This window comes from Eptesicus fuscus, chromosome 14 (assembly GCF_027574615.1).
Source record: "Eptesicus fuscus isolate TK198812 chromosome 14, DD_ASM_mEF_20220401, whole genome shotgun sequence".
NCBI lineage: Eukaryota > Metazoa > Chordata > Mammalia > Chiroptera > Vespertilionidae > Eptesicus > Eptesicus fuscus.
Window position 1 is genome coordinate 51,193,823 of NC_072486.1, and position 144,179 is coordinate 51,338,001.

The 144,179-nt window shown below is 42.7% G+C and overlaps 3 protein-coding genes across 5 annotated transcripts; all 3 read left to right on the forward strand.

Annotated features, from left to right (window-relative positions):
- The first annotated feature begins 21,694 nt into the window (after positions 1-21,694).
- Positions 21,695-68,806, forward strand: TCAF1 (TRPM8 channel associated factor 1). 2 transcript variants are annotated; one of them, XM_028128983.2, is made up of 9 exons: positions 21,695-21,802; positions 42,576-43,207; positions 57,025-58,019; positions 58,290-58,387; positions 59,400-59,613; positions 59,921-60,160; positions 60,875-61,212; positions 63,453-63,703; positions 67,310-68,806. In XM_028128983.2, the coding sequence occupies exons 2-9, from the start codon at positions 42,588-42,590 to the stop codon at positions 67,317-67,319; spliced, it is 2,766 nt and encodes a 921-aa protein (XP_027984784.1). In that variant the 5' UTR covers positions 21,695-21,802; positions 42,576-42,587; the 3' UTR covers positions 67,320-68,806. The 2 variants fall into 2 exon arrangements, with proteins under 2 accessions (XP_027984784.1, XP_027984783.1); XM_028128982.2 differs by lacking the exon at positions 21,695-21,802 and adding an exon at positions 35,688-35,896.
- Positions 68,807-78,486: 9,680 nt separating this feature from the next.
- TCAF2 (TRPM8 channel associated factor 2) lies at positions 78,487-102,315 on the forward strand. 2 transcript variants are annotated; one of them, XM_008153946.3, is made up of 8 exons: positions 78,487-78,910; positions 81,464-82,099; positions 90,192-91,183; positions 91,450-91,547; positions 95,668-95,881; positions 96,219-96,458; positions 97,248-97,585; positions 99,756-102,315. In XM_008153946.3, the coding sequence occupies exons 2-8, from the start codon at positions 81,477-81,479 to the stop codon at positions 100,008-100,010; spliced, it is 2,760 nt and encodes a 919-aa protein (XP_008152168.2). In that variant the 5' UTR covers positions 78,487-78,910; positions 81,464-81,476; the 3' UTR covers positions 100,011-102,315. The 2 variants fall into 2 exon arrangements, with proteins under 2 accessions (XP_008152168.2, XP_027984786.2); XM_028128985.2 differs by lacking the exons at positions 91,450-91,547; positions 95,668-95,881.
- Positions 102,316-142,974: 40,659 nt separating this feature from the next.
- On the forward strand, positions 142,975-144,000 carry LOC103297302 (olfactory receptor 10AC1). Its single transcript, XM_008153990.3, has one exon. The coding sequence runs from the start codon at positions 142,975-142,977 to the stop codon at positions 143,998-144,000; it is 1,026 nt and encodes a 341-aa protein (XP_008152212.2).
- Positions 144,001-144,179: the final 179 nt, after the last annotated feature.

Here is a 144,179-nt window from a genome sequence, read left to right on the forward strand (position 1 = left end):
TATCATAACTGAGCAACATCAGTGTAGAATTGAAAAGTATATGGAGGAATTACATGGACATGCTCAATATAAGGAGAACAGTAACAGAAACAAAGACCACTTATGACGGACTCAACAGAGCTAAAAATTAGTGGGGGTAAAATAAGTCAATAAAAATTAGCAAAACTAAAGCATACAGAGAAAAAACAAACAACTAATGATAAAGAGAGAGAAAAGCCTCCCAGAGCTGTCAGACAATATTAAACCATCTAACATATATGAAATTGAAAAATCACAGAAATCAATGGAAACAAAAGGGGTTCAAGAAATATTTTGAGAGGTAATGGTTGAAAAAATAGTGAAATAAATTAAAGCAAAAATCAAATAAATTCAGCCAAATACAATAACATACCAAACCAAACAAACAAAAAACTAGGCACATCATATTCTAACAGTCTAAAAGCCAAAAATAACACAAAAATACTGAAGGCAACCTTAGATAAAAAGATATACCGCATATAGAAGAACAAAGATCTCAATCACAACAGAATTCTCAGAAACTGTACAAGCCAGGAGACAATGGAATGACATCTTTAAAGCCTTGAGAAGAGAGAAACTATCCACAAATAATTCTATATGAGGAACACCAATCAGAAAGAGTATATGCATCCCTATGTTCATAGTAGAGCAATTTACTATGTTAAGATTTGGAAACTGTCCAAGTGGCCATCAGCAGATGAAGGTAAAAAAGCTTTAGTACATTTACACAATGAAATACTATGCATCTGTAAAAAAGAAAGAACTTTTACCATTTGTGACAGTATGGATAGACCTGGAGAGTATTATGCTAAGCAAAATAAGCCAGCCAGAAAAAGATAAGTATCACATGATCTCACTCATATGTGGAATCTAATGAATAAAATAAACCGATGAACAAAATAGATCCAGAGACATAGAAGCACGGAACAAACGGTCAGTTGCAGAGGTTGGGGAGGGTGGGTGGGTGGGAAGAGATCAGTCAAAGAACTTGAATGCATATATGCATAATCCATGGTCACATAATCCATGGGTGGTGAAGGCCTGGGGTGGCGGGTGGGGGGGGGGAGAGACAGGCTAGAAGAGGTCAATGGGGGAGAGAATAGGACATATGTAATACTCTCAACAATAAGTTTCATTAAAAAAATAATTCTATATGTACAGAGAGTAGCTATGAGAATGAAAGATAGACATTTTCAGAAAAACAAAAACTAACTGAATACATTTATAGCAAACCCAGGTCATAAGAAATGTTAATGGAAGTTCTTTAGAGCTTTTTGGAAATGTGATTCTCCTTCTAAGGCAATAAATGTAAAAAATGGGACTACAATATTGTCTCATACCAGGAAGGTAGGAAGCTGCTGAAGATTACTAAGGGTCGTGTGGAAAAAACTAAGTGGACAATTTGAATAGGTTCTATGGTAAGCTAAATAATGACCCCCAAAAGATATCTATGCCTAGGTCCCAGAAACTTGGAATATGCTGCTTTGTATGGTAAAAGGAACTTGCAGATGTATTTAAATTAAGGGTGTTTTTTTTTTTTTAATGAATCTTTATTGTTCAGATTACAATTGTTTCTCCTTTTTCCCCACATATCTCCCCACCACCCAGTTCTCACCCCCCCTCTGCCCTTACCTCCCCCCCCTCCCCGCTGTCCTTATCCATAGGTGTATGATTTTTGTCCAGTCTCTTCCCATACTCCCCACACAGACACCCCTTTCCCCCTGAGAATTATCAATCCACTCCCATTCTATGCCTCTGATTCTAATAAGTTTACCAGTTTATTCTGTTCCTCAGATTTTTAATTCACTTGACTTTTAGATTCACTTGTTGATAGATATGTATTTGTTGTTCATAATTTTTATCTTTCTTCTTCTTTTTCCTCTTTTTAAAGAATACCTTTCAGCATTTCATATAATGCTGGTTTGGTGGTGATGAACTCCTTTAGCTTTTTCTTATCTGTGAAGGTCTTTATCTGCCCTTCAATTCTGAATGATAACTTTGCTGGGTAGAGTAGTCTTGGTTGTAGGTTCCTGCTATTCATCACTTTGAATATTTCTTGCCACTCCCGTCTGGCCTGCATGGTTTCTGTTGAGAAATTAGCTGATAATCGTATGGGAGCTCCCTTGTAGGTAACTAACTGTTTTTCTCTTGCTGCTTGTAAGATTCTCTCTTTGTCTTTTGCTCTTGGCATTTTAATTATGATGTGTCTTGGTGTAGTCCTCTTTGGATTCCTTTTGTTTGGGGTTCTGTGTGCTTCCTGGACTTGTAAGTCTATTTCTTTCATCAGGTGGGGGAAGTTTTCGTTCATTATTTTTTCAAATAGGTTTTCAGCATCTTGCTCTCTCTCTTCTTCTGGTACCCCCATAATTCTGATGTTGGTTCGCTTGAAGTTGTCCCAGAGGCTTCTTACACTATCTTCAACTTTCTGAATTCTCTTCTCTTCATGCTTCTCTGGAGGAGTGTCCTTGGCCTCTTTGTATTCCAAATCTTTGAGTTGATTCTTGCAATCCTCTAGTCTGCTTTTGGGTCTCTGTATAATATTTTTTATCTCAGTCAGTGTATGTTTAATTTCTAGTTGGTCCTCATGGAATTTATCGGCCTTTTCCATGAAATTCTTGAAAAACCTTATAACCGTGGTTTTGAACTCTATGTCCAATCGCTTGTTTTCCTCCATTTCTTTGGTTTGTGATCTGTTTCCTTGCCTTCTCATATTCTCTGCTTCCCTGAGTTGGTAGGGTAATTTTGTGTACTAGGTGTCCTATTGGTTCAACGGGTCAGCCTCCCAGTTACTTGAGGTGGACACTCTTGGTGTACCCTTGTGTACTGTGTGTTCCCAAGCAGGAGCTACAGCAAGGGCTAGTTTTCTCCTCCTTTGCTTGGGCGGTTTTGGAGCAGTCTGACTGGAGCTGCAGTTGGTTAAGCTGCCACAGAACAGGCCATTTATATGTAAAAGCCGCTGTGTGGAGCCGGGGCGGGTTTGTCGAATGTGCGGGGCGGGGCCTCAGGGCTGGGTGGGGTCTCAGGGCGTCACTAGGCTGGGGCGTGGCCAACGGCGATGGCTGCCGTCAGCCGTCTCTGCCTTTCCCGTTTCCAAGTCCATGCGCCCCACGCTCCAGCGCAGTAAACAATGATTGCTGGGCGCACCTCCGCAAAAAAGTCACTCTCACTTTCCGACCCGATGGCCGAGAGTCCAGCTTCTCCCCGTAGGTGTCTGGGTCCCCTGAGTGTCCCCAGAAACTGGATTTCAGAGTGATCGGGAGCTTGTCTCCCTGCGGGTTGAAGAAAAGCCGCGCACCCAGCCGCCCGCCGCCGGCCCGATTCGCGTGCCTCCGTACCTCAGCTTTTCAGCGATTGTGCTCCTTTCTGTTCTTAGTTGTCAGTCTTCCACTCAGCCAGCTTTCCCGTGGTTCTGGGTGGTAGACGTTTTTGTCTTTTAGTTGTGTTTTTGAAATTGTTGTGTGAGGCAGCAGATTAGTTGTTTAACTATGCCGCCATCTTGGTTCCTCCTTTAAGGGTGTTTTTTTTTTAAAAGGGAAACTATCCTGGATAAACTTAGTGGTCCCAATGTAATCACAAGAATCCTTAATAGATCAATGTCATCAGAAAGAGATGTGAAATTGGTGGTGCAGGATCAGATTCAGAGAGAGACTCCCTGTGCTGCTGACCTCAAAGATGGAAGAAGGGCAATAAGCAGTGGAATGGAAGTTAGGTGAAGGCAAAGGGATTATGAAATGTGAAGTGGAGAAAAATCACAAACATTTTAACCAGTAGAACAGATGAAGATATAGCATCTACACATATTTTCTTCCTTGAAATACCATGTGTATATTTTTATATTTGTATTTTTGACCTATTTTCTTTTTTCATCACTTTCCTTTATATTTAATACTAGAGGCCCAGTGCATGAAATTTGTGCACTGGGGGGTGGGGGGTGGGAGCTCAGCCCGGATTGCGAGGGGGTGCAAGCCAGGCCAAGGGAACCCCACTGGTGCACAATTGGGGCCGGGGAGGGACACAGGAGGTTGGCCAGCCAGGGAGGGACTGTAGGAGGGCTCCCTGGCGTGTCCAGCCCATCTTGCTCAGTCCCGATCAGACAGACCCCAGCAGCAAGCTAACCTACAAGTTGGAGCGTCTGCCCCTGGTGGTCAATGTATGTCATAGCGACTGGTTGACCAGTCGACTGTCTGCCCCTTGGTTGTCAGTCACATCATAGCGAGTATTTGAGTGGCCTTAGCATATCATTAGCATATTACACTTTGATTTGTTGAATGGCCAACCAGACAACCGTACAGTTAGCATATTAGGCTTTTATTATGTAGGATAGGGTGTGTCCATGGTGGTAAGTTTCATGGTTTATTCCACAAGTTACAGAACATTCAGACAGAATTGTGAAATTTTAGAGGAGATATGGAATCTACAGAAGAATTCCATTCTCGGAGAAGATGAAGTATTCCTCTGAAATTTCTTTTAAATCACATGACTTCTGTTTCCCCATTGCCACTTCTTTAGTTCGAATTCTTCTGTCTCATGAGTAACCATTGACCAGTCTCCTAGCTGGTTTCATTGGCTCCAATTTTTCCTCCTCTGGCTTATTTGCCAGGGTGATAATTCAAAATGTGAATTTGGTCATGTCATACTCCAGCTTAAAAATGTTTACTGGCCTTCAGGTGCGATTAAAGGTAAGAGATATTTTGCATAAGGTGTGCTTCGTGATCTGATCATTCTTTAGCTGTCTGCTTCATCCCCACTACTTCCTTCATCTTCTCTGCATTGCAAGAGCAACTTTGGGGCATTATCGGACTGCCATACTCCTCCCAGTTTAGCACTTTTCAAAGGACAGCCTTTGCTTGAGTTGCTTATTAGGTAACTTGTTCTCACTTTCTTGGTCTCCACCTGGACCTCTCTGATCCTTGCATTCAGGAAGACTTCTACATTTACCCCTGTGAAACAACACTGCATTTTAATTGGGTTATTAAATTCCATTGTCTAATACAACTTGTTTTTCTCTCTTTATATTCGCAGAAATAGAGCCTGGCAAATAAAGCAGGGCCTCACCAGAGGAAATGCTGCCAGCTAAAAACACCGGATGTAATCGAGACCACAGGAGACACATACTTGGTTATACATGTCGGACTAAAAAGAGGTATTGGAAAGAAACAAAGCCTAACTTTTCATTGGATGGCTTCGTTGTTTTCGTGAAATCTTACTAGTTCATAGTTTATTCCTCATCCCACTGTGCAGTCCTATCATTATGAGAATTATATTATATTGACTATTGTCTCCTATACCATTTACCAAATTTACAACAAGGGAAATGTAGCCAAAGAAATCACTAGCATTGGCCTCTTTGGGATGCTTGCCTGTATTGAAACCTTTAGGCTTGGATTATTTTAAGGTAAAATTAAAATACCAAAATGGGCTCTAGATTAAATGAGCCTTCAATTTTGCTTAAACACTGAGTGACTGTGTTAATGTGTTCCCAAATGGAAGAACTGCATACCAACTGACTTAAGAGACGACGGGAAAAAAAGTGCTTTGAAACTTCTTCAAGGGAGAGAGGGAAGACAAAGATGAGCTACTGTCACTTTCTTTCTTATTTTTTCTCTTCCTAATCCTGTGTTCAGATATTTCTTCCCCCCCTTTTACCTTATCTAACTTAGACTTTTTTTTTTCAGAGATATGGTCCTCTCAAACTATTCCAGCTCAGTGCTGTGTGCAGAGGAGGGATGGGACATGAGAGGATGACGTGTGCACAGACAATTCCCAAATCCATTTTAAAGTTGTCTTATCTTTCATTGCATTTGGCTGAGGAATCTTTTCTTTCTCAGATAACTATGTATTTCATAATTTATGCATTATTTTTGTATTTTATGTGCTTATTTTTATACAGTATCAGAACAAGAGGTAATACATTTTTCAGCAAATGGACAGCTTTAAGATTTAAATAATACCACTTACATATGCAGTAAAATTCATCTCTAATGGTTTGTATATTCAATCAGTGCCTGAAATATAGCTTTCCCTTGAACAGTAATAGCCACATGTACAAACAACCTTTACTTAGATTCCTATCAGTGTAAACTAAGACCTTCAGTTGATGCTTCTCCACTGAGTTACCTCCAGCACTCAAACACATTATTTCCACATGAAGTAGGTCCAGCACAAAATCATTTAATCAGCCTTGATAGCAACACTCTCCTCAGAACAGTGACTCACGCAATTACTAGATCCATTAATATACTGTAGCATGTACACATTTTAAAAAGGGAAATGTGAAAGTGATGTGTTACCAATGAAAACATACAAACTGTAGATGAATATTAGTAAGAACCAGTGATCCAAATTGAGATCTATGAATAGGTCCATGACTATAAAAAATGTGACAAATCAAAACAGTAAATGTGTTCTTTTAATTACTCTCAGGTCATATGTATGAAGAATAAGTGTGGGAATTTCTGGTACAGGAGTGTTTGACTCCTCTGAACATGCTCCTGGAACATAACAATACCCCCACATCACATAACCCAACTTAAACACTCAGTCTTCTCTTTCACATCACCAATACATTTTCATCATCTCACTCCTTGCCGGGGCTGACCAGCAGACCCTGAGCAACTGATGAATGATTACTCTGACACATCTGAGGGACTATGGTTGTGGCATAAGAGACATCAACAAGGGAGAGGTTGGTGAGAAAGAAATACATGGGTGTGTGGAGTAGGCTGTCCAATCTGATCAGAAGAACAATGAGAAAGTTCTCCAGCACTGTCCCATGTATGTGATGGAGAACAGAACAAAGAAAGACCTGAGTGTCCCAGTCACTGGACAAGCCCAGAAGAATAAACTCTCTTACCCACATCTGGTTTTCTTTTTCCAGTAAAAAATGTGAGGATTATTAATCTTCAGAGAACATCAGGAATAACAGAAGTTTTTAAATTAAAGAACCATTGGAATAACTTCTTAAACAAATGCATATTTTATATGAACTGTTAGATATAACTATTTCAGATCATTTATGGGCCAAGATGATAGACTTTGTTCCAATATGTATTATATTTACTCTGCATAAGAGAGGCTATCCCTTTTAAAAAACATAATATGGTCTTAGTCAGTCAGTTAATTCCTAGAGATAATGCAATGGAGTCTGGGAAGCTCTGTATCTTACCTGTTTCCAGGGCAGGAGATGATGGTAGTCAACAATGGATGATAAAGTGATAAGCAATGAAGAAAAATATTTTTTTAAAGTTCAAGAACTACTATGCACATATGTGCTAGACCAAATTACAAAAAAGAAAAAAAATGTTTGGGAGAGACAGACTTATACTGTAAATAGGCTGGTATCTCATGGAAAGTTCTGGAAATAGAAAACCTAAATAGGATTCCTCCTTTTATGATTTACTGGATGTGTGATGGGATTAAATATTTAAATGTTTATTACAAAATGGAATTATGTTGCACAACTTTCAAGTATATTTAAGCTCAAATATAAACAACTTATGAGGAGAGTAATTTATGAACTGTTACTGCTAATAGTGCTTTAGTGTGGGTATCAGCTATAGCATTGAAAAGCTAGAGTAACATGTTTTCTTCTCATGTCCCCTCCATAATTTCAGACATAAACAAAAAGGAAGCAAAACCTTTCATAGATTTCAAGTCTAACAAGGTGGCTTAGATTATTTGAAGCTCCAGAGAAATATGGATCTTTTTGAGAATCTGGTGTCTTTCAGTCTAGAATAGGAGGGAGTAGAGTGATAATTTTATCTTGATTCTTTTTATTTTTCTGCAATTCTGTTTACTCGTTCTGACTTGCTCCTGTTATTTTTCTACAACTCTAGCCCTTGCATATGGTCTTAGTAAAAAATTCAGTATGAAAATGGCTGCTAAGGCTTTCCAGTACAGAAGGAGAAAAAGAAAACAAAACTGTTCACATTTATTTTTGGTGTTGCAGTCTTTTATTTGGCTAGAGGGTGGAATTAGGAAAACATAAAACCCCAGAAAATTGTGACACAGGTGATAGATTATCTGATTATGTTTGTTTGCCCTGTGTAAAATAGCACTTAAATCTTCACCTTTGAGGAAGTGAAGCAAGTCTACCTAAGCACCTTCCCACAGAACCTACTTTCCATGGAAAATGTATCAATTAAGCTAAACCCCTATGCATATTATATTTATATTCATTTTTAATGTCCTTGTAAGGACAGTGGAATTACAAATTAGTTTGCATATTAGAGGTTTTCTTGATTAAAAAATTACAGTTTAATTTGTGCAGCTAAAAAGCAAAAGGTGTCTCGACTCAACTTTATTGCATCAGAAGTAGACATTTCATTTTCAGTGAATTTGAAAAATATCTTTAGTGTCATCTTTGATAGATGCTGTGATTTCAAGGATGAATACTACACTTCTTTGTGCTCATAAAGTTGAAGTAAATGAAAAAGACACAGAACAGACTGTTGTTACATCATTTGTTGCACTGTGCAAGGTGCCTGGAGAACATGCCAGCCCTCGATTCACTCTGCAACTCTTACTCACCTGGCACATCTCTCTACTACAGCCTATGTCTCATTACAAATGAGTGACATTGTTCTTACACTCAGGACCTAACATTTCTTGCTCTGAATCTATTCTCTTCTGCTTCCTAAGATCTAGACCAAGCTACTTAGCCTCTCTGAGGTTTATACTCTTTAATATGTAACATACAGATAATACTGGCCAACTGAAAGGGTCATTGAAGAAATCAATATTCTTCTAGTGACTGAATTAGGGCAGGTGTACATCATTTAGTGATGATAATTTGTTGACCTTTCATTTCAAGCTCTTCATCACATTCAGAATGTTATTCCATCATTTATCCCCCTTCTACCATCCTGGCTCTGTCTTGACCCTAATGGATTCCTCTTCCTTCATCATAAAAAAATATACAAACCCAAACTGGGGAGATAAATATTTGTTATATAATTAGCATTCTAATTCTCACTTCCTTTTATAACGAGAATCTTATATAATAAGATTATATAAGATTTGCATATTATCTCTTAAGTAAAGAGATAATATGCAAATTGACCATCACTCCAACACACAAGATGGCCGCCCACATGTGGTCAAAGATGGCCGCCCCCATGTGGACACAAGATGGCTGCCAGAAGATGGCCAGCAGGGGAAGGACAGTTGGGGGGAACCACCTAGGCCTGCAGGAGAGGGCAGTTGGGGGGGACCAGGCCTGCAGGGGAGGCAGTTAGGGGTGACTGGGCCAGCAGAAGAGGGCAGTTGGGGGGGACCAGGCCTACAGAGGAGGGCAGTTGGGGGGATCCAGGCCTGCAGAAGAGGGCAGTTGGGGGCAACCAGGCCAGCAGGGGAGGGCAGTTAGGGGCGACCAGGCTGGCAAGGGAGGTCAGGTAGAGGTGACCGGGTCAGCAAGGGAGGGCAGTTGGGGGCAACCAGGCTGGCAGGTGAGGGCAGTTAGGGGCAACCAGGCTGGCAAGGGAGGGAAGTTAAGGGTGACCGGGTCAGCAGGGGAGGGCAGTTGGGGGCAACCAGGCATACAGGGGAGGACAGTTAGGGGTTACCAGGTCGGCAGGGGAGAGCAGTTAGGGGTGACCAGGCCAGCAGGGGAGGGCAGTTAGGGGCAATTGGGCTGGCAGGGGAGCAGTTAGGCGTCAATTAGGCTGGCAGGGGAGTGGTTAGGGGGTGATCAGTCTGGCAGGCAGAAGCGGTTAGGGGCAATCAGGAAGGCAGGCAGGCGAGCAGTTGGGAGACAGCTGTCTGGGATTGTTAGAGGGATGTCCCAGATTGGAGATGGTGCAGGCTGAGCTGAGGGACACACACACACACACACACACACACACCCGCATCCCCCTTCCCATGCACCAATTTCATGCACCGGGTCCCTAGTTCTCAAATAATTGATGTCCACTTGCTGAGTTTATTTCCACGGGAATCTGTTTTCTACTTTAACTCATCTATAGAAATTACACTCTTGAAGGTTGCTTGTGACTTTCTACTCATAAAATTCAGAGACTTTTATTCTACTTTAGTTCTTTAATTACTGATTAACCAATTTAGCTATTTGTTCATTCAAACTCTCAACTCTATGATACTCTTCTGTCTTTATTTTCTTTGTCCATACTCTTAGATAATTATTTTAAATTTAAAATTATTTTGCTCCATTACTGTGAACATTTTCCAAGGTTCTGCTCTCAGAACTTGTACTTTTCTTTCTACAGCTTTTCCTTCAAGGACATAGCTCTATTATAGGGATTACTAGTGGCCCAGTGCACAAAATTTGTGCACGGTGGGGGGAGGGGTCCCTCAGCCCGGCCTGCACCCTCTCCAATCTGGGACCCCTTGGGGATGTCTGACTGACGGCCAGTAAGTACAACACAGATGAGTAAGAGCCTATAATCTGATAAATAAAGTTATTGGGAGGTACTGTTTTGAGGTATTATTACACATTCCCACACATTCTCCTTTGTTTTCTCTTCTTCCTCTCTCCAAGATAAGTAGCTGGTTCTACCTTTATTGCTAATGGAGAAAGATTCAACAGAACATTCTGGATCTTTTCCTTCAAGGACATAGCTCTATTATAGGGATTATTATAAACTCTATATAGTTCACTCTCAATTCCACCTTTATCTCCTAGACTTCTCTCCGTAAGTCCAGATGCTATCTTCAACAGCTTAATGTTTCCTAAATACTTCACCATCAACTTAACTCATCTCTCCACAACTGAACTTTCTTCTGACTCCTTTATTTCTAACAAAAACTAAAATTCTGCCACTCTCCAGAGGCATCATGTTTAACCTTTTGCACTTGGATGTCGAGTATGACGGTTATTGAATGTATCAATAATTTGAAATATAAAAAAATCCAAATAAATAAGTTTGTATGAAAAGAAACTCCAGTTTTTTATTCTACTGCTGCGCTTTGTAAAATCTGGGGTATTTAAAAAATTAAATCCCGAGTAGAATACAGGAATCAAGAAAAAAGCAAGCGAGTGCAAAGGGTTAATTGTTCCCCTGTGTCAATATTCCACAGGATAAATCATCATCTTTCAGTGTTCTATTACAGATCTCTCACCTCTCCCTTAGTCTTTATTCACACTGTTAATATACTAACACATGCCTTATCTCATCTCCCATAATTTGCAGCAACTTCCTTTTGAATTTGAATAACTTCAAACCAGCCTATACTCTTCCACCAGACTAACCATTCTAGAATAAAAAATTAATCATACCTCTTATATACACAAACATCTCTTGTGATGTCTAACTGCTTACAGAATTAAGTACATCCTGGACAGGAGAGTGTCCAAAGACTCGTTAATTAAATCCTGCTTCTTGTCTTTTATTATATTAATTATAGCATTTATTGTCATGTGTGTGTCATAGAGCAAAGTATTCTATTATAATGTCCTGCAAATACTTAAATACTACTCAGCCATTAAAAAGAAGGAAATCTTACCCTTTGTGACAGCACGGATGGACCTGGAGAGAATTATGCTAAGTGAAATAAGCCAGCCAGAGAAAGACAAGCACCATATGATTTCATTCATATGTGGAATCTAATGAACAAAATAAACAAACAAACAAAATAGAAACAGACTCATAGAGAGCAGGCTGACAGCTGGAAGAGGGGAGTAATGGAGAGACAGATTGAGAAAAAAAAGAAAAAAGAGAGAAAAATCTCATGGACACAGACAACAGTATGGTGATTGTCAGGGGTGGTGGGAAGAGAGGTAAGGGGAAATATAAGGGGACTAAAAGGTGATGGATGGAGACTTGACTTGGGATGGTGAGCACACAATTCAATGTACAGAAGATGTGTTATCAAATTGTGCACCTGAAACCTGTATAACTTTATTATCCAATGTCACCACAATAAATTCAATGAAAAGGAAAAAATACTTAAATACCTTTCACTTATATGTTAGCTAATTATTTTAACTCATCAAAGAGTATATTTATAAAATTCACCACTCTGATTTTAAAATAATTTAAATTTATAGAATTTATATCTAAATATTTCTGCTTTGTACAATCACCAAGTCCCTTCTTGGACACCTGGTAGATTAAGAAAATAGAAATAGCATCTTCATTTATTCCTTTTATGCTAAGATAGTCCACTTTATGAATTTTTAGAGTAATTATTCTAAATGGGATTTTTAAAATATAAAATACCTGCCCTTATTTTGACCTTGGAAATAAAGCATGTAAGAGCAGAAAACTGAAACCCTTACAAATGGGGGAGGGATGAGGAATGACCTAGAAATTATAAGGAAAACAAGGTATGAAGTATGAATAGCAAAAACCAACTCTTACTTGTTAAAATATAACCTTTGGTGACTCTAGTTAAAAGCACCTCCATGTTCCTTCTCCCATTGTCCAGTTATTAATATTTACAGCAAGTAGAACCAAAATGACCTCTTTCCATGACAGAGAAATTGAAACAAAAAAAAAAATGTTTTCATCTTCTTAATATAACACATTTTATATAACTCTATACAACTAACTAGAAAGTTCAACTTTAGTCAGTTATAATTTTTGGTTTAAATAAAGAAAATCTGTCCATTTAGCCTTAAACTTATTTGACCTTCTGTATTGGGGTCTTAACAGTTTTGGCTGGGACAAGTGAAAGTTCTGAATACAGAGGCAGAACACAGCCTGCAAATGTTTCTATCATGCTGGTCAGAACAACTCAGAGCCATACCTTTTTTTTTTTCATTTTTAAATATGTTTTATTGTTGATAGTATTACAGATACCTCCCATTTTCCCGTCTTTCCCCCTTTCCCAGTCCCTACCACCACCCCCAGGTCTTCACTACCCTATTGCCCATGTCCATGGGCTAGGCATATAAGTATATAAGTTCTTTGGTTTATCTCTTCTCATCCCCCTAACCCCACATTGAGGTATGTCAGTCTGCCTTTATAACGCTGACCTGTCCATGGAAATGGCACTGTCATGTAGAGAGATATTTCTCTGACCTGTAGCTAAAGAGTGAGTTGATGTAGACACTGAGCGCATCCATCATGAGCATCATCCTAATGTATGGAAATAGAGAACCCAGGCCCTTTGGGTATATCAAAGATGGATTTGACATCCTAAAAGATTAATTACTTTTTTCTCTTTGGGCCCATGTTAACTTCTTCTAGCCTGATTTTGTTACCCGAATCTTCATTTCATTGAATCCAATTTTTTATACTCAGTTTCTCAAATTTGTGCAACCTGATAGTCACATATGGTGGCACATTTTATTATGTGAATTCTCACCTTCTTTATATTTCTTGAACCTTATAAGCTGAGACTATAATATTCTTTTGGAGTAAAATTTCTTCAGTCTGGCAAGTGTCCACAGTGCAATTCCTACAACCAGTTCTAGAGGAACTAACCCAGGAATGAGAGTTAGCCCTACCTTAGCACCAGTTCACTCTCTGAGTGTCGAAGGTCTTTGAATAAGCCATTAATTGCCTTACATATTAATTTATCTGCTATTAAAAAGAAAATCATAATATTGTGAGGACCAAACCCTTCAGAAGTAATCGAGACAGGATGTTTTAAAGCAATTGCTAACTTATTGTTTCTTGAGTGGAAATGTAATATACTAATATTCCTGCCACCTGCCAGTCAATATAATACCTAACTAAAGATTATTATACTTCTGAGGTAGTGTCTTATAAGAGTAGAAAACTATGTGTCAGTACTAAACATCAGAGAAGCTTGTTTTAAAAAAATTATATCCAAGCCTAAAACTTCTGCAAAGCAGAATTATTTTACTACATTTGCTACAATACCTAGGATGAGAATATTTCACAAATCATGTTCAGTATCCCTGATCCAAAGTCCCTAACAAGTCAAATCATTTCCATTTCTGTCCCTTCTAAAGCCACACTCTCACATACTGTTGATGCCTTTTAAATGCTAATCTGCTTCAGTCTATGGTTATGTTGTTACTCTAAAGGTGCTCCCCTCCAGCAAAGTGATGGACCATATAGAATACTTATCCCAAATTCCTTGGGCTCCAAGGCTCATAAGTCACCAGGGACTGATTGCAAATGTGAAGGACACTGCTGGGAGGAAGTTGACAAGAGCACCAAAAATAGCTCACACAGACCTAATAAACTCTGGCAGCAGTTGCATTGGCAATATAGGACTGATATTCTCCTAGGAGCCTCATGTGTTACAATACTGCAACCACAAAGGCAGAGCCACCATGCTGTCCTTATTCTCCCATTAGAAGGCTATTCTTCTCTGCCTCTAATATCTTCATTATAGCCTTAGGTCACCTGTAAAGTCAGAGAAGCCAGCTTTCTAAAGTTTTTGGATGTTCTCCGTTAGTCCAAACCAAACTTTAGCCTTCAATCACCCAATCTAGGGAGCTGTGACTGGGGCTGCTTCTAAATCTGGTCTAAAGACCATTCTGTCCTTTAGGCTCCACATGCTTTACTTCTCCTTGTAGCGATGAGAGAGACACACTTTGGTCCCCCAACATATGTGCAAAGATTGTAATGGGATTCTGTGAGAAGTGCAAGTATGATGGTACATTTCTCAGTGTATAGTTAAGCTCCAAAAATAACAACATCACATGCTTTTGCTGCATCACAGAGACAGATGCAGCAAAAGCATTTGATAAAATCCATCATCCATTTATGAAAAAATATATCAGCAAAGTGGAAATAGAGAGAACATACCTCAACATAAGATAGGCCATATATGATAAGCACACAACTAACAATATACTCAATGGGGAAAACTAAAAGCGTTTTCCTTAAAATCAGAAACAAAACCTTGGATATCCACTTTCACTCAACATAGTATTGGAAGTTCTAGCTACAACAATCAAACAAGAAAAAGAAATAACAGGCATCCAAATTGGAAAGGAACAAGAATTTTTTTTTAAGATGACATGATACTATATATAGAGAACTCTGAAGATTCCACCAAAAAACTACTAGAACTGGCAATTGAATTCAGTAAAGTTGCAGGATACAAAATAAATATTCAGAAATTAATTGTATTTTTACATGCCAATAATGAACTATCAGAAAAAATAAATTCAGAAAACAATCTCATTTATAATTGCATCAACAAAAACAACAAAATACCTAAGAATAAATTTAACCAAGGAAGTAAAAGATCTGAACTTGGGAAGTTATAAGGAAAGAAATTGAAGAAGATAAAAACAAATGGAAGTATATTCCATGCTAATAGATAGAAAGAATTAATACTGTTATAATGTCCATACTACCCAAAGCAATATTGATGAAATCCTTATCAAAATACCAATGGCATTTTTTTTCACAGAACTAGAACAAATAATCCAGCATTTACATAGTACTTCAAAAGACCCTGAATAGCCATAGCAATCTTAGGAAAGAAGAACAAAGTTGGAGGTTTTATTCTATCTGATATCAAACTATACTAAACGTTATACTAATGGTACTGGCATAAAAACAGGCACATAGATCAATGGAACAGAATAGAGAGTCCAAAAATAAACCCACACCTATATGGTCAATTAATCTATCCTATCTAATAAAGAGGGAATATGCTAATTGACCTTCACACCATCTCAAAGATGGCAGCGCCCACAGCCAATAAGGAGGGATATGCTAATTGACTGCCCCGTCCTCAAAGATGGTAGTGCCCACAGCCACAAGATGGTGCACCCAGTCCCCTCAGACCCGCCAGGGCAGCAGGCATGCGGCAAGGCCGGGCCCACCCCGCACGCCTGCCTCCGGAGTCCCCCAGTCCTCTCAGCCCCCCAGCTGCCCAGGGCCGGCCCGAGGCGCAGGCAAGCCTCGGATGGTGGCTGCCCAGCCGATGCCCAAGGCACAGGCAAGTCTCAGATGTCGGCTGCCCAGCCGCCCAGGGCCGCCCGAGGCTCAGGTAACCAGGGTCGCTGAGGCTTGCGCTGCCGGCAGTGGCAGCAGCAGAGGTATGATGGGGGCATCACCTTCCCCTAATCACTGGGTCACCTCCCACCCCTGAGGGCTCCCAGACTGTGAGAGGGGGCAGGCCGGGCTTAGGGACCCCCCCCTCCAGTGCATGAATTTTCATGCACTGGGCCTCTAGTCTACACTAATCTACACTAATATAAGAGTAAGATGCAAATTGACTGTACCTTTACAACACCCACCAGCCAATCCGGAGTGAGTATGCAAATTAACCCAACAAAGATGGTGGGTTAATTTGCATACACAGGCCCCAATTGGCTGGGGGCAGGGTGGGACGCTTCGTTCTGCACCGTCCCAGTCGCTCTGGGCCTCTGGGCAGCATGGGAAGGTGGAAAGGCGGAAAGGCAGCTCCGGCCAGAGCGAAGGCGGTACCGGCAGCCAGGGGAAGGAAGGCCCATTCTTGCACAAATCTTTGTTCATCAGGCCTCTAGTATATATATAAAAGCCTAAGTGACCAGATGACCGGCAGGTAGCTTTGACACACACTGACCACCACCAGGGAGCAGATGCTCATGCAGGAGCTGCCCTCTGGTGATCAGTGCACTCCCACAGCAGGAGCACCGCTCAGCTGACAGATGGGCACCAGACGCTGGGCTCATGGCTGGTGAGCGCAGCTGGGGTGGTATGAGCCTCTCCTGGGGACACTCCCCCTGGGCACCAGAGTGGTGGCAGTGGCAGGTGCAGCGGGGCTGGGATGAGTGGGAGCGGCGTGGACAGTGGGCTGGAGCCTGATGAGCTGGCGGGTAAGGCCAGGCTGCGGCAGTGAGGAAGTCCACTGATCCCTGTGGGCCAGGCCGAGGGACCCCACCAGTGCATGAATCCGTGCACCAGGCCTCTAGTATATGATAAAGGAGGAAAAATCATACAGTGGGGTAAAGACAGTCTATTCAATAAATAGTGTTAGGAAAATTAGACAAATAATGCAAAAAATGCAATTGGACTACCTTCTTACACCCTATACAAGAATTAACTTAAGATAGATTAAATACTTAAATTTAAGACTTTAAACCACACCCATGACTAGTTCTTTTCATTCCTAGAAGGCAGCTCCGCTTTTTAGATTGTACTTTTTAAGGCAGCTCCACTTTTTAGATTGTACTTTTTAACTTATTGTTAATGGGGAGGGGACATCCTACTTTTCCTTTATGCTTCTTTACCCAATAGCCCTTAGTGATCATTTTCAAGAACATAGAAACTGGTAACTTCCAGCTGTGCGAAATGTCTCTGATAGCACTTCAGTGAGAAATAAAGAAAAAGAAAAAAAAAGCACATTTTAACAAAACTAAAAAAAAAAAAAAAGTTAAAAGATTTTACAATTTCTTTTCACTCAACTCTATGAATTTCCCAAGCCTTTGAGCCCCACAAGCTATATCTTAAATCTCATTGAATCAGCCTCCACAGCAACTCCAGCCCCTCAGGCCCTCCAGTGAAGCCCAAAAGGAAGAAAGATTTCTATGGACAATAATTCTCCTTTTCACTCTCTTTTCCTACTTCTTAAACTTCCAAACTTTATCTCCTCATCACTTCTCTAAAGAGAAATCTACTAGGAATTCCTAGTATCACATGAGCTCACTCATCTAGGGGAAAAGATGAACAACATAGACTGAAGAACAAGAACAGCATCCATCAGACTGTCAGACCTCAGAGGGAAAGTAGGGGAGGGTGGGGACAAGGGAGATAGATCAACCAAAGGACTTGTGTGCTTGCATATGAGCCTAACCAATGATCACGGACAACAGGGGGAGGGGGGCTTGCGTGTGGGGGGGATTGGGAAGGGAACAGGGGGAGGGGGTTGAGGACAAACATGTGATACCTTAATCAATAAAGTAATTAAAAAAAAAAGAATAAAAAAAGAATAAAAAAAATAAATAAATAAAGAGAAATCTAAGCACATTCTGAGCTGAAACGGTAGCACAAACTAGGGAGTTTTACCTCTAAGACTTTCTGGAACATGGCATCAGGATGAGGGGGCAGATGGACAGACAGTTCCCGGGGTGGGGCAGGGAGTGAGGCAGTCATAAAGGTGCATGTGGTTGGAATGGCAGGTCTTTGTGTACGTGTGAAACATAGGTGGGTATATGAGTTAGAGATTGGTCCCAAAGGTGGCAAAACTTTTCTTGGTGATCATCTGTTTTTGTTTTACTCCATTAATGTTACTCTCGTGCCTTACTTCCCATCTCTGAATTTTACAATCCTGATATATTCCTTTTTATTTTTCTGGATATCCGCATGACACTAGGAATTAATGACAGAGCACAGGCAGAAGTCCCCAAGTTTTCTGATACACAAGCCAGGGAGCTGAGCACACTCACCCACTGGTTATACAAGCGGGGTGACAGGAGATGGGGACCTACCACCTAGCACTCATACACACGGCCCCAGACCTGGGTGCAGGCTCCACTCAAGATGGCAGGCGTGGGCACACTTTTCCTCTCCTGTCTACCTTTGTTATCCCACCTTCCCCTCACTCTCCCATCAAGTCCTGCTCCTCTTGAAAATTAAAATTTCATTTTATATTTAATTTCCCAACAATCTGACATATCAAATGAATAGTCCAATGAAAATTCCAAATGAATAACCCAGGGGGCTGTATTAGTCGAGGTTTTCCACAGAAAAGATCCAATAAGGTAGGTAGATAGATGGATAGACAGACAGACATTTATTATAACGAATTGGATCACCCAATTATGGAAGCTGGAAAGTCTCAAACCCTACAGGGTATGAAAATCAATAAAGAAAGCTTCATTTAACATGGGTTACGGAAGCTCTGAATGGGGAATTCTGGCATTACTGCTCACCCACCTCACAGACTCCTCTGACAGGAAGAAGCTTACTTTACTACTCCAGCAACAGGAAGGAAGGTTTTTCTCCTTGCCCAGCAACAGGCCCAGCCAATGAGAAACTGCCATGACTCAACCAATGGGAAGCCACTACACCTCTACCTCCTGTTTTCCTCCAATACATGTTTTATTAATAACAGATCCTGATAACGCTCCCTTTTTCTTAATAAAGTAACTTTCCAGTCCTCTGTTCTTCTGGACTTGCCTATGGTTTGCATAGCTTGCATGTCCTGAATTGCAATTCCTCTGTCATTCCCTAATAAACCCATTTTGCTGGTAAAATAACTAGCTGGGTTTTGTTTGTTTGTTTGTTTTTAGGGCTGAAAAGGTGAGTTAGCAAGCTGGATACTCAGGAGAGCTGATGGTGTAAACCCATTCTGAAGGCCAATAGGCTAAAGACTGAGGAAGAACTGAAGGCAATGTCCCAGTTCAATGTCCCAGTTCAAAGCTGATCCTTTGGGTCTCTTACTGACCCAGAGGATCAGCTTTTTTCTTCACAGGCACAACCACTGCTTTTCTCCCTTACCTCCTTTACTTTCAAAATCTGCAGTGGTTTGTCCTTCACTTACTTCCTTGCCAAAGTCTAATCTCCCTCAGAACCCACCTCCAAGGCCTGGCCTGAGATTGGAGGGCAGACATGGGGGTATATTTTTCAGAGATTGCTAGAATGAGCAACCCAGCCTCCCAGGCACAGAGGGGTAGTTTCTGACTGCAATTCATTTGAGGGTGAAAGGCAAAGCCAGTATCTGGGCATGTTTGTGCAGTTGCGTGGGGTATCTCAGGGAACCTGTGGAAGCACATGGGGGTTTAGGGATTGCAGATTGAGTGTTCCTAAAAAACTGGGGATCCTTGGCATTGAGCTTTTTCTCCTTCTCATTCTCTCTGCCAAGACAGCTGCATTTCTCTCCCTCTCTATCCCTCCTCCTCTCAGAAACTGACAGTGAGCAAGGACACATGCCTGCCTGCTCCCACTCTCTGCTAGACACACCCCCAGAGCCTACCATTTTTAGTTGGTGGTGTTTCTCTGTGTATTTGGTCACAGTTTAGAGCTAAAACATATCATCCAATCTCCTCATTTATTTAAAAAAGGTATCTTGAAATGCATGCAGCAGAAAGTGTTAGCACAGGTAGAGAGGAGCATGACCTTGACATTCAGAGGCCCACTTAAGGCTCCAGTGCTTTCAGTACAAAATCCATGAAGCCAAAATGCTGCTAGTCCTCTAGACTTTGCTCCGTGTGTGTGTGTGTGTGTGTGTGTGTGTGTGTGTGTGTGTGTGTGTGTGTGGGGGGCTGGAAGGAGACAGAGCCAATAAAGACTGCCACCTCATCCACCCTGCAAGCGCACACAGACTACAGACCCCAGCCAGCAAATCACTGCTGATGGGGCCAGGCTGTTTTGCTCAGTTCTTCTTCCCCAGATGCTGCCTCTCACCCTAGGCCCCTCACCCCTCCTCCTCTGATGTCATTGACAGGCTCTTTGTGGACTGGCTCTGGAACTAGCCAAGAAAGTTTAGCCTGGGTGAGGGCCTGGAGAGGAAAGAGGAGAGAGTGAAGCCCACGCAGACTGGGAACTTAGTGCTGACAGCCTCTGAGAGTTTAGAATGTCTTTTCTCGTATATTGGTTCATGTATTTCAACAACTCTGAAAAGCATCTGCAGTAAGAGGACAACACAAGTGTTCTGTTGATCAGGTGTTCCATTTGCTACACTTTCTAGCTGTAAAGAACTAAATTATCTGGGGGATGAAGATGAACAATGCAGAGGACAGAAGATGGAACAGAAAAACCTAATGGAAATGATAAAAGGGAAAGTGGAATTTAGAATAGAGGGAGGCCTATTGGATCCAGGACAGAAAGGTAACCAACAGGTCAAACTTGCCAGAAATAACTGAAAGAGGAGAAGCAGAGAAAGAGACATGACAACAGAAGCAGAGGGCCACGTGATGAGATTGCTGGCTTTGATGATTGATGAAATTGTTGGCCTGAAGCAAGGTCCCAAGACAAAGAATTTGGGCAGCCTCTAGAAGCTGGAAAAAGCAAGGAAATCTATTCTTCCCTACAACCTTCAGAATGAACATAGCCCTGCCTGCACCTTGATGTTAGCCAGTGAGATGCTGGCTGGACTTCTGACCTACAGAACTGTATGATAACAAAGATAATAAATGTGTTGTTTCAAGCCACTAAGTTTGTGGTCATTTGTTACAACAGTCATAAGAAACACATGCACTGCCCAGCTGGTAAGTAAAGGATGTCACAGTGGCTTCAAAGTCCAAGCTTTTACCAGCCATACCTTTTCTCTCCCTCTTGTCCAATCTGTCACCTATTTATTGGTTGGTATAAATTTAACCCCTTCCTGTTTTATTTAATCCATAAAATAATACATATGATATCTTTAAAACAATTCAGTGGTTATGAAGTATCAATAGTCAATTCTTCACTCTTAGCCTTGCCCTTATATAAGCAATGCATGATCTTTTTATTAAGATTGTAATCATACGCTTCATTTTAATACAATTTGATTCTTTTCATTAAAAATCTATCTGGAACCCACAGATTTTTAATTTGTCCTTGGCAATAATTGTGTATTATATAAATATAGTATTATTATTATTATTATTATTATTATTTAGCAACCGCTCACTGGTTCATAAATAGTCTCACGGATTTATTTGTCTTGCTGCACTTTCAGGGCAGGCGCCAGTGTCTCCATCCTGGATTTGGGGCCCCATCTTGGAGCTGAAATTGACACAAAGCCAGCCCTCTGCAGTCCGAAGGTATCCGGCCAGGCTCCGCCCCCGCCCTGGAGGCCACCAATCAGTTCCCAGAACGACCCCCCTCCTCGCCCTCTTTTCCCCCCGCCCAACATTCCACCTCCCAGGCCTTGTCCGCTGCTCAATCCTTTCTCTGCTGAGCTCTTTTCCTTGGGAACTGCCGCTGCCCTCTCTTAGCCAGACTTCTCTACCCACTACCCCGCGCTGCAGGGTTCAGCGGGACAAACGGTGAGTGGGGGTCAGAGATAAATTATGGACCAGGAGAGGCCTGGAGGTGTCTGTTACAGGCCACCCCGAGCGCAGGTGGTCGGCGGGAGAAGAGAGATGTGAACGCCCTGGGAGGCTATCTGTGTGCTTGTGGGGGTCAGGGGAGTTAGTGGGGCCTCTGCATGTCCCAGATGGGAGGGTGGCAGAGGTGTTCCACGCAGGATTCCTCGCTGTTATCTCTGGGATCCTTCTCTGGTGTCTCTCTGTAGCTCGGCCTCTATTTCCTTCTGGCCACATCGTTATTCACCCTTGCTCATCTGGAGGCGTTGACCCACTATTTTCTTGTGCTCCACAGGAGCCTTGTGATTTGAGCTAAAAAGAACCATGGATTGAGGCGATGTCACCTCCTGTGGCTTGTTCTTGAATTATTAGAGTATAGCCTGCCTCTTCATAATCCCCCTTCCCCCAAGGTTAAAGTCCTCACCTAGCCAAGGACTGTATGTGGGGCCCCAGAGTGTTGTGGTGGGGGAGGGAAGTGCAAGGTAAGGAGGGCTGGTGGTGAGAGTGGGTGCAGGGAATCTTGTTGAATATTTAGTCTGGAATGCATTTGGCCTTCAGGTAAGTGCTGAATTATACAGTTACCAGATAAACAGCCCTTGAGCTGGCCTCTGAGTTGACTCAACCTGCAATGGAGGGAGAAGTCCTTAAAGGAGGGAGAAAATGATTTACCAATGGGACAGTCATGGAAACTATTGGAAGAAATGCAGATTTAACTAGACACAAAGGACAGAATATCTGTCTAGCTGACCATCCATCCTTTTATACTCCAAACTATTTACTTGTCAATTGATTTCATTTCAATACAGTAGTCCCTATCTTCCATTCTGTGGTTTCGATTACCTGTGGTCAAACCAGGATCTGAACAGAAAACCACGATCTATTAAATAGAAAATTCCAGAAATAAACAATTTTAAATTGCATACTGTTCTGAGTATCATGATGAAATTTGGCACTATCTCTAGCCTTCTCAACCGAGATGCCTTGATCAAAACATCACTGTCAGGTATCATGGTACTTGTATTCAAGTCACCCTTATTTTACACATCAATTCTTTGCAATATGGGTCTCTGTATAAGAACTTGCTTTCTCCTCTTCACCCCCCACCCCCGAGTAAAGGCAGAGAGAGAACATGAAAGCCTGATTCTTTTGTAACCTAATCTCAAAAGTGACATCCCATCAGTTTGCTATCTGTTCATTATAAGTGAATCACTAGTTTCAGTTCACACTCAAGGGGTGAGGGTTATACAGGAGCATGAATACTCAGAGCAGGGGGCCATATTAAAGGCTGCCTACTACAGGGCATATTAACAAGTAATGTCTTCTAACATTCTCTTACATGACTTCTGGTTCACATGGACAGGAGTTTCCCTGGAGTCTACACCAAGGCATTGAATTACTGAGTTATAAGATATGTGTATGTTCAACATTACTAGGTTATTTCCAAGCTGTTTTCAAATGTTGAGCCGGTCTGCATCCCTTTCAGCAATAGATGAGAGTCCCTGTTGTTCTACATACTTGTCATAACTTGGTATTATGAAATTTCATTTTTAGCCAGTCTGGCAGGAGTGAAATAGCATTCCCTTGTGATTTCCATTAGCATATCTCTGATAAGTAATGAAGTTGACCATCTTTCCATACATATGTTGATAAGCTGTGGTGTTTTCTCTCTGTGATAATTCTGGGCTTTGTGTATGTTTTCTCATTTTCATATTGGGTTGTTTGTCTTCTTCTTGAGTCATTGGAATATTTTTTTTTAGTATATGTGCTGCCCAAGCAAGCATTGGAATGCTTTCATTATATAAACTGAATGCTAATTAATCCTTTGTAAGCAATATATGCTGGAAATATCTGCTTTAAATTTGGTGCTTAGCTTTTCTTTCTCTGTAAGTCTGTTTCTCTCAATGAACTAAGTTTTGCATTTTTATTTTAAGTGTCCAGTACTTTCTTTTATAATTTTTCTTGAGAAAAATAATTCTCAAGATAGTAAATTAATTTTACTATATTTTCCTCTAAAAGATTTTATAATTTTGCATTTGGCAATTAGTCTTATTCCACCTGGAAATTGTTATATTTTCTATTCCATATGGGTAATTAATTGTCCCATCACCAGTGAGTGATCAGCATGAATCAAGTTTTTCATATATGCATGAATTTGTTTTAAGCTCCTTACTCTCTTTCATTATCTATTTGTTTAACTGCACCAACACTAAAATTAGTTTTAACAACTATAGTTTTGTAATTCTTGAAAGATTCTCCCTCCTCATCCTGACTTTTTAACAATTCTTGGATCTTTGATCCTCCATATAATTATTTAAATAAGAAAACAAGAAACAAGCAAACAGACAAACCTGCTAGAATTAATTCTATATATCAATTTGAGGAGAAATGGCCTCTTTAAGATGTTGAATCTTTCCACCTATGAACTTAGTATATACTGCTATTTATTTATCTCGCCTTTAATGTATCTTAAGGCTTTGTAATATTTTTCATTGCTTTTTCTCATTTTTGTTAAACTTATTTATACAAACATTATTTTTATTGCTATTGTAAATTATTTATTTTATAAAATTATATTTTGTACCTTATTATTGCTGGTGTGTAGAAATCTAATTGCTTTTTATATATTGACTAGTGTCCTGGTGCACGGATTTGTGAACATTGAAAGGAAATTAATTAGAAGAAATATTTTAATATTGCTATTCACCCTTTCGCTATAATAGAAGTATCAACCAAATTCACAATCGACAATGACAGATCAAAACACACGTGTACGATTGGCGCCAACAAGAGCTTTATATGTATCGCACATGTTCAAGTCAACTTAACCTTTTGTATATAAAGAATAAACTTGCTTAATTAGACCTGCTTTCTGATGTGCTAAACTTTTTCCAGCCCAGTGAAGCACCCTAACTTCTCTTTCAGGTAATTGTCAGCAACAAAGCAATAAATATCAACACAAAGCAGATTATTATTGTAGATCACGCAGGGAGAACAAAGGGTAAAATATTTAACTGTAGCAGTGTTTGACTATATTCTGTGCAGTGAGAAAACCTGAAGTCATTTTCAAGTTCCACCATTTCTTACTTCTTTTCAGTTGGGTCAAGTTTCTAAACTTTTTAAATCTTCATTTTCTGGCTAATGAAAAGAAAAAGGATTCTACAGAGTCTCCTATCTACCTACTCCAGGACTTCTGTGAGGATCAAATGAGATGAGGCATGTGTAAACACTTCACAGACATTTGGTTAAACTGTAAAATGTTTGCACCTGGCTATAAAGCAAGTCGGGTTCTTGGGCTGAAGAAACTCCAAGGAGGCTAGTTGCTAGGGAGAGGAAGCCGGGCATTGCTACATGACATCATTACCCGGCACCCACAGCGACTGTTTCCAGGTTGGGCTGGGCTGTGTTGGCTGTGATTTGGTGGCGTGTCACTTCGGGGTGGTGATGGGGCCTGTGTCCCACTTGGGGGAAGCCGAGTGTTGGTTTGTTGGCGCCAGGTCCATGGTGCCATTTATTTTTAAATGGCCAGTGTGCATCATCGCAGCTCCTGTGTTGAGCATCTGCCCCCTGGTGGTCAGTGCACATCATAGCTACCGGTTGGACAGATGGACAGTTAGCCTTTTATATGTATACATTATATGTCAAACTTGATAAACTCCATTAATAATTCTAAAATTACCTATAGAGTCTTTCAGATTTGCTACACAAGTGGTCATATAATCTAAAAGTAATGATAGTTTATTTCTTCCTTTTCAATCTTTATAACTTTACTAGTAGCCCGTTTGCACGAAGATTCGTGCAATAGACCTTCATTCACCTGGCTGCCAGCACCGGGGACCCAGGCCTTGGCTGTGGCCACCGCCTTCTGCCTTCTTTCAGGGTCGAGGCTTGGCCCCGGGCGGTGGCCTTGGGCTCGGCCGCACCCAACATCCCTGCTAAGGATCGCAGGAGCCGACCCCCAGTGGTTTCCTGCGATCTGTGCAGGCTCCCTGATGGAGGCTTTCCCGGCCTTGGGCTCCGCCACACCCCAACGTCCCTGCAACGGTTTCCTGGTGGGCGTGGTTGGTGGGCATGGCTTGGTTGGTGGGCGTGGTTTGGGCGTAGCAAAGGTGCGGTCAATTTGCATATTTGTCTATTATAAGGTAAGATTTTTTTTTCTTTTATTGTCTTAGTGCATTGGCTAGTACATCCAATATAATGTTGAACAAAATAGGGACAGGCATCTTGTTTTATGCATAATAAAGATTTCACCATATCAACTTTAAATATTGCATTCAATATGGTTATTTTGTAACTGGATCATGTCCAGAAATTTTATTGCCTAGACCAATGTCAAGAAATTTTTCCCTATATTTTCTTCTAGTAGGTTTACAGTTTCAGGTCAAATGTTTAAGTCTTTAATGAATTTGAGTTAATTTTCATATGGTGAAGTAAGAGTCCAATTTCATTTTTCTTCATGTGGGTATTTAGTTATTCCAACACCATTTATTGAAGAAACTATCCTTTCCCCAATGTGTGCTCTTTGCACCTTTGTTAAAGATCAGCTGAATATGAATGTGTGGGTTTAGTTAGGGGCTCTATTCTGTTCCACTTGTCTATAAAACTGGTTTTTATGCAAGTACCATACTCTTTTGATTACTATAGCTTTGTAGTATTGAAATCAGGCACTGTGATGCCTCAATTATTCTTACTTAAGTTTTCCTAGGCTATTTGAGCTCTTGTGTGGTTCCATATGAATTTTAGGATTTAAAAAAAAATACATTTTATTGATTTTTTACAGAGAGGATGGGAGAGGGATAGAGAGTTAGAAACATCTATCAGCTGCCTCCTGCACACTCCCCACTGGGGATGTGCCCGCAACCAAGGTACATACCCCTGACTGGAATCGAATCTGGGACCCTTCAGTCCACAGGCGGATGCTCTATCCACTGAGCCAAACCGGTTAGGGCACGATTTTTTTTTTTTAATTTATGGGGACAATGCCATTGGAGTTTTGATAGGGTTTGCATTGATCTGCAGATAGTTTTGGCTAGTATAGACATTTTAACATTATTAATTCAAAAAAATCTATGAACATAGAATATTCTTTATTTATTTGTGTCTTCAGTTTCTTTCATCATTGTTTTATAGTTTTCAGTGTAAATCTTTTACCTCCTTGGTTAAATTGGTTTCTAACTATTCCATTATAAATAGGATTATTTTCTTAATTTTCCTTTTAAATATTTTGTCTTTGATGTATGGAAATCCAACTGATTTTTTATATTAATTTTGTATTCTGCAACCATATTGAATTTGCTCATTAGTTCTTACAGGTTTTTTGGTAGAGTCTTTAGGGTTTTCAATATACATGATCATGTCATCTGCAAACACATGATTTAACTTCTTCCTTTCCATATGGATGCTTTTTATTTATTTTTCTTACCCAATTGCTCAGGGTAAAACTTCCATTACAATGTTGAAAAGTAGTAGTAAGAGTGGGACTTCTTGTTTTGTCCCTGATCTTTAAGGAAAAGCTTTCAGATTTTCACCTTTGAGTATGATGTTAACTGTGGGCTTGTAATATATGGCCTTTATTATATTGAGGTACATTTCTTGTATGTCCAATTTATTGAGAGTTTTTGTCATAAACAAATGTATTTTGTCAAATTCTTTTTCTGTATCTACTGAAATGATTACTATACGATTTTATCCTTCATTCTGTTGATGTAGTATGCACATTTGTTGATTTGCAGATGTTGAACCTTCCTTGCATTTCTGGAATAAATCCCACTTGATTGTGATCTATGGTTCTTTTAGTGTACTGTTGAATTCAGTTTGGTAATATTTGTGGACGATTTTTACTTCTATGTTCATCAGGGATGTTGGCCTATAATTTTTTTCTTGTAATGTCCTTTGTTTGTCTTTGGTATCAGGGTAAAGGTAAGGCTCAAACAATGCAATAACTTTAAAAATAGTTTATCTTTATTAACCCTCATCTTGCAGCTGTGCTGTTATATATTTATTTTATTTTTGTATGATTTTATATCTCACAAGCTATTATATTTATTTAAACAGTTAATTTTAACACATTTGCCCATGTATTTACTCTTTCCAGTATTCTCTATTCTTTCATATAGTTTTTGGCTCCTATCTGGGATAACTTTCCTAAATCCCAAGGAACTCCTTTTTGTAGGTCTTATACTATATTGCCAACAAATTCTTTCAGCTTCTGTTTATCTAAATTGTCTTTATTGTGCCTTTATTTTTGCTGTGCATAGAATTTTAGGTTGTTGGATTTTATCTTTTTTTTTTTTAAATTCCATTGTGTTTTAGTTCCATCATTTCTTTTGAAAAGCCAACTCTATTATTGTTCATTTGAAAGGAAAGTATCCTTTATGTCTGGCTGGTTTTCAATCTCCTCTCTCAATTTGGTTTTTAGCAGTTTGACTCTGACGTAGCTATAATTTTTGTTGTGTTTATTCTACTTAGAGAATGTGGAGTTGTTTCCATTTGAGTTTTGGTGGGTTTTTTTTTTATCCCTTCTGGGACTCTAATTACACATAATTCATAACTTTTTACCATATCTCATATTTCTATTATGCCCTTTCTATATCATTCCATCTCTTTGTGCATCGTCCTTTCTTCCTGTGTTATTTTTGGATAAATTTTATTAAACTTGGTTACTGTTCACCAATTCTCTGGTCATTTGTATCTAATATGCTATTAAAGCCAACTATAGAATTCCTGATTTCAATTATTATTTTTTTTATTTTTAAAGTTTCCATTTTCCATTTTACTCTTTTCTGAGTTTTAAATCTATACTGAAGTTCTCCAGCCTTTTTTCTGTTATATGTGAACATATTATTCACAGTAATAGAAAGTTAGTTCCTGTCTAAGAACCACCTGTGAGTCTGTTTCTAGTATCTGTTATTTTCCTGAGTTCTTGGCAATTGATCCTAATTTTTAGTCTCCCTCTAAATTTTCAGTTGGATGCAGTATGTCATGAATAAAAATTATAAAGTTACTAGAGGCCCGGTGCACGAATTTCGTGCATGGAGGGAGGTTATACCTCAGCCCAGCCTGTACCCTCTCCAATATGGGACCCCTTGAGGGATGTCTGACTGCCCGTTTAGGCCCGATCTAAATGGGCAGTCGGACATCCAAGGTGGGATCGGGCCTAAACGGGCAGTCGGACATCCCTCTCACAATCCAGGACTGCTGGCTCCCAACTGCTTGCCTGCCTGCCTTCCTGATTGCCCCTAACCGCTTCTGCCTGCCAGCCTGAACACCCCCTAACCACTCTGCTGCCAGCCTGTTTGCTCCCAACTTCCCTCCTCTGCCGGCCTGGTCACCCCTAACTGCCCTCTCCTGCAGGGTTGATCACCTCCAACTGCCCTTCCTTGCAGGCCTGGTCCTTCTCAACTGCCCTCCCTTGCAGGCCTGGTCCTTCTCAACTGCCCTCCCTTGCAGGCCGGGTACCTCCCAACTGCCCTCTCCTGCTGGCCATCTTGTGGTGGCCATCTTGTGTCCACATGGGGGCAGGATCTTTGACCACATGGGGGCAGCTATATTGTGTGTTGCAGTGATGATCAATCTGCATATTACTCTTTTATTAGATAGGATAGAGGCCAGGTGCACGGGTGGGGACCAGCTGGTTTGCCCTGAAGGGCATCCCAGATCAAGTGGGGGTTCCCTTGGGGTGTGGGACGGCCTGAGCGAGGGGCCAGTGGTGGTTTGCAGGCCGGCCATGCCCCCTGGCAACCCAAGCAGAGGCCCTGGTATCTGGAATTTATTTTTCTTCTATAATTGAAACTTTGTAGCCTGGAGCGGAGCCAAGCCTGGGGCTCCCACCGAGGCCGGCAGCCATTTGTGTTGGGGTTATAATTGAAACTTTGTTGCCTTAAGCGGGTGGGCCCGGCCAGGGTGTGTAAAAAGCTTTGCTTCCCCTGTTGCCGGCGGCAACCCTGGCCTGCTCTTTCAAGCTCCATTCTGCCGCCATTTGTTTGAATTTGTTTACCTTCTATAATTGAAACTTTGTAGCTTGAGTGGAGGCTTAGGCCTGGCAAGGGCAGGCGGAAAGCTTGGCTTCCTCTGTTACCTAGGAAACCTTGCTCTCTGTGGCTGTAGCCATCTTGGTTTGGGTTAATTTGCATGCTCGCTCTGATTGGATGGTGGGCGTGGCCTGTGGGTGTGTTGGAGGTATGGTCAATTTGCATATTTGTCTATTATTAGATAGGATGGTTGATATTATTTTTCAAACAGAATTTTTTCAGGGGTAGGGACAAGATAAAGTACCAGTAGATTAATTTCACACTATCAAGGGCTAGTTTTACACTTTCTTAGAACTGGTCCACTTTAGTTTTTTCCTTTATCCAAGAGCATAGTCCTTATTCCTAAGGTGTCATTCTTATTCATATGCTGTGGAATTTCTCATATCTCAACTGAAAGCAGAGTGTGTTGATAAGAATCATTTACTTCGGTGGAAGTTGACCTTCACTGCTTTATTCCCAGAACAGTGCAACTACTGAAATGACTGTTCAATTGTTTTAGCATTTTACCCACTCTTTTCTGCAATTGGGGCAGAGGGTAGGGAGTAAGAGGTTGAGGGGAGGGCCTCCCTGTGCATGCCTAGCTTTGGAGTCAGCCAGTGATTTAAGAGGAATGTATAGATTTTTAGATTCACTTCTCTGAGATTTCTTCTTCTGTAAAGTTTTGTGCTTTGAGTTCCAGTGGTTTGGTAATCTGAAGGCAGGCAGACTGACACTTTCCACTTGGCCTCAGTTACCCTGCAGTGTGAACTGGAAAATGCCCAAAAGGAAAAAGCCATAGTGAATGTGGAGCTCATGTCCTATTTTCCTTCCCTCAAGATCAGAACTTTTCAAATCCTATTTGTTTTGTTGGTCTTCAGAATCTTCCATTGTTTCCTATATTTTGTTAAATTTTTATTGCTATTTTCAGCAGGGGTTTTTTTCCAAACAAGGTATTATTCTCTCAGTGTCAGCATTGGAGGTCTCTCACTGTTTTGTCTCACATCTCAGATTATCAAAGATTATTTTATTTCTTCTTGAGCTATATCCTTTAGAATTTCTTCAAAACAGACCTTTCATACTAACACTTCAGTATTTGTTGGCCTGAAAATAAAATCTTAAGAATCTTGCAATAGAAGACAGTGCCAGGGTGCCCTATCAGTGAGAAAGCAGGAAGGGTAGCACTTGGTTTTAGACTATATGGCTGGTGCTGCTTTGAACACTGTAGTACATGTCTTTTGGTGGCATGTGTGTGTATTTCTATTGGGTATATAAATAAGAGTGGATACCATGTTTGTTTGTTTTTCAAACTGATTTTTGTAACATTTTAAAAATATGAAATGTATAAAGAAAAAAATTACTGGTCTACCATCCCCACTTCCTGAGGTCACTAAATATGTTCTTATTTTTCCTGTTAGGTAGACATAAACATAAAAACCACAATCAGCCCTGGCCTGTGTGGCTCAGTTGGATGGGCATTGTCCTGTGCATCAAAAGGTTTCCAGTTTGATTCCCCACCAGGGCATGTGCCGGGGGTAGCAGACTCGATCCCCAGGAGGGGGAGTGGATTGATGTTTCACTCTCACATCCATTTTTCTCTCTCCCTCTCCCTCTCCCCCTTTCTCTCTCTCTCTCAAAAAAAAAAAAATCAATTAAACAAATAAAATCATAGTTTTTCACTGAAAATATAGATTGAAAGCATTCCACAAGCTCATCCTTTTTAAGAACCACATAATATTTTGTAGTGTGATTTTTTTTAAAATATATTTTATTGATTTTTTTACAGAGAGGAAGAGAGAGGGATAGAGAGTTAGAAACATCGATGAGAGAGAAACATCAATCAGCCGCCTCCTGCACACTCCCTACTGGGGATGTGCCCGCAACCAAGGTACATGCCCTTGACCGGAATCGAACCCGGGACCCTTGAGTCCACAGGCCGACGCTCTATCCACTGAGCCAAACCGGTTTCGGCTGTAGTGTGATTTTTAATAAAGTGTTCATTTATTCCTATGTTGCTGAGTATTTATACAAATTAATATTTTAAAAGTTATTTCAATACTTTAAAGATTTCATGGTAGTCTCTATTACTCAGGACAGAAACTGGAAAGGAAAACAGAAACTCTAGAAGAATTATAAATAGGGAATGATATAGGATTTAAAATTGAGTTATTAATGTTAAGTTTGAAACAGAGAAAGAGAGGAAAGAACCCACTGAAATTTGGAGAGATATAGAAAGAAAAGGTTTAAGGGAGGAAATTAAAGGAGCACAAAGAAGAGGAGGAAACTTTCAATATAGGAAATCTGTAATTTAATAAGTTTTCTGCATCAAGTTGCTGTTTGGTTTTTTCTTTTTTAAAATATATATTTATTGATTTCAGAGAAGAAGGGAGAGGGAGAGAGAAAAATAGAAACATCAATGATAAGAGAGAATCATTGATCAGCTACCTCCTGCACGTCCCCTCCTGAGGATCGAACCTGCATCCTGGGCATGTGCCCTAACTGGGACTAGAACTGTGACCTCCTGGTTCATAGGTCAACGTTCAACCACTGAGCTACACCGTCTAGGCTGTTTGGTTGGGGTTTTTTGTTTGTTTGTTTTTAGGAATGATCCTAGGATTGCCTTCCTCAGCACATCCATCTGTTTAGTCCATCAATCCATCAAGTGGACATTACAAAGCACCTGTTCATGGCTACATGAAGTGGAAAATCAAAAGAAAGAAAAAACACAGTTCTTGGCTTGTGCTTACTCTAGTTTGAGGATTGTAATGAAATCCTGAAGTAATTCAGGATGTGGTACTCTATCCCCTTTACCACTAAATCCACATTCCCGTGCAAGGTCCAGCCTAGACACTGTTTTGTGGTTGGGAGAAAGTTTTTTAATGATTTCTTCATAGGGTCAGTTAGGAACTCTGAGAACAGAGGCCAGAGAGATGATTGGTGAGGGGTGAAGAAACAAGAATGTCCAGCGACCACACAAATCTTTCAGGGCTTTGGGACCAACCATAAAAAGGGACAAATGGTTTTCCCCCAGGATCTAAACTCGAGCTCACAAAGCTAGATGAGGAGACACTGGTTCAAGGTAGGACCTGGTCAGGCATAAAGCCTGGTCCTGGCTCAAACGACAAGTGCTTGGTTCAACTCCTACTTGATTAAAATGAGTCAGGACAAGGAACAAAGTTCAAGAAACCCACACAGAGGGAGAAATCATATTTATAGAGTGGACACTACCAGCTGTTTGAGCAAGGATATTTTACCTATTTTTAATTGATTAAATTTATGTTTTTCTCACAAAATAATACATACTAATACTAAAACTTTAGTGAGGTGTACAAAGAAAAATACTTATAAGTAAGCTACTCTTTCCTGTCTGAAGTACTGATTCTAATAGTTTGATGTAGGTTTTTCATATAATTTCTATGTTTATGTAAGTATATAAAATATTTTTAAAGTTTTTTGTACAAAAATGCAAACTCTTCATTTTATTAACACGTTAGATGTTTATTTAAAATGAGTATAAATATAGCCCAACATCTGGGAAATATATAGATATATAACTCATCCTTGCAAATAGCTGTGTGTTGTTTTATATAAAGATTTATCATAATTTATCACCCACTCCCTTGTTAGTAAATAATCTCACAGGTTTATTTTTTCAACGAATTACCTTCCCACACTCCCGGTGCAGGCGCCAGTGTCTCCATCCTAGATTTGGGGCTGCATTTTGATGCAGAAACTTACACAAAGCGGGGCCACTGCAGTCAGGAGAGGTGTGGGCGACCAGGCTCCGCCCCCACCGCCAGAGCTGCCAATCAGTTCCCAGGAAGGCCCCCTCCTCGCCCCACTCTGCACCACAGACCACCTCCCCTCACAAGGCTCCCAGCGCCGCCACCACCAATATTCTAATCCGCAGGCTGTCTGTCCCCTCCCTCGTCATATCTCTGCAGAGGAGTCCCTTCCCCCTCCTAAGTAGCCCGGTGTGGAAATTTCTGGACAACCGGTGAGTCTTGTTCAGTAATCGTTTCTGGAACCGGAGCAGGCCCGGACGCACCGACCGAGTCCAGTGGTCCAGGGTGGAAGAGGGAGGGTCGGGCCGGGAACTGGGGAGCATTTGGAAGGGGGTACCTGACGGGCCCGCGGAGGTGGTCGGGCTTGGGGCCTGAGACCGCTTGGACCAAAGGAAGCAGATGTTTTCAAAGATTACCTGCGTTTTCCCCTTGTCAGTTTCTGCGTTTTTCTACCGCGCTGGTTCTTAATTATTGAGTGCTGTATTCTCCTCCAGGAATCTAACTATCAGGAATCTGATATATCCTTGTATCAGAGGCTGACATTTTATCACCTTTGCTTCAGCTGTGGTGTGTGTGTGTGTGTGTGTGTGTGTGTGTGTGTGTGTGTTCCTTTCTAAGAAACAAAATCTGACAAGATCTTTTCCTCACCAAATCTCATGTCCCCTTCAGAGGTAAGTCAGGTGCTATCCTTCCCATGTATATACGCGGTTTTTTTGGTGTGTGTTTTTTCTAAAACTCAGTATTTTGGGGTTCTACCTTTTGGTGCTATTAGTCCTAGCATTTCAGACCTGAAAGGGACTTAGCAAGCAAGTGGCCAGTCCGCCTTGTTTATCTGAGAACGCTTGGCCCTGGAGAATATCAAGGACCTGCTCACTGTCAATCAGATGGTCCTGGACAGATCAGGATCCTGAATTCGGGGTCTCTTGATTTCTCTTTCTGGTGTTTTTCTCTGTGTAAACCCTGCCACTGAGCTCACCTACCCACATTCCCTGTTGATTATTGTTTATATGAATCAATTTGGGGAAAAGAGGTTGAAGGGAGATGAGGAAAGGAAATATGACTTTGATTGGAACCAAAATCCTCGTCAGGATTAAAAAGATATGCATTTTCCTGAAACATGAAATATTGATTGTTAGGATGACCTGAAGATTTGTTTTACTTAACAATCATACAGTCTTACTATCTGCCAGAAAGTGATTGAAGAAATTTATAAATCCACTCACCTAATTTAAACTTTACAATAAATCTGTAATATAGGTACTCATTTCATCCTCCCCATTTTATAGGTAATAACACTGAGGCATAAAGGAATTAAGTAAATTGCTCAAAGTCACTCAGCCCATAAAATGCAGCCCTGGGGTCTGAATCCTGGCCATCTGGTGACAGTCTGGGCTTCTAACCACTATACTACCCTGACTTCACAGGCTAGAAGTAGCACCTGAACCAGGTGAAGTCACCACACTAAGTAGGATCTTGCAGTTTATAGAAGGGAGGAGCATCTGTCAACGGATCATTACAGAGGACTTAGGGGAAAGAAATAGGGTTTGAAATGTACACTGAAGAATAAATTTTAGCTACCTGTTGTATGAAATATATTATTTTTTATTTACAAAAGTAACATATAACAATGCAAACAATGTAGTGCTATATAAAAGTTGCCCTTCCCTGTTCCTATGGTAAAACAGTATTATCACATACAGATGTATCCTTCCCTTCTCCCACCATAATACAAATATGCACAGGGCTGATTTTATTATAAAAATGAAAGCATACCAAATAATTTCTAGTTTGTATTTTTCCCTTGGCAATACTTCAAGTACATTCCTCCAACTGAATGGAGATCTGAGCTCTTCATAAGAATTTAATAATATCCCATAGAATGTGTCCTATAGTTTGTTCAGCTTTTCCCTATCAGTGGCCAGAGAAGTTTATGTCTTGAATAAAACGGCCGGCCCCACTGCCACCCGCATGGGGGCCGCCACCGCAGTGTCCAGCTGACAAGACCGGGACACAAAGAAGAGCAGTCCCCTGCCAAGCACCGCCCTTCGGGCTCGATCCCGCCCTGGAGGAAGTGGGGAGGAGGAGACTGCTTGGGAACCCCTCCTCTGCTCCCGCTCCATCTCCTCCGCGCTCTGCGCTCCTTGCCTCGGCGTTACTTGCACAGAAGACCCTTCCCCGCCACACCGCGCGTGCCCTCTGCACCCAGCGCTGCCCTTCCCCCCGCCCTCCCCCCGCAGCCGCCCGGTTGTAAGTTGCAGGGCGACCAGGTGAGTGGCCTTCTTCGAATGCCCACAGGCCCTAAGAGGGCCGGTAGCGGCGGATCGGCCTGGGTCTGGGGGAGGACGGTGCGGGAGGCCGAGGAGGCTGCGGCGGACCTGCGTGAGCCCAAACCGGGGACAGATGTCTCGCTGTTTGTGTCGCAGTCCTGTTCGCGATTGTTCTCTGCTCACGGGCTCTGCGTCGCGCTTGCCGCAGTGCTCCTCGGGGCCCTGATGTATGATGTTTGTTTACCTGCTTTGTGTCTCTGAGTTATGCACAAGCCTGACCTAGAGGAACAGCATCTAATTCGAAGCTTTAGGGAATGAGAATACCGTGGCCCAGGGAGAAGGATGGGCTGGCTCAGTCACACAGGTGGCTGGTGACAGAGCATCACTTCTGCCCTACTGCCCTTTGATCTTTACCAACACCTTGCCTGAGACCAAGATCCCTCACCCACTAGCACAGATCCCCTGGAATGTGTGGTAGAGGGGCTACTGGTCCCTCCCAAACCTCAGCGCCAGCGGGCCTGCAGAATTCACTGCCAGCCCAGCTTTTCCTCTCTGCGCCACTCCTCCCCTACCTACGGCCCCCTCCTCTCCTCTGACGTCACCGACTTGCTCTTTGTGGACTGGCTCTGGGCCTGGGAAGGAAAATCTCGCCTGGGTGAGGGCCTGCAGAGGAAGTGAGGGAGAGGGATCACACACCAGAGCTTAGTAGTGACAGCCCCTGGGACTGTAGACCGCCCCTGTCCAGCACTGTGCATTTGGTAGAATACCCTCTGAGACAGTCTGATCGACAGCTAATAAGAGTCAGCACCAGAATTTTTAAAAATACAAAACAGGCCTTCTCTGCCTGGGCTAGTGGTCCTCCATTTTGCTGTTCGGCTGGGAGTCTGGCAGTGAGATAAGTAAGCAAATATGAGTGAGAAAGAGCCCCAGGCGAACTCGGGAATCCAGAAGGGAGTGTAGTAAGATCAAAACAAGGGAACAGAAAAAGCAAAGTTTTGAATGGTGCTTTTATGGGAACGGGGGAGGGAATGATTCCAGCGAGCTACAGGCAGACCTTCAGAGATAATAGGAATGGTCTGGTTTTTTTAAGCTACGTAGTGGTATATGAGAGTCTGTTTAAGTTTTAAAATTATTTTATTATTATTTTACCGTCAATATCCTTCCACATGTATTACATATTTTTTTAAATATATGAATTAAACCATTTTTTGAGTGAAAATCATTTAAATAAGATTGAGCTGGGAATATCTCAGACAGAATACAAAAGAGGTTGGACCCACCCTACTTCTGGCTTAAGAAAAATTCATGGACATTTTAAAACATATAAGGAAAAAGAAAAAGGTTTCATGGAAGAAAACGGCATGAAGAAGAGATGATCTATCAAATTGGATGTTTCTGACATGCATCATTTTTCAAGGCCAGGGTAGCTGTTTGCTAAAGAAGTCATCCTAGGTTGACCCTTATACCCACACCTTATATCCATCATTCATTCAATCCCATCTACAGAGTATCTATTCATTATCCTAGGAAATCCAAAGAATCTGACCTCAGACACTTGCCCTACTGTTAGGATTTGAAATGAAATTATAATGTAGGATATGGTACAATAAGCAAGACAGGCCCACTACCCTCCTTCCTATCTTTATTTATGTACTTCCTTAAGGGAAACCCTATTTAGGTACCATGGGATCACTTTGTGGCAGGGGTAGGGTATCTGTGAAGCTCTCTCCCTGAGTTATAAGTTGTGCCTGGGGTACATTCTGTTTTAGAGGTGCCTTGAGTTGCAGAAAGTTGGTGGGCCTGAAAGAGAGAAGGCAGGATCCATGGAAGTAGAAGCAACGATGAAGAACTTCAGGGGAGAAGTAAAAGGGGTTTCTCCAGGCTGTGTCCATCTGAGCTCACCTTGCTTGGAGGGCAAACAGTGACACAGGCATGGAGAGGAGGCATTTGGTTCAAAAGTCAAGTGTCGGAGTTACCCATAGCTGGTTAAAGTGGGAACAGAACCAGCTGCAAAGCTCAAGGAACCCCCACAAAGAAAAATCAAATTTATTGGTGGACAAATGCACAACTTATTGGGAAGTGAAGAAGACATTTTGGGACAAGTAAGATAGGATCAGTTGGTCAATCTAATTTATATAGTAAATCAGTGTGTATTTACTTGGTTCATTGAATTTATATTACCTGTGCTATTTTTAATTGTAACAGTAATACAGAAAACAATCGAAAGGATGCAGACATGTATAAAGGGAAAGAATACTGTTTGCCTCTTCCCTTCCTAATATTAGTATGTTGAAATGTAGCTTCATAGATTTTCTAAGAAACAGGGACTTAACAGGCTTATCTTTTGCTGGTACATAAAAATGTGAACTCCAGAACTAGATTTCCTGTGTTTGAAGGCTGGTTCCACCACCACCTGTGTTACTTAAGCAAGTAACAGATTCTCTGGAGGGCAGGTTTTTTATTTTCTTTGTGGTTTTGCCCATATATAAATAGGGAAAGTGACAATACATACCTCATCAGGATTAAATAATTTATGTAAAGCACTTATAAGAATGCTGGGAGCCTGGTTAGCACTATCTTGTCATTACTACTACAAAAATTATTAGTTCTACTACTATTATTATTTACATCCATACCAAAATGGGTTTGTGTCCTCTATATTATGATGATTTGAAAATTTCACTTAAAATATACCTAGGACATTCTTCTAGGTAGGTACAAAATAGATGTAACTTATTCTTTGTAATAGCTATACGATACTCTAACATGCATATTATCATGCTTGACTCAAGCATTCTCCCTCTCAAACGTCTTGCCATGTACACAGCATTGGTGTCAGACTAGGGCTGACCCTCAGCCTCACTCACGGGGAAACTGGCAAAAAGAAAGGGAGCCCAGGCATACCCCACTCACCTTGGGTCAGCAGTCCAGCCCAGAATGGTAGAAGGAGGAGCCGGTCAGGAAAAACCCTCCTCTTTTCCCTAGTACCCTACTTTTCAGATCTCCAAGCCACCTGCCTATCCCTTCTCACTTCATAGATATTTCTTCTGGGAACTAGCCCAGAGGATAATCAGAGAGACAAAAATGTGAGTTCCCTGTTCTGGATGTTTGCTGAATAGCAACACCAGAAGCAACATAGTCCCAGAGAGAAAAGGTCTAAGAGTTGCTTTTCATGGGGAGTGTATGGGTGGCTGGTGGGGGCTATGCCCCAGGGTCGTATGTTGCAGCACAGTGGGCTATGGGGGGCAGGATATGTGAGTAATAAGTGTGGTTTTGGGTTAGAGATCCTGTCTATACCCACAGGAGTCAAAACTAGTTCCAAGAAACATTCCTTGTCATTTATCTATCTCCATTTTTAGGTCAGTTTTTGTGAAGACGAGCATCCTTGTGTATGTACTTTAACAGAGCTACTCTTAAAAGAAAGGTTAGTAGAAGAGGGGTCGCTGGTCTAAGGATAGGTACACCCTTGAAACTGATTGCCACTGTTAGATGGTTGTCAGTTTTTCAGCCCTTTCAGCAGATGTGTCGTCCCCAAAGCCTTTTGGACATTAGACATTATTAGCTGCCTTTTCACTTTCTTCTCCGTCTTCACCACCTCCTTTTTTGACAGTTTGGGCAACATACATTATATTTTCCTTTGCCTGACCAATGACATTGAGTATATTTGCATAGACTAACTGGCCGTATAAATTTCCTCTTCCATGAATATTTCTCTTAGGAGGATAGGCTTTCGGGTAGAAAGGCACGGGAGAGGGAGCAGGATGAGACAGAATGGGAAGAGAACTAAAGTGAAAGCAGGGCATGTCTAGGGATGCCCTGTGTTCTGGAAGCTGTGGAGAGACTGTGGCAGGAGATACAGCTGGAAAATTAAGGAGCAGCCAGCCCTGGAAGCCTCACACCCCAGTACTGCTCAGATTTCCCCCTGTGGGCCAAGATGAGGTCTAAGGGTTCTCTTCTGAGAAATAATGGTGGCTTTAGAAGAGTAGAGGTGACAACAGGTAACTGGTGACAGAGAAACTGGATCAGTTTAGTGAAGGAGTGAGTTACTGAGGACCTGAACTAGGTTAGTGGCAGTGTGCTTGGGAATTGTGAATGAGGACATTGACAGGATATGGAGCAGGGGCAGGAGGGACACAACTGTGACTCTGTGGCTTGCTGTCCTGGTTATTTGTGAACACCAGGAGAAGCAGGGAAGGGACAAGCTCTTATTAACGAAATGTTTGCTGATTGTATCTTCTAAGTAGTTCTCTGGCGTAGAGGTTATCTAACTCTTTAACAACTAGGGACATCAAGCTTGGATAATTACCTAAGAGAAGCTTAGTTTGGAGGGAAAAGAATAAATGTTTAAGACTTCTTTCATTTTAGAGACTGATGCCAATGAGAGAGTGGCCCTTGCACAGGGGCCTTGAGTTGGTTTATCTGTTCTTCACCAGTTACATCAGGACCAGGGCCTTTCCATTGTGGCTGGGGAAGGCATGGTACCTGTGCCAAGGGCTTTTTCAAAGGCTCATAGCAATACTTGAGAACTCAATAGAGTACTAATTAGTATTAGTATTGGCCCAAAAATTATGAAAACTAAAAAATCAGAATCAACAAATGCTTAATTCAGTGTTTGTAAAATCTAACATTAGGTTAGGTTTTTTTGTATACTTTATAAGAATTTTCTATTATGCACATATTCAGTTTACATTTAACCAAATAATTATAAGAAAGTATACATAGATATGTGTATTTCTACATTTGCATGTACATATATAATAAATAATTGAATATTCATAAATAGCCTATATAATAAAAGGCTAATATGCAAATTGATCAATTGCTATGATGCACACTGACCACCAGGGGGCAGGCACTCAACACAGGAGCTGCCCCCTGGTGGTCAATGCACTCCCACAGGGGGAACGCTGCTCAGCCAGAAGCCCTGAGCCAGCTCATGGCTGGCTAGCACAGCGACTGTGGTGGGAGCCTTTCCTGCCTCCCCGGCAGCGCTAAGAATGTCCAACTGACAGCTTAGGCCCGCTCCCCGGGCCTAAGCCATCAGTCAGACATCCCCTGAGGGCTCCCAGACTGCGAGAGGGTGCAGGTCGGGCTGAGGGACCCTCCAAGTGCACGAATCTCGTGCACTGGGCCTCTAGTAATAAATAATTGAAAGACACTTAACCTATGCAATTTCCTTTAATCCTTATGTGACAGATCCTATTATCCCTACTTAATGAGTGAGGAAACTAAGTCTGAGATGAGTTGCCTGATTTCACAGTTAGTAACAGCAAAGCTGAGATTCAGACCCAGACAGCCTAACTCCAGAGCTGAACTTGTAATACCTTGAGAATGAGCCTGTTCTCTGACAAAGGAAATAGAAAAATGGTAAGTGCCAAAGATAAAATCATAAGGAATACCTACATTTTCAGAAGAGGTAAGAGAAGGAAAGGAAGTAAATGGTTCAAGAGGTGGCAGATAATGTGGGCTTGGCTGATAAGGTTAGAGGTGGTGAGAGCCTCAGGAACCAAGAGAGCAGTACTGCCCAGGGCCATTGAGTAGAGTGATCAGTGAGGATGACAAGCCTTGGGTGTTCACTGTATGGAAACACATCTGTCCTTGGGAACTGTTTCAATAAAGTGGATACAGTGGAGATAAGACTGTAGAGTGTCCTTAGTGGGGTGCTCATGTGTAGAAGCCGAGGATTTTTGTGAGTACACACCCACAGACATACACACCTTCCTCCACCTGGACAGGTGCCAGTAAGCATCTGCCATAATTTCATAACTTGTTGCCTTCTGCTTATCTGGGACCTGGACGCCAGCCACCGAGGACTTCTGCTTTCCTCTTAGCCTGGCTGTGACTGTGACCAAAGCACTGTCTCTGAGGACCCAGACTTTTCAGACTGAAATTCTGGGTTCCCCAAGCTGGGATTAATAAGATCAGTGTGGGTGCCGAGTGGGGGCAGAGGAGAAGCATGCTGCTTCACTGTATTAGTTTCTGGGGGCTGCTGGAACAAATTACCAAAAATTAGGTGGCTTAAACAACAGAACAATATTCTCTCACAGTTCTGGAGGCTTATGAGTTTTCAGTCTAGGTGTTGGCAAAGTTGTTCTTTCTGGAAGTTCTGAAGAACAATCTGTTCCATGCCTCTTTCTAGTTCCTGGTGTTTGCCAGCAATCTTTGGCATCCCTTGGCTAGTAGATGTTTCATTCCAGTCCCTGTGTCCTCTTCTCATAGCATTCTCCCCTGTCTATTTGTGTCTCTGTCCAATTTTCCTAGTCTTATGGGGACACCAGTCATTAAATTAGAGGCCCCTCAAATCCAGCATGACCTCATCTTAACTTGCTCATATCTGCAAAGACCCTATTTCCAAATAAGGTCACATTCACAGGTTTTGGGGCTCAAAAACATACTGTATCTCTTTGGGGACACAGTCTTCACTTCTGTTTGTTTCCTTTGGTGACGAAAAAGCATTGAGCCCTTTTAGTTTTACCCCAAGAGTTTAAGAGGACAGAGTGCTATGGGGGTCTTCTAGGTTGGAGACACTGCCACCCCTGGTGAGTGCCTGAGTCATTTCATGATGTCAGTCTTATCGGGGTGAAGGAAGAAATGCCCTGGCTAGTGAAGGAATGACCTGATTTTTTTTTGTTTGTTTATCTGTTCTTCACCAAGCTGAATCTTTGCTTTCTCTCTGCAGAAGCCCATAGCCATGGCGACCCCCTCAGCTGCCTTTGAGGCCCTTATGAATGGAGTGACAAGCTGGGATGTCCCTGAAGATGCTGTCCCGTGTGAACTGCTTCTTATTGGAGAGGCTTCCTTCCCAGTGATGCTGAATGACATGGGCCAGGTCCTCATTGCTGCATCCTCCTATGGCCGAGGCCGCCTGGTGGTGGTATCCCACGAGGACTACTTGGTGGAAGCCCAGCTCACTCCCTTTCTCCTCAATGCAGTGGGGTGGCTCTGTTCTTCCCCTGGGGCCCCCGTAGGTGTACACCCATCCCTGGCACCTCTGGCCAAAATCCTCGAGGGCTCTGGAGTGGAGGCGAAGCTTGAGCCGGAAGTGAAAGACTCCCTGGGGGTTTACTGTATCGACGCCTACAATGAAACCATGACTGAAAAATTGGTCAAGTTTATGAAACATGGAGGAGGTTTGCTCATTGGAGGCCAAGCCTGGGATTGGGCCAACCAAGGCGATGATGAAAGGGTTCTGTTCACATTCCCTGGGAACCTCGTGACCAGTGTGGCAGGCATATACTTCACTGACAACAAAGGAGACACAAGTTTCTGTAAAGTGTCTAAGAAGATGCCCAAGATTCCAGTCTTAGTTAGGTGAGTACATTACCTCAGTGGGGATTGGTCCCAGGTTAAAAAACAGACACTGTATTTGTGTTCAGGTTATTTCTAAACTATCAGAAGAGAATTTGGCGGATTCACCATAAGTCAACCAGATTTTTAAAATATCCTTAGTAACAAGAATGGCAGGGTCTCCATTGCAGCTGCCACCTCAGACCAGACCACTTATCTCTTTGAGGGGAGAAATTTCCTAGTGACCATTATGTCCCTCAGCGTCTAGCTTAATAAAATATACTGCTGAATCCTAGAACTGGCATGACAGATATGGAAAGTTTCATAGAAGAAGGTTGCTTGCAACTGAAATGTGAAGAAAAGAAAATGGACAAGAGGGACCCCATAAAACAGTCTAGAGCGCGGTCGCTAACGGGTGGTCCGGGAACACTGGTGGTCCGTGAGGTCTGAAAGGTTGGCGACTGCCGGTCTAGAGAGCTGTGGCAAAGATTTTTAAATGTCTGCCCAGGTGGGATTAGGATGGCAGTGAGAAGCTGAGATAGCAGAAAAGATGGCACCAACAAATGTTGCTGGATTGCCCTAGCTCCGTGGTCAGCAAACTGTGGCTCGCGAGCCACATGGGGCTCTTTGGCCCATACAGTGATGTATGCTATATCTAGGAGTTAGGAGAGGATTTTATCTCTGGGGACAAAAGATCTGATGATGGAAAATGAAGGAGGTACGTGATGGGTACAGAGACAGCTACACTGAAAGTCTTTGAGAGCACTGCCCAGCCTGTTCTGTTCGCATTGTGCTCCCACCCCTCTGACAGTGCTGAACAGAGTAGGTTGGTTGGTGGTCGGTAAACTTGTATTGGACGGATGATTGAAAGAGATTAGAAGCTGGAAGTCCCAGGAGTAGAAAAGGTGTACCAGGCCACACCCTATATTGTACATGAAAACTCTCAGCAGAGGTATTTCTGACCGATAGGAACAGAGTAAGATGGGATTGGGTGAGGAGGGCACACCAGGGTTAGTAGAGAGACAGGGAATGAGTGTCCTGGAATAGAACTCCTAGAACACCCCCCAGCTCGGTTCTCACATGTGCAATGAGGAGAGACACAGTTATTCAGAGGCATAGTGACTGATCAAATTGATCAAACTTCAGCTTACCAATGATCTTGATCCGAAGGAATGGGAAGGTAAGACTTGACCATAATTCTATTTCTTACCAGCTTAATCTCCCTTAGTTGCCTTAAAAGATGTATTTCTCTACCAAAACCACGCCTCTTTTTTCTTTAGCTGTGCCTAAATCATCTCTCATCATCAGTGATTCTAATTTGGGGCTGGTTGGGTTGTCTGTCTGTGTATGTGTGTGTATATGCACATGTGTGTTTGCGCATGGGTGAAATCAACTTGAAGACTAACTCTTGAGAAAAAATCTGACTTAATTAGGGAAGTATATAGAATCTATTGTGGAAATTATGGGTTATTATATTGATTATTTATTAGGTAAGATTACATCACACCTTTGGCTCTGGTTATACAGGTAGGTATATCATAGCATGACTCATATGGTAGATGGATAATTTTTTGATTTGTGTATGAATTGAGAATGACAATAGTGATTTTCCTGAGTGAACTGGCTGAAATGAAGTAAGCAGAAGAAAATAAAAGGTACAATGGGTGTGTGTGTGTGAGAGAGAGAGAGGGGGGGAAGGGGGGGAGGAGAGAGAGAGAGAGAGAGAGAGAGAGAGAGAGAGGTATGAAATAATGATTAAATGCATAGTTGATATTAGTAGGGAAAATGAGAAAATCCTCTCTCCTTTTCCCCACAGTTTTCTTAATATTAGCTCTCAAGTGCCCAATGCTGAAATATAAGCATTGAGCTATCTTTCTCCCACCTGGTATTGTGGGGAAAAAACTATGCATTTTTCAAAATTCATTAATTGTACACCTAAGTTGAGATAATTTTAACTTATGTAAATTAAACTGCAATAAACCTTTAAAAATAGGTTCTTTTAATAGGACTTTGAAAAATAAACAATCAGGATGTAATCAGAGTCCTGTATAAGGATATGCAATTCAGCATTATTTGTAATAGGGAAGAGTGGAATGGCTAAATAAATTACAAAATTATTAACCAACCACCAAAAATACATGTTTCTAAGAATAGTTAAGGACCTGGGGAAAATCTTTTGGGGAACACTACTAAATGAAATACAGTAGGATACTAAACTGTTGTTCAGTATGTTCCTAATTTTGCTCAAAAAATATAGCTATGTTTAGAAAATATTACATAAGAAAAAGGCCAAAATATCACTAGTGGGTAGATCTTTCAAATCTCTCTATATAAAAGCCTAAGCGACCGTTCCACCATTAACTATGAGGTGCACTGACCACCAGGGGGAAGACGCTCAATGCACAGGCATGGAAACATGGAACAGACTGATGAATCTCAGAGGGAAGTGGGAGGGCGGAAAGAGATTAACCAAAGATCTTATATGCATACTAGAGGCCTGGTGCACGAATTCATGCATGGGTGGGGTCCCTCAGCCTGGCCGGCGATCAAGGCCAATTTGGGGGGGGGGGGGGAGGGCTGGCCTACCAGGGGAATGGGCAGTGGGAGATAGGCCAGCCAGCAATTAGGGGGGCTGGCCAGCGGGGGGCAGCGTGGGGGGGGGAACCACGGGAGGTTGGCCCCAGCAACAAGCTAACCAACAGCCAATTCCACGAGAAATCAGGCTCCCTCCTCCCTCCTGTCTGGGTCTGGGGTGCGGGTGAACCAGATTCAGGGCTGTCAGGGCCCCAGCAGCAAGCTAAGGCACAGCCGTTTCTACAAGGAATCGGGCTCCCTCCTCCCTCCTGTCTGGGTCTGGAGTGTGGGTGAACCACATTCAGGGATGTCAGGGCCCCAGCAGCAAGGTCTGGATCAGTGTGCATCATAGCTACCGGCTGGTCATCCTGTCATTCGGTTGTAGTGGTCGCTTAGGCTTTTATATATAGAGAGATGATATATATATTTGTGTGTGTATGGCATTATATATAATATATGTTGTATGTGTATGATACTTGTATGTGATGTGTATATATATATATGATATTACCAATATTTTTTGAATCATGATTCTTCTTCATGGGATACTCTTTTAAACTACTTTTTACTAGTAAATGTTGCTGGATTGCCCTAGCTCCGTGGTCGGCAAACTGTGGCTCGCGAGCCACATGGGGCTCTTTGGCCCCTTGAGTATGCCTCTTCCACAAAATACCACGGCCTGGGCGAGTCTATTTTGAAGAAGTGGCATTAGAAGAAGTTTAAGTTTTAAAAAATTTGGCTCTCAAAAGAAATTTCAATTGTTGTACTGTTGATATTTGGCTCTGTTGACTAATGAGTTTGCCGACCACTGCCCTAGCTGGTTTGGCTCAGTGGATAGAGTGTCAGCCTGAAGACTGAAGGGTCCCAGGTTTGATTCCGGTCAAGGACACATGCCCAGTTTGAGGGCTCGATCCTCAGTAGAGGGCGTGAAGGAGGCAGCCAATCAATGATACTCTCTCATCATTGATGTTTCTATTTATTTCTCCCTCTCCTGCTCTAAAATAAGTAAAGATATATATTTTTTAAAGTATTACATTTTAAACACACAATACAACTCTTTTCATCTTTACATATTATTTTCCCCTTTCATTCATAATTATACATTGTTGTCATCTTTGTATGCATGCTATTTTGAATTCTGCTCATAAGTATTTTTCATTCTATATAATCTTTAGAGTTGTATATGTGCCCTATTTAATCATTGCCTACGGTTGAGCACTTGGATCTTCCTCCACTCATGTTGTGATAGGTAATACTATATAAAATATCTTCAAAGCATTTTAGAAATATTAGATAAGACAGCAAGATGCTTCTCTCAGAATTCAAGAAGAAAGATTATTTCCATCACAAGCTGAGTGAGGTTACGATTAAAAGCCCCTGTGGATTTCGTTACTCTGCCAAAGTATCCTGTTATTTATTTTTAAACCCTCATTTGAACATATGAGTGCACATTAACCTTTAACCTTTAATCTCATTACTTTTACATTTCTTAGTTAAATTCTAAACAAGAACTTTGGATTCTCTCAACCTTCTAAAATTAGAGTCCACAGGTCTTATTAAGATGAATCAATTTTTAACAGAAGAAGCTCCTACTTTTACGATCAGAAAAAATAAACTATCCTATCTAATAAAGAAGGAATATATGCTAATTGGCCCTCAACCATCACAAAGATGATGGCACCCACAGCCAATAAGGAGGGAATATGCTAATTGCTGCCCTGCCCTCAAAGATGGTGGTGCCCACAGCCAATAAGGAGGGGATATGTTAATTGACTGCCACACCCTTAAAGACAGCGGCACCCACAGCCACAAGATGGTGGCGCCCAGTCCCCTCAGTTCCCCAGCCTCCTGGTGCCGGCCCAAGGTGCAGGCAAGCCTCAGATAGCAGCTGCCCAGCTGCCCAAGGGCTGCCCGAGGCTCAGGTAACCAGGGCCAGCCGAGGCTTGCGCTGCCGGCAGTGGCAGCAGCAGAGGTGTAATGGGGCGTCACCTTCCTCTGATTGCCGGGTCACGTCCCGCCCCTGAGGGCTCCTGTACTGTGAGAGGGGGCATGCCGGGCTGAGGTATCCCCCCTTCCAGTGCATGAATGTTCATGCACTGGGCCTCTAGTAAGTAATAAAACCATGTGGTCTACTTTTAGCCTAGTGAGAATAGCACAGATGCCAGGACATAAGCCTTGTAGTCACTGCCCTATATTCCTGCCTAGAAAGCATCATGATCTGCAATTAGAATACTAGCCTCCACGTCCAAAGTTCCTCTAGTTGGTTCCCTGAACACTTTCTCTGGGTACAGAACTAGTCCCACTTTCTTTCTATTAAGTATTCATGTGCACAAACAGCAGGTCCTTGTCATAATCTAGTCACAGCCCCATTCTAGGGCTCAGGATTCTAGTACTTTTACTTCTAAAATGCTTTGAAGATATTTCATATATCCTGGAACAAGCACAGACTTTAGAGAAGGCAGACTTTAGTCTGTCTGGGGCTTTTCCTAAAACCTTGGGCCTGAGCTAACCTCTCTAAGCCTCATCTGTCAAGTGGGATGACTATGACTACCTTTCAGGGTGGTTGTGAGAATTGAATGAATTAAGAAATATGCTTAGAGTACCTAAAGCATTTTAATTATTTTGACCATCCCATCTCCATGCTATGGTATGTAAGCATATGATGTCATGAATATCACTAATATCACTTTCAACCATTGAAAATTACCAGCATCCATCATTATGCTCTTTTGTCCCAAATCATATGTGTTGTCCCAGTTGTATTAGGTATTGAGATTTTAATTGATACTTTTACCTACTTCCTCCACCAAACTGAGACAGCACCATCATGAATGATTGCCACATTTTACCCCCTTTACACATTTAACAAAACAGGTACTAGACACCGTTAAAACATTTAATGCAGCTAAATATATCATTAGATAACCAATCTTGGGAAGATTTCAGGAAAATCAACCAAAATATTTAGTCTACTCTGTCTTTTGGATAAAAAAAGCCCTTGTCTCATTTTAACCCAAATCTCAGTCTTTTATTAAAGAGTTCTAACTCTGTTTGTTCAATTGTACATTTATTTAACCAGCATTTATTGAATATATTCTATATCCCAGGCATTATTTCTTCTTCAAGAAAATTATTTCCAACAATCTCAGACTTAGGAGCCAGAAACATCTTCAATAACCTGAGTCATAAGAAATGGCAAAAACCAAGTAAATGCTGTAGGAATAAGTCTGTGATATCATGTGTCAGTAGAACATAGAACCGGGGTCTACTGACAGTCACTGCACAATGTGACCTTGGCCATCTTCCAACTCTCTTTTCCCTTTAAGTGGAAAGTAGAGCAGGGATGGGAACGTCCAACCCAAGGGCCATATGAGGTCCACAAAATCATTTGGTCTGACCCTGCCAAGGTCTTAGGGTGAGTTAATTAAATGTTTGATCAAATATAGCAGGCTAATTTTTAACCTTTTGCACTCGGATGTCAAGTGTGACTCGACACGGTTAGCATTAGAATTAAGGAATCGAGAAAAAAGCAAGCGAGTGCAAAGGGTTAAGTTTATAATTTTGTATGGCCCGAGAATGATGTTATAAATATCCAAATGGCCCTTGGCAGAAAAAAGGTTTCCCACCTCTGAAGTAGAGGATTTTGTCCCCATTTTAGCTTTTACTACATTGAGACTGGTTTCAGTCTTCAGTGATGTCTCTGTATTCAAAGTTGATCAGAAATGCAGAGAAAAGACTGGTGTACAAACATTCATGCTCTAAACTGTCCAAATGCTCCAAGTACTTTAGCTTGTAAAGACCCCTGTTAAACCTAATTGACAAACATTACTAGGGGCCCAGTGCACGAATTCGTGCACCTTGAAAGGAGCTGTGGGCCACGAGGCTGCAGTGGGCACAGGGACAGGTCTCCGACCATCCTCCATGCCCCTGCCCGGCCCTTCCCACTGCGGCCCCCGGCCCCTTTCTGCTGGCAGCCCCGCACCCGCCGCCACTGTTCCAACACACTGACAGCACCAGCCCCGCTCGCACCCACTGAAGGCACAGAGCGATTGGGGCCGGCACCAGCAGCAGGTGCAAGCGGAGCCTGCTGCCCCAATCACCCTTCAGGAGCAGGGGGAGGTGGAGAAGCCCTCAGGGGCGATCGAGGCCAGCGCCAGCTGCAGGTGCAAGAGGTGGCTGCTGACCCCAACCACTCCTCAGGAGCAGAGGGAGGTAGAGAAGCCCTGAGAGGTGATCGGGGCCGGCAATGGGTGGGTGCGGGGCTGGTGTGGGCACCAGGTGCAAGCACCCGGCAGGACCGTGGCGCTAGGGAGCAAAGAACTTTCAGTAACCACCAGAGACTTGCCCCATGACAGTGACCAGCGCCCCGCCTTGGTCTGGCAACCCCACTCACCTGCTCCACCATCCCACTATGGCCGACACCCTCCATGTTCCACGTGATTGGGGCCAGGGATTAAACCTGCAACCCAGGTACATTCCCCTGACCTGGAATCGAACCCATGACCCTTCGGTGCACAGGCTAACACTCTAACCACTGTGCACAAAGGCCAGGGCAAGACTAATTTTTAAATAACCATAATATTGTTAGCACATTTTTAAATAGCATTTTTCTGACCTAACAAAATATCAATAACAGTGTCGTTTTCTGAATGCATTCTGTAAATATCTCAGTGTATTTTGCATATATCTCAGTACTTAGCCCTTGGATCATTTGGATTATTCATATTTTTGTGCTTGCTTTGACAGCACATATACTAATAGGATTGTTTGTATTTGATCTAAGTGAGTTCTAAAACAATTACTTCATACCCCCACTGTGATTTTGGAACAGAATTTGACATTTAGTTTATATATTTCAAAGCTATATTTTGGGTTCTAAGAACATGAATTTTTTTATGGTTTGCACGTTTTTGTCAGTATAAAATGTTCTTTTTTCTTGCAACTAATATTTTTCAAATTGAACTCTATTTTGTTTAACATTATATTTACTATTCCTATCTTTTTTTGTTGTTGATCCTTTTAAAAATATTTCTTTTTTTAGTATCAGTTTGATTGTGTAATACAATCAGAGCCTTTGTCACTTACAAGGGGAAAATCCATTTATATAATTGAGAAAATTGATGTTTGTTCTAGTTCCTATCATCTTGCTCAGTGTTTTCTGTTATACTTTGTTGTTTATAATTTTTTCTCTATTGATTGAATTTCTTTTTCTCTTTTCACTATTGGGAAATTACAGTTTTTCTGTTCTTTCCAAGTCATCTTTAATTTTCCCCCCAGCTTTTTATTTAAAATTTTTCACACTTATGGGAAAGTTGAAATAATAATATAATGATAACCTTACTTATCACCTAGGTTCACCAGTGGTTAGATTTTGTCACATCTATATTATAAAGAGGTAATATGCAAATTAGGCCAGGACTTCATAACGAGTCACGACCAGACAGGAGGAGGTTGCCCGCGCAGGTGAGGCCCAGAGCAGAGATGGAGACAGAGGAGCGGACACAGGCAAGGGGGCCAGGGGACGCTGCGAGTCAGGCACGGATCCCTGTCCCCTGCGGCGCCAGTCTGCCCCCCCATGGCGCTGTCTGGCCTGACTCCTGCCGCAGACAGCGCTGCGCGAGTCAGGTGCGGGTCCCAGCCTCCTGTGGGGTGCCTCCTCGCACGATTTCAATAGCGCGCTGGGCCTCTAGTATTCTATATAAACACACAGGGACAGATTATTTTGCCTAACCACTTGAGAGTAACCTCTGGACATCCTGACATTTCATACCTAAACACTTCAGCATATATCTTCTAAAGACAAGGGCATTGTCCCACATAAGCAAAACACAGCTGTCTCACTCAAAAGTCACGTTGATACAACATTGTTACCTAATGTCCATATTTAAATTACTCCAATTGTCCTAAAAATGTATTTTTTTAAAAATTAAGGATCCAACCAAAATTGTTCCAAGCTTTTCTTATCTTTCAGGATATGAGCATTTTTGAGGCATCTAGCCTGGTTGTTGCATGGAATTACCCCTTGGCTTGGATTTGTCTAATTGCTTTCTCATGAGTACACTCAGTTCAACATTTTTGACAAGAATACTACATAGGTGACATTGTGTTTATCACAATATATCAAAGTGGGAAGAACTGTGGTCAATTTGTTATTGGCGATGTTTAAATTGGCCATTTAGTTAAACTAGAGTTTGCCAGATTTTCCTATTGTAATAGTGCCTTTCGTGTCTTTCCCCCATTTAAATAATTTAAATAATGACAATTTGAGACTATTCATATCCTGTTCAACAGTCTTTCACCCTGTGGTTTTATCAACCATTGATGATCTGCGCCTTAGTTGATATTTATAAAAGTGTTTGCTTCTACCATTTGGGAACTCCTGTGTTCCTTAATGATTCATATGAAGTATCACCTCCTCCAGACACTGCCCCTCCTCTCCTATTCTAGTATACTAGTAGATGCCTCTCTTCCGGGAACCCATAGCAACATGAGGCTCTAGGACTTACCACAGCTGAGTGTAGGTTTACTTGTAGGTTTCTCCCAGAATTGATTGTATGCTTCTTTCCAGAGGAACTTTCCCTCCCCACCCTCACAACATTGTGTTGTTGGTTCTGTGGTTGTTTTTAAATTCTGTTTGCCTTAGTATCTCTCTGTACTCATGGACCGCACCCCTCCCTTTTTTTTTTTAAAGAAAGCAAAAGTATTTTAAATAATTTATATTTGGTATTCTTTGAAGGTCCAATTGTCCCAAATTTGGCAAGTAAAAGCCCCACTAAGATGAGTCCTGAGTCCTCTGACACACCCCATCAGTTTTTAATACTTAATTATTGATACGACAAGATGTTGCACGTTTACCTGGTCCTCTTCCTGTCCAAAACCTAGATTCAGCCATTGCTTCAAGGAATCCTGATCTTTTTAGTGGTGAATAGTATTTAGAAACCAAGCTCATCTATGTGTGCTCATTGCCATTGTGCTGTCATCATTTCTGGACCCCTAAAAAAACAGAGCCAAGAAATATATAGATTTTAATCCTGAATCTATACCAATACCCCCAATTTTAATCCAAAACCACAGAATTCTCCTCCTCCACCCACTCCATGTTTGTATCTTCCTCTATCATAGTGAGAACACTGGTTTCCAGCATCGTCATTATGTACTCATTTGCTCAGTCCTGTACTGCACACAAAATAACTTACTATTCCCCTACTATTACCAGCAGCAAACTCACTAAGTTAAGTTCAGGATTTTTTTGTAGTTAGTTGTTGTCCTAAGAATATTCTACATAGAGCATAGGAAATACTCTGTTGAAAAATTACTTGAATTGTTTTTTCATTTGGTCCTATTTTTGTTTAAAGTGAGTTTTCCACCATATTTGTTGATTCAATTTTCATTTTTGAATATGTAAACTGTGAACAAGGTTACAACAACAGAATGTATATTCTTTTTAAGTGCATGTGAAATATTCAGGGAGCAAGACCATATGTTATGCCATAAAAATGTCTCAACAAGATTAAAAGGATTTAAATCATGCATAGTATGTCCTGATCACAATGGTATTAAGTTAGAAATCAATAGCATAAACATATATGTAATACCTAAATATTTATAAGTTAAAAAGCACAAATACTCTGTAAGTCAAAGAAGAAATTACAAAGGGTATTAGAGATATTTTTAACTGAATAAAAATGAAAACACAGCATGCCAGAATTTATGGAATTCAGTTAAAGCAGTGCTTAGAGAGAAATGTAAATGCTTTTATTAGAAAAGTGAAAAATTTAAATTCAGTGGCCTAAGTTTCCACACCAAAAAGCTAAAAATAAAAAAAAAGGAAAATCAAATTAAACCCAAAATATGTGGACGGAATAAGATAATCAAAATAAGAGCAAAAATCAATGAAATAGGAAATAGAAATACAATAGAGGAAACAATAAAACCAAAAGCTGATTGGTAGGGGGGAAAAGCATGATCAATTTCTAGGTATACTGGTTAGGACAATAACAGAGATAACACAAATTATAAATTCTAGGGATGGAATAAAGGACATTAATACAGATATTAAAAGGATAATAAGGAAATATAACAACTTTATGCCAATAAATTTGACAACATGGATGAAATGGGCAAATTTCCTAATAGACAAAAACTATTAAAATTGACAAAAGAGTTGAACTGTAATTAAAAACATTTCAATACTAAATGCAATGTGGTAGCCTGAATTGGATCCTAGAAAACATTAGTGGCAAAACTGGTAAAATTTGTCTAAAGTCTAGACTTTCGGTAACAGTATTTTACCAGCGTTAACTTCCTTGTTTTGATAAATGTACTATCTATACTAATAAAAGCATAATATGCCAATTAGACAGGACGACCTTCCAGACAAAGCCGTGGGGTCGGGGCCGAGACAGAGGCTGCTACCTTGTGGCAGAGGGAAGGGGGGGAGCAGGCAGCCACCACTGCGGAGGGGGCTGAGCCCCTTGCACGAATTTGGTACAGCAGGCCTCTAATGATTATATAACATGTTAACATTAGGGAAACTGGGTGAAGGGTATATAGGAACTCTACTATATTGTCAACTTTTATAGTTATTGTTTCAAAATAAAAGTTTTACTTAAAATCAACAACAATGCAAAAAAAAACAACAACCATTTAAAAAAACACACCTCCAGACCCAGATAGTGTCACTGATGAATTGTATTAAACATTCAAAGAACAAATAATACTAATCCTACATGAACTCTTCCAGAAAACAAGAGAGAAGGAAAATTTTTGGAACTTGATTTATTAAACCAGCATTTCTCTGGGACCAAAACCAAGAAAAGAACACTACAGAACAATATCCTTCATGAACAAGATGCAAAAATTCTTTTAAAAAATATTGTAAATAGAATATAACAATATAGAAAAAGGATAATACAGCATGATTAAGGAGGGCTTATCTTAGGAATGTGTGGCTAGTTTTACATTCAAACATCAAATTAATTCACCATATTAACAGAACGAATAAGAAAACCATATAATTCAGGACATGCACACACACACACACAATACACACACACACACACACACACACACACACACACACACAGCACTTGACAAACTTTAATACCCAATCATGATAAAATGTCAGCAAACTCAAAATAAAAAGGGACCCTAATGTGCAGGAGTCATCTCTGAAAATCCAAACCTAAGAATGTACTGAATGGTAATAAAATACCCTAAGATTGAGAACAAGGCAAGGAAGAATATCTGCTCCCACTGGTTTTAGTCAACATTGTACAAAAAGTCCTAGCCAATGCAATAAGGCAAGTAGAAGAAGGCATAGAGATTAAAAATTAAGAAGTAAACCCATGTTTATTTGCAGAAAGCATGATCATCTATATAAAAAAAAGTTCTATCTACAAAAAAAGCTACTGTAATAATTGAACAAAGTTGCAAGATACACGTTCAACATATAAAAATTAATTATATTTTATATACTAGCAGCCCAAAATGGTTATTGAAATAAAAAAATACAGTATCAATGATGTTTCTCTCTCATCGATGTTTCTAACTCTCTATTCCTCTCCCTTCTTCTCTGTAAAAAAAAATCAATAAAATATATTTTAAAAATACAGTATCAATTAAAACAGGACCCAAAATCATGAAATGCTAATGAATAAATTTAACAAAATATGTTACTGGACCTGTATGTTGAAAACTACTAAACATTATTGAGACAAATTTAATAAAACCTAAAGAAATGGAAAAATTAACACCATGTTAATGTATCGGAACACTCAATATTTTAAACTATGGTGGTTTTGGCATAAGGATAGACATACAGATGAATGAAACAGACTAGATAGTTAAAAAATAGACCCACAGTTTTATGCTCAATTATTTTTTGGCAAGGTGCTAAGAATCTTTTCAACAGATGGTTCTGAAACCCTTATGAGGGAAAAAATAAATCTTGAAATGTATCCCACTCCATACATAATAAATAATTAAAAATGTATCTACATTTAAATGCAGAAGCTAAAATTCACTGTTTTTCAGTGTTTCCTTGCAGCTTCCTTCTGACCATACAGTTGTCACAGCCTTACCTATCACAAGTGATATCACCAGCTCTGGGATCTCAGTTTATAGAGGTCACTATGCCCCCATATTCTTTAATAATTCCACAGGCTCCATCTCCATTTTGGGCAGGAACAGATGGTGCTCTGAAAAAACATATAGCATGGATATGCAGCAGTCCTGTGGGCTGGCAATGAATGGGTGAAGAGCTGGAATAGACAGTCAGTCTTCTTGGGTTCAGGTAACAGAAGGGTCTCACTAGAATTGAGGCCAGTCAGCTCCCCTGGGCCACATCTATATACTGTATATAAAAGGCTAATATGCAAAATGTCCCCTCGGGAGTTCGACCAGGAGACCGGGAGTTCAATCCCTCACTATGACATGTGCTGATGACCAGGGAGTGGTGCGGAATGAAGGAAGGCTCCAGCCGGCAGCCATAAGGAAGGCCCAGATTGGCCGTGATCACCAGCCAGGCCTAGGGACCCTACCTGTGCACGAATTTCGTGCAATGGGCCTCTAGTTTTGAGATAATAGTGATTCTAACAGCACCATGAACTCAGCTGTCCATTGAGGTTTTTTTTTGCAGAAAATTAATAGCATGAAATTTATAAACAAGATTCCTTATAAGGATGAAAAGATGATTTTCCATTCAGTTCTTTTTTTTTGTTTAATATATTTTTATTGACTTCAGAAAGGAAGGGAAAGGGAGAGAGAGATAGAAACATCAATAATGAGAGAGAATTATTGATCGGCTACCTCCTGCACATCACCCACCAGGGATGGAACCTGAAACACGGACATGTGCCCTGACCAGGAATGGAACCCTGACCTCCTGGTTCATAGGTTGACACTCAACCATTGAGCCACACCAGCCAGGCCAATTCTTTATGTAATGCTTAAAGGGTACTTTTAACACTTAAATCCAGAATATTTCACATATAGTGTTGGGTAAACACAGCAAGGCTTTCTTCAAGATTTCCTTTGGAGAATTTGTACACAGAGATTAAGCAGAGCAGAATTATTGCTGAGTCCCTCTGTCTTCCCTCAAAGGAGTCTCCATACCCAGTGAGGTCAGATCTGCCCACTAGGTTCTCCCACTCTCCTGGAAGAGCTAAGAATGATATTAGTAAAGCTGACTCTTGCTATATGCCAGGCGCTGTTCTAGAGCTATCTGCAGAGCCTCTCCTTTAAGAGAACACCTGTCTCTTTTGCAGTTGTGAAGACGATCTCTCCGAGGACAGAGAGGAGCTTCTGCACGGAATTTCTGAGCTGGACATCAGCAACTCGGATTGTTTCCCATCCCAGCTGCTAGTGCATGGAGCTTTAGCCTTTCCCCTGGGGTTAGATTCCTACCACGGCTGTGTTATAGCGGCTGCCCGTTATGGCCGGGGCCGGGTGGTAGTGATGGGCCACAAGGTATTATTCACTGTGGGTAAACTGGGCCCCTTTCTGCTCAATGCTGTGCGCTGGCTGGATGCAGGCCGCCGAGGCAAGATCGTGGTGCAGACGGAACTAAGGACAATGAGCGGCCTGCTTGCAGTGGGGGGCATAGACACCAGCATCGAGCCCAATCTGACCAGTGATGCGAGTGTCTATTGCTTTGAGCCCACGAGTGATGTGGGAGTCAAGGAGCTGCAGGAATTTGTAGCTGAGGGCGGGGGCCTGTTTGTTGCAGCCCAAGCCTGGTGGTGGGCCTTCAAGAACCCCGGAGTGTCCCCTCTGGCTCGGTTCCCAGGGAACCTCCTGCTCAACGCCCTTGGCATCAGTATCACAAGCCAAAGCCTCAATCCAGGGCCCTTTCGTACTCCGAAAGCGGGGATAAGGACCTATCACTTCCGCTCCACTCTGGCTGAGTTCCAGGTTATCATGGGCAGGAAGAGAGGGAATGTGGAAAAGGGATGGTTGGCAAAGCTGGGGCCGGATGGCGCAGCTTTCCTGCAGATCCCCGCAGAAGAGATCCCTGCCTATATGTCTGTACATCGGCTCCTCAGGAAGCTGCTGAGTCGATACCGGCTCCCAGTGGCGACCCGAGAGAACCCAGTCATCAATGACTGCTGCAGGGGTGCTATGCTCTCCCTGGCCACTGGTCTGGCCCACTCTGGGAGTGACCTCTCTCTGTTAGTCCCAGAAATTGAAGACATGTACAGCAGCTCCTATCTGCGCCCCTCTGACTCTCCTATCACCGTTCAGGTCAACTGCAACAATCCAGGTATGGAATTAGGGGTGGGAGCCAGGGTTGGGGGACTGAGACATGATGACTTAGCTCACTTCAGGGACTGATCACCTCTAGAAGGCCACCTCTAACCTTTGCCATGTACTTTTAAGGAGATAGGGATTGGGGCATTAGGTAATATTTGCAAGAGTTGAGTCAGGGCAGCGTGGATAGGAAAGATGTACAGAGCTCATGAAGGGCCTGTGGAGATGCTGGGTGGAGATGGGATTATGGAGGGGGAGTAAAGTCCTTCCATGCTTTTGACAGGCACCCGATATTGCTGGATGAGCACTGGGCTGTACATACCTGGAAGGCAAATTATAGAGGTCTCACTGCCTGAAGCTGCTGCCTCTGCTGACCTGAAGGTAAGGCCACATCCCACCTCCACAGGAAACATGGAGCCCAAATGTTCTTGCTTTCACAGTTGGCATCTTGATCCTCATAAAAACTCTATTGGTAATATGGGGCATGTACTTTTACCCCCATTTTAAGGAAGAGGCAACTAACATGCCGAACAGTTAAGTGATTGATTGAAATGTATAGATCTGATATATTTCAGAGCTAGGATTCAAACCTAATCACTTCCTCACCCTGAAGTTTTGTGCATTTCACTGATATCATAGAGTAGGGAATAGGAAAGGTGCCATGTGGAAGGAGCCCTAGCACATAGTGGTATTCAGTAAACCTTAGTTCACTTCCGTCTCATATGCATCTCCCACTGTAGCACGAGGCCTTTCTGACTCCAGCTTCTTCCTGGGATCCCAAAGACTGTTCCTTGCTATCCCTGGGCCCCCTCAGCTCTGTCACTTGCACATACACATACCCTAGTCACATATTAAGTTTCGTAACTGCTCTTTCTCCCTTGAGGGTCTCTGTGACAGGACTTATTCTATACCTGCATTTATCCTAGAGTTTGATTAGCATAAACCCAAGAATTCTAGGACTCCACCAAGGACAAGGGTCACTCCATTGGCTCAGGAAAGGGGGTCTTATAGATTGGAACTGAGTCAATCCTCTACCACATCAGCCTGTCACACTAGCTGCCACGGGGCCTCCTCTGGAGTCAGAAAAAGGCTGTATCCCTTTCATCCCATTGCCAATACTAGAGTCCCCATTGTGGAACACCTGGTGCCCCTCACATCAACATCTCAACATCACCTTAGTAGAGCTGTTTGACTCCCCTAGGAGGATATTTTCACACCATTCAGTCCATACCACCTAAAGAATGATGCAATTCCATAGGTTTAGCACACACGGTTCATAGACATGGGGTCATATAGCCTGGTGCCCTTCCTGTCCCACCTCATGGGCATTATCCTCTTCCACCGCATGCACCTGAGGTGACTCTGGGGGGCGGGGGGAATATCTCTGCTCCAGGTACAGATTGGCTGCCACACAGATGACCTGACCAGGGCCAGCAAGCTGTTCCGAGGCCCACTGGTAATCAACCGGTGCTGCTTGGACAAGCCCACAAAATCAATCACCTGCCTCTGGGGCGGCCTCCTCTACATCATCGTGCCTCAGAGCAGCAAGCTGGGTTCTGTGCCCATCACTGTGAAGGGGGCTGTGCATGCTCCATTCTACAAGTTAGGTGAGTGTGGGCTATGGAGTGAACCCTGGGGACAGGAGAGTTGGGGGTGAGGAGGACATTGGGACTGTTTGGTGCAGGAAGAGAAAGGTTCAGACTGGAGGAAAGAAGGAAGGTAAGCCTCCTTAGATTCAGCTTTGGGGCCAAGGAGATAGACCAACCCACATCCATGGGGATGCCACAGAAGAAGGATGGAGATGGGGACATGGTTGTTCATGGCCTTGGTGTTCTCCTCCTGGGGTTCAAGTTAGGTGTTTTAACCTAAGGGATTTGGAAAAGGGCATTTCAACCCCATGGCCTCTCTTCTCAGGGGAGACATCCCTGGAGGAGTGGAAGAGGTGTCTCCAGGAGAATATTGGTCCCTGGGGAGAGCTGGCTACAGACAACATCATCCTGACAGTGCCAACTGCCAACCTTCGCACACTGGATAATCCTGAGCCGGTGCTTCGCCTCTGGGATGAGGTGATGCAGGCTGTGGCACGGCTGGGGGCCGAGCCCTTCCCCTTGCGTCTGCCTCAGAGGATTGTTGCCGATGTGCAGATTTCAGTAGGTGGGTGCCCTGTTCCAAGTAGCCCTGTGGGACTTCTTTCTCCCAAAGGCCATGCATTGGGCAGCCAGCAGGGTAAACACGCTTTTCTAGCAAGACAAATAAGATGTAATCCTTGCTATTTAAATGAAAAGGAAAAATGTGTATTTTTTAAAAAAATAGACTCAGTGACTTTCACAAAATTTGGAAACTACCTAAATGTACAACAATTATGGAATGGATAATTAATATATTGTGTGTACCCTCCATAGACATTGAGGAAGACATTTAAAGTGATATTTTGATGGTGTTTTACCAGTGGGCCAGGAGGCCTAAAAAATCTGGGGTGGGAGGGGATCTATAGAAATTAAATAAACATGCTGCTCTAGACTCTATGTTTTTTGGCTTACAATTACTATACAGTAATATTAATGTGGGCAACTCCACATCTAAATAACAAGAAGGGAACACCCTCAATGAATTCTTAATTTTGAGAAAAGAGTACAATGACACAGGTTCCCATAGACAGGGCACTCTCATAAACATAGAAATCTTGAGTAGTAACATGAACAGTGATTTGGGACCTGCATCATCTCTCATAAGCACATGCTCTCAGGTCAGAGTGAGGATGAGGGATTATTACAAAATGAGAGGATAAGGAGGAAAGCCCAGGGAGGATCTGGATTTGGATTGATTTTCTGAGTGCTCTAACCCTCCACCTCCCTCCTCTATTTTCAGGCTGGATGCATGCGGGGTACCCCATCATGTGCCACCTGGAGTCAGTGCAGGAGCTCATCAATGAGAAACTCATCAGAACCAAGGGGCTATGGGGCCCTGTCCATGAGCTCGGCCGCAACCAGCAGCGGCAGGAGTGGGAATTCCCACCACACACCACCGAGGCCACCTGCAACCTGTGGTGTGTTTATGTGCATGAAACGGTCTTGGGCATTCCTCGAGGCCGTGCCAATATTGCCCTGTGGCCCCCAGTACGGGAGAAAAGAGTCAGAATCTACCTGAGCAAGGGTCCCAATCTGAAAAACTGGAATGCGTGGACAGCACTGGAAACATATTTACAGGTATACTAGGCAAAAAGGAAGAGTGATGGGAACCCCTTATTCTGGGGATACCAGAGCATCATTGTTAGGTGATGTTCATGTAACCCAGAAGACCTCCCACTACACCTGTCTCCCACGTTAGGCCTCAGGAGACCCTGACAAAGCCCAATTGTGACAGTCCTATTAAATGATGCCTCTCAGTATATCATTTTGCATGATCCTAACTAAGTAGAGTTAACCGCCTTAGCCCCACCCTCACCCTATGAACTTGAAGAGATGCATGAGAATAGACAGGAAGCACTGAGAGAGGTGAAAACATGTAGCATGTGTATTGCTATAAATACAGTTACTATCACAGGCTTTAGACCCAGACATAACTGAGATTGACACCAAACTGCGATTTAATAGCTATCTAAAACCAAACAGCCTCCCCACACACAAAAAAAATATGGGATAGGACCTATTTTTTTCCCCTCAGATGAGTATACCATCTTCTCAATATGACTTGACTGTGCCTGTTTCCACCTTATAGGCAATCCAAGAATTCTCCCTGGCCTGGACATGGAGGTTGCCTTTGCCTTGAATTATCATTCAAACACCCCAGTTCTGCCCCTGAGTCCCTGGATTAGTTCCCAGTTCATTGTGGAGAGTTTCATCACCTTGGATTCTGGAACTTAATCCCAGACCAGTCACACTGTAGTCTGGTTTGTCCACCTGCTCCAATTCCTCTGTGTTTATTCCGATGGCCTTGAGAATGACAGTGAAACTGTCTTGGGGACTCTACTTAAACTTGTTATTAGGGCCACTTCACCCCAGGGACAGAAGTTCCTCATCTGTGAAATAAAGTTGAGATTGTTCTAGGGAACTGCTAATGTCTCTTTTCATGCTAAAGCTCTATAACCCAGCCTAACATGGGCTGTTTCCAATGGCCTCAGGATGGGTGCCTTTCTGAAATGATACTCTTATCTCTAGCTACCTAGAATATATATAGTATTCTGCTTCTACCGGACTCACTTTTCAACCCCCAAAGGCCATTTTAGTTGCCTTGTAAATTGACAAAGACCTATGATTAATTAGGATTATGTCAGGACTAGAGGCCCGGTGCACAAAATTCATGCACTGGAGGGGGTTGTCCCTCAGCCCAGCCTGCACCCTCTCCAATCTGGGACATCACTCTCACAATCTGGGACTGCTGGCTCCCAACCGCTCGCCTGCCTGACTGCCAGATTTCCCCTAACTGCTTCTGCCTGCCAGCCTGATCACCCCCTAACCACTCCCCTGCCAGCCTGGTCCCCCCAACTGCCCTCCCCTGCTGGCCCGGTCACTCCCAACTGCCCTCCTCTGCCAGCCCTATCACCCCCAACTGCCCTCCCCTGCCAGTCTAGTTGCCCCCAACTGTCCTTCCCTGCAGGCTTGGTCGCCCCCAACTGTCCTCCCCTGCAGGTCTGGTCACCCCTAATTGCCCTCCCCTGCTGGCCTGGTTGCCCCTAACTGCCCTCCCCTGCTGGCCTGGTTGCCCCTAACTGCCCTCCTCTGCTGGCCTGATCACCCACAATTGTCCTCCTCTGCCGGCCATCTTGTGACCACATGGGGGTGGCCATCTTGTGTGAGGGCATGATGGTCAATTTGCATATTACCTCTTTATTATATAGGATAGGAGTTCCCCAAATATTGGGTTTAACTTTGCAACTATGAACGATACAAGGATTTTTTTTTCCATGCCAGCCCATTTTAAAGCTTTGTGTGATATCCTAGTGAGATATTACATAATCTAGTGAGATATATGACTAATGATAGATTTAACTGCCTCAGCCCCACAAACACACCACAATTTATTGAGTATGTACTTTGCACTGAGCACTGTGCTAGCTGAGAGGCCCCTTTTTTAAAAATTTATTTCAGTCAGAGAGAGAGAGAGAGAGAAAGAAACATGGATTATTTGCTTCCTGCACACCCCCTACTGGGGATCAAGCCCACAACCAGGGCATATGCCCTGATCAGGCATTGAACCAACCACCTTCTGGTGCTTGTGTCGACACTCAATCACTGAGCCACACTGGCCAGGCGAGAGGCCCTTCTTAAGATTCTAATATGAGAGAGTAGGGCACAAGGCCATCAGGTAAAACAGGAAAGAGGGTCCGTCATAGCCATGCAATTAGTGTTGAAGGGGTTCAATGCAGTAAATTCATTTATCAGAGTGTTTGTTAGGTCTTCTTGTTGTAGACTACCTGACTCAACCTGCCTCATCCTTCTCTTTTCAGCTCCAGGAAGCTTTTGGTTGGGAGCCCTTCATCCGTCTCTTCACTGAGTATCGTAACCAGACCAACTTGCCCACCGACAATGTTGACAAGATGAATCTGTGGGTGAAGATGTTCTCCCACCAAGTGCAGAAGAATCTGGCTCCCTTCTTTGAGGCCTGGGCCTGGCCAATCCAGAAGGAAGTGGCTACCAGCCTGGCCTATCTGCCTGAATGGAAGGAAAATATTATGAAATTGTACCTCCTCACACAGATGTAAGGAGTGCCCAGCAAGGTGGCAGATAGAGAGGTGTGGGGAGGTAGACAGAGACAAGGATTCACTCCTCAACCTCTGTCTCTTAGGGCTCTAGCCTTGTCCTCTGGGCTCACTGCCCTGGTTCTGTCTCTAGAAAGTGGGTTAAGAACACAGTAAGAAAGTGGAATCAGAATTTCTCAGGGGCAAGGCCTTCTGTTTATGAGTCTTGTTCCATAGCTCTCTGCTATCAGATTCACTCCTGACCCTAATTGGGCCAGTTCTGAGAGCTTTGGTCCCTATGTCTATGCTAGCCCTTGGTTTACCATCACGGCCCATAGCCCATAGAGAGTAGTTCTGACCCTGGCATCCTGAGGACTCACTGGATTTTATTTTTAATGAGTTATTCCAAAAACCCTGACCATAGAACCCAAATGAAATACAAATTTCATGATTTTCATAGGTCCCTGAGGACTCATATATTTGGTGTATTGGGTAGTTTTCAAAGAGCGTGAAAATTAATTTGGTGAAATAGAACCCATAGCTAGGGTTAGCTCTTAGGAAAGTTGTTTTATTTTGGTATTCTTATTTATTTGTATATATGATGAGGATAAAAATTCCTACCCCATGAGTTGTCATAGAGACTCAGTAATTCTGAAGAGGTTTGTGAATACAGTGCATGCTGTCCAAGGGATTGCTTGATTTTAGGCTGGTTCACAGAGTAGTGAGCTGACTACTTCCCATAGCCTAGAGGTTAAGATCATCATCTCTCACAGTTGACTCCCTGCCTCCAAAATCCTGGTTCTTCCACCTGTTAGTTGTATGACTCTGGGCAAATTCCTTAATTTCTCTGTCACTCAATTTCCTCATCTCTAAAATGGGATTGATTTCATAGGATTATTGTGAGGATTAAATTTTAGTGCTCTAAAAGTGATAAGAACAGTTAGCTGGCCCTTAGTAGGTACAGAGAAAATGTCAACTGCCATTATTATCTAACTAGAGGCCCAGTGAATGAAATTCATGCACTGGGTGGGTGGAGGGGGAGGGTGTCCCTCTCACAATCTGGAATTTCTGGCTCCTAACCACTTGCCTGCCTGCCTGCCCCTAACTGCTTCTGCCTGCCAGCCTGATCACCCCTAACCACTCCCCTGACAGCTTGATCGATGCCTAACTGCTCCCCTGCCAGCCCAATCGCCCCCAACTGCCCTCCCCTGTCAGCCTGGTCACCCCCAACTGCCCTTCCCTGCCAGCCTGGTCACCCGTAAATGCCCTCCCCTGCAGGCCTGGTCCCCCCCAACTGCCTTCCCCTGCCGGCCTGGTCACCCCTAACTGCCCTCCCCTGCTGGCCTGATCGCCCACAATTGCCCTCCCCTGCTGGCCATCTTGTGATGGCAATCTTGTGCCCACATGGGGGCAGCCATCTTGTGTGAGGGTGTGATTGTCAATTTGCATATTACTTCTATTATATAGGATTAACTCACTATCTTTGGAGAGCTGGACTTCACTTATAAACGGCTTTTGCAAATGCAGTGTAATTAATCCTATGCCCTCCTACATTTCCTATACCAACCTCTGAAAGGAGTCTGGTAGGTTGCTTTATGATCTAAGGAAGGGCTCTAAATTTACAGGGCTTTACAAGCTACTTAGGGTTTTGGTCTTCTTACTCAGTTCCATTGTTTAGGTAGAATTCCATCTTTGATTAAATAAAGAGTGGAAGTTACTTGAAAACTCAGGAAAATTCCAGGAGGATGCTTGTCTTTAGCAAACAATGGGCAACTGGCTCAGTGTTGGTGTTTATTTTTCCAAAGTGACACAGATTTCTATCATTGTCAAGAGTTACTTACTAGTTGGGCAGATAAAGTTCACATAATATAGAAATATTTACTTTGGAACAAGAGAACTAGATGTAACCAACTCGAATTTCACTTGGTTATAACACATTAAAAGATTTTCTTAAATGTTCTTCTAATCATATTCATAAACTTCCATTTCTTTGTAGTTTCAACTAGAGTTGAGGATATAGGATTAATGTTGTGTACATCCAGCCAGTTTTCTTTTAGCTCACTTCTTTTTATTTAGTTATTTTAATACACCATTTTATTTGCTTTATTGAAAACTGGGTGGATGCATAAATAATAAGATTTGACCTAGATGTTTTTCTTTGGATTTTTTACAATATATTTTTATTGATTTCAGAGGGGAAGGGAGAGGGAGAGAGAGAAACATCAATGATGAGAATCATTGATCAGCTGCCTCCTGCACACCCCCTACTGGGGATCGAGCGGCAACCCAGGCATGTGCCCTTCAGTCTGCAGGCCAATGCTCTATCCACTTAGCCAAACCAGCTAGGGCTGGATTTTTTATTATGTCATTTCTCAATCATAGAAGTATTTTCCCTTATTTCATGAACATCTTTCATCTAGGTGCTTTAAACATAGATGTTGAATGTCCATTCAACCTTTAAAATAATTGCTATCAACCCCTGGCCAGTTTTGTTCAGTAGTTAGAGCATTGGCTTGCAGACCAATGGGTCAAATATTCAATTCCTGGTCAAGGGCACGTACCTCAGTTGCAGGCTCGATTCCTGGCCCTGTTCTGGGCACGCACAGGAGACAATCAATCGATATGTCTCTCTCACATCAATGTTCCTCTCACTCTTTCTCTCTCTCCCTCTCTGTGTCTCCCCCCTCTTCCTTCCCCTCCACAATCTCTCTCTCTCTCTCTAAAAAAAAAAAAAAAAAAAAAAAAAAAATCAATGGAAGAAATATCCTCAGGTGAGGATTACCAAAAACAAATAATAATAATTGCTATTGATTAGTGGGGTGTTGAGTACATGCCAGTTGTTGGCCTGGTTCCTTTATATATGTATAGTTTCATTAAATCCTCACAGTAATCTTATAAGATGGAAATTTACCACTCCTTTTTTAGGAGTGAGCAAACTGAATTTTTGGAGGGCAAGTGAAGTACATAAGGCTACACTGCCAACAAGTGATAGAGCTGGGATTTGAACCTGGGCATTCTTATTACAGTGGGTGTTAGTAACTACAGTGCTTTGAATAACAAAATAAATGTTTAAATGAAGAAACCAACCAGCAAATAGAGAGATCTTTATGTCCCTACTTGCCAGAACTTTGGCTGCTTATACTTGCTCCTCATCTAATTTTATAAGAACAAAAAATACCTTTGTTTATCCCAGATTCCAGTTCAAAGGAAGGATTTGAGGTAGGCTCCTGGAGTGCTTCCCAATAGACAGGGCTAGGATGATCCCTTTGGTGTCATCCAACTCTTTTTAGGTTTCAGGTTATTCAGGTTTCAATCCTTCCCTCTAGGGCACCATGAAAGCATCTACTACCTTATTGGATTTTGAATAATGGGTTATTTAATAAAGTGCCTGACTCCCCAAAGTCCCAGACATTGCATGTTCTCAGAAAGGAAATTAGATCCTCAGTTATTTAGAATAATATTTATATCTATTCTTGCCCTCTTTAATCCATTTTCATCAGTACAGCCCCGGGATGTCTTAAAAATGTAGAACTATCCATACCACCTCCTTATTTAAAAGCTTCCAGTGCTACTTTGAATTTAAGATGATGAAGTGAACATACAAGTTTACCTCTCCTCCTCTACAGGCCCCACTGAAATTGAAGTGAAAAAAAACTGGAAGGCATTTGGTTATGAATGAAGAAGACCTCAACACATTTCTGGAAGAGAAAAAGTGGATGAAACATGAAAAAAGAATGAAAGAGTGAAGGTACCTTTCAGACAGAATATAAGCTGATCTGAATAACATAACCTCAGAGTGGCTTGGGCACCTGAAACGTCTATTTCATAAAGAATTATACCAGTTGTAAAATTGAACCCCATCACATTCTACCCTATCCCTTGTGCATAGAATACAGGCAGTCAACTATTGGTACCAGTGAGAACTCTGTTGTTGCTATTATTGTTGTTGTTGTTGTTGTTTATATAAAGAAATTGAATAAATTGCCCAAGAGAGGTAGGAGTTGGTGCTTCAGAATGAAATTTTTCTTTTTGTGGAAATAAGTGATCCCTTAGCCTATCAGCTAATTCTTTACTGATAGTTGAAACCCCCCTACTCAAGTAACCAAGTGTTTCCAGTCATAGAAGAAGCTTACTGGAAAAACAGACCAAACCATACAATGGCAGAGGAAACCCATATCAACTCCTATAAAAGTCAACAGTTATATTGATGCTTAAATGCAAATGGTCAGCTAGGAATTCCCAGACATTGAGCATTGTGGGTGGTGGTGGGATGGGGAGTGGGAGGGAGGGCCAAGGGAGACGAGACGTATGTAAGAAAAAACTACCAATTAGAATTAGGAGATTGGAAAACTGCACCCAATTCTGGAGGAAACAAAGTCAAAATTAAAAAAGTAACTTTAAAATCTAGTTATATCTTCAGAGAGATCTGAAGTATATTTGTAAGATGAAAACAGGATGCTACAAAGAAAGAAAAAACTCTGAGAATAAGGAGAGCCCTTTAAAAGTGAAATATTGTCAAAAATACCCCGTAGACAAGCTAGAAATAAAGTTGATGGAATCTCCCTAGGTATAGAGCAAAAATAAATAGCAGAAACTATGAAGAAAGGAAAGATCTAACCATTAGTGTGTTTTTTTAAAGAGAAAACAGAAAATATAGGCAAAGAAAAAAAAATTGAAGAACAGAAAGAACTAACTCTCCAGATTCAGGGGGATCCAATAAAACCTACATCGAGACACAATTATGTGAAATTTTGGAATATTAAGGATAGAGAGAAGACATTAAAACTGCACAGAGAGAAAATAAAACTGGGTCATCATAATTAGCTTAGCCAAAAAGGAATGAGAAATAGACTAGGCAGCAGATTTTTCATCAGCAACACTAAAAGCTAGAAGCCGCCTTAACCAGTTTGACTCAGTGGATAGAGCGTCGGCCTGCGAACTGAAGGATCCCAGGTTCGATTCCAGTCAAGGGCATGTACCTTGGTTGCGGGCACATCCCCAGTAGGGAGTGTGCAAGAGGCAGCTGATCAATGATTCTCTCTCATTGATGTTTCTAGCTCTCTATCCCTCTCCCTTCCTCTCTGTAAAAATCAATAAAATATATTAAAAAAAAAAAAAAAAAGCTAGAAGCCAATGGAACAATGTCTTCACATACCTTATGAAAAATTTTGTACCCAGAATTCCATAGCAAGCCAAGCTGTTGAGTCAAGTCAAAACAAAGATATTTTCTGACATGCAAGTTTTCAGAAAGTCTACCTTCTCTGCACCCTTACTGAAGAAATACCTTGAGGAAGTTCTCCAGCAAAATGAGGATGAGAACCAAGAAAGAAGAAACAGAATCTAGAAAATGATGGACCTCACCCAGGTAGGATGTGTCACTCTAGAGTGACAGTTATCCAACAGGATGTCTCACTCTAGAGTAGGGGTAGAGAACCATTTTTCTGCCAAGGGCCATTTGGATATTTCTAACATCATTCTTAGGCCATACAAAATGATTAACCTAATAATTAGCTTGCTATATTTGGTCAAACATTTAATTAATTCATCCCTAATGCCTTGGCAGGGCCAGACCAAATGATTTCTTGGGCCTTATGTGGCCCGAGGGCTGGATGTTCCCCACCCCTGTTCTAGAGTGACTGTTATCCAGCACACAGACCCAGTTCAGATGAGAGTACAGTCTCAGGCTCTCTGGGAAGAATATTCATTTTGTGCCAAGGATAGTATCACTGAGAAACTACAATGTTTGAGAGTATTGAGTACATACATTCTTTAGTCAACAAAAAAGAAAACAAAACAAAAATATGTCAAGAAATTTAAGTCCATTTCTGAAACAACAACAAAAATACTCATGGAATATCAGAAGAGACTCGATTTGACATTGGCGGTGAGTATATTTCCTTTCAAATGGCACAGGCATGATATTGGATGTGTATGGAAGAAAATGTCCTAGCTTCTATGTGGCTCTCAGTAAACAGTATTTATATAGCCAAAATAATATAGATGCTATTTATTGGTACTTAGTGTTCTGATCAGCCTATAGGCAAAACATGAAAGGCTTAATTTTTTATTCAGAAATGAAATTGAAATTAACCCTGACAAGCTAAAGAAAAAGAGATCAGAAAGAGGTTGAAAATTGGCTGTGGGAAAAGAGGTGGAAGGAAGAGTAGGGCTACTCATATATTTAAAGTGGGGATGGAAAAGAGTCTACAGTTAATGGAACAAGAACTGAAGGATTGGTGTGTTGTTCAAAACTATAAATTAAACCAATAAAAGCATTAAAATGATAACTATCAAAAATTTGGGGAAAGGTCAGCAAAGGAAAAGTGAGGATAGTGTAAGTTAAATCCTTATCTTTTGTAATGGTGTATTATTAAAGATTGTCTAAAGTTAATAAATCAAGAAATTATTGTTCAAACATTATTTAATGTTAGGAAGTTAGAAATCTAAAAATAGAAATTGTTAAATGCATTGCCTCTAGGGAATGGGACTAGGGTTAAAAAGGAGGGTGGGGTGGGGTACTGTGTTTTTCATTTCAAGTCCTCTGTACTATTTAATTTTTTATCTTGTGCATGTATTACTTTGAAAATTTGTTAATAAATTCAAATAAAAATCCTTAAGTGGCTTCATATCGACTAAGCTATAATCCAACCAAAACCCTTAACATGGCTTATAATGCCCTCAAGTGTGTTGATTCCTCCAGGTGTCCTGGCTCATCAAAGCGCTCCCCATTACTCTCTAGTTATAGCCACACTTAATATCCTTCAACTATTCTAACACACTTCCCCTTGTTTCTGCAGGTATTCCATGAAAACAAAACCTGCCCGTGATATCACCATGAGCCTGGTGATTAAGTTTACTGTCTAACAGGTTTTCAGTATTTGTCGAGTGAATGAATGCACAATAGGGTGTTGTGTGAAGATTGCCAACTGGTGTTCTTTCCCAAGAAGGCACATAGTATTTGTCCCTATTCCAATCCATGTGGAGCTGTAGGCTATCCTACACTCCAATTCATTGGACAGTTTTATTAAGTTTTAATCTTATATGAGATCAACTGATGTCAGAGGATTTCTATCCATCTGTCAGTCTCCTTGGTTTGTTCTTTGCCTGAACATAATCTATTTTCAGCTCTTTCTCCCCTGTATTTGGGAGAAACAGTCGACTATCTAGTGGATATCTTCAGGCTCCCAAGTTTCTTTTCTTTTTTTTTTTTTTTTTTTTTAATATATTTTATTGAATTTTTTTTACAGAGAGGAAGGGAGAGGGATAGAGAGCTAGAAACATCGATGAGAGAGAAACATCAATCAGCTGCCTCCTGCACACCCGCAATGGGGATGTACCCGAAACCAAGTCACATGCCCTTGACCAGAACCGAACCCGGGACCCTTGAGTCTACAGGCCGATGCTCTATCCACTGAGCCAAATCGGCTAAGGCACTCCCAAGTTTCTTGAGTCCTGCTATTCCTTGGCTGTTTCTTCTCCATTAGTTTAATGTCTTCTATTGTCTAACTCCAAAGGCCAACTAGAGCTCTCTAATGAGTATTAGCCTTACAGCCAATCTTTAACAATTGCATTTATTAGAATTCCTCATAAAAGTAATCTCTGATATATTTCATCTTTAAAGCAATGTCCCTACCAGTGGTCACTACCTCACCTAATATATGTATTTAGCAGGTCAATAGCTAACCAGATATGACTTTAGATGTTGACTATTTTTGTTGACATCCTTCTTTCAAGACTACTTCATGCCTATGTGCTTTACTCCTTTAAAGCTTTTGGACCCTATTTGACTTCCACCTTGAAACGGATTTCTTTCTTTGACCCACATCATTTGAGTCAGTCTTCCAAGTGTGATAGAGAAGGGGGAAGGTGAGTCTCAACTTTTCAGAAATCTAACTACATGTACACACAAACAATTCCATATCTAATTCAAGAGAGCTATAGAAATGCTACTTATGCACTTGGATTCTTGTGCATTTAAATGCTATAAAGAAGAAACATTTCTTTCATAGGAAAGCTTGAGCAGTTTAAGTTATTACCAATGTCCTAGTCTCATGTCAGGTGGTGGATTTCATAGGTGTTTATTATATGAGAAATAAATAGAATAAATGAATAAATTAAAATGAGCCATGCATTGACAAGTGATGACAGGAGCCACGCATTATGTTAATACAAATATGTACACCTGAGGGCCATTAAAAAGTTACTTTTGTTCATCTGTATTATATAGGAACTCATATAATTATTTTTAAAAATGTATACACGTAAGTACTAAAATTTCTACACATAAACTACCTAAATTTTGACATAAAACTCATTTTCACAGATTGCCAAAATTATGCTGAAAGGGTGGGAGTGGGGAAGGCAAAATGATCAAATGTTCAATATAAAAACAAGTCTAGAAGCCCCACAGATATTGAGAGAAGACTCTCCCCTTCAACACAACCTATAGTCCAAGACCTAAGTATATAAAGCAGCCTATACCTATGCCTATTCCTGTTTTCTGTGAAGTGTCTGTGCTTTGTACAGAGCTAAAGGCCTGGAAAAAGACCTTAAACTCCTTCCTCACCCTCCATCCAAATAAACAGAGATGGGAGAAGCAACTCCAGCTCTATTTTTTGTTTTGTTTTGTTTTTCACGTAGAGTTTCTCCTTTTGTTTTTGCTATCTGTGTGGTCACCTAAAAATTCATTCAACAAACATTTATTAAACACCAACAATAATGCCAGTTACTGTTATAGGGTCTTGGCATATGAGATAAACATAATAGAGCTCCTGCCCTCATAATTTGTGTTAGCCTGGTCCCTCATAGTGCTTATGTTCCAGTTTGAACATAAACATGAACAAATAAACGTATCAGGCATGGTAAGTACTTTAGGAATAGATAACTAAGTAAGGATAGGATAGGAGACTGCAAAATGGATATGTTTCCTGTTTTATGTAGTAAAGTCCAAGAAAACCTCTCCGATAATGTGTCATTTGAGCAGATTCTTGAAAGAAATGATGGAACAAGCCATGCAGACAAAGAAAGGTAAAATTATACTTGACATATAGCTACTTTCTCAGATGTAAGTCTTGATCTCAGATTTCTGACCTTAACATCATGATAGGAGCTGTTGACCTCAAAGAAACACAACTTTTGAGTATCTGTCCTCAAACTTACAAATCAAGTCACACTTCACAGTATATTCTGCAGCTTCTCTCTGAAATTTCTCTATGACTAAGGATAAAGAGGGGCTCATCTCAATGGTTGCTATGGCCTCTGCCAAAGATATTGAATGGAGACATGACTCTGTATTTTTATATACTAAGTTCTGAGCCCCTGTCAATGGCCTGATGGATTTAGTAACAAGTGGAATTTGGAACCAAATTCATATGGGGAAAATTGATCTGGAAACAATTGAATAAATTTGAATAGCAATGAAAGTTTTAGTCTTACATTTTGATGTGTAGAGTAGTGGGAAACTTAGACTCAGTTACTCTTGGCTTCTCATTTCATATTCTCCCTATTCTCCTCCTTCCCCAAGATGACTGATGTTCATGTGACTTCAGTTAAAATTTAAAAACTTTGGATCACAATTCTCGATGATAATGGAAAACCTTGAAAGGAAGACCTTAATGTCACAGGGCCTTTAGAATAAATGAATATGGAAAGAATTGTTTACATTTACAGGGAAAAAATAATGTTGGGGCCATAAAACTAGGAACTTTCACACATTCTTTCTCTGTAGGAATTTTGTCATAGAGATATTTGATCTTCCATTACTCACAATCCCCACACACTAACATTTTAGCATCTTGATATCTGCAACCCTTATCGGATTATATGTGAAGACATATAAACCACACTGGTTTGGGTGCAATTATAGGAAATTGGAGCTGTTGTGTGCCTACTCAGTGAGTCTGATATTTCAGAACCAGAGGAAAAACATCCACTCTCAGCCGTGGGTTAAGTCAGTTCCACTGGCTTTCAGACGACTAAAATTTTCAGTGCAAAACTAAACTTCATGTTTAACCTGGTGATGGGAGGAGTTTAGAAATACGAGACAACCCTCCCTTATTCCTTACTGGATGAAGAGAGTTTCAGCATGGCTATCTCTGGAGTGGTAGTGATAGGTTCTGGGACATCCTCTGTGATTGGAATATTATTGGCTCCTAGAATATATGTTTCACATTTTGATGACCCAAAAAGAAAATACAAGCCCAGGTTAATTTCACAAATACACCAAAGGAGAATGAAAATTTTTATAACTCTGAATTAGGGCTGCCCACCTGTCAAGAGAAGCAGCAAACTTCAGCTTCATTGGTTTAAATAGGCAGACAGGAGCTTGCCCTTAGAGATGGACCATGCTATAATTTGAATAAAGGTTATCATACACATATTAGAGAATGGAAATGTAGTGACTAAGTCTTTCATAAATATTCTCAAATTAATGTCTTTGCTCTTTATTCTTACTACAAGACTATTTTAATAAATACACGTGAGTGTTTTAATTTGGGAGATATAATTATAAAAGTACTTGTGTTAGCCTGGTCCTTTGGGAGTCAGAAGCCAAGGTGAGATCAAATATGCTGGGAGAGCCATCAGACTGTGATATGTGATATGGGAGAGAGCAAAGGAAGGAATTGCTTACACTGCAGTGCAGGACTCAGAAAGTTTGGTCAAGGCCAAGGGGGAGTCCTCGAGCCAAAGTTACCCATCAGAAGAGTCCTGTGTCTCCCTGGAATGGGCCTATCTTAGTACCCCCACCACATTAATCACTTGCTCTTAGAAATGGACCATGCTATAATTTGAATAAAGGTTATCATCCTTGGCCTTGGTGCCCAGGATTCCAGAGCCACCAGCTGGGGCTGTCTGTCAATCCCCGAAGTTGGAGACCTGAGCAGACCATTTTCATGGCCACCACAGTACTTATTCTTAAAACAGTTGTAGACACCTGTTCTGGATCATCTTAAATAGTGACTTAGTCAACCTCCCCAGTGACCCATGCCAGTAAATGCACACAGATGGACTCATCCATCTCTATTCTTAAATTAGAGTCTGGATAATCCTTTCCAGATTCTTGGGGGCCTTTGGGGAAAGAATATATGGGTCACATAACTTTAACGCATAACTAAAAATAATTGAAGAAGGCAGCCAGTAATTCTTCATGTTGGCCCATAATTGGAAAGCATATCTATGAAGTAATCCCTGCATTTGGCTTAGTGAGAATTCCTGAAGAGATTTTCTTCTAATTGACAAAAATGGACTGATTTACAACAACAATTGATTTGTGTATGCCTCTTGCATATGCTGGACAATTAAGTATCATATTGCTTATGTATATTTATTGATTTTAACCCAGAAAGAGCAGGCATTGCAGTGCAAAGGATATGCATTAGCATGCTTGGCTTAAGCCCATTCATATCTAGCCTTGGAACTGGAAATGGCTTCACTTTCCCTTGCATCCTGTAAGAAAGAGATGAGTTATCTGAACAGAGTTGGGGTTTAGTTAGAAAGGACAATAAGGGTGGAGTAGGGAACAGAGTTGAGGAGGTGGCCTCAGTGTTTCCTACATGGCATCTCTTAAGCACCTTTCTCCAGACAGTAGACCACAATCCAGATTCCTTCATACAACCTCAACACCTGGCCAGGGTCTCTTCAGAGCTAGCACTATGTGAGTCCTGTTAACAAGTGTCAGTCACCGTGAACAATTTGTCTTTCTCAAATCAAGCCTTTTGCTTTCACATCTCCACGCTGTGCCTGTGATGCAGTCTTATACTGCAATGCTCTCTCTGCCCACAAAGGTCATATAGATTTTTTCAAAGCTAAGTTTTAGTGCCGCCTTCTCTGTAAGTTCTCCTCAGAAAGCTGAATTAGAAATAATTGCTTTTCCCTTTCTGTTCCCTCGTACTAATTTGCAACCAATTTTGGCATCTATAGAAATTGATCTGATATGGTTGTTTTTCATGCCTGATCTCTTCTAGACTTATTGACCATAGGATCATTGCCATCTCCCAAAATGCCTCCCAGAATATGTGCCCAATGAGAACAGGTTGACTTTCATGAAGTAGTTTCTATTTTCCCTTCAATGGGATGAAAGGTCTGAGATCTGCACCTCCACATGAGCAATGACCCTTTAGTCAGAACCCATGCTAGTCATCATCTTTTATTTCCAGGTGTTAAACAGGCCTTTATTCTGAATCCTATGTTGTTTTGTTTCCATTTTCTGGCCAACTCCTGATCCCAAAGGGCAAGTACCTTGGTGATGGTGGGCTTGCTTCTGCTCTCTGACCCTGGAAAAAATCACCTTTGCTCAAAGCTCTTTCTTCTATTAGATCAACACCAAGATATGCTCAGTCTTTGCAAGAGTGGGCCCAGGTGGCATGGCTCAGCAGTTGAGCGTCAACCTATAAACCAAGAAGTCATGGTTCTATTCCATGAGAGACTGGTTAAAACCTAAGAGCACAAACACACGGAAGAGATCCTGAGCTCAGCTTTTGACAAGTCATACTTCTGACCCACTCCCTCCATATCCATCTCTCATTTGGCTTCCCAAAGGTCAACTGCTTCCTGATATGAGACCTAAGAATTCAATTAACCAATACACAGTGGGCTTCCATCCTGAGTATTCAAAATCCTGATAGGTTTTATCCAAACTGTCTCCCTTGTGTGGGTTTCTCCTCGCTCTTTCTTCCTGAAACCTGATTGCATTTGGTCCTGTGCCAACAGGTTCCCATTAGTCCTCCAAATACTCAGTTAATTACTCACTAATAGAACAGAAATTTCTTGAACATTCACTTATTCATTTATTCAACATACATTTATATATTTGTTAAGAAACTATAGTCTCCAACATGACAGAAATGAAACTAGGCAATGAGGACCCAATGGTGGGCAAATGGAGGCAAACTCTATACTCATAGCATGAGATCCTGTAAGAGAGACCAACAGTAACCAGAGGACCATAAAACTAAATATAAAATTATAAGCTAGATGAGAACTAAGAAGAGAGGTATTGGTATAGTCAGGAAGAGGCTTTGGTATAGTTTGCAGGTTAGAAAAGTCTTTTCTAGGGAAGTGGTGACTGAGCTAAGATAAGAAAAAAGTCATTTTCTAGGAGAAGGAAATTTCACTTTAGGAGGAGTGAGTGTCACATACTAAGTATACTTAAAGGAAATCTATGGGGTAGAGTCCTGGGAGAAAAGAGAAACCACAGTGTTAAATTAGGCTGAAGAACTGAGCAAAGGTCATGACATGTGGAGGCTGGATATCTAAGTCAATAGCCCAAGGCAGGTGGGAAGACATAAGTATGCAGGAACTTTCATAACCAGACTTGAACTTTAGAATGAACACTAACTGCAGTGTTCATCCTATTATTGGAACACCAGCCATATTGGATTAGAGGCCCACCTCATCAGCCTCATTTTAATTTAATCACATATTTAAAGATCTTCTCTCCAAATACTGTTACATTCTAAGGCCAGGCTGGGGTACTGAGGACTGGGACTTCAAAATATAAATTTTGGGGAAGAGATGAACACAGTTTAGTCCATAAAAAGAAGCAGTTCAAGGTGTATAAAAATAAGAATCAGCACTTCATTCCTGGTTGCCCCAACTCTCAAAGAAAAAATAACTATTTTAAAATACTGAAAGTATGGTTTGGTACAGTTCCAAAGAGAAGTATAGCAATAATATAGCATTATGTCAATTTAAGAGAAAAGACTGAAAATGAATCAGCCAGCACTGCAAAGTGTGCATTGGAGGCAAGCAGTAAGGATGGAATGTGGACTTGGAAAGGAGTCCCCTGGTGACCTTGGAAGGAATAAAGTGGTAGAAGCGGGGGCTGCATAGCTGAGGTTTGAACCTGATTCTTGACAAAGGAGTGGGTGAACCATGGGGAAGAAATGGTGTGTTCTGCACAGGGATGCAAGGAAGGGAGTTTAACCAATATATATTTTAGTCTAGGAAAGAAATCACAAAAATGAAAACACAAAAAGGAGAGGGAACTGGACAGCAATATCCTGGAGGAGGTGCTATCTATTTTATAAAGAGCATGACCTCCAGGTGTGGTGAAGGGACTGGTCCTGACAAGCCCCCAGACAGAAGAGAGAGAATATGACTGAAGAGTCCACTACATGTTTGTGGGAGTAACTGCTTCTGATTTTAAGTGATGCTTATGAAGAGACAGTCATAAACCTTTTCTTAAAAAATAGGTACATCTGATAACTTTAAAAACAGAGTGATAATTTACTTGTAAAATCAAAGGTAGCCCCAATGGGAGTTCTGGAAAATAAGCGTTCTAAAATCCCCTTCTTCATAATTATCCTCCAGTCATAACACTCACCCTTCCTGTAGCCTCTCCCCCCCCCACCCACCCTAAAATAAAGCAAAATAAAGCTTCACTGAATTAAAAATGGTGTATCTGTTATGCAAAGCTGGGCAAAATCAGAATCGCGCAAATCTCCTAGTATTACTCTCACACCTTGATTTTCACCTTCCTACCCCTTAGGTGAAATTCAAGCAGCAGCCACTCGATAGCTTTAGTGATAATTTCTGCAGCCAAGCAGGGACCTATGTGTGTGGTGATGTAACTGGCACAGTTCCTTCCCAGCAGCAATATCACCAGGCATGATTTCTGCGTATAATCCCAGGCCCAGTTCTCTCTGCTGAGTTCCCTGGACCTCTGCGAATGGCCCACAGCACAGGTTGCATGGCAGGTGTTGACCACGAGGGGGCAGACCCTCAACGCAGGAGCTACCAAGAGTGGTGACTTCCTGGGTGACACACCCCGGAACCAGAGAGGGCGGACCAGAGAGGACAGAGCCTGATTCCTCGGGGCTCCTCCATTCCACCTTCTGTGGTGCGTTATGTTGTTGCCCGGGCACTGTCGGCCCAGAATCTGGTTTATTGCACACGGGTTTGCGTTCCTTACCCTGTACAACAGCAACTTTACAGAGTGTCATCTCGCACTGCGGGACCCCTCAGGGGATGTGGGAGAACCGGTTTCGGTCTGATCCCCGCCGGCCCGGCAGAGAGACCCCACCTTCAGGAGGGACCCCGCTCACTCTGCAGACGCCCGCCTGCCGCTGTGTCACCCCACGTGCAGCCGGCAGGGGAGTGACCCAGGGAGGTTGGCTCCAGGGCGTGTCCCGCCAGTCTCACCTAGTCCCGCCCCACCGGCCACCACCCAAGACCGCCTGCTTTAGTCCCTGCACTGGAGCCAGCGCCGCAACCCGGAAGACTCAAGCGTGAGTTTTCTTTTTCTTCTTTTTTAAAGTATATTTTTTATTGTTGATAGTATTACAGATATCTCCCATCCCCCTCCCTTTTCCCCTTCTCCTCCCTGCCCCTACCTACTCACCCCAGATTTTCACTACCCTACTGCCCGTGTCCATGGGCTGTGCATATAAGTACATAAGTTCTTCGGTTTATCTCTCCTCCTCCGCGCCAGAGTTTCCAATCGGAGCTCCGGATGAGTGCCCGATTACCCCACACTCCGGCCCGGTGGTGGCATGCGCATGCGCGGAACCTTCCTTCTATCAGGGTGTCTGTCTCTTCTTCCCGCCAGGTTTTTATTTCGTTTTATTTCGCCGGTCGGACGGTATTCACTATTTGTCTCAAAACACTTTGAACTTGTGAGTCAAGAATTTGACAAAGATGGGTGTATGTGCGTGAGCACTTTGGTCTATAGAGTTGGGTGTCAGCGTCCCAAGTTTATATTACTCATCTCCTGTGTTTTGTGTTTGTTTTTCCTGTAAAACGAGGGCTGTTCAGATTAATGAAAGACTTCCCTTGTCATCTCAGAGGTAGTGAACAGGATGTTGACCTCAGGCACCAGACCTCTTTCCTGACTTTCCCACTCCTGAACTCAAAAGCTGGGATCACGCACCCACACACTCCAGGCAGGAGATGTCTGTCTTTGTGAATTTATTGTCCTAGGAGCAATACTGAGAAAGAGGTGGTAGATTAAAAAAAAAAAAAATCCCTGGCCTGTGTGTTCAATGGTTAGAGTCTCCACCCACACACCACAGAAAGGTCATGGATTCCCAGTCAAGGGCACATAACTCGGTTGCAGGGGCATGTGCAGGAGGTACCCAATCAATGTGTCTCACATTGATATTTTAATCTACCACCTCTCTCTTTCCTTCTCCCTCTCCCTCTCTCCCTCCCTTCCTAAAAATCAATGGAAAAAAATATCCTTAGGTGAGAACTAATAGCAACAACAACAAAAAACCACCCTGGAATTTTACAGGAAGTACAAGTCAAGCCAACTAGCGATCTGGCGGAGAACCAACATAGCAGGAAAAAAAGTGCAGAAAACAATGGAGAGTCCAGGCCCTGGAGACCTGAAAACCGAGAATGAGGCTCTCAACTTTTGCCATATGGACAGTGGATGAAAGTGGAGGGCTCTTATTAGGGACAGATATCTGTAGGATGGCTTGAGAAAGATGTAGATAGGAATACATCCTGGGAAGGAAACCAAATTGGTCCTGTCTAGATATACATGAATGTAAACTAAAGGGAATGACATGAAGGAAGATGAAGGAATGAGGTGGAAACAAAAGGGAGGAAGGCGGCAAATGCAGCAGAGGGCTTTGGTATCTGTCTTAGATGTTTCCCCAGAGCAAAGCTTGAGTACAGGTAGTTTATTTGGGAAGTGAGCTCAGAACCCAGAGTGAGGATGTGGGGAGGAGGAGACAAGGAAGTGGGGAAAGGCAGTGAAGGATGAGGCATGTCGCTGAGCTGTTTTCCACTGTGGACAGCCAGAGCTCAGTTCCTCCAAGGACCCTTTGAGGACTCTAGGATGCATCTCAGGCAGCCACTGAAATTAGAAGTGGGCGGACAGGACATGGCACCAGCACCTAAGCATCTACTACAGGACCCTTGTTACTTGGGGAAGATCCAAAGGGAAGCAAAGGGACAGAAACATTTTCTCAGTGCCCACTGCGGACCCAGCCCAGGACAAGGCGTTTTTACATGCATTCTCTTGATCTTCAAAAACAATCCTCTAAGAGATGTATGATTTTTTTTTTTTACAAATGGGGAAACTGAGGCTTAACTAATTTATCCCAGAGGAGCTGTTCTGAGGGGGATAATGAGCTTTCTTTTAGGAGCAGTGAATTTTAAAAGAGCTCCAGAAATTACAGAATGCTTCCCAAATGGAGGTGGTGAACTCACCAGTTAGGATAAATTGGGAGGCGTTTCTAACTCGTTTAGTCAAAGAAACTGTCAGAACAAATGCAGTTTCTGAAAGGTCACCTGACCTTTTTGTCCAGGGAAATGAAATACTAAGTCACCAGTTGCATTGATCTACCAGGCCCCGCAGGATCAACCCCTACCCACTCCACTCAGGTCCTGCTCCTCCCTGCCCGGTTCTCTGCGGCCACCCTGTCACTTCTCTTTGTGGGACTGCTCTTCTCCTGCAGCACCCTGTCAGGTCTCAACTTACATGTCGGGTTTCAGTTTCAATGTCACTTTCTCATAAATGCCTTCCTGTCACTGAGTCTAAAGCACTTTTCCAGTCATTCGATGACACATCACTATGTTTTATTTTCATCATAACACTTATTAATTGCTGCATTTTATTGATCTGTTGGTCTACCTATTTATGGTGCTTCCCCTTCTAAAATACTAGGTTCAGAAAAGTGGGGACCTTGTCTGACTTGTTCCTTGCTGCACCACCAGTACTGGCACACAGTGGGGACCCAAGAAATGGTTCTCGTCCGAATGTATTCAGTCCTTCTAGTGTTCATTCACAGCTTCACCTATTCTGATCACACTGTCTTTGCTTTTCTCTGCAGAAGCTGAGTGATCATGGCAACAACTCCCACAGTGGCTTTCGAGGCCCTTCTGAATGGAGTGACAAGTTGGGATGTCCCTGAAGGTCCCATCCCGTGTGAACTGCTTCTCATTGGAGAGGCTGCCTTCCCAGTGTTGGTGAATAAGAAGGGTCAGGTCCTCATCGCTGCGTCCTCCTATGGCCGAGGCCGCCTGGTGGTGGTGTCCCATGAGGGCTACCTGCTGGATGCCGGCTTAGCTCCATTTCTCCTCAACGCAGTGAACTGGCTCCGTCCCTCTCCTGGGGCTCCCGTGGGAGTGCACACCTCCCTAGAACCACTAGTTACCATCCTGCGGAGTTCTGGGATTGAGACACAGGTTCAGCCAGAACCGGGAGACCCCCCAGGGGTTTTCTGCATCAATGCCTACAATGAAACCCTGACTGCAGAGCTGGTCCAGTTTGTGAAACGTGGTGGGGGCTTGCTCATTGGGGGCCAGGCCTGGTACTGGGCCAGTCAGCACGGTCATGACAAGGTGCTATCCAGGTTCCCCGGGAACCTGGTGACCAGTGTGGCTGGAGTGTACTTCACCGACACCTATGGGGACAAAGGCCCATTCAAAGTCTCTAAGAAGGTGCCCAAGATCCCACTCCAGGTCAGGTGAGTAATATGTCCTTCAGGGAGTCTTCCCCAATGATCCTATTGAAATGAGGACTAACTTTCCATTCCCTTTGCCACAGTGTCTCCATTATTCCCTAAAGATCATGATCACAATCTGCAACTACCCCACCTGTGTAGTTTCGAGTGCCTGTCTAGTCAACCCGAATATAAAACTCCATGAATGCAGTAATGTTATCAGTGCCTGATGGGTGCAAGAGAGAAACAATTATTTTAGTAGACTATAAAAATTGATGAATAAAATATATAAATGACTACCCATCCAAAATCATAACAAGAGAAAGTGTGGCCTAGTGTGAACCATGCAGGCAGCCTCATGTTATGGAATGTACTGCTAGGGGAGCTAAGAGTCAGAAGCGTCCAGCCTCAGCCAAAAGCAGCTGGAACTGATCAACTCAAAGGGTCCAAGAGGCCTTTATATTAAACTCAGGTTCTCAGTTCAGATTCCTGCCTCACAGGACGTCCCCTCTGAGGTTTTTCAGTGAACTTTCCTGTGGACAAATCTTGGATAGAGGCTCCTAGACTGACCTAGCAGGTTTGCTGACATCAGATTTCTGCTGAAGGCACAGGAATGCCTTCAGGGAGTTGCTCTGTCTTCCCAAGGGAGGAGCTGGCACCAAAATACAACAGAAGATCCTATTACTTATCCTACCCCAAGTGCAAGAGCTGACTGCACACCTGGGTTACATACCTGAGGGGGACACTGCAGTTACTTTTGTAATGCAAAACCAGGTCCAAAGGCACTTGCTGCTTCAATGCCAAGCCACAGAATAATCTGGAGAAAACATTACACTCAGATCAATAGCTTATTACCCTTATACCTTATGAAACCTACAAGGTCTGGAACATATTAGGAGCTGCTCTTGTAAAAGTAAATGCATACTAGTAGCTTAGGCTTATCCATCTCATGAAGATTACGTGTTATCTCATTCGCCTCTCACCGCAGTCCCCTAGAGTGTGAGGTCTTTGCCTAAGGACCCCCCAGCTTGTAAGCAGCACAGTTCTGTTTTCATATTCAAGATACATAAATGTAGAGTTTCTGGGTAAAGACTATGTAAAAAGAGGCTAGATCCAGGAATCGCCCTCTCCACCAAATCTGACCAAATGAATGGAAAATATAATGTAAGCAGCTGAAATTGGAGGTTTGGTGCTGATGCCTGTGGTGTTGAGCACTGGCCAGTGGAGAGATGCTGGCTGATGTGTTACTCAGTATACAACATCTCCTAACACCATCCCCACACCAGATGCACAATTAAAAGCTAAAAAAAACTTGAAACCACAAATCCAAGAATGATCATCAATGCCTTCTCATGTTGTAGGGGAATGAACCATTTTGGGGGGGGGGGGGTAGGGGGTAAGTGGACATCTAAGAAGAAACAACCCTCAGGTATAAAAGCAGTGAAACGATTGCAAGATTTGGTGGAAGCAGAAGGGATGCTGAGTTTGCTCACTTCCAAGCACGGTGGTGGGTTGAACCCCACAAGTGAATTCCATCCTTGGTTGGGTAGAGTAGGCCTAAGCTTTAGGATCCCAATGAGTGGAGGGACTAATCCCCAGCAAGGACAGCAGTTGGCCCCAGCTGGCCTTTGCCTTTTATTATATGAATCTCAGGCGATAAGAAAGTGAAAAGAAGCAATATACAGACCTCAATACAATCTGAGAAGGTGAATGGATATGTGTACAGAAACAAACTGGTCCTGGGTGACTTAGAACATCACAGAGAATTCACCCACACTGTATCAGGACATACAAAAGACCTGCCTATACCAGTTGTGAAAAAAATCCATAGACTATGGAAAGACAACAGAATCTATCACAAAGGTGACCCCATGAACAGAAGCAGATTTTCTGAGAATGCTTCAAGAAAGCCACAAAAGAACTTTCTAAAAAAAAATATCCTATATAATAAAAGCCTAATATGCTAAGTATCCAGTCATCCTGTGATGGGTCAATTGTTCAACCAATCAAAGAATAATATGCCAATGATATGCTAAGGCCGCTCAACCGCTCACTATGATGTGCACTAACCACCAGGGGCAGTTGCTCTGACCGGTAGATTAGCTTGCTGCTGGGTTCCATGCGATCGGGACTGAGCAAGATGGGCCAGACATGCCCTGGAGCCCTCCCACGGTCCCTCCCCAGCCTGATCGTGCACCAGTGGGGTCCCTTGGCCTGGCCTGTGCCCTCTCAAAATCCAGGACCCCTTGGGGGATGTTGGAGAGCTGGTTTTGTCCAGATCCTGCAGGCCACTCCCTCTGCTCTCCTGATGAGGACTGATTGGCACAAGCCCACGCAGGTGCAGTGGGGCCCAGATGAGCAGGAGCAGCAGATAGGAGCTGCAGGCAGCATTGGACTGCAGGTTTTGGCCTGATCTCGAGGAACCCCACCCATGCATGAATTTGTGCACCGGGCCTCTAGTGTTAAAATAAAACCAGAGACAGAATGAGATGCAAATTGGATTTCAGAGTAAAGAAAACAAATTAAGAACTAAGTAACTCAGGTAAAATAAGTCAATTTGTCACCACAAGGAACAGAATAGACAAGGCAAATGTGTGGTCAAATGACAGCAACTCACTTCACACTGAACTTTCTATTCATTGCTGGCGTTGCTATGACAGTTTATTCAGTAGCATTCAGAAAGCCATTGCCCATATTACCTGCCTGCTCAGGTGTGATTTGGTGCATGACCTAAACATCACCACCTCTCCCTTCCTGCCTTCCTCCAGGCTTTCTGCTCTTCCAACTCTGAAGGAAGACACTTTGCCTTTTTCATAAATGCAGTACTGTTTGTACCTTCATGTCTTTTTAAAAAATATATGTTTTTATTGATTTGAGAGAGGAAGGGGGTTGGAAGAAAGGGAGAGAAACATCAATGATGAGAGAGAATCATTACTTGGCTGCCTCCTGCATGCCCCTTACTGGGAATCTCGCCAGAAACCCAAGCATGTGACCTGACTGGGAATCGAACCGTGACCTCCTGGTTCCGGGTGATCAGGACTGAGCAAGATGGGCCAGATACGCCCTGGAGCCCTCCCAGGCGTTAACGCTCAACTACTGAACCACACCAAGTGGACTTATTGTCTATTTTTAGAGCCTTTTTGCACACAGTAGACCTGTTGGTTGCCATACACCCAACTGTGAGCTTCATGCAAAGACTCAGTAATTGAAGAGAGATTTCTGGTGTGTAGACAACATTGGCTGTAGATATGAGCCACCCTGGATTTGCTTCCTGTCCTTGCCAGTTATTACAAAGAAACATGGGGGTGAATTGCTTAACTTTTTAAAGTCTCATTTATAAAGCAAGTATAATACATTTCATGTTTATTATAATGATTAAAAGAGATAATCCCTATGTATAAATGCCTAGCCTACATTAAACCTCCTTAAATAATAGCTACTTCCATTATGTTATTATTCAGACTTAAATATTGTAAACAGATATTATACAAGACTTATATTGGTAAATTGATATCTGAGATCATTAACATTACCCTTACCTGTTGAGAATTACCCAGCCTCCCCATCACCCTTCTGGCCTCCAATTCCACCCTGCTATGGCCACACAGACCTCCTTTTAGTGCCATAAACTCTTCTGGAAGGCTCGGCACTGGTTTCTTCAGCCTGACCTCGTCCTTTTTCAAATATCTGCATGGTGGACTAACTCATCATCTACAACTCTGGGCTCAAATGTTGCTTTTTGTGCAGTCCATCCTGATCACCTTGTGTAAAATTTCAAAATTGTGCCAGGCTCTGTCTTAAGCATTTAATACAGAATGACTTATTGAGTACTGGCAACACTTAGAGGGTGAGTCCTTTTTTCAGAAGAGGAAATTGAAGCACACTCATAAGAAGTAGTGCAGCTCAGATGGCTCATCTCACCTGTTACATGTTAATTTTGCATAATCGCATCCCCCAATCCTCCTCGTGTCTATGGCATTCCTTATTGTCTATAGATAGTGTCTCCCCACCAGACACAGAATTAGGTGCTGTTGGAATCAGAGACATATAAGATGTGGTCTGACCCCTGAGCAACTTTCTGATGGTGTCAGTGTTTTTAAAAGTAGGTCCAAGAGCCCTAGCTGATTTGGCTCAGTGGATAGAGTGTCAGCCTGTGGACTGAAAGGTCCCGGGTTTGATTCTGGTCAAGGGGACATGCCGGGTTGCGGGCTCAATCCCCAAGAGGGGGCATGCAGAGGCAGTCAATCAATGATTCTCTCTCATCATTGATGTTTATCTCTCTTCCTCTCTAAAATCAATTATATATATATATATATATTATTTATATATTATAATATTTTTTTTTTTTTTTAAAGTAGGTCCAAGAATATTAGGAAACATCCAGATCAGTTTTACGTATCACCTACTTCTAAAGTGTTTGATGAGGATCGATTTTCAGAATTGTTACTAATAGGTTCCAGAGCTGGTGGAACAAAGTACCACAAACTGGGTGGCTTAAACAGAAATATATCATCTCAGAGTTGGAGACTACAAATCTGAGACCAAGGCACTGGTGAAGTTGTTTCCTTCTGAGGACTGCAGGGGGGGCCTGTTCTGGCAGTGTGCTGGCCTTCTCTGGCCTTCCTTGGCTTGTAGAAGCATCACCCTAATCTCCACTTTCATATTCACCTGCCACTCTCCCTGTCTGTTTTTTGTGGCCAAATGTCCCCTTTTAATAACGGCACTAGTCCTATTGGATTAGGGGCCACCATACTCCAGTATGACCTTATCCTAATTTAGCTAATTACCTCTGCAATTATCTTATTTCCAAATAAGGTCACATTCTGAGGTACTGGGGGTTAGGGCTTCACATATAAATTTTGGAGGAGCACAAACTCAACCCATAACAGTGACCATTAGGTATGAAGGTTCCTGTTTATCAGCTATAAAGTCCTATTTATATGATCAGATTCTGGGGCTATTTATGTATTTGAAATAATCACTGACATGTTGAAGACTTGCTATGTATTAAGCAGTGTATTTGCCAACTTAGGAATGTTCTCTCTATTTAACCTTTTGCACTCGGATGTCGAGTGTGACTCGACACGGTTAGCATTAGAATAAAGGAATCGAGAAAAAAGCAAGAGAGTGCAAAGGGTTAATAAGCCCAGAAACCAATGAGCAAATGGCAACTTTGAGAGGGGAAGTAATTTTCACAGGGTCATCAGGCTGTTGGGTCAAGGAAGGAAGCAGGGTCCTACCTTGCCCACTAGAACCAGGGCCCACCAGTGACCCGCTCAGCTGGATAGTAACAGTTAGCCATTTTTATAAGCATATGAGTGTAAACCCTCAGGTTAGCAATTTTATTAGTGATGGCTCTCCATATGAAGGTTTTCTATCATTAGGTGACATTTTAGGAGGTGCTTTTCAGAAGATTCTGGGAGAACAGTTAAGAATGGAAGCCAGGTCTACAACCTAAGTCTTTCTTTTAAAAAAATAAAATACTAAAATTTTATTGGCAATACATCTCTTAATAAGATATAATGGGAGAAAATAGTGTCTTTTTTTCTTTTTTAAATTCTTTATTGTTTAAAGTATTACATACGAATTCTTTTTCCCCCATTGACCTCTCCCTGCTCATCCCCCCACCCAGCACATGCCCTCACTACCCCTACTGACTGTGTCCATGGGTTATGCTTATATGCATGCGTACAAGTCCTTTGGTTGATCTGTTCCCCCCAAATCCCTCCCTCCTTTCCCCTGAGGTTGGAAATACCACATGATCTCACTGATATCTATCCTACCTAATAAAAAGGTAATATGCAAATAACCATCACTCCACTATGCCCACAATTGGGCGGCGGGAGGCTGGGGGGCGGGACTCGGGGTGGCATATCTGGCCATTGAGAGGCGCGGGGGGCGGAACTCCCGCCCCCCTACTCCTCTCAACGGCCGGATTGGCGGCCGCTGAGGGGGGCTGCCTCGGACACCCCGGACACCTGGCTCCCCTGCCATCGGAGGCGGGGAGCCGGTTGTCCGCGCGTGCACTCGGATCCCCTGCCATGCTCCCCTTCATCAGCACCTCAAGCCCCAGCAGCAGCGGCAGCGGCAGCGGCTGGAGATGAGCTGGTGATCCCAACAGCCTGGCAGCTCAGTGGCGGCGGCAGAGGCAGCATTGGGCCTGGGGACTGGCGAACAGGCAGAAGATGGCCCTGATCGCAGGAGGCTAGGCCTAGGGACCCTACCCGCACGATTTAATCGTGCGCTGGGCCTCTAGTCTATATATAAAACCCTAAGTGACTGGAACGACTAGTTGCTATGACACACACTGTGGGGAGGGAGCCCCAGCTAGCCCTGGCCCTGATCACCCCCCTCCAACCCAATGGGGGTGGCTGGCTGGCCAACCTCCCGCTGTCCCTTCCCCCCAGCCAGCCTGGCCCTGATGGGCCCCGATCAAGACGGGGCTGGCCGGACTCCACCCGTGCATGAATTCATGCACCAGGCCTCTAGTGTGGAATATAATGAACAACATAAACTGATGAACTAAAATAGAGCCAGAGACATAGAAGCATCATACAAGTCTTATAGCTCAATGGCATTACTTTCCAAAATAAGTCTAGAATCTGTATAAGAAGAAAAAGCTACAGGTAAAACTGTAGCTGTTGGTTGAGCATCGTCCTGTGCACCAAAAGGTCACTGGTTTGATTTCCAGTTAGGGAACTTATCCAGGTTGCAGGTTCGGTCCTAGTCGGGGTGTGTACAGGAGGAAGCCAATCCATGTCTCACATCAATGTTTCTCTCTCCCTCTCCCTTCCTCTCTCAAATCAATAAAAACTTATTTTTATAAAAAAACAAAAACTGATGCCTGAACCTGTATGACACTTGCCATGCTAGTTTAAAAGTCAGATGCCAAAACTAAGATACAGTCCTCGTTTTCATGCTGAGAAGAAATTAAGGAGAAACTGTACAAGAGCTACTTTTTAAAAATAATGTTGTGTTACTCAAATGAATAAACTATTTTTTAACATTTGATTTTTATTATGAGACAAAGTTTTATAAAGATAGTTCAAATCACCTATAATCCCAATAGTCAAGATGCTTACTGAAGACATGTTGATAAATGTGCTTTAAATCTTGTTTCTGTATCTGATTTTGTTTTTTATTTGTTTTTGCTTTGTTTTGTGTTTGGTGTTTTGTTTGTTTTGCAAAATTTGGCTAATCTAGTGCACAGTAACTTTTAATCTGGTTAAAAAATTTTTCCCCAAAAAACACTTTCCGCTATCTAATTATTATCTTAATAAGTACATAGTATGCTATCTAGGGTTACCATAACTTATTTAACCAGTTTCCTGTTGTTTGGCATTAGAGTATCTACAAATTGGGGGTTTTTTTAAAGAAAAAAAAATCCTAGAATACAAAACCTCTTCTGAATTCATTACATTTTGAACATTTCTCAATTCAAAGTAGTAAGTACATCACCAGATTTAAGTGAGAATTTTAAAAAAAGACTGCATTTGTATAAGTCTTCAAGTATAATGTTAAACAATGTACTTATAATGTGTTCCTAGATCAGAACTAGCACAAGGTGAGGGTACTTTGATTTTTTTACAGCCCCACCTTTGCAGAAAATTAGCTCTGAGGTATGTGTAAGTAGGACTACTTTCTCAGGAATAATAGAACATTTCTTTTAATTTAATTCAGTCATATGCTTAACAATTTGAAAATATAGGAAATTCAAGCCAGATTAGTCCACATTCAGTTGACTGACATGGGAAGAGTTCATTTGGAGAATGAGGATTTTAAGATGTGCAAATAAGGCCACTACCTCACTCTTCAGTATTTCATCAAATCTAGGACAACATGGATTATAAGAGGCACCATTATTTTATGAGTCACTGAGAAAGAACAAACAATGCCAATTAAACAATGATATGCCATCGATTGTTAAGAGGTGAAAAAATATGCCTTAGATGTGAAAAAAATAAATGGTTATGTACTAAAATCCTAAATGTTATCAGTAAGAATAAGGAGTTGGGCATGAACTTTGTAATCTTTGTACCCACACATTGATTTCTCTATGTAGTGAACTCATTTCAGTGGTTCATTGACTGATTGTGACCCCTTTGTCACTTTCCAGGTGTGGGGAGGACCTCAGGCAGGACCAGCACCAGCTCCTAGAAGGGATCTCAGAGCTGGACATCAAGACAGGAGGAATCCCCTCGCAGCTGCTGGTGCACGGGGCCCTGGCCTTCCCTCTGGGGTTAGATGCCTCACTCGGCTGCTTCCTGGCCGCTGCCCGCTATGGCCAGGGCCGGGTGGTCCTGGCTGCCCATGAGGGCATGCTCTGTGCTCCCAAGATGAGGCCCTTCTTGCTCAATGCTATATGCTGGCTGTCCAGAGGCCAGAAAGGCAAAATTGGGGTGAACACAAGTCTAAAAAACCTGTGTGCCCTACTGTCAGAGCATGGCCTGGAATGTAGTCTGGAGCCCCATCTGACAAATGGCTTGGCTGTCTACTGCTGTAATGCTTACAGTGACAGTCAGGCTAAGCAGCTACAAGAGTTTGTGGCTGAGGGAGGGGGCTTGCTGATCGGGGGCCAGGCCTGGTGGTGGGCCTCCCAGAACCCGGGCCACTCCACGTTGGCTGGTTTCCCTGGTAATGTCATCCTCAACTGCTTCGGCCTTAGCATCCTACCTCAGTCTCTCAATCCAGGGTGTTTCCCCGTCCCCACCCCCCAGATGCGGAGCTACCACTTCCGCAAGGCCCTATCGGAATTCCAGGCTGTCCTGAACCAGGGGAGTAGGAACTTGGAAAAGAGCTGGCTGGCAAAACTGCGAGGTGATGGGGCCGCCTTCCTGCAGATCCCTGCTGAGGGGGTCCCTGCGTACATGTCCATGCACCGACTTATAAGGAAGATGCTGCAGTTGTCTGGCCTCCCAGCTGTGAGCCGGAAAAACCCAGTGGCCAGTGATTCCCTTGAGGCTGCAGTGCTCTGCCTAGCCACTGAGCTGGTACATTCTGGGACTGACTGTTCCAAGCTGGTGCAGGGTTGGGGAACCAGGACCTGCCACTCCAGCCTGGACTCCTCAGAACACCCCATTGCTGTGGACATCGATGGAAACAACCCAGGTATGGAGCTAGAGGAGAGTGCTGGGAGCTTTGCAGGACCCGGGGAAGGTTGGGTTAGCAGGTGCTGAAGCCCAGGCAGGCAGCTCCATTCTCTACCAACTACTTTCAGGAAGAGGGGTTGGGGGTCTTTTTAGAGTTTAGAAGGGATGAGAGCAAGAAGCATGGATAAGTTAAGTAAGGTATGCAGGAGAGGGCCTGCACCTGTGGAAGGGGCTGTGATGCTCCAGCAGGGAGAAGAACTCAGCCTTTCTTATGGCTTTTCTCAGGCAACGGTGAGTGCTGGGTGAGTACTGGACTCTACGTCCTAAATGGACAAAATGCAGAAGTCTCGCTGTCTGAAGCTGTGGCCTATACCGGCCTGAAGGTAAGGCCAGAACATCCACTGCCCACATCCCAAAACCTCAGGGCTGCTTTATTCTCATCCAGCTCATGGCAATGCTACCAGGAACATGGGAAGGGAGTATTCTGCCCATTTTACAGGTTTCCCAGGGGAAGCAGCTAAATTTCAGGGGGCCTAAGGCAGTGAGTGACGACGCCAGAGTACTAACTGATTAAAAAGTGCCCATTTTTAATCAGATCCAGCACTCAGGCCTAAGCCGCGATTTCCACGCATGCTGATGTTTGCCTCCCGACAGGAATGTGGAGAGACACCAAATGTGAGAGAAACCATTGCATATTCACAAGCGCACCCATTTTCCCCTGGCACACTGTCTTCCTGGGTTTTGCCTCTTTACCTTGACACCTGAAGGGTATATTTAATCTGGTCTCTCACTACACTCCGAATTTAAACTCCTCCTATCTCAATTCCTGAAGGTCACTTCCTTCCACAGCTAGGGTCTCTTTTGTATCAGGCTCCTTTCTGGAATTCACATTAAACCCAAGAAAAGCAAGTCCAGGACTCCTAAGAGAGAAGTACTAAGTCCTTCAGACCTGGGGGTCGGGGGAGGGGTGGGGAGAAGAGGCTGACAAAGGAGAGAGACTCAGGCCTCCCCCTCAGGCCAGATCCTGCTGCCTGCGGTCACGCCTCCTGTCTGTATACAGTACCCCTCAGGCTCATCCTCAGCATCAAACTCAACACACTGGTTTAGGATCCAGTAGAAGGCATGTGGGACCTAGTCATAATCAGCCTCGGGAGCTGTTCTAATCCCTGGAAAAGTGACTCTACGTGCTTCATTCCATGTTACTTTTGAAGTGCTAAAATATAGGTTTCCATTCGTAGCTCAGAGAAAAGGGAAGCTGGAGTTTGTCTAATTTTTTTATTTTTCTATTATGATTTATAAGAAAATATTTTATATTAGTTTCATGTGTGTAGCATAGTGGTTAGACAATCATATACTTTATACATAATATTCCCCTCAATAAGTCAAATACCCACCTGGTACCATACATAGTTGTTATAATATTATTGACTATATTCCCTATGTTATACTTGACATCCCCATGACTACTTTATAACTACCGATCTGTACTTCTCAATCCCTTCAGCTATTTCATCCAGTCCCCCAAAACCCATCCCCTCTGGCAACCATCAATCGGTTCTCTGTATCTGTGAGTCTGTTTCAATTTTGTTTGTTCATTATTTTGTTCTTTAGATTCCACACATAAATGAAATCAAATGGTGTTTGTCTTACTCTAACGCATTTCACTTAGCATAATATCTTTTAGGTCCATCCATGCTATTGCAAATGGTAAGATTTCATTTTTTTATGGCTACATAATATTCCACTGTATATCTGTACCACAGCTTTTTCATCCACTCTCCTATTGATGGGCATTTCGGTTGCTTTCATATCTCAGCAACTGTAAATAATGCTACAATGAGCATAAGGATCATATATTTTTTCAATTTAGTGCTTTGAATGTCTTCAGATACACACACACACACACACACACACACACACACACACACACACTAGAGGCCCGGTGCATGTAAATTCATGCACTGGATTGGGGGTCCCTCAACCAAGCCTGCCCCCTCTCACAGTCCGGGAGCCCTCAGTGGCAAGAGGCAACCCAGCGATCAGGGGAAGGTGACACCCCATCAGACCTCTGCTGCTACCACTGCTGGCAGCGCAAGCCTTGGCCGGCCATGGTTACCTGAGCCTTGGACGACCCTGGGCGGCTGGGCAGCCGCCATCTGAGGCTTGCCTGCACCTCAGGCCGGGCCTGGGCGGCTTGGGGGCTCAGGGGACTGAGGGACTCTGGAGGCAGGCACGCGGAGCGGCTGAGCCCGCTTGGGGGCAGGCCTGGCCTTGCTGTGCGCCTACCACCCCAGTGGGGCTGAGGGGACTAGGCACTGCCATCTTGTGGCTGTGGGTACTGCAATCTTTTGAGGACGTGACAGTCAATTAGCATATCCCCTCCTTATTGGCTGTGGGTGCCACCATCTTTGAGGGTGGGGCAGTCAATTAGCATATTCCCTCCTTATTGGCTGTGGATGCTGCCATCTTTGCGACTGCGTGAGGATCAATTAGCATATTCCCTCTTTATTAGATAGGATATGTATTAGATAGGACATATATCCTATCTAATAAAAGAGTAATATACAAATTGACCATCACTCCAACACACAAGATGGCTGCCCCCATGAGGACACAAGATGGCCGCCACAAGATGGCCAGCAGGGGAGGGCAGTTGGGAGGGACCAGGCCTGCAAGGGAGGGCAGTTATGGGTGATCAGGCCAGCAGGGGAGGGCAGTGGGAGGGACCAGGCCTGCAGGGGAGGGCAGTTAGGGGTGACCAGGCCTGCAGGGGAGGGCAGTTAGAGGCAGTCAGGCTGGCAGGGGAGCAGTTAGGCATCAAGCGGTTAGGGGCAATCAGGCAGGCAGGCGAGCAGTTGGGAACCAGAAGTCCTGGACTGTGAGAGGGATCCCAGATTGGAGAGGGTGTAGGCTGGGCCGAATTTCGTGCACCGAGCCTCTAACATATATATATGAAGTGAAATAGTGAAATCACTAGGTCATAAGGCAGTTCCATGTTTAATTTTTTAAGGAAAATCCATACTGTTTTCCATAGTGTCTGCACCAGTCTGAATTACCACCAACAGTGCACAAGGGTTCCCTTTTCTCCACATCCTCACCATATTATTTCTTGATATATTGATGATAGCCATTCTGACAGGTGTGAGTTGATATCTCACTGTGGTTTTAATTTGAATTTCTTTGATAATTAGTGACATTGAGCATCTCTTCATATGTCTTTTGGTCATCTGTATGTCCTCTTTGGATAAGTGTCTATTCAAGTCCTTTGCCCATTTTTTAATTGGATTGTTTATTTGTTTTTGCTGTTGAGTTGTATAAGTTCTTTATAACTTTTTTATATTAAGCCCTTATTGGATATATCATTGGCCAATATCTTCTCCCATTCAGTAGACTGTCTTTTTGTTTTGTTGATGGTTTCCTTTGTTGTGCAAAAAGCTTTTTCATTTGATGTAGTCCCATTTGTTTATTTTTTCTTTTGTTTCCCTTGCCTGAGGAGATATAGCAGAAGAAACATTGCTACGAGAAATATCTGATACTTTAGTATGTTTTTTTCTAAGATTTTTATGGTTTCGAGTCTCATATTTAAGCTTTAATCTATTTTGAGTTTATTTTTATATGTGGTATCAAGAGGTAGTCTGGTTTCATATTTTTGCATGTAGCTGTCCAATTTTCCCAACACCATTTATTAAATCGACTGTCTTTACCCCATTGTATGTTCTTGCCTCTTTTGCTGTGTAAATAGGCATGGGTTTATTTCTGAGCTTTCTAATCTGTCCCATTGATCTATGTGTATGTTTGTATGCCAGTACCATGCTATGATTACTATGGCCTATAATATAGTTTGACCTTTTGCTGCATGAAACAACTCTCAATCAAGTGAGCCACATAGGCCAGGGCTAGTTCCTTGCTTTTCATCACTGAATATTTCATGCCAATCCCTTCTGGCTGGAAATGTTTCCGTTGAGAAATAACTGACAGCTTATGGGAGCTCTCCTGTAGGTAACTATTTATCTTTCTTTGCTTTTAAGATTCTCTGTTTTTAAACTCTGATTTTTACAGTCAGCTGTTATGTGGGCTACTCTTCCCAGCACTGGTGCTCTGGGCTTGGGAGCCCGGAGTTGAGTTGATACCCACGTTCTTCAGGGGGTACCTTTGCAGCTGATATATCCTTTGGTATTCTCAACTGCTGCACATGGCTGCAAGACCAGCCCTTTCACCTCTCTGCCCTTCCTATCAGTCTCCATTTAGATTCTGAAAATCCTTATTTATAAGACTTCTGTTCGGGTAGTCTTTAATTCATCATTCAGGTTGATTGTTCTGTATTTATTTGTAATTTTGATTTGGTCCTGGGAGGAGGTGAGTGTAACTTCCACCTACTCTGCTGCCATATTGGAGCTCTTGAAGTTTTTCTGATATTCTTCATGCACACAACCCTGAACACAACCCCACACTCACACTACAGGGTCATAGTTCCTCTCACACATAGTGGAATCACTTCTCCAGGTACAGATTGGCTGCCACACCGATGACTTGAACAATGCCAGCAAGCTGTCTCGAGCCCCTATGGTGTCTCACCGATGGTGTATGAACAAGACCAAACAGTCAGTCTCTTGCCTCTGGGGTGGCCTTTTATATGTCATCGTGCCCAAAGGCAGTAAACTGGGACCCATGTCCATCACTATTAAGAATGCTGTGCCTGCCCCATACTACAAGCTGGGTAAGTGAACTGAACATTGAGGGAAGAGGGAGCACTAAGGATGCTGCAGTAGTTTAGGGGCTGATTGCTAAGGAGGAGAGGGAGAAGGATGGGTAGACAGAAGGAGGATGAACTGTTCAAGGTTGAAGTGGAGGCAGGAGACATTGAACACCCTGTGCCTGTGGAGACTTCACGGTAGAACCAAAGGAAGGATCTGGAAGCCTGTCCTTCCCTTCATAGGATACCCACATGATAATAATTCATTATTTCAGTGTCCTCTTCCTAGAGTTCAAGTTGTGTTTTTCAGCTCAAGTTAAGTTGGGGAAGTGGTTGAGAGATCCATGATATTTATTCCTAGGTAAGACATCCCAGGAGGAGTGGAAGAGCTGTATTCAGGAGAGCCTGGCTCCCTGGGGAGAGCTGGCAACAGACAACATCATCTTGACGGTGCCAACTGAAAACCTCCGGACCCTGGAGGACCCTGAGCCTGTGCTCTGCCTCTGGGATAAGATGATGCAGGCTATAGCCAGACTGGCAGCTCAGCCTTTCCCGTTCCACCGTCCAGAGAGGATTGTTGCTGATGTGCAAATCTCAGCGGGTAGGTGTTCTAAGTAAGGATTCCTAGCCAGTGGACACCATTTATTATTTTGCCTTTTTTAAATGTTCAATATGGGAAAGGCATCATTTTACCAATAAAAGTAAAAAGCCATAAAAGACGTGGACCTTGATGGGATGCAAAGATGTTACACGTGAGAAGGTAAATCATTTACATCTACAAGGTGAGATTTCACAGGATGGGTAGAACAATCTCAGGAAAAATGGTATTAGGACTTCACAGATGACACTGAGGGTTGTTTCAAGGAGAGGCTAAAATAGAAACATTTCCTTCCAGCATAAGTCAGAGTGGCAATGAAAAGAGGGAGAAAAGAGGTTTATATTAAGTATTGAGTGTTTAGAGGAAAGATGGAATCTAAAGAAAAAATAAGGAAATCTGGTTCCAAGTGGAAAAAAATTCCTCTGGATTTCAGTGTTATCTTTTAAAAATGACAAGATCCTCTCTATTAAAGAGTATACATCTGGAAAGCAGTAGTTTGCATAGGTGAAGAGATGATGCTGTTCTAGCCTTGAGGATCTCAAATTCAGACACAGGACATAATGTCACAGCCTTGCACCCACAGGCAACACACACAAATGAAGAAATGAATTATACCAAGAATGACTATGTGAAGTATATAGGAAAGCCATTTACTTTCCAATGAGGACAGAAATTCTGAAATTACTGGATGCAGCCAGGATAGTAAGGAAAAGTTACACAGTAGAGAGAAATAAAGGGAGATGGGTTTGTGTACCACACCTCATGCCTCATCTCTTTCTCTTTGGTTCCCAGGCTGGATGCATTCAGGGTACCCCATCATGTGCCACCTGGAGTCGGTGCAGGAGCTCATCAATGAGACCAACATGAGAAGCAGAGGTCTGTGGGGAGCCATCCATGAGCTGGGCCACAACCAGCAGCGGCATGGGTGGGAGTTCCCCCCGCACACCACTGAGGCCACTTGCAACCTCTGGTCAGTCTATGTGCATGAGACAGTCCTGGGCATCCCCAGGGCTCAGGCCCACCCTGCTCTGAGCCCTCCAGAACGAGAGAAGAGGATCAAAGAGCACCTGAGCAAGGGAGCCCCCCTGTGTAACTGGAACGTGTGGACAGCTCTGGAAACATATCTACAGGTACTGAGCCAAGATTCAGTGAGGTAGGGGCCAGAAGACCCCTCTGTCAGGTAACATTTTTCACCAGCCCAGGCCCACCACATCCCCTGAACATGAGAGATTGGGCCATATGGTGATGCTTCTCAGCTTATATATTTCTATATGGAGATAGTGACACCTGTCCCACTCGCCTCCTATAATTTTGCAGTCATAAGTAAGAAGAAATAAAAAGTGTTATGAAAAAATAAGTAGAGAAAAAGGCAGCCTATTGGTATTTTAGCCAAGGGCAGAAGTTCTGAGGCATTCTTGAGACTGAAGCACACTCTTCCATTCACTGGTTTTGACCTTGGTCGCCTAATAAGTACTCCAGAAATGGTCATTGTTTGCTTTGCTTTGTTTTACCACACCTTAATTTTATGGGTCAAGTGAGTATTATATTCCTTCATAGTAACCGTGATATATCTGCCTATGGGACAACTGCAAGAATGTATGGTAGGAGATCAGGCTGTTAAGGAGATTCTCAGACTTCCATCACCCCACTTGAACCCAAAATGTTTTAAGAATGAATAAATAAAAAACCAACCAACCAAGTGGAAGGACGCCCTGAACCAGGTCTGCTTTATATGAAATTAACGCAAGTCCCTGTCTCCTTCCCCAGTCCTACTTGAGATTTTAATGGTTTGGAGTTGTCAAAGCTTTTCTTCATATCAGATCTCCTATGCTGTCCACCTCAACCTTATAGACAGGCACATTTTTTACAGAGGCACATACTAAGTTGAGGAGTTTAAACAGCCAACCCAGTATCATACATTTAAAGGATGGACCCAGAACTTAAAATCAGAAGTTAATGATGAGTCCCTCTTTTTTATTTCTTCTTTCATTCATTTACTAAAGAGTGGATGTCAATGAAATAACTTTGCATTGCATTCATTCTGTATTTTTATATAGCCACTTCAAGGGTCTACAAGGAAACAGACCTTAAATGATAGAAAGTTGCCATTGAAGTTGGAAGTTAAAAGCCTAATTCTGCCCTCCCCACATACCCACTCACCGTGGAGCCCTGAGTATCATTTTGCAAAAGCTATGGGCACACTTATCATCTCGGAGTCTGAGCCTCTGCCTTAAGACAAGCAGACACCTGCTTCCTGTATCTGAGAGATTTCTGCTCACCATCACTTCTCCCACTCAGGCCTTACTCAGGTCCTCCTTATTCTTCCTTGTCTATTCCAGAAGCCTCCTAAATTATTCCTCTACCTCTACCACCCACCTTCCAAACCAATCTTAATATTCCACATTCAACGCTTTCTGAATGTTCTCCTCTCCATACAGGATGAAGTGTAGAAGACCCTTTATCAGCAACTCCAGCTCCAGCTCCAGTTTCCTCACCTCCATAATTACCCTCACTTGGGGACTCTAGTATACCAGGCAACTTCCCGCTATGAGTATATATCGCTGTTCCAGGTTTCTGTGCCTCCCATGTTTCCTTCCTGCAGCCGCAACTTGTTTGAACATCCTGTCTATTACCTATCAGATCACCTGTCAAAATTCAGCTCTATTGCCCTCTTCTCCCCATATCATCCCAAATACGTAAAAGTGAAGGTTTCTCATCTCACTGGGGCTCAAACCTGTCTGATACCATGGAAAACAGTTAGGATCAATTTTTTAAATAAAGATAATAATAATAATAACTGTCATTTATTGAGTAAATACCCCTTGTCAGATATTAGGTTCTCATGATGTCCCTACTGGATTCAGGGAGTATAGGTTTGTGGCCAGGAGGTTGGAATGAGCCAATGGGATTGTAATTATGTGCAGAGGTCAGGTGGAAAGACAGGGACAGATAATAGGATGGAGCTAATAAATGATTAAGAGGCAATAATCACCATAAATGACATATCCTTTTTAAAATATATATTTGTATTGATTTCAGAGAGGAAGGGAGAGGGAGAGAGAGATAGAATCAATGATGAGAATCATTGATTGGCTGCTCCCTGCACGCTCCCTGCTGGAGATCAAGCCCACAACCCAGGCATGTGCCCTGACCAGGAATCGACTGATCTAGTTCATAGGTCAATGTTCAACCACTGAGCCACACCGGTAGGGCAGTAAAGGACATATACTTGTGAACAAGCATGTTGCCGTTACTTTTAGAAACTTGATGTCTCATCCTGCCCCTTCTTTCTCTTCTCAGCTCCAGGAGGTCTTTGGGTGGGAGCCATTCACCCAACTCTTTGCTGAGTACCAGACCCTTCCCAGCATCCCCAAAGACAACACTGGCAAGATGAATCTGTGGGTGAGGAAGTTCTCTGAAAAAGTGCAGAAGAATCTGGCTCCATTCTTTAAGGCCTGGGGCTGGCCCATCCAGAATGAAGTGACTGAGAGCCTGGCTTGTCTGCCTTGGTGGGAAGAAAACCCCCTGCAAGTTCACATCCACACTAAGGAATAAAATGTACCGAGTCATTTGGGGACAGGAATGGCCACTGGCCAGCTCCACCACCCAGGTACCTTGAGCCTGAATCCTACTTCCTTCCCTGTCTTCAGAAAGGCAGTGAAGGTCCAAAGCCAACTTTCTCAAGAAAATACTTTGGTACTTCTCTGTATTGCTTCTCTGCTTATACTGTCACTCTCTCCAGGAGCTGTGCTTCACCTTCCTAGTCCTCCAGTGGAAGGATTTTCATCTTGGCGTCTTGAGGTCCTGCAGGCTCTTGGTTTCTATTTTTGACCAATAGTTCTAAAGACCATGGGTTACCATAATAATCTGATATCACTCCCTCACTACTGCCAGCCCTAAACAAGGATCTTAATTTCTTGTGCTCTGAGAACTTTTCTAATAGCAGGAGAGATAGGCTGTTATAGTGGAGAGAGTCTTTGACTCTATGGAAAACCACTTCACTTCTCTGTGCTTCTGTATTCTTTTTTCCTTCTTCTTTCAAAATAAAAGTAGTGATTTCATAAATGCTTACCTTTTAATGTTTGACCCCAGAGCATATTCAATATACATCTAAACTTAAAGCCCTCATAATGACTCAGGTATCCATGACACGGGGATAAAAATGTATTGCTTGATAATGGTGAATGGGTTTGTGCACCATAATATGTACCCATGTGTAAGGGTGTCCTTAAGCTTTCTCCAGGTCCCAGTTTTGTGTGGACAACCTGAAAACTAAATCTCACTTCTGAATTGATGACCTTGAGATTAGCATTCAGTCCTCATGTAAGAGACTGTAATGAATATCAGTGTCGCTCCTACTGCATTGTCAAGATCCTAGCCCATCCTCTATCCTTTCTCCTGCCTCTGGAAGGATTCTTGACTATAACCTAACCCTGTCATCAGAAAAGCTCAACTAAAACATTTTCCACCTCCCTCAAGTCCTCTTAAGTTTGTGATTAAAGTGATGTGACCCCTGTCTTTGCTCACAGAGGATTTGTCCTGGGGCAGACCGTGCTGCTTTCACATCGTTTTCCTCACAGTCAGTGGGCTCCATGTAAGTCATGACAGTGAGAACACAAGCCAGTTTCCCACTGATGGTAAAGATAAGATAGCAGATGGTCACCACAGCCTCTGCCTCTGGAATTCCATGATTCTGAAACCATATACTCTTGTTGTTCTTTTAATTTTTATTCATTGATTGATTTTTAGAGAGTGAAAAAACATTGATTTGTTGTTCCACTTATTTATGCATTCATTGGTTGATTCTTATATGTGCCCTGACCAGAATCTAACCCACAACCTTGGTTTATAAAAAGGATGCTCTAACCAATTAAGCTACCCAGCCAGGACACATTCTTGATTTTAAAGAAACCTTTGTATAAAGAGGGGAAATTTTGTCATAAACAAAGAATTTGGGTTTTTTCCAGCTTTGGAAAGACAGGAATCTGATCAGAATGATCAATGGTTGTGTGTCTCCTCTTTTAAAGTCTCAATTTAATAACCTATGCATACTGTTTACCTGAAGTCATGCCTCTCATCATGCTTTATTTAATACTTCTTATCACATTTTAAATTAATGCTTGTTTAATGTTCTATTCCCTCACTAGGCTGTGCATTTCATGAAGGCAGGGCTGAGCCTGCATTTCTCAAAGCCTGGCACATTAAAAGTTTTCCATAGGTATTTGTGTACTCAATAACGGTATACAAGACTGATTAAGGATTCCTAACTCCTATCCCCACTAAATATCCTATAGAGTCCTATGATAATTACTGAAATTCAAAGAAATTTTCCCATTAATCTAGAAGGATGTTTCTTATAACTTGAGTCTCTCCTCCACTTTTTTCTATCTCAGACCTGGCTACATAAAAATTTTGATCATTTTGGTTGACAGATTGGATGAAAGGAAACTTTCCTCTGGTTTCCTCCCCACCCTATTTATATATTAAAGATTCAGTGCCAGAAGTTAATTCCAGCATGTCATAAATGCAAGAAGTTTCATCAAAAGGTTGATGGAACCTTGTGGATTGCCTGCTGGAAATGGCTAAAGGCATTTCCCCACACCTAAAGATTTGCATAGATGATTGCTTGCTGCAAGACAGCTGAGGGCATTTCAATCTCCATGTTATCGCCTCCTACTGGCCAAACACCTGAACAGCCATAGGCAGTTCCCCCAATCTGACAATGGATTCTGTATGCTGAACCTTGCCTTTAATGTGTATATCTACCTTGTCTTAGGACAATTTGTGTTAATAAAGAGCAAGGGGTCCGGAGATTCAGGGGAACTTGGTTTCTTTAACTAAGTCTTCTCTGGCTCCCCAAAATGCCTTCCAAAATTATGCTTTGTCTCTGGACTCTTGATTAATTTACAACAGCCCCTTTTCCAGATTCCTGAACCCTTCAAGAGCTGGATTAAGACCCCTGGCAATTCAGTACTTTCAAGAATGCTTTTAGAGAATTTTTTGTAGGGATGATGATGGAAACTTTCAAGGGAAATCATCAGTTATTAATTTAATTTTTCAGGCCTTGACATTTTATGGTCTCTGTCTTCACTTCTTCCCACACCAGTTTCTTTTCTCACCTTATTTGAACTTCAGCCAGAATTAATTTTTGAGGGGTGTTTCTTTCCTGTGAAAGATCACTTTTCCTGGCCCTGCTATATGTCATTATATTCCAGATCAAAGGCATTCCCCTAAATCAAGATGATCCCCAAATCTCTTTATGTCATCAACCAAAATAACTTGAGTTCTTTTCTATCTGTCCTCAAGATGGCATACTAAGCACAGACTCCAGCCTCTTCAACCCCTGACTGTAAATTGCTAGAAAGACAAGGTCTTTTCCAAACCTTTAATACAGCAATGGAAAACCAGAAAACAGGCTCCTTCTAAAAGATCTCGGGAGATGGTATCACATAGTTAAAGAAAATGGAAAACCAGAAAACAGGCTCCTTCTAAAAGATCTCGGGAGATGGTATCACATAGTTAAAGAAAACCAAGAACTTGCCTGCCTAATACAAACTGCTTTCAGAGCAGCTGTGGCCATAGGAGTTGTCCAAGTCCAGGGGAAGTGGATTGGAGGAACTGGTAAATCTCAAGTATGCAAAGGTGATCCAATTCTAATATATCTAATATGCTTGCTAAATTCAGATTACATGAGAAAAATATAAGATCATGCCAAAAAATAATTTGCAGCACAGTCAAGAAGAAACAAATGCCCTGTAACAAATAGTGCATCTACCAGAAACCTTCAGCAAGCATTATACTCAGTAGTACAAAGTTAGAAGCATTCATATTAAATTTAAGAACATGAGAAGAATGTTCACTCTTAATGCTATCTTCAATATATCCTTGGAAGTCCTTATTAATGTGTGGAGAGCGGCTATAGTGTTTGGACAGTTTCAAGCCTCAGACTAATGAGAGGGCATGGTCCTCTCATGGCAAAGCCAAGTGCAAGTCCTAGCTTGGAGGGCAAAGCCCTCCCAGCACAATTATAGCCAAAGGCTATAGTTGTAAGCTTGACCTTATGGTCTGAACCTGTCCCACAAGGCTAAGTGATGTAGGCTGTGGGAGGTGCAGCAACTAAACAAAGCTTGATCAATTGCATGTAATTGAGTAGATTTGAAACCTGAGAGAACATTGTAAACATCTTGACCACACCCTTACTTTGCCTTGTGGAATCTGGCTATAAAATAAAGACTCGGGTTGCAGGCTGTGGTGCTGTCTCTCCATGAGAGAGGGCAGCGTCCCACCTAGCCCCAGCTTTATTCTCTTGTCTGTCTTCTCCATCCTTCACCGCCCCCTCTCAGGTTCACCCATGGCTGTGCCAGCTCGGCACATTAATGCATTTAGATAAGAAAACTAAGGAAACTGAAAAGAAAGAGAAAAAATAGTTATTATTTTCAGAAAAAACACGGTCCTTTATATTTTGGGGGTATAGCAATAGACTTAGCTGATAAATTGGAAGTGATGGGGACAGGTAAAGAGAGATCAAGGATGACACCTAGGCTCTCGACTTGAGCTATCAGAGTTTTTCATACTATAATTGAGATAGTGGGAAATTGAGAGTGTGAGATTAAGAGAAAATATCAAGTAGACAGTTTGATATATGAGTCTAGACTTTAGAGTTTTAGAGTACAGAATTAAGAGAAGATATTAGATAGGCAGTTTGATAGATGAGTCTAGACTTCAGAGTAGAGGTCAGGTCTGAAAATGTAAATTTGGAACTTACCAGAATGTAATGGTATTCAAAGTTTTAGACTGAGTTAAATTATTTAAGAAGGAGAACACTGAGAATGCTGCAGGCCAACATTTTGAAGCAAGCAAATGGGATTTGGGAAGGACTAGCCTGGTGAGATAAGAGGAAAGCCCAAATTTATGATAGTATCACAGAAATAGGCGAAATAAAATATACTTTTAAAGCAGAGGGGGACGGCAATGACAACAGTCATATGTTGTTAAAAAGTCATAAAAATGTCATGTAAAATGAAGGTTTAGAGATAACTTTAGGATCAGTGCTCATGGAGGCTGTTGGTGATTTCATCAAGATAGGTTGTGGTTGAGTCAGAAACCCAACTGGAGCAGGATGAGAAGAATGGGAGATGAGTGATTCAAGAAAACTCATATTCAAAATGCTTTAATTTTTCTTGGTAAGGAAGCAAAGAAATAGGTAACTGGAGGGTTAAAAGGCCAAGGGAAGAGGTTTTTTTTTAAAAAAAATAATGACATATTAGAGAATCCTACCTAATAAAAGAGTAATATGCAAATTGACTGCACCTTCGCTACACCCAAGCCATGCCCACCAGCCAATCAGGGCCAGTATGCAAATTAACCCAACCAAGATGGCGGTTAATTTGCATACATAGGCGCCCTGAGCGGACCTCCTGTGACGTATCTCAGGGAGCTGGGTGCCAAAGCGGACCCCCTGCAATCGATCGCAGGGAGCTGGGGGTTGCTTCAGCCTGGTGCACCAGCAGACCCCCTGTGATTGATCGCAGAGAGCTGGGTGTCCACTCTGGCCCCAGGCCCCCTGAAATTGATCGCAGGGAGGTGGGGGTTGCTTTGCCCTGGTGCAAGAGTGGACCCCCTGCCATCGATCGCCTGGGCAGGGAGCTGGGGGTCTGCTTTGGCCTGGGCAGGAGCGGACCCCCTGCAATTGATTGCAGGTAGCTGGGGGTCTGCTCCTGCTCAAGAGGCTTTCGGTCTGGGCAGGCCTGGGCAGGGGCTGAGCCAGTGATCAGAGGGAGCTGGAGGGGCCTGCCCAGGCCTAAAGCTTCGGCCAGAGGATTTAGGCCTGGGCAGGGCCCAGCCTTGCATTGGTGTGACCTATAGAGGAAACACCTTTTCTGACTGCACACTGGCTAAGCTTCCTGTATGCCATTGGTAATATTCTTAGTAACTTGGGTAATAAGAATCCAAAAAGGTGATCTAGGGTTTTTCTACCACACTTCTGGAGAAAAAAATGAAGGTCCGCTGCTGGAGGGCTAAGAAATGTCATATCCTGCCGAAGCCGGTTTGACTCAGTGGATAATGCCTCGGCCTGCCGACAGCAGGGTCTGGGTTCGATTCTGATCAAGGGCGTGTACCTAGGTTGCAGGCTCCTCCCTGGCCGGGGCCCAGATCAGGGCTCATGCAGGAGGCAACCAATCAAAGTATTCCTCTCACGTTGATGTTTCTCTCTGTCTTTCCCTTTCTCTTCCACATTCTCTAAAAGTCAATGGAAACATATCCTCAGGTGAGGATAAAAAAAAATAAAGAAATGCATATCCTATGAAAGACACATCTTGAAAATGCCTAAAGAAAGTTGTCATTTTTTCTTGGTGAAGGGACTGGAGTCGTGTTGATGAAAACACCTTGGTGGCTGTGGTGACTGGCAGTGGCTGCAGCAGCAGGGTGATGGGACTGGTGCCTTCCCCTGATCAGCCCGGTTGCCTCCCACAAAGGGAGGCCAGACTGCAGCTTAGACCCGCTCCCCATGGGGCGCGGGCCTAAGCCATCAGTAGGACATCCCCTGAGGGCTCGCAGTATGTGAGAGGGGGCAGGTTGGGCTGAGGGACCCCCGACCCCCAGTGTATGAATTTTGTGCACTGGACCCCTAGTACTTATATATAGTTGTGAATAATCCAGCATGGAGAGAGAAATTGTGGGTTATATGTTTTAAAGGGGGGAAAAGTATATTTAGTTTATATGAAAATATAGTTTTTAGGAGAAACCAAGATGGTGGCATAGGTAATTACCTATACTTGCTGCCTCTCACAACCACATCAAAACCACAAGTAAATGGCAGAACAACTACCACCCAGAACCGCGGGAAAGCTGGCTGAGTAGAAATTCCACAACTAGAGAGGTGAAGAAAGTTCATTGAGACTGGTAAGAGGTGTGGAGGCGTGGAAAGTGCTGCACCTGGATGTGCTGCTTTTTAAACCAGGAGGGAGATACAAGCTCCCACTTGCTCTGAACTCTAGTTCCAGGCGAGACTCTGGGGGACCCAGGCACATACGGGGAGAAACTGGACTGTCTGGCATTGGGACAGGAACACAAGGGTGGCTTACTCTTAGAGGTGCTCACAGCAATCATTGTTCTTGCACACAGGACGTGGAGAACCAGGGACTTCTCCAGTTCAGGGCAGCCATTGCTGTTTGCTCGGCCCTGGTGATTCCCAGAGACCCTGCCCCACCCAATTTACAACCACACCCAAGCTGTGAGCAGCGGCTTTTGCATATGAATGGCCTGTTCTTTCACCTAAACAAACTGCAGCTGGGTCAGAGAGCCCCAGAGATTCCAAAAGAAGACCCACTACCTGGCAGCAGCAGCAGCCTTGCTTTACAGCTGGGCCTCGTCTAGACACTTCCAAACCTCATACAAAGAGAAGGAATTTGCAGATGTCTCTGTAGCTCCTGTTGGGCAGCCCCAGACAGTGGCTGACCTTGCACTACCTTAGAGATCTAAGAAAGAGTGTACCCAGTGGGGTCAGAATGAGACCATATCGGATTACTACTCTTCAAATCCATAAGACACACACTCAAGGGGCAGACTCAGTAAGCAACAAAGGCCCACTGAAGCAAGTCCTGCCCCATAAGGGTGCCTCCTGTGCAACAGATCTTCCAGTGTAGACACAGCTGGGCATCATAGCCAACTGGCCTGGAGATCAATTCCGCCCAGTGATACCAATAGCAATCAAAGCTTAACTACAACAAGACTGTGCAAACAGCCCACAAAGGGGTGCACCAAGAACGTCCACCTCAGGTGACTGGGGAGGCTGAGCCACTGGGCCCTATAGGACACCTACCACACAAGGCCACTCTATCAACTCAAGGAGACTTAGCAGCTAACCAGTACATAGAAACAAACACAGGGAAGCAGCCAAAATGTGGAGACAAATAAATATGTCACAAATGAAAGAAATGGATGAAAGCAAAAGACTGGACATAGAGTTCAAAACCACGGTTATAAGGTTACTCAAAAATCTTCTAGAAACCTCTGAGAATTTAGTGAGACCCTCAAGGATATGAAAAAGGACCAATCAGAAATTAAGCATACAATGAGAAACCAAGATGATGACATAAGGTATACACCTATACGTGCTGCCTCTCACAACCACACCAAAACTACAACTAAATGACAAAAGGTCTGTCACCCAGAACCACGGGAAAGCTGGCTGAGTAGAAGTTCTACAACTAGAAGAAAGAGAAAAGAGCATTGAGACCGGGTAGGACGTGCACAAGTGCATAAAACCAGAGGTACGGAGGTGCGCGAATTGGGCTGGTGGCTGGCAACTGGGTGCGCTGTTTTTTTCAATCTGAAGGGAGACACAAGCTCCTGACTGCTCTGAACTCCAGTTTCTGGTGATACTCTGGTGACCCAGACTCCTACGGGGAGAAGCTGGACTGTCTGCCATCAGGTCGGAAAGTGAGGGTGGCTTTCTTGCAGAGGTGCACGCAGGAATCATTGTTTGCTGCGCTGGGGAGTGGGACACGGGGATGCAGAAACGTGGAGACACAGAGAGGGCTGACTGGCAGCCATTGCTGTTTGCCATGCCCTAGTGATTCCCTGAGCCCCGCCCCACCCTATTTACAAACCCACCCAAACTGTGTGCAGTAGCTTTTGCATATGAATGGCCTGCCCTATCGCAGCTTAACCTAACAAACTGCAGCTCGGTCAGACAGCTCCAAAACTTCCAAACCCCAAGCAAAGAGGAGAAATCTGCAGATCTCGCTGTAGCTCCTGCTGGGTGGCCTCAGACAGTAGCTGACCTGCACCTCCTTGGAGATCCAGGAGCCAGTGTACCTAGTGGTCAGTGTGAGACGACACCAGATTTCAACTCCTCACATCCATAAGTGACACACTCAAGAGGCAGACTCAGTGAGCACCAAAGCCCCACTAAAACAAGTCCTGCCCCATAAGGGTGTCTCCAGCACAGCAGTTCTTCCATTATAGACACAGAGGGTCCTCACAGCCAATTGGCCTGGAGGTCAATTCCTCCCAGTGTACCAACAGCAATCAAGGCTTAACTACAACAAGACTGTGCACTCAGCACACAAAAGGGTACACCAAGAATGTCCACCTCAGGTGATTGGGAAGGCTGAACCACTGGGCCCTACAGGTCACCTACCACACAAAGCCACTCCATCAACACAGGGAAGCAGCCAAAATGCGGAGACAAAGAAACATGTCACGAATGAAAGAAATGGAGGAAAGCAAACTACTGGACATAGAGTTCAAAACCACAGTTACAAGGTTACTCAAGAATCTTCTAGAAACTTCCAAGGAACTTAGTGAGACCTTTAAGGATCTTAATGAGAATGCCAAAAAAAAAAAAAATGGAAAAGGACCAGTCAGAAATTAAGCATACACTGTCTGAAATAAAGAATATACAGAAATTCAACAGTAGACCAAAGGACCCCAAGAATCAAACCAAAGATTTGAAATATGAGGAAACAAAAAACACCCAACCAGAAAAACAAAAAGAAAAAAGAATCCAAAAATATGAAGATAGTGTAAGGAGCCTCTGAGACAACTTTAAACGTACCAACATCCGAATTATGGGGGTACCAGAAGAAGAGAGAGAGAGCAAAATATTGAAAACCTATTAGAAGAAATAATGACAGAAAACTTTCCCTACCTGGTGAAAGAAAGAGACTTACAAGTCCAGGAAGTGCAGAGAACTCCAAACAAAAGGAATCCAAAGAGGACCACACCAAGACACATCATAAGTAAAATGCCAAGGGCAAAAGACAAAGAGAGAATCTTGAAAGCAGCAAGAGAAAAACAGTTAGTTATCTACAAGGGAATACTAGTATGACTGTCAGCTGATTTCTCAACAGAAACTATGCAGGCCAGAAGAGAGTGGCAAGAAGTATTCAAAGTGATGAACAGCAAGAACCTACAACCAAGATTACTCTACCCAGCAAAGCTATCATTTAGAATTGAAGGTCAGATAAAGAGCTTCACAGAAAAGAAAAAGCTAAAGGAGTTCATCTCCACCAAACCAGGATTATATGAAATGCTGAAGGGTATTCTTTAAGAAGAGGAAGAAGAAAAGGGTAAAGATAAAAATTATGAACAACAAAGTGATAACAAATACATATCTATCAACAAGTGAATCTAAAAATCAAGTGAATAAAATATCTGATGAACAGAATAAACTGGTGAATATAATAGAATCAGGGGCATAGAAAGGGAGTGGACTGACAATTCTCGGGGGAAAGGGGGTGTGGGGTGCAGGAAGGTATTGGACAAAGATCTTTCACCTATGGACGAGGACAGTGCGGGGGGGGAAGGGCATGGGGTGGGGTGGGAAGTGGGTGGAGGGGAGATATGAGGGGGGAGAGGAACTGTAATAATCTGAACAATAAAGATTTATTTAAAAAAATAAAAATAAAATATAGTGTTTAATTAAAGGAAAAGAGATTAGACAGATCATAGGTCAGCCAGAGAAACTGATTTTCTATCATCTCAAATAGATTTTATTATATGCTTGATGTTTAGGAGACTAATGTGTAAATGATATTTTTTCTTTTAATGAACTATAATTAGCTGAGATATTTTTTTAATCTTCACCCAAGGATATGTGTTTTTGAAATTGATTTTTAGAGAGAGAGAGGAAGAGAAAATGAGAGAGAGAGAAATACTGTGTGAGAAACATTGATCTGTTGCCTCCCGTACACATCCTGATCAGGGGTCAAACCCACAACCTGGGTATGTGCCCTGACCATGAATCAAAGGTGTGACCTTTTGGTGGATGAAAGGATGCTCTAACCACACCAGCCAAGGATTTTTTTTATAATAATAAAACATCTGGGGGAGGCAGGTTCCCCTAATATTAGCACCTTACTTCTCAATATATCTTTCGGGTCTAGGATGAACATATCCTATATAATAAAAGCCTAATATGCTAAGTGTCCAGTTGTCCAATCAGCCATTCAACCAATCAAAGTGCAATATGCTAATGATATGCTAAGGCCGTTCAACCACTCGCTATGACATGCACTAACCACCAGGGGAGACACTCTGACCGGTAGACTAGCTTGCTGCTGGGGTCTCGCCGATTGGGACTGAGTGAGCCCTCCCGGACATGCCCTGAGCCCTCCCGCAGTCCCTCCCCAGCTAGCCAACCTCCTGTGTCCCTCCCCAGCCCCGATCATGCACTGGTGGGGTCCCTTGGCCTGGCCTGTGCTCTCTCGCAATCCGGGATGAGGGACCCCCCACACACACTCAGTGCATCTGAACATTTAGGTCCTGGTTTCAAATATGTTTGGTAAATTCCTTTCCTGCAGAAGTTAGCCAAGGCTTTCTTTTCTATTGCTCGCCAGCCAAGATTCCTCAGTGCCACATTAGATATACACACAACTGTGGCATAGGCAGGCCAACTTGACAGCCTCTTCCTCCAAGAATTCTACCCAATTCTTAGAATCCCTTGAAGCCCATATAATACTTACATCTTTCTACTTTGCATTAGTTCCTATTTGTCTCACAATGGTCTAAATATTGGACACCTACTAGTAAAGTTGGCTTTAGAGTCAGGTAGAGGAAAGAAAGAGAAAAGAATGAGTATGAGACCACTTATATCCAGAGTATGCATTTCTAGAAAGTAAAATTCATTCCAGTTTCGTCTTTGTGCACCACCTTCCCCAATCACTAACCAGTGCATTGCACATAGGTTTTCAATAAGTATTTGTCAAATAAATAAATCCACGTGGAAAAAGAAAAGAAGACAATATAAAATAGTGGAGAAATTGCTGAAATAGGGGTCAAGAATTAATATATTCTCCACCCTTCTCTACTACCTCAAATACTCTCTGGGCAGCATTTTCCTATTTGTAAAATGAAGAGGCAAAATAGCTCATTTCCAACCTTTTGGCTTGGAAATGCTTTGATTTGGAATAAACATACTAAACGATTATGGACTAGGACTTGGAACTCTGTTATGTAACTTGTTAAAAAACATTCTTTGATTGGTGAGTAAAAATGGTGTTATGTCTCATTTATTTTTCCCAGCACTAACCAGAAGCCGAATAAATATAGGTTTTATTAATTTGTAAAATTATAAATGTGTTCGTATTTGCACACACAAGCATAAGTTCCCACAGGAATGTGCTGAGTGCCTGCCGTAAGCTGTACTGCAAAGTCTATTGAAAATGTTACCCTGGAGGGGCCAAGCAAACTCATATTCCCACAGTATTTTCTAAGGCTACCTTCTCATTCTCAGGGTTAAACTCACTGATGCAAATTGCCCAACTGGGTTTTCATTAAAGCTCCCACTCTCCCTTGGGTTTTTCTATCCTAATACATGTCTCATCCTCCATTTTCCTTCCTTCGCCATGGCTCCCCTTTCCCTTAACTCCCTCCACATAGGCCCATGGTGAGGAGAGCTGACAATAATGAGGCCCCAGGAAACAGTGCAAAACCTGCTATAAAACTTTTTAAATTGAACCCTTGAGATTTGAAGAGTTGTAATTAGAATGCATGATTTGAAGTGAACTAACATAACCTTGCCATCTAGCTGGCACAAGCCTGTGCCATGGGCCTGTGGGACTCTGGTGCTAAAACCCTGTCAGGGAGGGCTATTTCCAACCATTGACCATCCTGCCCAAAAGTGGGCCAAGTCTCCCTTGAACATTTTTTGAAGTGTCCCAAATTCTCCTCTTGTTGAACATTAGGATGTATCTAACTTGCCGCTATTAGTATCAGTTACTTTGATGAATATCTATGGGACTAAGTATTTGCATTTGTGAAAAATTCCTCAAAATAGGTTTCCAGAAGTAGAATTAGAGACTGAAATGGCAGAAGTATATTAAGGACTCAATATAGATGCCATTTTCCTCCTTTCACTCAGTCATGCAAACAAGCATTTATTGAGCCTCTGTATGTGCCCGACACTCTTCTGGGAGCTGGATTATGGCTGTGACAAGATGGCCAAGGTCTCTGACCTCACAGAGGGCCCAGTCTAGCAGTTAAAGAAAATAATAAACAAGTTAAAAAAATATATAACAAATACTAAAAGTGCTATAAAAATACATAAAATGGGATGATAGAGAGTGGGTGTAGGCTTCTCCCCTTCTTCCAAACCCTCATCCAATTATCATAGATTTGGTCTGCTTTACTTTATAGATATACACAGAACAAAATATGTAGAACAGAACTCAATCACTTCTCACCAGCTTTACTGCTCTCTCTCTAATCTGAGCCACAACCACCTTTGCCTGGAAGTTTGCAATACCTTCCTTTGCTTCCATCTTATTCCCCCACTGCAGTCTAGTTGAGTATTTTAAAGTATAGGTCAGAGCATATAACTCAGCAGCAAAAAGCACTTTTACTCAGAATAAAATCTAGTCACTGCTATGGCTTTGAAAGCAATCCATGGGCTGGACACTGCTACCTCTCTGCTCTCATTTCTACCATTCCCCTCCCCTATGTGTTCCTCTCCAGTCCCAAATGTGATCCTGCCTCAGGGCCTTCGCACTGGCTCTTTCCTCTGTTTGGAATGCTCTATCCTTTGTTTGGAATGCTCTTTCCCCAGCTATTTCTCATTTATTCAGCTCTTTGTTCAAATATTAGTTTTTTAAGGTAAATAATCACTGGTGATTGCAAATGAAATAGCATAGAACCCCCATGTCTTTCTTCTTTATCTTGCTTTAGTTTTTCTCATTGCACTTATCATCGCTTGACAAGCTTATTTGTATATTTTGTTATGTACTGTTTTATCCACTAAAATAGAAATTTCATAGGTAAATGATTTTATCTATTTTATTCACTCACTGCTGTATCCACAGTGCCTACATTGATACCTGGGGATAATATTTATTGAATCAATGGATAAACCACATGCAAAGTATGTTCATTAATAGCACTGTTTCAACCTTGTGAGAGATTTCTAGAAATACTCTGTAGGACTAGATAATGTGCCCTATTTTGTTCTTCATTTTTAGCAATGACACTGATCAAGAAATAGTAAACGGTTTCACAAAATGCCCTATATATAACCTGTTATCAGAATCGTCTTCAGCAATGTCTTTAAAACTATACATCACTAACTATTAGTAGGCAGTGAATACAGTTCACCTTGTTCTAAGCAGAATTTTTTTTTTACTTTATTTTTATTGTTGACATTATTACAGATGTCCCCATCCCCTCCCTTTGCCTACCTCCACCCAGCCCTTGCCCCCCTCCCTCTAGCCAACACCACACTGTTGTGTCTGTGGACTATGCATATACATTCTTTGGCTAACCTCTTCACCTTCTTTCATCCTGTGCATCCCACCCCCCTCCCTTCTGACATCTGTCAGTCTGTTCCATGTATCCATGTCTCTGGTTCTATTTTGTTCGTCAGTTTATTCTATTCCTTAGACTCCACATTAGTGGGATAATAAGGTATTTGTCTTTCTCTGACTGCTTATTTCACTTAGCATAATACAAATTTTTCTTAACCAAAGATAATATAGCTAGACTGAAACAGAATGAAATAGAACTGAAAAATATGAAATTTACCACACTTAATACAGGTAAAGTGTTGTTTTGTGAAAGCTTGTTAAAATTTTATATATATTAAGTTAAATATATATATATATGGGGTTTTTCTGTACATACCAAAATATGACATTAAAAGTTGTTATTATAAATCACAATGTTTTTAAAGTTTGAAACACAATGACCTATAGTGTTGGTTCTGGGAAATCAATCCAGAATTCCCAGGACATACTAAAAGTAATAGCATAAAACAATGAGATGGAAAAAAATAGAGAAGGAAAGAAAAAAAATCAATGAATCAAAAAGCTAGTGTTGCAAAATATGGTGAAGAAGTGTTTCTGAAGAACCTCCATTTATGCCTGAGATTTACCTCTGCTTCCTGTCAAACCTCACTAAAATGACAAGTAAGGGATTACAAAAGGCATAGATCCTCAAGGATCAAGAAAATGGGAGTGGAGATAACAACAACAAAATTTTAAACTTTGCAAAACAGACAGATGAGCAACCAATTTAGCCAACCAAGGAAAACAAACCTAGGCTGGAAATACAGTAGCCCTGAAGCCCAGATTTACAGTGCAGATTCCTAGGAAGTCTCTGGAATTGGCTTCCCAATTGGGTTTGAGGGGTGAAGAACATGAGGGCTAGTTTAAGTACTTTGTACTTAAGGACAGTACACTGTCCAAGGACAAGAAAGTGCTGGAAACAGGGGCATTGAGTGAGACTTCTTCCCCATCTCACCCTCAGATCCCTTTCCCTATCAGAGTCTCAGGATGGTGGCAGCCCGACTTATACCCTATAGGCCAGAGATTCATACATTTCTTTCTGAGTATACTGACAAGTCAGTAGAAGAGACTGATAGGTCCTAGTTAGAGGACCCCCATCAAAGTAGCTGAGGAACCACTCAATGTGGACGCCCACCAATCAATAAGCTTTGTCTGTACAAACTGTTCTTCTAAATGGTTTTTATTGACTCATATGAACAGAGAGCTAGGAAGCACCAGGCATTTTTAAAACCTCTAATATTAGAGAATATATACACACACAAAGAAATCTCAGGGAAAAGAAAGGTGTTACAAAATATATATATATATGGTAAATTTGCTCAGAGAAATTAGAAAAGACATTGCATATATCAAATGAAAACTATTTGAACATCTCATTACACAGGCAAAAGGAATACCAGAGAATAAAATGTTCTCTAAAACAATAAATTTGACAATAGATATGAAAAATTAAAGTGTTGGAAGGTATACAAGAAAATCTCCCATGCCGGGCCAGTGTGGCTCAGGGGTTGAACATCAACCTATAAAACAGGAGGTCATAGTTTGATTCCCAGTCAAGGGCATATACCTGGGTTGCGGGCTTGATCTCCAGTGTTGGGCATGCAGGAGGCAGCCAATCTATGATTCTCTCTCATCACTGATGTTTCTGTCTCTCTCTCCCTCTCCCTCTCCCTTCCTCTCTCTTAAATCAATAAAAACATATTTTTAAAAAAAGAAAAATCTCCCATAAGTAGAGCAAAAAAAAAGACAGAGAAGGAAAATTAGAGAAAATACATATTTAAAAAAAGAAAATGGAGGAGTAACCAAAAGGTTCAATACCTAAATAGGGGTCCCAAAAAGAAAAAACGAAGAAAATGGAGGAACAATATTAGCTAAAACAAATGAATATTTTTCAGAAACAAAGGCAATGAGTTTCAAGAATGAACGAACATACCAATGCACTAATGATTCATTTTAAAAATGGCCCACCCCAAGGCAGATTATCATGACATCTCAAATTCCTCTGTACAAAGACACCAATTGTTTTCAGAGATAAAAATAGGTTATATGAAAAGGGGTGAAAATCACAATGGGATCCTACTTCACAAAAGCAACACTGGAAGCCAGGCACGATGAAATGATCTTCACAGTTCTGATGAATAATCATTTTCAGCACAACATGATACACTCTTGCAAAGTATTAATCCATTGTATGGACAGATAAAGACATTATCAGACATTAAAGGTCTCAAGACCTTTATTCCCCCCACTCCATTTTTCAAGGAAGTTTCCAAAGAGATATTTTCCAACCAATAAGAGAGTAAAGAAGAAAAAAGAAAATCCAGCATCCAGGAGACAGGGATCCAGAGAAAGCGAGGAGATCTTCAGGACAGTGCTACAGGCAGATGCCAGGACAGCTGTGCAGAGAACAAAGACCCATAGGACCATCTTGGAACAGGAGGTTGAGGCATCTCTATGACAATGGTAAAGGGACACATTGCTGACATGTTCAAATGTACTGAGACTCACATCACTGACTGTGTTCTGGAGTAAAGTAGTGATAGCTACACCTCTTAGAAAACTAAGCAAACAGCAAAAATGAGGTAATTATGAACTCTAGGGAAATAAAAATTTTACAAGAAGGCAAATATAATAATTGGTGGTAATAGTATAATCTATGGCTCATCTGTGAATAATATTAACATAACTGTAATCAGCTACATAGTGAATATTGTTCTATACCAAAATTATGACTTAATTATTATACTAGAGGCCTGGTGCATGCAATTCGTGCGGGGCAGGGGGGCGGTCTCTCAGCCCAGCCTGCACCTTCTCCAATCTGGGACCCCTCGGGGGATGTCCAACTGCTGGTACGGACAGGATGTCCAGAAAGATGTCTGGTCTAATTAGCATATTACCCTTTTATTAGTATAGACTAGAGGCCGGGTGCATGAAACTCGTGCATGGGGGTGGGGGGGGAGGGGGGGGGAGGGGCCCTCAGCCCAGCCTGCACCCTCTCCAATCAGGGACCCCTTGGGGAATTTTTGACTGCTGGTTTAGGCCCGATCCCTGTGGGATCGGGCCTAAACCAGCAGTCAGACATCCCTCTCGCAATCCAGGACTGCTGGTTCCTAACTGCTCACCTGTCTGCCTGCCTGATCCCCCCCAACTGCTCCCTGCCGGCCTGATCTCCCCCCAACTTCCCCCCCTGCTGGCCTGGCTGCCCCCCAACTGCCCCCCTGCTGGCCTGGCTGCCCCAACTGCCCCCCTGCTGACCTGCCTGGTCACCCCCAACTGCCCCCCCTGCCGGTCTGGCTGCCCAACTGCACCCCTGCTGGCCTGGTTGCCCCCCAACTGCTCCTTTGCTGGCCTGCCTTGTCACCCCCCAACTGCCCCTGCATGCCTGGTCTCCCCCCAACTTCACCCCCCACCACCGGCCTGGCTGCCCCCCAACTGCCCCCCTGCCAGCCTGGCTTCCCCCCAACTGCCCCACTGCTGTCCTGGTTGCCCCCAACTGCCCCCCTGCCAGGTCACTTCCCAACTTCCCCCCTGCCGGCCTGCCAGGTTGCCCTCCATCTATCCCCCTGCTGGACTGGCCACCCCCCAACTGCCCTCCTGCTGGCCTGGTCGCCCCCCAACTGCTCCCCTGCTGGCCTGGTTGCCTCCTAACTGTCCAGAAGAAAGTTGGATGTCTGGAAGATGTTCAGTATCCCGGTCTAATTAGCTTATCACCCTTTTATTAGTATAGATGGGGAAAAGAGGTATGTGTCTGTCTTGTATACGTTTGTATTGGGAAAGAGGAATACCAGAAAGCCAAATTTCTGTCTTCCACAGAAAGAAGTTGAGAAATAATATGTAAAACAAATAGGTTCAGATGGTTCAGATGGTTTTTAAGTACATTGCCAGAAAGAAGTAATTAAAAGAGTTGATGCTGAGCAGAAGTCAGAGGTAGGAAGGGGAAAAGTAGAGGACAGATACTTTTTTCAGCTTTACCTGATTACTTTTTAACTTGGATAAAAATAAAGTTTCAACTAAAAAAGAAGTGTATTTTCCTGCCAGGAGGTTGGGATGATATGGGGTATGCAGTGAGATTCATGAAAACAGACTTATAAGGAATCCCACGGTCAACAGCAGGGAGGGGTATCTGACTTGCAAGCCAGGCCCTGTCCAGCTCCTCCTGTGGAACAGGCCCTAGCTGGGAAGCCTTCATCACACTCTGAAGAGCAGGAGAATTCTCCAAATGAGACCACAGAAGGGAAGTAGTAAGATGCTGCCCGGAAGCCAATTGATCTAAGACAGAAATTTTTCTCACTACCTTGGAGTCAGTGACAAGATTGAATTTTAAATTCAAGCCCACCTGAAGGCCTTCTTCTAAATTCAAGAGCCAGACCCCTGGACTCAAACTGTGTGATTCCAAAGCCTATTCGTGCAATCATCACACACAATGCTCACTTATAGCCACACATGATAAAGCTGAGGCTTAGAGAAAAGGAACAAGCCAAGTGCTCACAATCACCAAAGAGTGGAGCCAGTGCTCAAACCCAGACTTCTTTGAACCCATGGCCCACCCTATTTTGTTATGCTGCCCCCATAATCAAGGATCCAATAGTATAGGAAAAGCAAGTTACCCTTTGTCGTAGGATTAACACTCTGAGTGATCATGAATAAAGGAGTATGAAGAGCATCTATACTAATAAAAACCTAGGTCAGTGATGGCGAACCTATGACACGCGTGTCAGCACTGACACGCGTAGCCATTTCTGATGACACGCGGCTGCTGAGGCGGCCGCATGCCGAGGATGAAACATTTGCTGATCCTGAGGATGAAACATTTGCAAAATAATGTTTTTTCCTCAAAGTGACACACTACCCGAGTTATGCTCAGTTTTTTGGCGAAGTTTGACACACCAAGCTCAAAAGGTTGGCCATAACTGGCCTAGGTGGTCCGCACGCCCTCAATCAATGCCTTCACATCATCACAAGATGGCCACCACAAGATGGCATCACAAAATGGCCACAAGATGGCCGGCAAGGGAGGGCAGTTGGGGACGACTGGGCCTGCAGGGGAGGGCAGCTGAGGGTGACCAGGTCTGCAGGGGAGGGCAATTGGAGGCAACCAGGCCGGCAGGGGAGGGCAGCTGAGGGTGACCAGGTCTGCAGGGGAGGGCAGTTGGAGGCAACCAGGCCGGCAGGGGAGGGCAGTTGGGGGCAATCGGGCCGTCAGGGAAGGGCAATTGGGGGCGATCGGGCCGGTAAGGGAGTAGTTAGGCATCGATCAGGCCGGCAGGGGAGCAGTTAGGGGGCAATCAGGCTGGCAGGCAGAAGCGGTTAGGGGCTATCAGGCAGGCAGGCAGGCAAGCGGTTAAGAGCCAGCAGTCCCAGATTGTGAGAGGGATGTCCAACTGCCGATTTAGATCTGATCCTGCTGTGGGATTGAGCCTAAACGCAATTGGACATCTCCCAAGAGGTCCCAGATTGGAGAGGGTGCAGGCCGGGCCGAGGAACACGCCCCTCCCCCCTCCCCCCGCATGAATTTCGTGCACCAGCCTCTAGTAGAGATATAAAAAAGTACTTGTAGAGATTAATAGTAAGAATCCCTAAATCCTGGGAATATGGATGGTTGAGTGGTTTATCTGTCTTCTAAGGAACCCCCTTTCCCTTCTAACATTACTAGCTGTGGCACAGAGGTAGAGGTGAGGCTTGGAGACTACTGCATGCAAGTCCTAATTCTGCTACTTCCTAACCATGTGAACTTGGGAAGTTCTTATACTCTCTGGCTTCAGTTTCCTCATCTGCAAAATGCTAATAATAATAATGTTTGAGGATGAAGTGATTCAGTCGGTAAATATGAACTTATAACCCTAGCCGGTTTGGCTTGGTGGATAGAATGTTGGCCTGTGGACTGAAGGTCCCAGGTTCGATTCTGGTCAAGAGCACATGCCTGGGTTGTGGACTTGATTCCCAGTGGGGGGCGTGCAGGAGGCAGCCAATCAATTATTCTCTCTCATCATTGATGTTTCTATCTCTCCCTCTTCCTTCCTCTCTGAAATCAATAAAAATATACTAAAAAAATATTTTTAAATGAATTTATAATAGCACCTGGCACACAGTAAGAGCCAGAGTGCAATTATAACATTGATGATTATAATTGCACTTTTATTACTTAAGGTCCTCCTTAAGTATCCTCTGCTCTTAACCCTGGGACTAATTCTTGCTATTAGTTACCTCCTTGGTATCTCCAGGCTTGCTTTGTTTCTGCTCTGCTCTTGGTAGTCCAAGGACATGGTGTCCTTCTCCTCCACCCCAGGCCTACTGCCTGGATTGCTTACCTCATATAGAGCACCCTGTGGCCTGCTCTTCATGCCCCAGGTGCCTAATGAGTAAATCTCTAATCATTGCTAGCAGAACTCCTTGTTACAAAAGATTTGCCCACTTTTAGCCTACCTTACCTCCCCACAGAATTCCATCCCACAGATCCTGGCATTTGTGTAGATATTAACATAGTAGTCTTTAATCACTTAATCTGGGGCTGATCTTTGCATCTGGGGGTTTACATGTCAGGTTCCTATCTCACTAGGTCTAACGCTCATAATAGTTAACTAAAAATTGGTACAGTTTATATTGCACAAACATTATCTAATTCAACCTTCACAACAATCTTTGAGATAGGCATCTTTATTGCATCTCAATATCTATCTATCTATCTATCTATCTATCTATCTATCTATCTATCTTCAGGCAAGATAGATAATTTATTCAAACTTGTCAGAGATAGACCTAGTAACTGGGTTTTCTAATTTCAGATACTGTATTCTTTGCAGCATATCACACTACCTATAAAACCTGAATAGACCTCCACCACTTGGAAACCCAGTTATGAATATTTCCAAGGCTCCAAGCCAGCCCTGCCCTCACTCTCCTAAACTTCTGCACTCACATCAGCAGCTGCTGCTCACAGTCACCTGATTGGCCACATGCAGCTCCGTGTGCTCAGTCTGACCTCAGCATCTTCTCCAGCTCTAGCTCTGTGTAAATGCCTCCATTTCTGTCAATGGTTTCACATTCTTCCTACACAAAAGAAACCTCAGCATAACTCTAGACTTAACCCTCTCCCTCCCCAGCCCCATTCAGTCATCATTGAAAATAAAGATGTTTTCTGTGTGTTATCTCTCATGTGTGAACTTTCTTCTTCACTCATACACCCACTGATGGAATCCAGGCCCTCATCACTTCATCCTGCAACTATACTATAGTCTCCTTGCTTCCATTTTCTCCCTTTTCATTCCATCCTATAATCACAGCAGATTAACCTTGGTAACATGTCATTATTGCCTGCAATAAAGCTTTCTGTGACTCTCAGTGTCCTTTAAGATAAGATCAATTCCTTTACATGGTGTTTACTAACCTGTGTGCTGATAAATGCAATAGTCTTTGGATATTAAAAGATGCTTTTACATAAGAAAAAAAGGAAAGAAAACAATGCTACCTACTATCACCTCTTCTCCATTTACAGGCACATTAGCTAAGAGCCTGAATATGTGACCAGAGACGTGAAACTTTTTTGAAAACCAGCATTTTCGAAATGCATTTTACCACAGAACACTTTTTTCAGTGAAAATGTAGGAACATCTGATAGGCACTAATGTTCCAAGAAACAGTTTAGGACATTCACCACATCACCTCCACATCCCTCCCAGAAATTACTTTCCAACGCTACCCTATACAAGTCCTTCTGGGTCTTTAAATTGGCTTCTGACCAAGTTGAACCTTTGAGTGTGATGTCATTCTTCTCTGACCACCTATTGAGTGCTCCAGACTTACATCACTGCATTGAGAATCACACACACCAGATGTTCTACATGGCCCTGGTATTATATGAGTTATCATTCTTAATGAAAATAACTAAAATATAGCATGAAATGTTACTTTTGAGGAATTCTTATTATAAGTAAACTAGAGGCCCAGTGCACAAAATTCGTGCATGGGGGGGGGGGGAGTGTCCCTCAGCCCAGCCTGTACCCTCTTCAATCTGGGACTCCTTGAGGGATGTCCGACTGCCCGTTTAGGATTGGGCCTAAACGGGCAGTCGGACATCCCTCTCACAATCCAGGTCTGCTGGCTCCCAACTGCTCACCTGCCTGCCTTCCTGATTGCCACTAACCGCTTCTGCCTGCCAGCCTGATCAACCCCTAACCACTCCCCTGCCAGCCTGATTGATGCCTAACTGCTCCCCTGCCAGCCTGGTCACCCCTAACTGCCCTCCCTTGAAGGCCTGGTCACCCCTAACTGCCCTCCCTGCAGGCATGGTCACCGCCAACTGCCCTCCCCTGCAGGTCCGGTCACCCCAACTGCCCTCCCTTGCAGGCCTTGTCCCTTCCAACTGCCCTCCCCTGCTGGCCATCTTGTGGTGGCCATCCTGTGTCCACATGGGGGCAGCCATCTTTGACCACATGGGGCAGCCATCTTGTGTTGGAGTGATGGTCAATTTGCATATTACTCTTTTATTAGATAGGATAGAGGCCTGGTGCACAGGTGGGGACTGGCTGGTTTGCCCTGAAGGCTGTCCCAGATCAGGGTGGGGATTCCCTTGGGGTGTGGGTGGCCTGGGTGAGGGGCCTGTGGTGGTTTGTAGGCCAGCCACGCAGCCCCCCGCCCCCGGCGACCCAAGAAGAGGCCCTGGTATCTGGGATTTATTTATCTTCTATAATTGAAACTTTGTAGCCTTGAATGAATGTCAGGGCTGGGGGCAGTGGTCGGCAAACCGCGGCTCTCAAGCCACATGCGGCTCTTTGGCCCCTTGAGTGTGGCTCTTCCACAAAATACCACGTTTTTAGCAAAGGCCAGCTTAGGAGTACCCTAATCCTATCTAATAAAAGAGTAATATGCAAATTAACCATCACTCCACTACATCCACCAGCCACGCCCACCAGCCACGCCCACCAGCCAATCAAAAGTGATATGCAAATTAAACCAACCAAGATGGAGGTTAACTTGCATGTCCAGGTGCAGAGCGAAGACTGAAGACAGTGGAGAAGGAAGCTAAGCACTGAAGAAGGGAGCAAAGCTGAGAGAAGTAAGCAAGCAGGGCTGCAGAGAAAATAGGGAAGCAGGCGGGGCTGTGGAGAAGGGAGGGAGCAAGGCAGAGGAGACGGGTGGGAGGGAGCGAGGCAGAGTAGATGGGTGGAAGTGAGGCAGAAGAGACGAAAGGGAGCGAGGCAGCAGAGACGAGAGGAGGGAGCGAGGCAGGGGAGACGGGTGGGAGGAAGCGAGGCAGGAGACGGGTGGGAGTGAGGCAACGGAGACGGGAGGGAGCGAGGCAGCAGAGACGGGAGGGAGCAAGGCAGAGTAGACGGGTGGGAGCGAGGCAGAAGAGACAGGTGGGAGGGAGCGAGGCAGCGGAGACAGGTGGAAGCGAGGCAGCAGAGATGGCAGGGAGCGAGGTAGCGAGACGGGAGGGAGCAAGGCAGCGGAGACGGGAGGGAGCTTCACTCAGACTGCAGGAAGCCCTATTCTTGCAGGAATATTCCTGCAATGGGCCACTAGTTAAGTTAATAACAATGTACCTACCTATATAGTTTAAGTTTAAAAAATTTGGCTCTCAAAAGAAATTTCAATCGTTGTACTGTTGATATTTGGCTCTGTTGACTAATGAGTCTGCCAACCACTGGCCGGGGGCAACTAAAGCCTCCTGCTCTCTCCAGCTCCATGGCTGCTGCCATTTTTGTTGGGATTTATTTATCTTCTATAATTGAAACTTTGTAGCCTTGAGTGGAATCCATGGCTGGCCAGGGTGTGCAGGAAGCTTGGCTTCATCCATTCCTCCCAAGGCTCCTGCTCGCTCTGTGGCTGCAGCCATCTTGATTGGGTTAATTTGCATACTCGCTCCTGATTGGCTGGTGGGCGTGGTTTGTTGGTGTAGCAGAGGTATGGTCAATTTGCATATTACTCTTTTATTAGATACTAGAGGCCCAGTGCATGATTAAGTCATGCATGTGTAGGGTCCCCTACACGCTTTCGCTTTTGATCACTGGGGAGCTGGGTGCCTGTCCGCTGGTGCACCAGGCCTTTCAGAAGCCTCTGCCGCGCCGGAAGCTTCTGAAAGGCCTGCTGCCTGAGCGGAAAGGCATCCAGCTCCCACGCTTTTGCTTTTGATCGTGGGGAGTTGGGTGCCTGTCCGCTGTGGCACCAGGCCTTTCAGAAGCCTCCGCCGTGCCAGAGGCTTCTGAAAGGCCTGGTGCCGGAGTGGAAAGGCACCCAGCTCCCATGCTTTTGCTTTCGATTGCTGGTGCACCAGGCCTTTCAGAAGCCTCCGGTGCAGCGAAGGCTTCTGAAAGGCCTGGTGCCGGAGTGGACAGGCACCCAGCTCCCATGCTTTTGCTTTCGATTGCTGGTGCACCAGGCCTTTCAGAAGCCTCCGGCGCAGTGAAGGCTTCTGAAAGGCCTGGTGCCGGAGTGGACAGGCACCCAGCTCCCATGCTTTTGCTTTCGATTGCTGGTGCACCAGGCCTTTCAGAAGCCTCCGGTGCCACGAAGGCTTCTGAAAGGCCTGGTGCCTGAACGGACAGGCACCCAGCTCCCCCGCTTTTGATGGTCTATGGCGGGATGTGAGCTCGCTGCCCCAGAGGCCCCTTCTGTGCCGCAGCACAGCCATGGCGCAGACGCTGAGCTCGCGCCGCCGCTGGCGATGCAACTTAGTATCCCGCCGGCCCAATCGGCCACTCCGGCAACACCGAGTCCCGTCCCCCCGCGCCTCCTGGCCAATCGTGGGCATAGCGAAGGTACGGTCAATTTGCATATTTGTCTATTATTAGGTAGGATGATTCATGTTAGAAAAAAATCTTTATTAAATTACATATCCTGATTTCCAATTTATATAATCAGTTCACTATAATTATTGAGCATGCCTATTTTTGTACTGTTTAGTGGAGTCACTATAAGCAGTACTGTATTGTTAATTATGTTTCTATCTTGCCTCCTGGGTTAGTCCATGTATCTCCAGCACTTATGTATTTCTCAGAGTTAGCAGCTTAATAACTCGGGTGGATTATAATAATGACTCTAAGGTTGCCTATCAGGCTAGCTCAGAGACTTTCAAATGCCAAAATCCTTTGTACCCAAAATACAAGCTTCAATTTTAAAGACCAAGCTGACTGCCTACGAAAGAAATACTCTGCTTTAATTTAAGGAATAAAGTCTAGTCCTCAGTGAGGGCTCTTGAAGCCACAAATTTTAAAGGAAACCCAAGACACTAATAGTGTGGTGAAGACCTATGGTGGAGCAGGGGCTGGGAGGAGGGCAGTAAAGGGAGGGCGGTAATTGGGGGACATCTGTAATACTATCTACAATAAAATTAAATTTAAATTAAAACAACAACAACAACAAAAAAAACTTTAAAAAGGACACTAGTACCAGAGTCATTATCACATTCATTTGCAGAACCAGTTGGGCTCTTAGGCTACTGCTCTTTTTTAAGACTCACCTGGTATCCAAACATCATAAATGAAGAGCCACAGGTATAATTGTACAAAAACATAAAATTCACCTGTATATATGCAGATGCTTAGACACAAAACAAGTGATTGCACTAAATTATTTGTGGGTAAAATAATAGGATGTTTTGGGTTTCCTTTAAAATGTTGCAACAAAAACAAATATCCAAAGGATGTAGGGCAAAGATAGATTCAACAAGATGGGCAAATGTTCATAACTGCTGAATTGTATAATAGATAATTGCTGAATTGGATAATAGAGGGTTCAATACTAGAGGCCCAGTGCATGATTGAATCATGCACATGTAGGGTCCCCTACACGCTTTCGCTTTCGATCGCGGGGAAGCTGGGTGCCTGTCCGCTGGTGCACCAGGCCTTTCAGAAGCCTCCGGCATGGTGGAGGCTTCTGAAAGGCCTGGTGCCTGAGCGGACAGGCACCCAGCTCCCCCGCTTTTGATGGTCTGCGGCAGGACGTGAGCTCACTGCCTCAGAGGCCCCTTCTGTGCCGCAGCACAGCCATGGCGCAGACGCTGAGCTCGTGCCGCCACTGGTGACGCGAGCTCAGTGTCCCGCCGGCCCAATCGGCTACCCCGGCCACCCCAAGTCCCGCCCCCTGTGCCTCCCGCTGGCCCAATCATGGGCATAGCGGAGTGATGGTAATTTACATATAACCCTTTTATTAGGTAGGATACTAGAGGCCCAGTGCATGAGATTCGTGCACTAGGGGGGAGGGGGCATCCTTCAGCCAAGCCTACACCCTCTTGCAGTCCAGGAGCCCTCAGGGGATGTCCAACTGCTGCGGAAGCAGGAGAGGCTCCCGCCATCGCCACTGTGCTCACCAGCCATGAGCCCAGCTTCTGGCTGAGCAGCTCTCCCCCTGTGGGAGCACACTGACCACCAGGGGGCAGCTCCTGCATTGAGTGTCTGCCCCTGGTGGTCAGTGCGCATCATAGCAACCAGACGTTCCACCGTTTGGTCAATTTGCATATTAGCCTTTTATTATAAGGATATGTACATATACATATACATGTGTGTGTGTGTGTATATATATATGTATGTATGTGTATATATATATATACATACACACACACACACACACACACACACACACACACACATATGAAAATTTCTATCATAAAAAGCCGTAAAATGTGTGGATGACTGATGTTTATTAAAGAGGAAGGAGAATGATGGTCCAAGCACCTTGCTCATCAGATCTGTACCTCTAACAAGCTCTATTCATTCCAATGCTAATAATCAGCAATCAGTTCCTCACCTCGCTCTCACAATCACCTAGCCTGCTACTTCATACCATCATCAACCTCGGTTCTGACCAAGGCCAACCCAGGATGAACTTCCATCATTAGGAGATAAAGTAAATGGAGCCAAGACTCTTTATCCTTTTTTTTTTCCTGCTGTCCCTCTGTTCTGCCCCACAACCCACCTACTTCCCTGTCATCCCACCCAATTGCCACCTACACGCTCTGCCCTTCCTTGCTCTGGCTTCATCAGTTTTTGTAAACTCTTTGACCAATTTGTTTACAGACATACATAATATTTCATCTATAACTGCAGTTGTTTCAGCTACCAATTGATGTCAGGAATATGAACCTTCTGCCTTTGATGCCGTCCTGATTTCTCTCTGGCAATGTGAATACTGACCTTGCTGCTGTCCAACCTTGACCTTCTGTGTATGCTCTGCTTCCAAGATACCTCAGATGGTGTCCTCGCATGATGCTTATCATCTGGCCTCAAAGAGGCAGGGAGAGGGAGGGGAGTGTGTTCAGAAAGATATAACAGAATTGAGAATGTATCCAATCATAAAAACCAAAGAAGATAGAGTTTCAAGGACACAGTGATCAAAAGAGAAAAATGCACCAGAAAAACCTATGGAAGGTAAGTAGTTAGAAGAGGGTTTTGATAACTATGAAACTATGACCAATCATGATTAGTTCAGAAATGATAGAGGTAGGTTTCAGAAACAGAATTCAGATAAGAAAAAGGCATAGGATAGAACACTTACCTAATGTGTACAATGATGGGAAGGAGAAAATGCCAATAGAATGTTATACAGAAAAATGTTCAAACCTGGGGTTTTTGAGACAAGTTAGGCAGACCTGGGAATATATGAAGGCTGAAAAAGGAGCCATTGGAAAAAGAGAGTCTGAAGAATCAAGGGAGTCAGAAACCAGGAAAACATGGTTTTGGAAAGGACTGAGGATGGAAATATGATTTGAACCCTGGAGAGGAAGAGCACATCTCTTTCTGAGATTAGAAAGGTAAGTGAAGAGCTCAAATTTTAAGGAAATCAATTTTGAAAAACCTAAGAATTGTCTCAAATGGTTTCAACATACTCAGTAAAAGTGTATTAAAGCAAATGAGGTAAGACACATAAAATACTTGGCACAAAGCTTAACACGATAACTATTTGACATGTGGTGATCCTAGGAGACTTAATACTGGTAGTAAAAACAGCAGCAAAAATTAATTGAGTATTTACTATATTCTAGGAACTTTTCTAAGCTATTGTAGAGGTAGTGGTGGAATTAAAAGGAGCAGGGATAGCAAAAATCAATATGAAGTATCTGTTTAAGAATAAAGTGAGCAGAAGTAAGCTTGAGAAAAACAGAAGAAGGTTGGTTGGAAGAGATGCTATGGCAATTTCACCAAAAAAAGAACAATTATTATTATTAAGCATCTGTAGGAACTCACTTGGAGTTTGGCCAGACATTGGGAAAGGTTGGTATGTGTCTGGTCAGAAAGGAAGCCAGTAGAATGGGTGAAATTAGAATAAGTAGGCAGTCATTCCACACAAACAAAGGCAACTATTTAAAAGATTTAGCAGGTAATATTTTACAGGAGGGTTGACACTCAGTCATGAAGCTTAAGCATCTCTTGGCTACTAGTCAAGAAAAGGGGTGGAGTGGGGAGGTAGAAGAGGGCATAGAGGGGATAAATGGTAATGGGGGGAAGAAACAGGGTGTAAATAGTTAAGGATAGGAAGTATGGTTAGTATATCTATATATATAAAAGCCTAACTGACCAGCCGACCATTCAACCATTTGATCATTTGACTGGTAGTTATGATGCACACTGACCACCAGAGGGCAGATGCTCATCGCTCAGGCATGAAAATATGGAACAGACTAATGAATCTCAGAGGGAAGGGGGGAGGAGGGGAAGAGATTAACCAAAGATCTTACATGCATACTAGAGGCCCTGTGCACCGGTGGGGTTCCTCAACCTGGCCTGAGGGGATCAGGCTGAAACCAGCAGTCCAACATCACCTGAGGGGTCCTGGATTGCAAGAGGGCACACACCAGGCTGAGGGACCCCACTAGTGCACAAATCCATGCACTGGGCCTCTAGTTATAAGTGGTGAAGTCACTGAAAATGCAAAAGATGGACAGAAAAATCAGGAACGAGATTCTGCAGTATTACTTCATTAAAGAAACTAATTATATGACTTCAAGGAGGTTGAAAATGTTAGCCTCATCCCCACACTGCTCAGTCTTTATTATGAGAAATCATTAAAGATGGTAAAAAGTAATCATAGACGTTTGTTAACAGTGGTAACAAGAATTTCTGACACAAACTGGTGATACCATAAAACTCAAAGAGAAGACTGAATAAAGGGAAGGATCAATCATTATTTGATTCTAGTTAGCTATGACCTATTACAGTCTTTCTCATTCCCACAGGTTTCAGGGGAGAAAGTGAAAAACTAAGTCTCAGGAAGTGGGGCAAAAAACTAATTTGACCAAAATAAATTTGTAGCACAATAACATCATCAGTCATGAATTATTCCTCTTCTCATATTGTTATATTTAATAATATGTTAATATTATACTCAAGTACTCACCTGGCACTATGCTACATTTTTTTCTTACATTTTTTTTTATTCATCATTACATTTTGAGATTAATGTAGACATGCTTAAATTTAGTTCATCCCCCTGCATGGCATTTTATCATTCACATATATGTATCGTATTTTCCTATACATTTCTCTACTATTGGGCATTCAAGTTATTTCCAACTCTTTGCTGGCTCAAACTACGCTTCTGAGAACTTGTTCCTGTTAGCTCCAGAAGAGTATCTGTGGGGCATATGCTTAGGATTGAAACTGCAAAAACATAAAATATGAAACTGATACAATTTCAATAATATTACTAAGTTGTCATCACATTGATTGCACTAATTTATACCTCCACTTGAGTATAGGAGGGTTCATTTCTCTTTCTCTACAAACTCACCAGCACTTTGTATTATTTGACATTTCCATTTTTGCCAACCTGATGGTTATAAATGGATTTCTCATTTATTCTTGCTTTTCTTACTTGCTTGTTTCATTTAACAGTTGTTCAGCATGTTGGAAGTGTCAGGTGTGATGCTCAATGTGTTACACCACCTGGCTGAGGTGGGAGGTGTAGCCTTAAGCTCACGTTTGGTAAGTATGTTGCTTCACAAACTAAAATATAACAGTAGTTCAAAAGATATCACATATTTAATATTGAACTTCAGAAAACAAGTAATGAAAATGTCAATGGGGTATGTCTTCCAACAAACGGCAAGTGGTTACCATGAAAAGTACCTGGCTCAGCACAACATAGTAAGGAACATGGAATCACTGCAAGATAAACATGTGAGCCAATACGTGCTACCTTCATGCATGCCCAGCTTGGTTAATTCACCAAGTCTTTTCTTGGAATCACACCTGATCTGAAAAATGGTCCTATTGTTGTTGTTGTAATCCCTTGAGAAATAGGACACTTTTGCTTTTGTTTCTGATGAAAGATAACTGGATCCTTTAGCTAATGTGAGACATGGTTAAAATAAAGGTCAAGTATCCACGTCATAGCACTGACGGAGAAAGAAAAAAGAGACTGCATGTTGTTTAAATGTTATTTATCTGTTACTAAAAATGATGCTGAGAATCTCTTCAATGACTTATTATCCATTCAAATTCATCTTCTTGAATAGCTTAATAAATTTGTTCATATTTATTCTTGGTTTTTTAATTAATTAGTATTATTTCCTTATATAACTCTAAATTTTTTTGTTATTAATAATGCAAGTATCACTTCCTGGACTATTATTTCTACTTATGTCATTCTTCATTAACCAAAATATTTATTTTTCATGTAGTCATATCTATCAATTTTTCTCTTAAAGGTTGTGTATTTTACATCTTTGGGTGTATCTGGAGCAACTAATTGATTTTCCTCCGTCTAATGAGCCTACTTTCCTTAAAACATTTATTTTTAAATTATTTTTTACTGATTTATGATGCAATCACCATCATTTACCAAGCTCACAAAAATATACAGATCTCTTTCTGAACTCTCAATCCTGGACCTTATGCCAGATTTCTTATACAAATATCAATTACTTTACTAATTATTGCTTTGCAGTGTATCTTAATATCTAGGAGGGTTAGTCAGTCATCCTCTCTCCTTCTCCACATTAGTTCAAAATTTTTTACTTCTATTAGCTATTTTAGGGCTTTTGTTTTTTTTATATATATATTTTAAAACATATACTAATTGGCCTCATGATTCCTGTTGTAATTATTATTTTTTAAAATCCTCATCTGAGGAGCGAGGATATTTTTTCCATTGATTCTAGAGAGAGTGGAAGAGTGGGAGGGGGAAAGGGAGAAACAGAGAGAGAGAGAGAAGTGACAGGGACACACCAACTGGATGCTTCCCACATGTGCCATGACTGAGGTCAGGTATTGGACCTGCAACCCAGGTACATGCCCTTGACCAGGAATCGAACTCATAACCCTCCAGTGTGTGGGCAGGAATCAAACCCACGACCCTCCAGTGTGCAGGCTGATGCTCTAACCACCGAGAAACACCAGCCAGGGCTCCTATTGTAATTATGAAAAATGCACATAATATATCCTAAAATTTAAAAAATTGACATTTTTACAAGGAAAAGTCATTCATGAACATGGTATAATTTTTACATTTATTTGAATTTTCTTTCTTGTCTTTTACTAGAGTTTAATAATTTTATTTATAAAGCATTTTATTACATTAACTCCATACTTAATAGCATGTGTTGCTATAGCAATGGTATCTTATTTTTATTATATTTTAATTGATTATCACTAGTATACAGGAATATTATTTACTTTTACATGTTGATCTTATATTGGAAAATCTTGCTGAACTTTCTTATTAGTGTGACTAATTTGCTCATTAATTCTCTTAGATTTTAAATGTACATGGTAATATCATCAGCAAATAATTATAGTGCATTCTCCTCCATATCAAATATTATTTTCTTTATATTGGCTAGAATCATAAGTACTGTGTGTGCCCATAATATCATTTACACAAAGCGGATGCATCTTGTTTCCCACTTTAGAAGTGCCTCAGATTTATCCATTAAGTACTTCATTTGTTGTAGAATTTTTGAATATAGGTTTTATTGAGTTATAAAGTTCTCTGTTTCTAGTTTTCTAAGAATCTTCATCATTTTTCTATGTATATTGAAATTACTATTTTGCCCAGTCAGTGTGACTCAGTGGTTGAATGTTGACCTGTCAACAAGAGGTCACAGTTCAATTCCTGCTCAGGACATATACCTGGGTTATGAGCTCAATCCCCAGTAGGGTGTGTGCAGGAGGCAGCTGATCAATTATTCTCTCTCTCATCATTGATTTCTATCTCTCTCTTCCTCTCTCTTCTTCTCTGAAGTCAATAAAAACATATTTTTATAAAGATTTAAAAAAAATAAATGATTGTTTTCCTCTAGTCATCCTATGTGATAGTGTGTTTATGAATTTTGTGAAATTGAATCATCTCTCTATTCCTGGGAACATTGTCACCTGGTAGAAATAAGCTGTTTTTTAATAAAGGTTGAATTTATTTGGATAATATTAAAAGATGTTGTCATCCATAAAATTAATGTATACTTTTTGCATAATATACTTACGAGAATTATTTTAATCTAGGTTATGTAAACCTCATAAAATGAGTTGGGAAATTTTTCTTTCTTTTTTTCCATTTTCTGGAAAAAAACTTATTAATATATGGGGATTAGGTGTTCCTTGAAACTTTGGTAAAGTCCACTTGTAAAATTATTTTTCATGGGTGTAATGAAAAGGACAGAAAAGTTATCTTTTCAGTAGCAATTTCAATGTTACCAATGATTATAATTCTATTCAAGTTTTCTGTTTCTTCTTAGGCCAATTAGACTTGTATTTTCAGATATGTGTCTACTGTATCCATAAGTACTTTTTAAAATAATATTTTTCTATTATTTCTAATCTTTACTCTATCAATTTTAATTTCTACCTTTTCATTTTTTTAAGTCTATCTTTTCTTATTTTTCTTTGGTGAGAATTCCAGAAATGTTTTCATCTTCCTGGAATTTGTAGAGAATCAACTTAAGATTTTGGTTATACTCTGTTTTATTTCTCTTATATGCTCATAATTTCTTTAGGCATCATTGTAATTTCATTTATTGTTGATACTCTCTTGCCCTTTTTCTATCATCAATATTTCCATAAATCTACCCAAAAACATATGCAAAGACCCCAAAGAAATAAACTTTTTCTCCTTACAGCCAGAGCCATAAATGTTCATCTGACTCAATAACTTAACCAACCTCTTCTCTGCAGAAGTCAGAAAGGAGAAGGATCTTTTCCCCTGGAAGCAGGCATCCCACTAGGCGATGTGCAATCTGGTGACAAATGGCTGAGGAATGTGGAGATGATGTAAGTATTTCCAGTCTCTCCAAACACAGATCCCACATGACTCCAAGTCTGAGAAAACTCACAGCAACTCTCCAAGAGGGGGCAGAGGCACCACCAATCTGAGGACTCCCTAAGCCCAAACAGAGACTTCCCCTGTGTTGACATAACTCTTCACAGAAAGCCAGACTCCAGCCTAGAAAAACATTAGGCATAAAACTCCAAACTCGCATCACTGGTAAATTCTGCTTTAGGTCAAGGCTAATACAGCCTGAAGATCATGTCCAAGATTCTCTTGGCACTATTTCCATAATTCTGAACCATGACTATACTACTGTTTGTGTATGATATCACATCCGGGAGTCCTGATCACTAGGGAGGCCTGTCCAGACTGGATCCCTTCCCGATTGCTTCTTATCTTTTGGGGAAACTATGTGCATGAAAAGAATGAGGATGAGAGGGCAGTCCTCATTCTGAACTCTGAGAGCTAGGGAAAGGTGGGATAGAGTCCTATTTTGGAAAATATGTTGATCATGGCTCTTCAATATAATGACATTTTTGTACACTTTAGAATTTAAAAAAAATGTTTTCATAAGTAAAAATCTTGTTTAAAATCTCAAAACTGCATTTTACATGTAAGCCAGATCTCAATTAAGCAGTTTTTTAAAAATAGAAAGTAAGAGGAGAGGAAGTATAGACAACAAAAACAGACAACTCATTTGAGTTTTTTCAACTGCATAAAAATGGAAGCTAGGTGAAAAAAATGGGATCAAGAAAGCTTTTCTTTAAGATGGGAGAAACACCAGTTTAATTCCACAGAGATGAGGACTCTAAAATAGCCTAATTCATAGAAGAAGAGAATACAATAGTGGTGACCAGGGTCTGAGTGTAGGGGATCAGGGAGTTGTTACCCAAAGGGCATAAAATTTCAGTTATGACTGATGAATAAATTCTAGATATCTGCTGTACAACAATAATATTTTGTACAGATATCTGCTGTACAAAAAAAAAGAGAGACCCATGTCCAACTTAATCAGATTGTCACATTAAATGTATGCTGTTCGTTGTATTTCAATTATACCTCAATAAAGCTGTCAGAAATAAAATGTGAAAACAAAATTTGCTAATTAGACACAGGTGGTATTATTATTTTTATATTTCAGTCCTAAACTAAGGCTCAGACAAGGTAAATTAATTTCTAAAGAATACATAGCAAAAAAACGAGGCAAATTTAGGATAAGAACCTAGAATTTTAGAACCCCTGGTTTTGTTGCCAACTCTTTCCTTCTCCATGGGGTTTTGGTTCTGCCCTCACTTCCATCTTCTAGTGTAGCTATAACCATCATTCAATATTCTATCTTTAACAGAACTGTGTAGGGGTTGAAATAATTATTTAGTATCAAAAGGAGAATTTATCCTACTATATCATTTTCCATATAAATATTCTATGATGGTGGAGATGTACAAATTGGTTGATGGGCAGAAATTTTTACCTCTAATGTGGATGTCTCCCATGAACTGCAGATCACATGCCCAACTGCCAATTAGGTAGATCCACTTGGACAGCTAACAGATGTCTCAAACTTAATATATCCCACACTGAACTTCTGACAACTTCTCCTTCCCAAACTTGCTCCACCTGAAGCCTCATCTCAGGTAATGACACCTCTACCCTTCCTGTTGCTCAGACAAAAAATAGTCATTCTGGCCCCTCTCTTTCACACCCCATATTCAATCCATCAGGAAATTCTACTGGTACTACATTTTAAAATATTTGCAGAATATAATGCATTACTTCTATTGCCACTCTGATCCATCAAATTCTCCCTCATTCGGATTAGCGTAAAGCACCCTGGTCCCCTACAGTCTATTCCTGATGCAGCAGCCAGAGTGGTCAAACTCTCAGCCCGTGAGCCGCACCTACCCTGCTAGCAGTTCTCAACCTGTGGGTCGCGACCCACAGGTTGAGAACAACTGCTGTAGAGCCTAAGACCATCGGAAAACACAGATATTTACATTATGATTCATAACAGTAGCAAAATTACAGTTATGAAGTAGCAACGAAAATAATTTTATGGTTGGGGGTCACAACATGAGGAACTGTATTAAAGGGTCGTGGCATTAGAAAGGTTGAGAACCACTGCTCTAAAGCCTTTCTCAAACATCCTATTGAAAATTGCATATCACCTCCTCACATTTCCTATCCTTCTTTATTTTTCTCCACTGGACTTATCACTTCCAAATATGGTCTATAATTTACTTTACTTGGCCATTGTGTCTTCTCCCTAGTATAAGCATGTCAAACTCAAAGGCTAACATGGGTCAAATAAACAAGGTTTAAGTTTATGTGGCCTGCAAAAAAAAACAAAAGATTCAATTTTCATAGAAATGTAGGTTATTTTCAATAGAGACATGCTGAATACAAAGGGCTGAAATAAACATAAAATAATAGAACATTTTGATAAAAATTAATATTTTTTCTTGAACATTAACTTACCAGACACTGAATAACTGCACAAATTAATAAGTGTAATGCAAATAAACCTATTTTTCTTGTTCTCCAAAAGCAAAGTATTTCCTATTGTGCACACCAAACAAATCAGTCCAAGACTAATGACATGGCAATCGGCTGCTAAAATATTTGCTGCTAGTATTAGTGGAGAGAAATGGTGCACCTGTGCATAAGGCATGTAAGGGACATGAATGCAACACAATTATAGTAATCAGTCATTAGCAAACATTGTAGTTCGTTATTAATAATTATGTATGACAGGATATTGTAAAAATTAAATCACAAAATTTTTATTAAAATGTTTCTTACATACCGTTTTATTCGCTGGGCCACAAAAATATTCATTGTGGATGCGGCCCATGGGCCGAGAGTTTGACATGCTTGCCCTAGAATGTAAGCTCCATGAGGACAGGATTTTTTTCCCTGTTTTGCTACCTGATCTACACCTCAGAACCTAGATCCATGCTTGGCACATAGTGGGTACTCAATAAACATGCGTTGAATTGCTGAATCAATGAATGAGTAAATGAATTTAGAATAGATGACCTCATCGCCTCCTACAATGCTGGTACACATATACATGTGAACATGCAGGATAATAACAAAAAAATCAAGAGCGAGTCCTCAGCTCCCAAACTTAGAGGGAACTGCCAGTCTTCTAGTTCTTCCTCTAGGGTCAGGAGTATCCATTGGTGGTGGATGCTTCCTAATGCAGTTTCCTGGGTCCTCGCACACAAATGTGAGAGTTAGAAAGCAGATTCATTCATGCATCTCAACAGCCTCCCGAACCTAACCACTAGAAAACTAAAGACATCTAAGACCTATCAGACACCTGACACTTTACTACAGGTTCTAGAGCTGCCACCTGGCCCGGCTTGCAGAGAGGGGAATTGTTATGATGACAGAGGAGCAAGAAGCACTCTAGGGAAAGAGTGCAGTACCAATGGGACGGACAGCATTTTGGACAGTGGGCCACATGAGATAGGAAGTGTCATTTCTCTTTGGATAGTTGGAGAGTCACTGTGTGTGTGCCAAGCCCCACCTAGGTCTCCAGCCCTGAGGAGGGTTTTTGTGGTGAGTGCATTCATTACAGATGCCTTTGTTCTTGCCTGTCCTCCCTCTGGAAGGAACTAATATATTCCTCTCTCCCCACTCTCCACGGGTATATAGCAAGCTAATATGTGCCAACTAGACACAGCTAACCAGAAGCTGCTGTGGAAAACCCTCTGGGCGATCTCCCCTCTTACAGCCTCTCCATCTCTCACTCTTCTCATTTCAGCCCTCTGTCTCCTCTACAACTGCCCACTGCAACTCTACAGTCTGCTGTTTCTCATTTTGTCAGTGATGTTTCTAACCTCCAGTCACCATGATCTGAGTCTCCTTTCCACCCATCTCCAAGTCATCCTCCTCTCTGGACCCAGGTAAGGAGAAGTTTGGCATTTGTAGGGTACATGGGCAGAGAAGAGAAGGAAATACAAATAATGGAGCATGGAAATACGGAAATCAAAACAGTTCCCAATTAGGTTTGCCCCCAAAAAATAACTACTTGTGAGAGAAGCATTTCTTCCCATGAACCACCTCAAGTCAGACCCGGTATCCCACATCAGTAAATCATGGGGCATGTGGTGTTCAAGGTACTCTAACTTGTGGATCCCTTTAATCTGAGGTGCACTGAGGAGCCATGTGGTGTGAGGAACATGAGGCAGCTACAGATTCCAGAACTTTTAGATTCCATATATTTTTTATTTAATATCTTTGCCCAAATGCATCTCTTCTGCCTCAACTTTCCAACCAAAAACTAGGAGATCCCTATCTTCTCCTCAGGTGGCTAGAGGTTCTCATGGAGAGAGGCATTCAATGATCTGTTGTTTCTATAAAATAATGGGTAAGAATAGAATTGAGGAAAATATTACCTCTTCAACTTTTAGAGGCAAAATAGAGTATCCATGAAGATAAAGTCTATGATTATTATTTAGCTCCACGGGACACAAAAATTTGACCACACAAAAAACTTCCTGTCGCCCTGACCAGTTTGGCTCAGTGGATAGAGCATCAGCCTGTGGACTCAAGGGTCCCAGGTTCGATTCCAGTCAAGGGCATGTACCTTGGTTGCGGGCACATCCCCAGTAGGGTGTGTGCAGGAGGCAGCTGATTGATGTTTCTCTCTCATCAATGTTTCTAACTCTCTATCCCTCTTCCTCTCTGTAAAAAATCAATAAAAATATATTTTAAAAAACTTCCTGTCACGGTATTGTCAGGGGCTCCATGTATTCCTTGCTTCCTGGCCAAAAACTAAATCCCTACGCCCCAAACCACATCAACTACAGTGACCCCCCTACCCCCTTGAAGACCACCTGGCCCACCATTAGAGCCCACCTCTGGGCTGGCTGAACTCTGTGTGTTCTCATTTCATCTGGGCTTTTGTTGCTTTTTCTCAGCAAACACAGAAGTCTTTTCTGGAGACTTGTGGGTAGGCAGCAGGATGGAGAGAAGAGTATCCCACTGGAAAGAACTCCTGAAGTCAAAATTATACACACAACTCTCCCAGGTGAAGGATCTGCTGAGGGCCCATGGCTTTCTGAGACAATGTTCCAAAGATATCAGTGTGCTCTCTCCTGTACGGTGGCTGGACTAGGATATCAATATATTTTTTTCACCAGTGGGTTGTTGTTGTTGTTTTTCCAGTTTAATAAATCATGAAAATACCCTGGCAGAACTGAGATAACCTTGATTTCTTCATCCAAGCAGCTGCCTTGCCCTATTCCTTAGTTCCAGCTCTCAGTCTGTGACCAACAAGAAGCAAAAAAGCATCTTTTAGTAGGAGACTCATCTGAGTTGTTGAAGGAACCCTCTTGCTGCTCTGTGGCATAAGATGCAGTTTAGAAATTAAAAGTATTTTCAAACCTACTAAAACTGAACCCTCTTGCTGCTCTGTGGCATAAGATGCAGTTTAGAAATTAAAAGTATTTTCAAACCTACTAAAACTGACTTTATGAAAAATGACAGTTGATCTTAAAAACAAATTTAGACAACAAACTAGTTTCCCTATATAGAAAAGATGTTAATATTTTTTCAAGTCAATAAAGTGACTGACCCTCAGGCCTAGAATACTTTTCAAAATGTAACAGTACAATGACCATGCATTTATGTTTGATAAGGATGTCCTTCACAGTCCCAGAATGGGGACAGTCTCTTTGCCAGACAAGTTTTGATGTTGAACATTAAAGTGCTGGTTTTTGAAGTATATCCCTGTTCTTCTGGAGGAAGCCTGGGTCAGAGATATCCATTTAAATGGATACTGCTTTGTTCAAGCTGAGAATTTTTTTAAAGCATCAAAGGCAGAGACCAAGCTCTAAAATCAGCAGGACTCTTAGATTTGTGTGGTTCAAAGCTCCTCTTCAGATGAAATTAAAAGAGAGCATGAAGCCTGAAATGATACTTCACTCAAAGTCCTAATCCCACAACTGATTTAAGAAAAGAGAATTAATAGTGGTGACTATTTAGGGGGCTCTAAACACAAGTGCACACATTGTTGTAATTCTAAATTGTCAGGAAACCTGAAGGATAAATGTTGGCCAAAATGCAAAACCCAAAGTAACGTATTGACCCAAAGCTGGAGAATTAAAAGAGTGCTTGTGTAACCACCACTTTAAGAAGGACTTCTGAGAAGACACGGAAAGTATGAAGGGCATCTTACTTTTATAACATGTAGGATCACTAAATACTTCAGTAAACACCATAAAGGGAGGAAAGAAAGAATGTCCGTGTAAGGAAAATATTCCTTATTAAATCTATTTAAATGCTTTTGGGGACACAGATTCCAACAAGAAATAACAAAGGATTTCTTTTATTTAGACTTCCAAAAACTTTTCACAAGCTATCTTACCAAATTTAGTTATCAAGGACTCAGTAGACTGCTTTATCACATGAAAGGAAGTGGCTCACAAAACGGAAACACAGGTACAGAAAATAGGCACCTACTGGGGTCGAAGCTGAAATTATAAATGGTTGGAAGAGGGAGCACACAGTAAAATCTGTGAATCCAGAGATGATATGTAGCTCCTCTGAGTAAAGGAAATATCAAACTGATGAGAAAAACACCACAAAAGATAAAAGTTTGCATCTGAGCAAGAGAATGGTAATAAGTTTTAATTCAAAGTTTGTATTTTAGAAAACATCTAAATTTGAAATACATAATAATGTAAATATATGTATATTAATCGGTTTTGAGTTATCTGTCATAAATCAAGGAAAAGACTAATGACATAAGAAAAGGAGTCATTATCGTAATTATACTTGTCAGCTGCTATGCAAATGTAGCACAAAGGCTGCCACAATACTATAGAAGTTGGGTTCTAACTTAGGTCAAAGGAACTAAAAAAAAGTCTGGAGGCTTGGATAGAAACTAATTATAAAGATTTATTCCAAGGTCTTAGAGTTTTCAAACTGGGAATACAGCTAGGCAAAACCTCAAAAATGTTCAGAAGGAAGAAAAATTGTGTTCTTATAGTTTAAAGTGCATTCTTGGTAATAATCAGCCCTGCATTCTTAGCCCTAGGATTGGTCCAGGATGGCAATCAGTTAGATGTCAGGTGGTCAAAATGATGGATGTCTGGTGGTCTAGAGAGGGGTTCCAGAGATCTGGTCATGTCTAGTGGTCTGGAGGAGCCTGACCTGTTTGCCTCGCCTATCTTCCATTTCATCCCTCTTTAAATGTGCTTCCATTGACTATTGAAATGACCAATTTTAAAAAAACATCATTATTACAGGTAATTTTAATTATTCTGCACTGTGAAAATCAAAGCCCAGCTCTGCAGCTGCAGCCCAGTGAGGCTTTCAGCCACATCCCAATGTCCTGGGCCACCGGCCAGGCATTACTCTGTGGGTGCTCCATTGAGCATCACTCAATTAGAAAAGCAAATCTGCCAGAACAATAACAGCAGCAGCGATGAATGTCAAAGCTAAGGAGAAATTATTTTTAGATTTGCTATCTTAGACTATCTGTATTGCTGCTTACATCCACAGGGCCTCAAGAGAATGTCAGCAAAGGGAAATCTGAGGACAGCAAAGCCTAGGAGAGTGCAGCTAATTTCTAGAGAGGGAGAGTGGGAGATATGGGAAGAAAGGTAGGGTGTGTCTTAGGTGGGAAGAATTTTTAGGAGAGGTCTAGGTAAGGAAGACTATGTTGTGGATAGGAGCATGGACTATGAAAGGCTTGGGTGTAAAATCTGGCTTTACCACTAGCTCATGACATCTAATTCTTTACGCCTCCATTTCCTCATCTGTACGATGAGTGTAAGAGTCGGCCTACTTTATTGAGTTGTCTCTAGGATTAAATGAATTAAATGTGTAAAGTCCTTGTGAGCATTTGCCAGCTACTCTCTTAAGCACAGCTAATATTGTTGATACTATGAATCACCTGGAAGAACAAGAATATCTGCCCTTCTGCCCCTGGGGAAGGTGCGGGGGGGGGGGGGGAGAGGGAAGGAGGGGCTCAAGCAGGCCTTGTCATCATTTCTTTTCCCTCTGTAGCTTCAACAACTCTGATAGAGCTGGGTTTTGAATGGAAGTGTCTGACCACTCTCATCCTTGAAGAGAAAAGACTTTTGTGACGTACATTCCTTGAGTTTGCAACAAATCCTCCTAAAAACTCCAAACAAAGTAGAAACATTCCTCAGTCTCCTTTTTGTTTAGTTGGCCTATGTGGCTCACTTCGTGGACCTTGCTTATAAAAAAACATGATCTATGTACAGTATGCAGTTATTGGCACCTCCTCCTGGCCTTTCTTGTCATCTCCGTTTCTGTGCAGTATAAACATGAAGGCAAAAGAAGTGTATCATTTCTGTCCCTCAGCCCTCCACCCCCTGCTTCTCCACCCCCTGCTTCTCTAAGAAGAGAGGAGTAGAGAAGAGCGAGCAGAGGCAGAGAGAAGAGAGCTGCCGTGGGTCCCTCAGCAGTTACATCCTGCCAGGACCTCCAGGACAGCCAGGCTTCTAACTCTTGTTCACATCTGCAGCTACACTTGGCAAGGAAGAAGCACTCAACAGAAAAAGGTTTGTTAAATTTGCTCAATAGACTGAATATTGGCCAAAAAAAGTGAGGGTTCTAAAACACAAGGGAAATTATTCCATCTCCCTTAGAACCACCCAAAACCCCACTTTACCTGTCCTCCATAAGACTACAAACATCTGTTTGGAGACATTCCCCCCAGATAACAAGAAAAAGCACAGGTTGACACTGATAATTCTTCAGAATTCTCTTCTCCAAAAGGAGCACTAGCTAGCAAAGCCCAAGCTCTTTGCATTCCTTCCAGCTCTTTCATCTGACCATGCCCTTAACCCAGCTTTATTGCAATTGCACTCTACGGTATAAAAGCTATGCACAAATTCCATTTCCAACATTGATTATAAACCGTGACTCCAAGTCACTGAGAAGAAATAATAGTCGAGCTTACAACTGAAATTAATAAAAGAGATAAGGAAATAAGAGATTTATAAATAACTATTGGAAAAATCAAACATCCTCCTCTTGTTTGCATGGCCTTGAATTTCTTACCACCCCATGTTCCCCCACACTAGAGTTTTATAACAAGCACAGTCGACCTACAGTAGGCTATCAATGTTTTCCAAATATTGCCTGCAAATGAGTCAGCAATAATGCTTAGAAAGAAACTGTGTTCAGTTGGCAAATTTGAAATGTACTACTACTCAGAAAGGCGAGTTAGAACAGATACACATCACTTCTAATAAAAATGTTAGGGACACATTGTTCCTGATGTGCCCAGCCAGGCCCTCCCGCTAACTTCCCCTGCTCCCTATGTGTCTGCCTCAGTGCCTGGCACACACTTGGGTCTCCATTTAAGACTAAATTACTATGGACTGACTGACTGTAGTGACATTTTTTACAGCCCCATTTGGAGTCAGGGGAAGTTCTGAATTCAGTCTCAGGAATGCAGATTCTATTCATAATTTTCTATGAGCAGTTAAGCCCTTCACCACTACCATCCCCAGCCTCATTTTTCTCTTTACAGTTATGAGGTTGTAGGACATGAGCTCAAAGGTCTTCATCTGCTTTATGTTTCTGTAATTCTGTGACACATACAGAAAGCAACTCAGACGGGACTGGACAGAACAGGGAGGAGGGAACAGAGGCAGAGACTGAAGACACATTTCATGCCTTGGGGAGCTCAGGCTAGGCCCCTCAGAATGGTAACGAGTTTGAGGGCAGGAAATTCTTTGTAGGTGGAGGTCATGAGTGATGCATTGTAAGGAAAGAGTCTAAAATCGAGGCTTCCTTGGAAAGAGCATGTTGAGAAAGCAGCTGTGAGAATCTGGTCCAGGAGGCAGGAAGACCTGCACCATGTTTCTGAACCAGTTAATAAGACATCCTCATGGGGAGGGGGCTGGGAGTGTACCGTGTACCTACCACCGCTCTCTGTATCCACTACTCCCTCCCACCCTCTAACTCCCACCTGGCGAGGCTAGAAGGGTGGCACCCCACAGCTTGCCTTTCCCTCATTTCTCTCCCACAGGTGTCTCTGAGCGGCCCACATGGACAGCCTCAGCAATGCTACCATGTCCCGGGGTTTTCTCCTTCAGGGCTTCTCTGAGTTCCCACACCTGAGGCCTGTGCTCTTCCTGCTGCTACTGGCTGTGCACCTGGTCACCCTGAGTGGGAACCTGCTCATCCTGGTGGCAGTGGCCTACATGCCCAGCCGGCCACCCATGCTGCTTTTCCTATGCCAGCTGTCAGCCATTGAGCTCTGCTACACCCTGGTGGTGGTGCCCCGCTCCCTGGCTGACCTGGCTGCACCGTGCCTTGGCCTCGGCAGGGGCTGCCCCATCTCTTTCCTGGGCTGTGCGGTTCAGATGCAGATGTTCGTGGCACTGGGTGGGGCCGAGTGCTTCCTGCTGGCCGCCATGGCCTATGACCGCTACATGGCCATCTGCCACCCACTGCGTTATGCGGCTGTGGTGACCCCGGGGCTGTGTGCGCGACTGGCCCTGGCCTGCTGCCTTGGGGGACTGACAGTGTCCGTGGGGCTCACGGTGGCGGTCTTCCACCTGCCTTTCTGTGGCTCCCACCTGCTGGTGCATTTCTTCTGCGACATCACAGCGCTGTTGCACCTGGCCTGCACGCGGAGCTACATGGATGAGCTGCCCCTGCTGGGTGCCTGCCTGGTGCTGCTGCTGCTGCCCTTGGTACTCATCTTGGCTTCCTATGGCGCCATCGCCACCGCCCTGCACCACCAGCACTCCCCTGGGGGCCGGCGCAAGGCTGCCTCTACCTGTGGCTCGCACCTGGCCGTCACCTTTCTGCATTATGGCTGCGCCACCTTTATGTATGTGCGGCCTAAGGCTAGCTACTCCCCGCGGTGGGACCGCACACTGGCGCTCATCTACACCAATGTCACACCGCTGCTCTACCCATTCATCTACAGCCTGCGCAACTGTGAGGTCATGGTCGCCATCCGCAGGGTGCTGGGGCGGTGGCAGCTGGGCCAACCACAGGGTCCGTCTGTACGAACCATGACAGCAGGCAGGGGCCAGGCCAGAGTAGGCAGCTCTACTCCCTAAAGTTTTGCCTACAGGAAATATCATCAGGAATGCCCCCAGGGGGGACTCAAGGACCGGATTCAGGAAAGAACCAGGAAGCGTGTCCACAGAAGGAGAGCCTGCTAGCAGTTGCTCCATCCTCCACCCCTCCCTGGAGGAACAGCCAGAGACAGTGTGGTATGGCGCCTGAGACCTGCCTC

Coding starts and splice junctions, on each gene's coding strand:
- TCAF2 (XM_008153946.3), top strand. CDS start 81,477: ATGGCAACAACTCCCACAGTGGCTTTCGAGGCCCTTCTGAATGGAGTG. Junction 91,548..95,667: donor TGGCCTATACCGGCCTGAAG/GTAAGGCCAGAA, acceptor TCACTTCTCCAG/GTACAGATTGGCTGCCACAC. Junction 96,459..97,247: donor TGATGTGCAAATCTCAGCGG/GTAGGTGTTCTA, acceptor TTTGGTTCCCAG/GCTGGATGCATTCAGGGTAC.
- TCAF1 (XM_028128983.2), top strand. CDS start 42,588: ATGGCGACCCCCTCAGCTGCCTTTGAGGCCCTTATGAATGGAGTGACA. Junction 43,208..57,024: donor AAGATTCCAGTCTTAGTTAG/GTGAGTACATTA, acceptor TCTCTTTTGCAG/TTGTGAAGACGATCTCTCCG. Junction 59,614..59,920: donor TGCTCCATTCTACAAGTTAG/GTGAGTGTGGGC, acceptor CTCTCTTCTCAG/GGGAGACATCCCTGGAGGAG.
- LOC103297302 (XM_008153990.3), top strand. CDS start 142,975: ATGGACAGCCTCAGCAATGCTACCATGTCCCGGGGTTTTCTCCTTCAG.